Here is a 144,179-nt window from a genome sequence, read left to right on the forward strand (position 1 = left end):
TTAAGTATTTTGTGGAGTGTAAATGCAGAGGAAATTTAAATTCTTTTGTTTAAAATAAATTCATTCCAATGTGAAAGGCTGTTTATAATTTCTCCAATATGAAAAGAAATTCCATTTTTTACAAGCACAAGGCAGCCTTCTGGAGGTCTGCCATACAGGCACCAGCAGCTCAGACACAGCCAACTGGAGGACATGGTGTCCATTATTGAGTGATTCTTTTGAACAACAATCTGCAATTTTCATGTCCTTTGATCTCAGTTCTGCTCCTCCACTGCACTGTTATAGTTCAGCACTTGCCAACACTTCATTATACATGCATCACCCAAGTAGTTCTTCTCCAACTGGGAGATTGAAGTTGGCATTTCCCCAGTTGGCTGTTGACACAGAAAATCTTTCTTTGAAAACAATATATTTTGACTGTACATAGCGACCTAGTGTCTTAAATGGAAAGGGGTTGACTCTTTACTGTTGTTGTACTTTGAAAAAAGTTACATATTGGTTCAAAAATTTTCTAAGGATATTAGAGTAGGGTTTTTTTGACATAAATGCTGAAGGAATATTCACAAACTGCTATTTGGGAATACAGCTAAGTTTACTTAGGTATACGTTTAGTCACGCTATTCCTTGCCAAGGCTGGTGGTACCTATTTTTTATATATATAAAATAGAAATAGGTACACACACACACACACACACACACACACACATACATATATATATATATATATATATATATAAAACAATGCATATTAAAATGAATTTAGTCTGTGCTGCCCTAATCCTTGACGTTTCTACCAATTGTCTCGTGTTGGTTGTTTGTAAGTCCCTTCCTTTTGGCACATACTAACTATTGATCTTGAAATCGGATAATCCTCCATTATTCTCACATTGGTATGATGTTATTTTATGGATAGACTCCTTAGAAAAATCACATTAAGAAAACCTTCTACAGAATTAGGTTCCCTTTGATAATCATGTGTGAGTTCTGAGCTGTCACTGATATGAGATGTGCATGTATAATGTTCACTTGTGATTTCATCTGTATAAATGACAGGAATGTGAACTGAGCCCAGAAGTCTCAGAGACCTCAATTAACATTATTTAAAGCACATATAATAATATTGTAACAGAAATATGGATCATAGGTTTGGATACCTGAATATTCATCACCTTTTGACACTTCCTGTAAAAGATCTGAATTTCCATCCGCGGTGCTCTTATACCAGACAGTTGTATATTTTTGAAGTAGTTTTCTGTGAAACATTTAACTTAGTCCTATGTATTGTCCACAAATATAATTTTCTTCTATCCCATTGGATACTTCTTTAGAGAACTGGTCAAACACAACCTGTCTTTAACAAATTCATTCTGGCTGTCCTTGAATACCTGAAGGATTTCTAAAAACTGTGTTGAAATGTTAAACCATAATTTACCATGGTAGAATATCTAGCAGCATCTGAAGTTAGTTGAATTTGATATAGAAATAAATATTTTTCACATTTTTGTATGGAAAAATAGCTGAAAGTACATGCTCATAACATGGCAGCAAGGAAGAACAGCATGCACGTGAAATGGGAAAGTGACTCAGCCAGAGGGATGGAAGGATTGTGAAAGAAGAGCAGGGTAGTCAGAGTGGATGAATTCATTGCCAAATCACATACAAAAAGAACAAAATAAAAAGAAGAAGAGTGGATTAAAAGAGAGGGGGAAAAACAAGGGGAAAAAATGAAATTTTACTTTTAAAATCACCAACAGCATAAAAACCCAAGAGAATGTTACCCTGCCTGTACTATCGATACTTGGTAATTTCAGTGTTATTGAAGTTAATTCAGAGCATTTCACAATTACCATGTCATTCAAAGGGTTTCTAGCATGAAATGAACAGGGTGTAACTTTCTGAGTCTCTTTTTGGGATCTGGGTATTGCTGGCAAGCACTTAGTGCCCATCCCTAATTGCCTTTGAGCAACCTTCTTGAACCACCGCAGTTTCTCTGATGGAGGTACTCCCACAATGAATTTGGGTAGGGAGTTCCAGGATCTATATCCAGTGATGATGAAGGAAAGGCAATATATTTCTAAGTCAGAATGGTACCTGATTTGGAGGGGAACCTATGGTGGTGGTGGCACCATGCACCTGCTGCCCTTGCCCTTCTTGGTAGTAGAGATCGTGGGTTTGGGAAGAGCTGTTGAAGTAGCGTAGGCAACTGCAGTGCATTTTATAGATGGTACACACTACAGCCTCTGTGCACAGCCGATCCCGCATTTGGGGGAGGGGGAGGGATTGCATTCCTAGAAAATGGTTCATATTGCAATTTTCCGTATCATGAAGCAGGCAAATATAGCAGAGTGATATTTGAAATCACCCAGTGCACCAGTCATTTCCTAGCTAAATGTTGTCCTGTTCTTATTTGATATCCACAAATAAGTAATTCAAATGGTATTCACTAGAAAGCAGCCAGCTGGGGAACCTAGGCTCAAAATGTATTCGCAAATTATGGAGCTCCATTACAATCCCATCTGTGATCATTTAACTCATCACAGGTTAACAAACTCATGACTAACAATGCCATAAATGCATGAGCACTGAAACTAAACTTTAACTTTAAAAGTTAAATTAAGTCAGGGATCATAGACTATCCAATTGAATGAAAGTAGTAAATGTGCCTGAAGTTGTACAGGTTAGGTTACTGTTCAAGTTTCCAATAAAACATGTTTTAATTACAAACATAAAATTGTCAATAAACCAGCAGAGTCAGGCAGCATAATTATCTTTTTCTTTCATAAAAAGTATTCCGTGATGTACGTATGTGTGACACGCCAGTGTAATTTTATTAATAAAGCTGAAAGTGTTTTCTCTCCAAAAATAAACAGTTTTAATTGTTTAAGCCCTCCACCTATGAATAATTCAATTTAAAATCATTGAAAGTTATCTTTTAAGAGTACACTAAACATTAATACTATTGTTGTTAGAAAAAATCACTTTCTCTACATGAAAATACTTTTCAAGTGAGTCTGCCAGTGCCTATAATCCTAAGAAAGTGAACTCAATTGAAAAACCTTTTCTAACAATCAGAATCTGGCAATTTATGACTTGGGGTGTGGTCAGTATTGTGGTCTGGTCACATTACATCTTAAGGCTGCGTAAAAAGAAATATCAAATACAAACTTGAATTATTTTGGCATAATTCACTGTAGTGTAATGTTCCCTGATCTGATGAGCTGACTCAGCTGATTTTGCAGGGATTGTGGTGAAGTTACCATTGGAAACAATCAGAAAACCTTTCACTATTAATTTAAATGATGTACTGGTATGAGAAATTGTGCTTAAATATTAAAAATAACTATATCAGTTACTGAAGTATTTTGATGACTGATACCGTCCCTAAACTGGCTTTAAGTGAAAGTTAGTGGATGGGCATTAATACTTTGCCTCTTTCTGAAGCCTCCTCACAAGGATATATTCTCTGTCATTTGCCCTAGCCAAATTACCTTGGTGGCAGTGTAGCTATCATAAAGTCACTCTTGTTATCTCTCCTTGTCTTGGTACCCTCTCCTATGACCTGTTTATGCAGTTCCAATCCTATAGCCACTCATTCATAATTAATGTTATCTATCATTCCTCGAGCCCTTCTCATTGAGATATCCTCCTTAGGTTGAAAAAGAAAAGGAAAAAATAACAATACACAGAGCTGGTTGGGGGGAGGGGTAAGGTAGAGACAGAGCTGTAGTGTGATAAGTAGAACCAGATAAGGGAAGGATGATGGTCAGCTGGAGCCAAATGCCCATCATCCCTCACCTCACTTGGTTCCACCTTCCACCTACCAGCCCCTGTCTCACCCCTCCTTCCCACATCTACATACAGGCTACCTTTCCTCTACACTCTCAGTCCTTGTGCAGAGTCACTGATTCACTGATTCTATGACTCTATTCCATGGTTATCCAAAACAGCAAAAACAAAACCAGCTTCTTTTTCCCCTTTCATTTGCCTGCAATCCGAACCGCAACACACGATGTTCTCTAGATTTTCCTGTACTTCAAAACTCATCCTCTTCTCAAAACCAACCCTCTACTCCTAATTATCTATCTATTTATCTATCTATCGAATCTAATCTATCTTCCAATCCAACTTCCTAGTTCCAATATCAACAAATGATTCGCTCTGTGCAGAACTACCCACCTTTAGAAGCTGTATTTGATCCACCTTGCCCTTAAAAACTACTGTCAACTTCCCTACATTTCTTTCCTGTGCAAATTCTTTCAACGTATTGTTCTTTTACAAATCTGCTTCTGCAATAGGTTCAGCAGTGAAACGTACTGAATCAAAATCTTAAATGTCACCTACACCTGAGGCCATTTTAGCTCCTTGAGTTTTCTACTCCTTTAGCATGGTTGATTCAAGCAATTGCCTTCACTACCACCAAGTGCTTGCTAAATCTGTGAGACTGCTCTAGTTTTATTCCAGCTTTCCTTATTCAACTATAAGTAAAAGATTGTAAGCAAAGGAAGCCTTCTGGTCTCTGCACAGCTACTCCATGTTCCTCCTATATTTTGGCAATAATACCCAAAGATTGTGAAGTCAGGTTCCCCTTGCTGAAGTACAACCAAATCTTCTTCCCTACCACATGATTTGAAAAGTCCTGTGAGGTCTAATAATGCTGCTCCAGACTTGTCTGCAATTTTTAGCTAAATAAAGCATGCATCAGTCCTGCTCAATCTTCAGCCGTTGGAGCAGAAAGCAATCCAGCCTGAGGGAATGACAAGATGGTAGAGATTAAAGGCTTTACTTTGGACAAGGACATTAAAGTGGAGGAGAGAAATTAGCCAAACAGATCAGCAGTGAAATTTTGCCAGATTTAGTGTGAAATTGTAAGTTAATTGGAAGAGGTACAGACCACACAGACCCGTGCTCTGATGACAAATCTCTGTTGAATGTAATTGCCAAGATGTATGACAATCAAAATGTTTAAAGAGATATTTTGATACCGTTTACTATGTGCTCCTGAAAATTGGTCTCTGAAACTACCAGATGGTACACCAATGTCTTTCAGAAGATAATATTAACTTAGTAGTTTTGCTTTGTCTACTTTTAGTACAGCTTTAAGGAGTTGAAAAGGACCTAACTAAGTATTTCTAATATTACTTAGAAAAATGACAGAATTCTTTCATCAATGCCTATATCACTTATACTTCATCTGCTCAGAAATAAGTTCTCTTATTTGAAGTTGCAAAAGGTTTCATTTAAGCTATCACAAATCTTTTCATTGGTTAATGTTTTATTTAACTCTTCACACCCTTGTCTTATACAATAGACAATAGACAATAGGAGGAGAAGTAGACCATTCGGCCCTTCGAGTCTGTACCGCCATTTTGAGATCATGGCTGATCCTCAACAATCAATATCCTGTTCCTGCCTTGTCCCCATATCCCTTGATTCCCCTATCTATAAGAAACCTATCTAGCTCCTTCTTGAAAGTGCCCAGAGAATTGGCCTCCACTGCCCTCTGAGGCAGTGCGTTCCACAAATTCACAACCCTCTGGGAGAAGAAGTTTTTCCTCACCTCTGTCCTAAATGGCCTAGCCCTTATTCTTAAATCATGCCCCCTGGTCCTGGACTTCCCCAACATCTGGAACATATTTCCTGTCTCTATCCTGTCCAATCCCTTAATAATCCTGTATGTTTCAATCAGATCCCCTCTCAATCTTCTCAATTCCAGCGTGTACAATCCCAGTCTCTCCAACCTCTCAGCATAAAACAGTCCCGACATCCCTGGAATTAACCTCTTAAACCTACGCTGCACGCCCTCTATAGCCAGGATATCCTTCCTTAACCCTGGAGACCAAAACTGTACACAATACTCCAGGAGTGGTCTCACCAGGGCCCTGTACAAATGCAAAAGAATCTCTTTGCTTTTGTACTCAATTCCTCTTGTAATACAGGCCAACATTCCATTAGCCTTCATCACTGCCTGCTGCACTTGCTCATTCACTTTCAGTGACTGATGAACAAGGACCCCTAGATCCCTTTGTATTTCCCCCTTACCTAACCCCACACCATTCAGATAATAATCCGCCTTCCTGTTCCTGCTCCCAAAGTGGATAACCTCACACTTATCCACATTAAACTTCATCTGCCAAGTATCTGCCCACTTACCCAACCTATCCAAATCACCTTGAATTCTCCTAACTTCCTCTTCACATGTCGCACTGCCACCCAACTTTGTATCATCAGCAAACTTGCTAATGTTATTCACAATGCCTTCATCTAAATCATCAACATAGATCGTAAACAGCTGCGGTCCCAGCACCGAGCCCTGTGGCACCCCACTAGTCACGGCCTGCCATTCTGAGAAACATCCATTCACCCCTACCCTTTGTTTCCTATCCGCCAACGAGTTTTCTATCCATGTTAATACCCGCCCCCCAATTCCATGAGCCCTAATTTTACCCACCAATCTCCTGTGCGGCACTTTATCAAATGCCTTCTGAAAGTCGAGGTATACAACATCCACTGAATCTCCCTCGTCTATTTTCCTGGTTACACCCTCAAAAAACTCCAGTAGATTAGTCAAGCATGATTTGCCCTTAGTAAATCCATGTTGACTCGACCCAATCCTATCATTGCTATCCAAATATGCCGTTATACAGGTTTGATTTCTTTCTTACCTGCTGATTTAGCAAACCCATAACTTACAATTGAGTCTTAGGGTCTCTCAAGTTTTAGGTCAAAATATATCACATCATTATCAAAGAAGCAATGATAGAATACCTATTGAAAACAAGGCTACAGTTACTAACTGTCATTTTGTACTGATACTAGAGTAAGAGAAACAATGACTTCAGACATTTCTTCCAGTCCAATAAAATGTGAAAAAACTATCAGTGGATTGATTGAGGTGGAATGCTAGGAAATTCATTCCTGATGAGTTGCACTAAACATGCCATATAATCACATCAGCACATTGTATTTGAAACTTATTCCAGTGAAGTCAATGGAATTAATTTCAGATGCAAAGTACAATGTGTTGACATGACTTTATAGTGATATTATACAGCAAGGATGAATTTCAAAGCAAAAACTCACCTTCAATTTCTTTTCAAATATTAGAGTTACACATGATTAGTTCTGAATATAGAACTAACATTTTGAAATATATTTGCTTAAATACAGACCATGAACTAATCAGTAATGAGAAATTACAAAGCCCAATTGCATAACAAGATTAATTAATTTTTCACAATTACATGAAGATTGTTAAAACAGCAAGGTTAATTGACTGTACCTATACAGAAGTTAAATCATTTCACTCACACAGTGAGAGTCAATAGCTCTTCACTGCCAACACCAGTCAGAAGTATAATATTGCTGACTTCCTCTTTAGCTACAAAATGGGACTGTCAACAAGACATTGGTGATACTGGTGTCAACCTTGCCTTTATCAGTCAAGACTGGTGGTGGATAACCAAATAACCAATGGGAGGAAGAGGTTTCATGAATATTCCCATCCTCAGGAATTGGAGAACGAAAAAGGAGAGAACAAGCAAGAAATCTGAAGCATTTCTATCTTCAATCAGAAATTATCCATCCCAACCTCCTCCTGAAGTTCCTGCCATCACAGAAGCAGGTCTTTAACTATTCACTCTTTGTGATGTCAAGAAACAGCTAAGTGCACCTGATAAAGTGAACCCTACAGGCCGTGATAATATCCCAGCTTTACTGCTGAAGGATTGGACTCCTGAACCAAAGGAAACCCTCAGAGCAGTGTCCCAGGCCCAACCACTTTCAGCTGCTTCATCTTAAACTCAGAAGTGGAGATGTTTGTCAGTGACTGCATAGTGTTCAGCTCCATTCACAACTCTTCAGCTCCATTCACAGCTCTTTAAATAATGAAGCAATCTGTCTCTGCACAACATGGAGACCATTTAGCATGAGTTGATAAGTAATGACCAACACTAGAGGCACACTAGTGCCATGAATGGTCATTCTCAACAACAGATATCCTAACCATCTTCTTTTGGTGAGTCTTCCACCATCAACATTCTGGGAGTCATCATTTACCAGAAATTCAGCTGGGCCATCCACATAAATACTGTGACTGAAATAGCAGGTCAATGTTTTGGTATCCTGAGGCATGTCAAAATCAAAGTCGAGTGTATGAAAAATTTTCTTGCAGCAGCATCACAGGCAATGCATAAGGCACGAGTGTAATAGGAAACCTTCATCTAGCCAGAAACAGAGTATCTCCAAAAATGAAGAAGCTCAACCCAATTCAGAACAAAGCAGTACTCATGTACAGTTCTCCATCTGCCTCCAGTGCACTGTTGTTGCAGTGTGTACAATCTAGAAAATGCACTGTAGCTACTCGCCAAGGTTTTGGTCAACAGCACCTCCAAAACCTGTATCCTATTGCTCCTATAGGACAAGGGCAGCATATGCATGGGGATGCCACTATCTGAATGTTCCCTCCAATTTGATAACACCCAACCTAACTTGAAACTTTGTAATTGCTCAATCAAAATATTGATCAACATCACCTAACAGCAGTCTGAGTGTACCTCACCATGAGGACTGCTCCAGTTCAAGAGGGCTACTCTCTGCTGTAGTTAAGGATAGACATTAGATGCTGACCCTGTCAACAGCGCACAGATAAAAATATAAAAAATTAAAAAAGCACAGGTTACCTCTACTATGGTACAAGTTTTCAAATGACTTCACTGGAGCCTTATCAATTCAAATTTGACACTACACATTCACATAAAATTAACTGAAACTGAAATAACATAGAAAGGATTTTGCCCTTAGAATACCATGCAACACATGATCATGGCAAATCCATATTTATATGGGTCATATTTTACCACCATAATAACATAGAGATTAATGGTGTTGTTAATTTTCCTAAACTGATATAGCAACTTAAATTAAGGAGCAGATGCCAAAATAAAGGTTGCTGTCTACTACTCTAGTAGCGTTGTGAAAACCTTGATTTGTTGCCTATCTCAAAAGTAAGTTGATAAATGTTATGAAGTTAATATATTTGTGCAATAGGCACATTTTAAACTTGCTGCAGTAAGCTAGATTGTTTATTTCTAACTGTTTCTTTTTGATTGGTTAAGGAGATACAATTTTGGTTCCCCTGCTCACTCAGATCCAGGCTGCACTGTTTCTCTTGCTGCCCCATTATCAGCTCGCAGTTTCAGTAAATTGTGACCCGAAACTGCTTGAACCCAAAAGTACACAAACAAATCCAATCATCATTTCATGCTAAACACCCCAAGGCAGCTAAATCTGGCCAACTATCTGTGCATATATAAAGATGGCTGTATCATTCACTCAAATTGACCCATGCACATATTCTAACTTCAAGCACAGTGAAACTAAGCTTAGAAAGTTTGGCCTATAAGAAAGGTGCTGCATATGCAAATACCTCAATTAATTCTTTAACATGCTGAAGCTTCAAGTGCTTTGAAATATACCGCATTCATATTACTAAATGAATTCCATGGTACCAATGGCATTCAATGGGTAACATAAACTGTACGGTTGGTATAAGATCACAATTTCTCCTTGAACTGGGGATTTCACCCACTTCAATGATAAATTGTGATCTCATTGATCTCATCTCTGATTCCTTCAGCTTCCTTGCTGGGTGGGCAAAATTGTATTCTGATCTTTGTAAGTTGAGCACCAATCCAATCAGGAAACTTGCCAACAAGGACTACCAGGAGCATATTTATATTTACTATCAGCAATAATGCTGTTGCTTATGGTACTTTGACATTGCTTCGAATGGCAATGTAGAACTTTGTTTACGTTCCATCATTGATGCTAAAGGGTGGCCTGCTAACAGCAGTGTTAACTCAATGTGATCTGCAATCGCATAGTGCATTGACTAAGCACAGTATTGACACACAGCTGGAAGCACCTTGTTTCTACTGCTTGGCAGTGAATCTCACTCTCCTGGCCAGGACAGAGCATTGCATATCTGCACTTCCAAACATGCCCAAAACTCATTTCTCAAACAGCAAAGTTTAAATACATTTTAACTTTATATTTTGGTCTTTGCAAATTGAGCACCAATCCAACTCACAGTCTGAAAACTTGCCAACAAGTACTACCAGGAGCACATTTATATTTGCCATCAGTAGCAATGCTGATGCTTATGGTACTGTGGCTTCCAATGCCACAACCTCCTTTACTGAGCAAGTTTGTAAATTGCAAAGTATTTCCGGAGGACTTGTTAAATCGTGCAAGATGCTAGACTGGAGTTGTTATGTGTACAAACTCAAACCTTGCTCTATAGTCTCACAAGCAAATTCAGGACCATGAGTTATACCACAGCTTTTGATTCCATCACTGTGAAATTAAAACTATATTGCAAGAATACAAAAATATCAGTAAAATAACTCTGATTGTGGAGGATCTAATATAAAGAAACAACTATAACAAGGTGATGCAACGTTTCGATGTGTGGGTCAACCATCAGGGGCCATAGATTTATAATCATTGGCAAAAGGTCTAGAGGGAAATGTTTTCACAAGTTAGTGGGATCTGTAATGCTCTACCTAAAATAATAACCAAAGCTAATTCAATGAATGATTTTCCAAGGATAGGTAATTTAGTAGATAAAAAAACAAAGGGTTATGGACAAAGAGTAGGAATGTCTGAAGAAGCACAACAGTGCTTTTACACTGTTAATGTCCTATTCATTGCTATGAGTTCCTGTGATTCTAATCAAGAGGAATTCGAGATAACTTTCACAATTACTTTCAGAATGTACTGCAAAGAATAAATGAAGTAAACCTGTGACTGGATTGTATGATATCCAACAGGGCTCCAAAACACAACAAAGTCTGCAGAAAATATTGCAGAAAGTATAAGCAGTTTGTTAATATCAGCTTGAAGTTTTGGATTGCTAAAACAAAGGTGTTGATGAATTCAGTTCCTGCTAACTCTAACCGGGTATCTCAGATAATCAATAAGAGTAACACTAGTTAGCAAGTCAGGATGAGGGTGCAGGTTACCGCAAATACAGACTTTAATCTAGTGCTAACATGGTAGTTGGTCAGGCTGGGCAATGCACAACAACTGATCTGTACTTGAAGCTTCACAAATGGACGGGGGAACTTGAGAGCTACATCTTAACACTAGCTTCGTTATCCCATAAAGTGCAAAGAAAAAAAACAGTAATGCGTTGCCAAGTCTGTGTCATATAAGGACTGTGCACTATGGATGACATTCCCGGCGTCAAACAGAAAGTGCTACGTGTAGACTTTTTTTCCTTTTAACGTGAAAGCTTCAGCTGTACTTGCAATGCTTTTCCTTTTGTTTACACTGCAAAGTGCTGTTTCCTTATGCTTTACCCGGCGTATTTCCTCACCAGGACTGTGGGAGCACACGCGCGATCTGCACCGATCACAGCCTCTGCATTTTGAAACCACATCTATTTTAGGGCTGCCAGGGGTTACTTACCGGGATTCTGTTTTTATTGCGTTTTAAAGGCTTTGAAGATGTCCTCTTTGAAGATGAGATCTCTCCGGGACATAGTCTTTGGGTGAAATTCGGACCGAATTATTCCTGACAGGGGACTCGAAGAATCAACCTGTTACATCTTTTGAGTCTTAGGGTTTGTTTTCTGCAGGTCGAGACACACAAATCGCTTTCTGTCGCCGCATTAATGATGCAGCAAGATTGTTAAGAGAGGAACGTCAAACTTTTGAAAACGCTTTGAAGATTTAAAGAACGTTGTCGCCTAAGTGGATTTTAATATTAATTAAGCCGTGGAGCCTAGGAATAAAAATCCCAATGTTATTGCTATTCACATTGGCTATAGTGTTTGGTGACTTTCGCCTTCATGGCACCAAAGCTCAAGGTGGTTCTATTAAGGCTTTGCGATCCTCTACTATCCAGAGAGATGGTAAGTTAATTTATTTTTTATTTATTGCATGAAAGTATTTAAAGTTGTCCAAGTAACATTGTTTTCAGTTAATAAAGCGAGCTGACGTTGTTTAGCGACTCCTGTTGGGCTGAATGCAGCGAAGAAAACACAAAAACTTCCAAAACTTTTTTTTTGTTTCCCCAAAATATATACAGCAATATTTCAACTTCTTGGCAGGACATTTAGTTTGTCTCCATGAAACGTTCCAACTGCTTTTTTTCCCTACATATTTTGCATTTTTTGTAAGACGCTCGTGTGTTCCTGATATATGTCACTTTACTTGGCTCTTACCCGTTTGTTTTAGTGTAGCACAAAGGCAGCCTATTTTTAAATGGACCTCTGAAGGACTTTAACTGATATTACCAAGCAGCCGAATAGTACGATAATTAACTAACTGCATTTATAATCATGAAACTAAAATCTAACCAAATATAAATAATTTGTTATAATTTATGTACTTAAAAATAAACTCAGATTTAACGAAGGATCCGAGACAATCGAGTGGCCAGCCAAACGTTCAGCTGTGCATATATTTAATTACAGTTTTATCTCAGTTGGTGTCTGTCTGGGCTAAGGACACAACCTTCATGGTTGCTAAAATTCCTGTCTCTCGTCGCCATGAACGGCAGTGGTTTGTGCCATGCAATCTCAGCAGTGAAATAATCTACAAGCGGGCGGTTAAACTGCTGGAGTCGTTCTTGCTCAGGGCGCTTTACTGCGGTGCTGTTATGTTAAAGCTGACAGATGCGTGTCCATGGTGCAGGGGCTCTGGTTTCAGAGCATATGGGTGCTGCATTCCATCTAGAAGAATGCGAGTTTTATTGAAGGCAGCGGGATCCATTACGCAGAGGGAGGGAGGAGGCGTTCCTGAAATCGCCTTGACCGTATCAGTGCCTTTGTACAATGTGCATTACAATGTGAGACACACATCAGTGCCATGCAGTGTGAGGCCATGCGCCCCCCACCCCTTAAAGCCCAGATTCTCTTCGCACATCAGTCACTTGTCACCAGGAAACTCCACTGACCCGGAGAACTTCACCTTACGGGTGAGAAACCTGAAAGGTGACCATTTAAAGGAGCCGCATCCCTCTGTCTCCTGACGTCAGCGGTAATAAACAGACTGTGACGTCAGAGGAGTGTGAGCGCGTTGTGACGTCACCACAGCGCGGACAGTGCCGCGCTCGCCACGAGCCTCTTCACTGTGTTGGAACTTGCAGCCTGAAGCAAGGAGGCGCACAACTGGGAATTGGTGCTGCAGCAAATTCCTTTCCCAGCCTCAGTGACTGAAGAAAGTTGAAGAACAGTTAGGAGAGGAAGATAGTTATGCTTCAAATTCTGGACGAAGTTCCATCCTGCAGCAAACCTGAGTGCTTTAATTGGCAGTGATCAAATATTAAATGGAAGGGTAGGTTGGACCATACGAGCGTCATGATATCCATGTCCTTGCAGTGCTTCAGAGTTACAGTGAATATTAATCTTGATAAATAGTCAGCTTTGATCTCATTGCTTTTTTAGCATTATGCACAATACTTTTAATGCTATTACGACAACCATAAAATACTTTCTTAAATGCATTGAACAAAATAATTTAATGTATCATCATAAATTGTACAATAATTGCAAAGCAGATTTTAAAATTATTTTATGCTAATTCACAGATGTATTCCCCAATTTGAAATTAATTTACAACTTATTTACATATGCATCTTAAATTGAATTCCAACATTAAAACATTCTTTATTCATCTATGAATTAATTAAAACTGAATTATGCCTGGCATTTTATTTGAAAGCATAGCTTACATTTTACCACTTTCTCTTAATTTAACATGTAAATGAGTGGTTTGTCATTATTTAAATAGAGAACTTTTTAGATAATTAGGAGTTGCTTGAAAAAACCTTGCTCTAGTTATTGTGGCTTAAAAATGTAATTTCACAGTTCATTGAAAACAAATTAAATTGCGGATGGTTTCACCATTATTACAACATTTGAATTTTGGGTCTCCATATTTTAGTGGGTAGGCAATTTTTCAAAGCAGTAGTGAAAGTATTCAGCAAAAATGATGATAAAGCACAACTAATTGCGCATGAAAGTTTTAAATAGAAATTATCCAGGTAGTTACCTGGACAGATTTTATTTCAACTAATGATGTCGCTTGTGTTGGTCCAGGCAGCACTGGTATTCTTTTCCTCAATCCTATAAAATGCTGTTGTTGGACAACTGTCAGTTGAAGTATGAGAGAGCTGCAAAATACTTGTTTCTTTTTCTTTATCAACTTTCTATTATGACTCCTGCACACTGCCCAACTGTTGAGATTAGGAACACGTGAGGTTGAAAAATTGAATGTGCCTGAACAGGTCTTAGCAACACAGTAAACAGCAACTTGCATAAATAACAAACATTTAACAAATGAAATATTCCCAAGTGTATCATAAGAACAGTATTGAAATAAATTTGACACTAAGCTATTGAAAAAGATGCTCTGACCAAAAGCTTGGTCATTGAACTAAGTTTTAAGGAGTGTCTTAAAGTAGGGGAGAATGAAATAAGAAATAAAGATTAAGGAAATAAAGATTAAGGGCCAGAATTGGAGGGCCTATCAAGTTGTGGGGCTGGATTATTTACAGAAAATGGGAGGCCAAGGGCTGGAAGGACATGAAAACGAGGATAAGAATTTTTAAATTGGAGGCAATGCTAGACTGAGAGTCAATGTAGGTCACACTGAATCAAATGTTTGGAATTTGGGGGCACCTCCTTTGGAGTTTCAATGCATATGTTATATTTCAAATCATCTTGTGCTAACATTCTGAAAAAGTCTGCTTTTTGTAAAGTGCTTTCCTTTTACCTTTTCACATACCAGCTACCTTTCAGTAAAAAGTTAATGCATTTCCATATATTGTGGCCAATGGCGTGACTGCTCTGATATACTTTGATATGATAAGATGTAGAAATGCAATTATTTTAGGTTTATTTTATCTTGCCTGTTGAAGTACAAACTCAAGCGCAAGGTAGGCCATTTAGCCTCTCGATTATGTTATCTTTCATGGCTGGTCTGTATCTGTGCCATTTCCATTTTCTACCTTTGATCCATATCTAATACCTTTACCTAATAAAATTCCAGCAGTCTTAGAAATTGAAAATCTCAATTAACCCAACATCTACAACTTTCCACGAGAAAGAATTTCAACAAATGTGAAAACTTCCGCTTTTCACAGACTCCATCTAAGTCTCCCTTGAAGCTGATACTCCTAACAACTTCATCACAGTTCACCAATCAGAAACATTACTTTCATCCCTTCTATCTTAACTCTCAGCCAATTACATGACAAGTTATGTTTTTTGTGTATTAGGAAAGTGTTTGCAAATTTCTCCGTCCAACATAAAAAATGCAAACAATAGATGAACATCTTGTATTTCCATTGAATTGATGGTCTATAATTTTGGATTTAGGAACCATGAATAGTTGGAACTAAAAATCAATGAACATTCCTGTTATCTATGTTTATCTGTAGATTAGAAATTTAGTAGTAAGCTTCTTGTTTTCTGTTTTGTGTGATTGCATTATAATTGTTCACATGGATGAATATCTTTTTGAAATCTAGTAACATCTTGATACAGAAAATCTGGTATCTCTGGTCGTCAGACAGCAACACAGAGAAACAGTGTTCTCCAGTGTTCTTCATGGAGCCTGGCATTGCTTTTATTTTTACAGAGTAGAGAATGGAACTTCTAGATGTAATAAGCAAACAATTTGTTTGTTAATACCAGGGCAGACAGAATAATGCTTGAGTACTATTATTGCTATAAAACAGTTTCCATAAGGCATCTAACAAGATTGGAAAAATGCTCTGACCATTTGGGCACTTCATTAGTTTGAGAATTATTTCAGAAGATACTAAATGTTGCTGGTTGTGTTTTCTGTGCCACACCTGTTGGCAGCTACTGGCTCCAACACCTATTGACTCTAACTGGACAATTAGCACCATTTCTTATAGAATAAATATTAAATTGAGCTTGATAAAGGTCCATTATAATTGAATTGATGCACATTTCAGTAAAAACTGTGAAACTTAACCTTAGATGTTGATTTTAATAATATGTCCCAAAAATTATTTTATTACTGATTTTTCAGTTGTCAACATTCCCTTGGCCTTTTTGAGCAGAATCATGCTCCAGCATAAATCATTATTTAATTTGAAAGCCAGATAAACATATCCTGGAATATTGCAATCAGCTGTGATGGCTTTATTACAAACCTTTATCTTTGTGTGAGCTGTAGTGTGGAGTTATAAAATGTTAAATTAAGTTTTCAGTACTCAATTGCAATTGAAAATACAAAATCATAAAAATATTTTCTCCATAGGAAATATTTGCGTGTATGATTAAGGAAACCAACTGCAAAAGCCCTTTACTGATAAAATGTTTTTTTTGATGCTCATTGTTTTTGGATGCTCAGACTGATTGCACATAACATATTATACACAGGTGCAGGTGTGTGTGTACATTGGCTCACTTAAGTGATTTCATGCTCACATTGATGGGAAGCAGATATTGCTATGGTGAACAGAGCTGCCTGGTCAAACTGTCACTGAAGGATTTTTTTTTACGTCCACCTGAGGTAAATGCCAGCTAGCAAGTAGCAGGGTTTCTTTAATTGAGGGCTATGCTCAAAGATTACCCTAATATCAGTGTTGGTTCTTTTGGAAAGTGTAATTCAAGGTCCATTTTTGAGCAATATAGAGAAATTGCAGCATTGTCAGAGGTGCCACCCTTCAGTGAGATGTTAAACCAAGGTCCCAGCTGTCCTCTTGAGTGGATGTAGTAGTTCTCAGGCACAATTTTGAAGAAGAGTAGGGGAGTTATTCTCACTGTTTTGGCTACATTATCCCACAGTTAAAGTCACTGAAACAGATTATCTGGTCTGGTAAATATATGAATGTACTTCTGGTATATTTATATTACCTTACGAATTGAGAGAATGCTCTAATTATGACTTTTCATCTTTCAAACAAGGCTGTTCATTGTTCAAAGGAAATGTTGGAGAGAGGTTATGCTTCAGTTCTATAAGGCAGTGGCGAGCCCACATTTGGAGTAAACTATACAACATTGTTTTCCTTATTTAAGAAAGTTTGCAATTCAAAGAAGGTTTACTAGACCAATACTTGGAATGGGAAGGTTGCCTTATGAGGAAAGGTTGAACAGGCTGGCTTGTATCTGAAGGCATTTAGGAGAGGGGATTTGCTTGAAATACAAGTGTCTTAATTGGGGTGGATATGGGGAAAATGTCATTTCTTGTCGGAGAAACTACAGCTAGGGGTCACTCTTTAAAAGTAAGCGATTGCCTATTTAAAGTGGAAATGAGCCTTTTTTTTCTCTTAGAGGATCATATCTATTCCTTAAAGGGTGGTGGCAACAGAGTCTTTCATTATTTTTAAACTGGACGTCGATAAGTACAGTAAGCAAGGGGATGAAACAGATAGCCAGTGATGCAGAGTTGAGATTACAATCAGGTCAAGCCTGATCTTGTTAAATGGTGGAGTAGGCTTGAAGGGCTGAGTGGCCTACTTGCTCTTAGTTCATATGTCTGTGTGTTCATATATTGTTTTTGCTATCATTGCAATGTTCAGTGAATGTTTTATATACTTCCCACGCGTAGAACTTTAATTTCATTTGTGGCATTTGAGTCACAATTTTCCATCACCTTTCTCTTTAGAAATATCTAAGATCATATTTACAATGGAAATAACCTGCATAAACTTGTCTCTGTACTCGCATCACCTTACCAGTGATGGTGTTAATGAGCTTCATATTCACTTCCTGATCTTCAGGTGGAATTGTAGAAAACTTCTCTGTATCAATGAACTCTGTTTTCAAATTGATGTAAGTTTTGCTTCTTAATTATGAACAAAATAAAATGAAAGTATTATATAAAGTAAATATATTATGGAAGAAAAATTAAAACTGAGGACTGAATTGTGCCCAGGTCCAATTTATTTTCAAACTTCAATTTGAAGACTGTAGTTGACATCAACTTGTAGATTTTCACCTCTTTGTCTGAGCATAAAGTTGTCATTGCAAATTACCCAGTTTTTAATTTCCTTGTTTTCAATGACATCTTGTACAATGGATGCCAATATTACATCCATGTGACAGGATGAAAATCTGCAAACTCTTTATGTGATGCCTTGGGAGAGTGATTGGTTATATAAATAGTTGAGATCCAAGCTATTGATAGATCCAATGTGGACAATGTTCTCTTGAATAATAAGTAGCCATGAGGGAAAATGGGCTGGGGGCCCATTTGCAATCAATGGGGTTGTATGGGTGGGGGCAAAGATTGCGTAACAGTTGTTTTTATGAGTTGTGGTGAGATAAGGTTAAAGTAGGAGATGGCACCTCAACCTGATTTTCTCTACCGCTTCAGTCAATATCACACCCAATTTATTAGTGAGGTGAAATACTGTCCCAGTACGATAATTATAGTTCATAATAGCTTCCATAGAGACAGCATCCTCTTTCTAGGCCATAATTTCAAAGCCTGTTTCTGAAAGTCTAAATATTGCTATTGCTTCGATTTGCTCCAGCATACTGCAGCAAAAGCTGATTTGTAACTTTTACAGAACAACGGTATGACTGGAAAAACTGACTCACAGACCAGCCGAGACTGCACAGGATTTCAGAAGCCTGTGGTTATCATCCCACGGGAATCTTAATTGAGGTAAAAGGGAAGCTGAAATTTGGCAATAAACAACATGTTATTCCACACCAAAAAGAGAAAAATAGGTTAACATTTTTGGATTAGTGGTTTACCTGATCTATTTTAATTTCACTTTAACATTTTAAGAAAACTTTGCTGAAGCTTTACCTTTTTTTGTTTGGTTGTTCTTGAATGCAACAGCAAAGAAAAAAAAATTGATTCAAAATTAGACGATTAAGTTGGTTCAGCCATATAATTAATCACTGCATTGATAAGTTCCAGCTTGAATGACTTAGGAAAACTAGTTGAAGAGTGTTTTAGTTCTTTTATCTGCTTAGTCAATAGAATAGGAAAAGATATTGAAAGGTTGACAGTGTGCAGAAAAATATTTAGGTATCCATTCACATACTTATTTGCAAATTTCTGTTTTACTCTTACTTAACAAGATTACATAAAAAAGGGGAAAGAACATAGTAAATAATGAACAAATGGGCTTACATTGACTTCATCCCATTAATGTGTCCTCAAGATATTCTGCAGTGTGTCACAACTAATTATTTACATTTGAAGTGTAATTATTGCTTTTCTGAGGACAAGTGTGTGTGTGTGTGTGTGTGTGTGTGTGTGTGTGTGTGTGTGTGTTATAAGCAGAAGTTAACATGGCTGCAGTCCCTATGCCGCCAGCTTGATTAAACTGTTTCTCCCGATTCTTTCACTATATTTGAACAGCTTCTGCATCTCTTTCTGCCTCTCTCTCTGTCACTCAAAGGATCTTGTGAATCTCAACTTTCCTAATAGAAAACCAAATGAGAATCTTAAGTGAAAGACTCACTAAATGCATTGGAACAAGATGGAAATATTTTTGACCTCAAAAGTTTCCAAAGGAATATTTAAACAGAATTGAAATTTCCTACTATTTGTTCAAACATAAGATCTCTTTTACAGTTTTCCTTCCCCCTTCAAGACTCCTGGAACAAATACTCTAGCTCCATAGGTTCAAAGTTTGCAAAATAATGTCCTCCTCTTTTCAGATAGATATTTTCTCTAGTTTATATTTCTACCGTGCAGAATTCTGGCTAAAGTTGCTGCTGGCAAAATTTAGATGCTGCAGCAGCTCAAGACCTAGCACTGTTGCAGTCCAAAACCTGGTGGACCTTCAGCAAAACCCTGCCCTTTACCATTTAAATGAATTGATCACAGAGATAAGGTCAGGGTCAACAGAAGACATAAGGATGTGGGCAGACATCCCAGAAGCTTGCGTGGGGACCATCAAATATCTAAAGAACCATGCGTTTTTAAAGCAAGATCAAACAAATGGGAATAGCTGCCAAGTATTTTTTACATTTGCCATTTCTTTAATGAACTACTTACTTTGTCTGCGTTAGTCAATAGAGCTTTATGAATTGCTACCTTGAATACATGCTGTATGAATGAAATCAGTATTGCCTATATTGGAGCTATAATTGTTGTTGAAAATTAAGCTGTGACAACACCATGGATTAGAAAGTTAGAAGCACAAACATAACTCAATGTTGCAAAATGGATCAATTACCATCACCACGTTGCATTGACACCAGACACGTGCCTTTCCTGGCAGAGGTCTGCATCTTTTTTGAGGCTACAGATTGTTGCCATGTGTCGCAAGTGCTTGCCAAACCACTGCAGGGTCTTCTTCAGCAAATTCAGACACATGTGAGCACATTCCATAGAATCCAACATGCAGCTCATCAAATAGCCACAAGCTGGGTGAAACGTTACAGCTGCAAGTATCAGTGATGAAGAGAACATCAGATGTTGATTAACCATCTCAGTAAGTTATACAGCTCTAAGGAACAGTGCTTCAGCAGTTCTCTGCAGCAATGAACTATTGCTGCAGGTACTGATGCATTACACTGCCAACAAACTACAGCCAATGATTTGATATTGAAATGTGCTTTGGTGCAATAAGAGTCATTTGAACCAAGTTTGCTTCATAATCCTGCAATATTAAGGTATAGCTGGTTACTGTACATGGATAATTAAACACATGTAGTATATATGATTAACAGGCATCCTTGATATTGGTGATAAATTTTATTGAGCTGAACAGATGACTGAAAAATATGAAGGCAATATCTGGATCATTGGAAACACTTGCCAATTTAGAATTTAAATTCACAAAGTTATTTTCACATTGAATTACATTGCAGCAAGTATGAAACCAAAACTGTGTGAAATTATCGCCTTGAGACTTCTCAGGAGCTTTGTAAATAGCTGCTTTAATTTTCCATTTTCACTTCTGATTAAAAAATAAATGTAAATATTTCACCTGGGGTCGTAATGCTACGATTGTGTTCTTAGGTACGCTATTCCACTCTCTTTTGTAGAGAAGTTCTAATTTTAATATGTTACCCTGTGTACAAAAGTTCATATCTGCCTGAGAGGGCAAATTATGGCACATCTTAGTGTTCCATCTGAAGGATAGCACGTCTGATATTTGCCATATTTTGATATTGTATTGAAGTATGTTGTGATTCAGCCTAGTTTATGTGTTCAAGTCTCTGGAATTAGGCATGAAGTCAAAGTCAGGACTCATTGTCAAGTTTATGGAAGGTGCAGAATAGAATGCCAGCCAGGACAGATTTGGAGAAGTTGAGGCTGAAGGTGATAAAGACATCCATAAGGGTTTCAGCAAAACATGGGCTAAGTTAGATACAGAGACAGATAGGAGCAAATGATGTTTTTGATAGAGACATTGAGGTTGGAAGCTATGTCAGGGATAGAATAGGATGTTTGGGTTACAAATTTCATAGTCCAATCTGAGCACTGAGAAAGGGGATAAGATCAATGACAAATTTAGAGAGTAAAAACAGAAACTGGGAAATTTCCAGCATTTTCTGTTTTTGTGTCAGATTTCCGGTATCTCCAGTTTTATTGATTTTTCATAAACTTAGAAAGTTTCCAACCTGACTTGAAGTCAATGCCTTTGGTCTTACTACTGCTTCAATGGAGGAAATTACAACTTATTTAATGCTAGACGATGAAGAAGCCATTTAATACAGAGGCAGCAGAAGACTCAATCGAAACAGTCGAGAGGTAGAGCTGGGTGATGTTAGGGACACATGAATACTGACTCTAAGTCTGGAGTTGACATTGCTGTGTGAAACTAGGCAGGGCTATTTTCAACAAACTGGACAATAAAGAATAGATTTTGGAGGAAGATGTTGTAATCAGTGGTGTCACAGAGGTCAAGAAGGATAAGGAATGGAAATAGATCTTGCTCATGATTGTATATAGTGTCAATTCTGAGTAGGGCCATTTTGGTGGTAACGTAGGGCAAAATTGAAACAGAAGTCACATAAAAGTGCACTGGGGGTAGAGTGGGTTACAGCATGTTTTGGACTCCACAAGAGCAGAACCATTTTTTCCATGTCTACTTTATAAAACACATTCTTTATCTTAAAGACCTGGCAAGAATAGTCCTGATATATTCAGCCTGTTCAGTTCCTATGTCAGTCTTGTGAACATTCTTGCAATATCCCTACAATGTTGTTGTAATTGGGAGACCAGAAATTTGTAATGAAAAACAGAAAGTACTACAGATACTCAGTAGGTCAAATAGCATCTGTGGAGAGAAAAACAGGGTCAACGTTTCAGGTCACAACCCTTCTTCAGACCTTTATTGTATTCCAAGTCTGTGTCCCATTTGGTATCATCTGCAAATTTTGACCTTGTACTTCTGAATTCTCTGCTGAAATAACTAATGGGTTCAAACATACCTATCAGTTGCCGGCAGGTCAGTGCATTGCTGACTTCAGAACAGGTGTGTTGCAGCACTAAAATATGGAACATGCTAGAGGTCAGGTGGTGGTGCAGCTCATCTCTTGTTCTGCCCTTGGATTTGGCACTGAGTCCATGGGTGGAGTATAGATGTACTGATCTGAGGGTCTGGATACACATTGTACCTGTACTCTCAGCTTTGCACTAGCCATAGTCACAATATCTTTGAATGGAGTTGTCGATGTGGGTGAGAAAGGTAAATGAAGGCAATTGAGTTAAGGTTTTGCCTTATTATAATTATTTTTTACATTTTTAAATAATGTACATCATTGAGATGTATTTTTAAATAAAGTTATATGAACCATTTTTGCAGGGCTCTGGTTATCAAACAGATTGGCAAATTTCAAAGGGTGCTTTCAATAGTTTCTCAAAGGGCCATCTTGGCAGCCCAGGAGCAGTGCCTCAGGTTCCGCTGCCTGCTGCCTCTCACTGCTAGGCCACGAGGCCAATTAAACGCATCAGGCCACAAAAGTTTGGAGCGGCCGCAGTGAGGGTGTGGGGTCAAACACAAGGTGCAGAGGGGGTCAAGCAGAATCCAACCCATCAGGACAGTTCTTCCTACCTTTTCCATTCTCCATTAACCTCCTATCCCTCTATTTCCTGCTTTGTGGCCAGCTGCCTATTCATATTTTGAGAGAAGTGTTATTGGTAGCACATGCAAGGTAAAACCAGTGTAGGGTTTAATGGTAAATGGACTCCTCACAATCTATGTTCTCTTGCTAATTTTTTTAATGTTGTAGAATTAAGAGTGTTACTGAATATTATGGTGTTAATTATCTGGGTTACTATAAACTTATATCTTTTTCAGAAAGCACAGCCTGTGTCAATATCAGTGACTTCAGGTCCAAGGCAATAAATATAATAATGTATACCAACATTGTTAGGATTGTCTCAATTTGTACAGGCAGTACCACTTTGTAGAGCCTGGAAAACACTTGGTCAAAGTATACTGCTCACACAATGCAGAGCCTTAACAAATCAATTCACTGGGCATTGTGTTGTCAAAGGTGAGGCACTCTCACAGTGGTAAAGGCATGGCAGGTCTGATATGGACAGCTCTAATTGCACTCCAGCATTCAGCAGCAGACACACTGATACTCCAGGCCACACTGCTTGGAGAAAGGAAATCATAATAATTTAGTTTTACATTTATACAGGCACCAAAACAACTTACCTGTTGTTCCATCACTTGGAGAGATCAAGAGGATATTGTAAGATCCCATAACATTTCCAATGCTTGGGTTGATAGTGAAAAGAATAATTGACAATTACTTAAGCTGCTGACTGCTATTGTGAATGAATGTCATGAAAGATGGCAATTCAGCCAATGAATCTGTGCAAGCTCTTTGCCAGAACAGTCTAGTAAGTTCCATTTCTCAGCATTCCCCGTGGCTTTGAAATAGGTCCTTCCTCAAGTATCTATTCAATTCCATTTTGAAAGCAGAAATTAAATCTGCTTCTATCATCCCTTCACTCGGCGAATACCAGATTTTGTCTACTTGCTGCCTGATAAAGTTTATCTTTATGTCATCCCTGGATCTTCTGGCAATCACCTTCAGTCTGTATCCCTGGGTTCTGGAACCTTCTACCAGTGCAAACAGATTCTCTTCGTTGCATTATCCAGATCTTGGTTGGCTTTGACCTCCTCTATCAAATCACCTGTTCTTTGCTATAAGAACAGAACTGAACTGCCTCATTTTAGGACCAACTTACTGTATCTTCAGTGCCCCCTCTTTAAGTCCTTTAGATCCACCCTGAGTGTATTGACCAAAATTGGATGCAATGCTGTTGTGTTCAAACTCTGTGCCTCTGTTTATTTCACATGCTGTTTGTTTTCTCAACTTCTTCTGTCAATTTCGAAGAATTATACACAGACACATTATGGTCTGTCTGTTCCTCATCCTCTTCTGAATTGAATCTGTGCCAGCTCTTTGCCAGAACAGTCTAGTAAGTTCCATTTCTCAGCATTCTTTATATCATACCTTTCCTCATTCTTCCTACCAAATGTATCATTTTGTATTATCCTCCTTAAATTTTACTTGCCATGTTTCTGCCTATTTCACCAGCACATCCATGTTCCATTAAAGTCTATCAGTAGCTCTTCCTAAAAACTATATTTGCATATTTTGCTTCATCTGCAAATTTTGAAGTGGTATTCTGTACATCCACATCAAAGTCAAATGTATCGAAGAAAGAAATGGTCCTGATAAGAACCTTTGAAAAACCCACTGAGTACCTTCCTCCAGTCTGAAAAGCAACTGTTCACCTGGAATCTTGTACCTGTCCCTAAACTAATTTTGCCTCCAGGACTTTCTGCATAAAGTCTGCTTTCAATTTGAGGACAAGCAGGACTTTCCATTGGAAATGCACCTTTGTATGCCCACAAGAAACAAACTTGTAGTGCTCTTGAATTATAACCACATGGATTTTTCAGTAACTTCTTCTGGAAACTCTTACATAGGATTGAATCATGGAATATCGTTGGACAAGAATTGGCCATTCAAGTCTGAATATTTTTTCCCCAATTATCAGCAGAAGGGCCTTGACCCTCAAAGATACTGAAAATTTGATGAGTTCTCTAGGCTGTAGAATTTGGCTGTCCCTCTCTAGTGAAGAAGATAGCTAGCCTAATGGGACTTGTACAGACTACAGATAAGTTTGTGTGCCTTAGTCTCCTACTATATAATATCAGTTTAGCATTATTCAGACTGCTGGCATCATAGTGAATTGAAACATAATTCCTAACTCTGTATAATTTTGGTATTTCTTTTCTGCTGAAATGGATAAATACAAGGCTCCATGTAAGGATCTGAAAACACAGTCACGACTATTTCTTTGATTAAGTGCACCCACTGTTTCTAGAAAGTATTGACCTGTGGGTCCTGATTTCTGGCTACTCAAATGAACTCAAAAAAAATCCCTGCTTTTAACCAGGATTACCACAATTATTACAAATCATTCTGTTGTTCTATGGAAAGTTTCATGATCTAATGAGAAAACACATATATTTGAACTAAATAATGGGTTTTATTTTGTTTCTTTATTTCTATTTTTTTGATTATTTGTCCTTTCATCTCAGACTTAAATTTCATATTGGGTATTAGTCTTATCCATTTTACTAAATTATTTTGACTGTTGAATAATAGGGTCTATTGCATTCAAAATCTTTCACACCCTTTGACTGGGAGTTTCCCTGCCTTTGATGAGATGATCTGATTTGTTTCCAAAGCAATTTCCACAACTATGTTTGGCAGCTTGAAGCCAAATCTTTAAAAAGAATTATACTCTAGGCCTCGTTCAATCTTTTCAGAGTAGGACGGTAAGTTTACCTCCTAATTTTTCTTCCCTGTGATCTTGTTGGAAACAGGTATCAGTGTAGTCATGAGAACAACTAGGTGCTCTATTAACAAATGGTAATGCTGCTCATAGCTGATCACCAAGCTGTGCAATGGCCTTCTGATTTTCTACTGCATTCTGCATTAAAATATCACCATTCAGAAATAAGCTTAAGCTTCCCTCAACTTTTTCAAACAATAAACATTACTGACTGGCTTAGAAGTGCATCCCACTCCATCTGAGTCCATTTACTTCATTTTTCCTGTCAACAAACCCTTTGAGAGTGTCAAGTAATTAACAATTTGGTGCTGGTTAGGAACTCAATTTTCTGCTTTGTTCCTGCAAGAAATTAATATTAAGACAACTCAAACTTTTTCTACATACATATAAACTGCAGTCTAGAAATTTAATTAAAAGGAAACAATTTGTGACTGTGGTTCATGCTTAAACCAGGCATAAAAAGTAGTTGTGCTTGTTTTGAAGCAATTCTGCTCATTTCCTGTAGAAGTCCCGCAAATTGTACCAGGCCTTCCTGTTGAAATTCACCCAAGCTCAGGCATCAATTTTCCCATAGTAATTCGTGCATGTAATGATATCATCAACATGTGTATTTTTGACATTTTTAGAAATTTGATGAAAAGGTCATGACTCATGGCCATCATTGTTGAATAAGAGTTAAACAGGAGCAAAGTGTGAAGGAAGCTAGAAACTATACATGAATTAAAGGCTGTTACCTCCAATGCCTCCGCCACACTGAATTCCATGCACTGTATTTTTTCAGATAGGCGGCCCTGACAAGGATCACAGAATTGTGCACCAACTGCTGCAATTTGTGATCCCAACGACCACTGTGGCAACAATATGATTGTGGCACAGGACCCAATTAGAACATCGAACTGTACAGCACAGGAACAGGCCCTTTGGCCCACGATGTCTGCACTGAACATAATGCTGAATTAAACTAAATCTCTTCTGCTTATACATGATCCATATCCCTCTATTCCCTGTATATTCATGTGTCTATCTAACAGCCTGTTAAACGCCACTATCATATCTGCATCCACCATTACCCCTGGCAGTCCGTTCCAGGCACTTACCACTCTGTGTGGAAAAAAAACTTGCCCTACACATCTTTAAAATTTCCCCTTCTCACTTTAAAGGCATATCCTTGAGTATTTGACATTTCTAACCTGTGAGAAAGATCTGACTGTCTATCCTATCTATGCCTCTCATAATTTTATAAACTATCAGGTCTCCCCTGAACCTCCAACGCCCCGGAGAAAACAACCCAAGTTTGTCCAACCTCTCCTTATAGCTGATGCCCTCTAATCAAAGACATCATCCTGGTAAACCTTTTCTGCACCCTTTCCAAAGCCTCCACATCCTTTCTGTAATGGGGCAATCGGAATTGCCACAATATTCCAAATGCGGCTAACCAAAGTTTTATATAGCTGCAATGTAACCTCCTTACTCTTATACTCAGTGCCCCAACCAATGAAGGCAAGTATGCCATGCATGTTCTTTACCACCCTACCTACTTGCCTGGCCACTTTCAGGAAGCTATGAACTTGGACCCCAAGACTCCTCTGTACATCAATGCTGTTGAGGGTCCCGCTATTAACTGTATCCTTTCCCCTTACATTTAACCTTCCAAATTGCAACACCTCGCACTTGCTCAGATTAAACTCCATCTGTCATTTCTCCACCCATGTCTGTAACCAATCTATATCCTGCTGTATCCTTTGACAGCCCTCTACACTGCACACAACTCCACCAATCTTTGTGTCACCTGCAAACTTTCTATTCCACCCATTGACATTTTTATCCAAGTCATTTATATATATCACAAACAACAGGCCCCAGCACCAATCCCTATGCAACACCACTGGTCATGGACCTCCAGCCGGAAATAGCACCCTTCCACCCGTACACTCTTGTCTTCTAGGGGCAAGCCAATTCTGATTTCAAACTACCAAGTCACCATGGATTCCATGCATCCTAACCTTCTGGATCAGTCTGCTATGAGGGACCTTGTCGAAAGCCTCACTAAAATCCATGTAGATGATATCCACTGCCCTACCCTCATCAATCACGTTCATCACCTCCTCAAAAAACTCAATCAAATTGTAAGACATGGCCTGCCCTGCAAAGGCTGATCCACAGCAAGGAGAGGCCCCATTTCACCCCATTGGGCAGTTTATTGCTTCCCTCCCTCAATTTTCCTCCTTTTTTTCTCCCTTTGCCTCTTCTTGCTTTTCTGCCTCCCTGCCACCTCTTAAATTTTCCTCATTTCCACGTCAGCCTGTGTGGCTACCTTGCAGAATTTAACAGTCTTATCTGCTTCCCAGCAGGCAGTGTACATTAAAATGAATTGTGACAAAACCACAGGAGCCATTTCTTAAAGTGAGGATTTTCTATTTTAGTGAAAGCTGATGTAGCCTCAAGAAAAAATTTCAACACCCATTTAACACACTAAAAATAGGCGAAATCCAATTTCTAGGCTTACATATTTTTGATCACTTTTGATTCTCTGACCACTGTTAGAACAGTAGTAGTTTTCTTTAAAGGGATGTAAAATCTGCTGATCATTTTATCGAGTGAGTTTTAGGTATGAAGAAAGGATATTTTTGAGCCAGAAAACATCAGTTGGATAAAAAAGCCAATAATTTTTGTGTCCATTTTTCAATCCTGTCTTTTTAAGATAAAATCAAAGATATCATGTGGTTTTCTGACAAGATGATTTTCATGTGGAAGATATTTTAAAGATAATCAAAATACTACCTGGAAGGAGAAAGCGTTGAAATGATTTCCTTCATTACAAGTGATAGTACTATTGCTGTGCTTTTAAAATCAGCTTTCCAGGAACAAAATACATTTTTATTATGCTTTAGTACAGCTCTACTTTGGCTGGAAGGCAACTGGTAGATACACTTTATAAATACGCATACATCACCTTGAGTTTATACTTGAGGTGAAGAAAGAACTGTGTGTGTGACTTTGCATGCATGCAAAATAAATGCATTTCATGAAAAAATAAATAAAGTTATATTGCAGATTGAAAGCCAAATCACACACCATCCTAAATGAACAACCTGAATGGAGGTCGGTGTGAGTTACTGCAAGAAATAACCAAACTTGGTTTAAGTTGGATAATTCAGAATTAACCTCTCCCTTTTACAAAACAAACTGGCAACATACCTGAACAGAAAATAAAATAACTATCACATATGTACACTATATTTCTAGTTTCCTTATCCTGAAGAATGTTTCCTGTTGTTGTACCTAATGGGTGACTCTAATTAAAGTTAAAGCCATCACAACAAAACTTCGCTTTGGAAAATGTTTACATTATTCTTACATGCCAATGTAGCAGATAGAAACTTCCCATTCCTGTTAGTCTGATGAAATATGGACTAATTTCTTGCTCATAATGGATCTGTATAATTCCAGTCCTTCATTACAATGTGGCTTACAGATAGTGTCTTTTAAGTGAATGGAACTGGGATTCAAAAGTAAGCTGTAGATAGTTCCTTCCCCTTCTACGGTTAGCACTTTAGTATTTTGGGAAGGGTAACCTATCTGTTATCATATATCATACCTTTTATGAAATCCTATGAGATACTTGCTGAGTCAGGTGCTATCACAAGATGGGAATACGCAAGTACAACAGGAAGCTATAGATGAGCATCTATGGGAGCAGTCCTTGGCACAGTAAATGAAACACTTGGCACAATTGTGTTGCCAAGGAGCCCCAATAAATCCTTATGGAACTCGCTGCAGCACACACAATCCCTAATGTTCACTGAAGAGTCTGATGTGTAGTTTTGTAGAGTGTTCTTTTCCTATTCAGCATGTAGGGGGTGAGCAGGGATGGGAGATTGATAGGATATCTTTATTAGTCGCATGTACATCAAAACTCACAGTGAAATGCATCTCTTGCATAGAATGTGCTGGGGGCAGTCCGCAAGTGTCGCCACTCTTTCAGCGCCAACATAGCATGCCCACAACTTCCTAACCCGTACGTCTTTGGAATGTGGGAGGAAACCGCAGCACCCGGAGGAAACCCACGCAGACACAGGGAGAACATACAAACTCCTTACAGACAGCGGCCGGAATTGAACCCGAGTCACTGGCACTATAATAGCGTTACGCTAACCGTTACACTACCGTGCCGCCTATTGGATGGGTCCTACGTTAAAGATAGGTTTATAGATCTGCAGAGGCGATGTTATTTAGGGAGCATTTTCAGCTGCACAGTCATGCATAACTGAAAAGGACATTTTTGATTTTTATAACTTGGAATAAGTTTTAGTCCAATGTTATCACATGCTCAATGAGAATGAGGAGAGTGCAGAAGAAGTTCAAATATTATGTGCTGAATTTACAATGACAGATTACACATACCAAGTTTATTTTTTAAGAAGCTCATTGTGCAAGGACCTTGAGGCCTTTACCCCAGGCAAGGGAGGGCCAATGCTGATATGATCTGATGACGTCATTCAGACGCTGACTGTACTCTAACCAGCTGCATGGAGATCACTACCTGGTGCTGGCTCCATCAGGGAATCCTGTGCTGAGGACCAGTAAGTTCAGAAAAGCTTTTTATTTATTATTTTTTATTTCTATAAGAGTTCTCAAGGGATCAGGAAGAGGAGGAGTGCTCTGCAATGAATCTTTACCCTTCCAAACCAAAGGCTTGCCGTCAAAACCCTGGACCCATTTACTGATCAGTTATCTCTCTGGAGACTGCTCCCTTGCAACCGTGGCTGTGTCTCTTGCCTTGCTGGCCTGATCCCTGCCCACCTGCCTGACGTAAGTGATCCTTTAGGGCAGGAATTGTGCTGAGGCCAGAGAATAAATGATTTGGGTCTCGCCCCATCAACCTGTTCTCCCGAGCTAAGAATGTGGCTTCAGATGACCTGTGTTTCAACCCTGTCAGCAAAGAGCAATAAACTGAAAAGTAATTTAAATTGAACTCTACCAAAGTACTTGCTATCTTTCAATGTAATTAATAGTGTATAAAGTGCTTTCCAATGTTTCCCACTCCATAAGAGTCTTGCGCAAGTCGTCCATTCTTCTGCTATGATCCATTTGATAGATATAGTGTCAGAAATTTTTCTGTGTGAAATAATGGATATTAAGGTGGCACTGCAGCAGGCAAGCATTGTGCAAGATCTCCTAGCTGTGAGATCCTGCTCAGTATGAAACCCAAAGTGTTGTGCACAATGGAATATGTCCTACAAGAACAAACCCAACCAGCATCCTCCACTATTTCCTATCTGCAGAAAGTGAAGGGTTTGCAGAGAGAACATATGGAGGGGTTGATTAGAGGTGGGGCATAGATATAGCATGGTGGTGCGATGGAAAGAGATTCCTAGGGTGGAGGTAATGGGCATGGAAGTGGTGCGGCAGAGGAATAGGGATGGGAGATTGTTGGCACAAATGTTCAGGGGTGTCTGGAAGAAAGTAGGGCTAAGGGGATGATGCAGGGTGTCAGAGAGATGATTGTAGGTGGGATACCTGCCGTCATTGAAGGAAGCTACTTGGATTTACTCATGGAGGAGTCAGGCTCTTTAATTAAGATAGAAGTGGACCCAGCCCCCTGCTGAAGACCTACTTCAGCGCTTGTGCTGTTCGTGGGTCTCAAGTGCACTATAGGATTTTCACCAAGTGACACAAAGGCAGCATTGTATGTTGGTTGATGCACAGAGGAGCCAGATTGACAATCTGTAAGTACGTCACAAGCCATTGCATACAAACATTACAATATGCAGTAAGATTTCCAGGTCATTATATTTCTGGGAAAGATAGAGAGGACTAAGAGTAGGAATACAGTGTTAAAAATATACAAGAAAAATATGAGGGGTGGTTTGGGGGAGTTGAAGTAAAAAGGATCCTGAGATCGTTATGCACAATTAACTGGAGTCCATTTAGTGCAGACTATATGCAACCACATTACCATGTCTTTTTCGTATGTAACCCACCAGGGACAACTGGGCTTTTCCTAGCCTAGTGCATAAACTGACCAGCATCAGTTCAGGCTGGCTAGAACTGATCACAGTCAGCCTACAGTTCTTAAAGAGGAGGCACTTTGTGGCTGGAACTAGTGATGTGGGTCATTGCCGAAGCCTTGGCAGCTTGCTGGAAGGAAAGCTAGAGCACAGGTAAGACCAGGTCCCTGATCTTACGGCCTAACTCTGGAAGCTTTGGTTGGGAAGGAGGAGGGTCATCTACCAGCAGGGGTCAGGAGGACCCAGTCATGCAGTGAAATGGCAATGGAGAGAGCCAGCGACTGAAGCAGCAAGCAGTCGATACCCAAGGACATGGACACTCTTCCACTGAACTTCATAACCAAGGTTAGGTTCAGTGACTATATCGCCAAATGACACTAACCGCACCGGTCAATGCAACACATCACCATCACCCTGTCAGTTAGGCTGCAGCCTAGCATTCAAATAGCCAGCCACATCTCTCCACTACTTATAACCACATCTCATGGCCTACACACACTAACTGCTATTCAGACATGGCAGCCAAGCCAACCAAAAGGGAGTGTGTGGCACTCACAAGTACACATCCCATTCTCCTGCAGGATGAGGTGGTACATATCTGAACCGTCAATAGAAACCCTGTAGAGGAGAGGCACGGGACTTCCCATTCCCAGGAAGGACAATGCTATCACCATCAGAGTGGTCCTACCTCCAGTGGAGCAAACACTATCCTGGTGCTTCTTAACCTGATGGATTATATCATTGTCCTAACGAGAAACCACGAAGATACACCATGTCAGGCACTGATGGCTACTGGAATGACCACCAACTAATCTGCTCTATTATCTCCATTAACCTGGCTCCAAAGCAACAGTGTCAACAGAAGCACAGCCGCAAGGCGATTGCTGTCAAGTTCTCTAGGATCTCACAACAGCAGTTCTCACACAGTGCCTCACAGACAACCTGTCAACTCCCAGACTACAGGAGCCAGATACTGTCCTGAAGTCCATTGTAATTGCTACCTGTGAAGAGATTTTTGGCTTCTCTGTCAAGAAGAAGCAGGACTGACTTGATGAGGATGACCAGGAGTTCCTGGAGTGGAAACTCCCCCTTTCCTCAATGGAAAAGAAACAGTACTACAGGTACCTGAAGGCTGAAGTCCAGCAGAAAACCTTCAGCCTACAGAACATATGGTGGATGGAGAGAGTACAGGTAGCTCAGCAATTCACTGACAGCCATGATGTGTGCATGGGTTCTTCAGGGCTGTAAAAACTACGAAGTCCAGACACCCCACTGAGGGCGATGAACAGGTTGAATTCATCAAGGACTAAAAGGCAGTCAATGCCCACTGGAAGGAGAGAATCATGACAGTTCCTTGGGTTTTGGGCATTGACTGTCATGATTTTCTCTATGTGTTCACAGACCAGCTGGATGGTGGTTAAACAGTTCAGGATTGTTTGTGTATCTCACTTCAGATAATGTGGTGTAGTTGATGGCTACTAGATCCTTTGGGAAGTCAAAAGTCTGGTGAAACCAAGTATAGGTGTAGTTTGGTGCTCTCTTTAAAGGCAACAGGAGATAAGTTCAATTTTCCTGGAGTATAGAGTCTCTGCAATCTTCCTCACACAGCAGGGATGAGCCCAGGAGCAGCCTGGAAAGACCTGTGGCTTAGGAAGTAATGACCCTCACAAAATAATTCAGTGCCCCTTGTGGTAATTCTAGTGCTGCTGTTTATTTTAATTCATTTACAGGATATGACGCTAATAGTTCTTATATATAAATCAAAAAACTGCAGGTGCTGAAAATGTAAAATTAAACACACAGTGTTGCAAACACTCAGCAGGTCAAGCAGCATCTGCGGAAAGAGATATGGAGTTAACATTTAAATTTATATCTGTCACCCATCTATAATTGCCCCTTAGAAGGTTGTGCTTCTTGAGCCTCTGGAATCCATCAGTGAAGGATAGAAAGAGAGAATGAATGTTTATGGTGGTGGATGAGACGTTGGTCAAGACTGCTTTGTCCCGGATAATGCTGAGCTATCGGAACTATACTCATCCAGCGTCTAGTCCTGGAGAGAATTCCATCACATTCCCGACATGCCGTGTAAAATTTTTTCACCCAGAATATTCTCTATTCGTAACATTTGCACGTATATTATACAATACATTAATATGTCACTGTTCATAAGACAGATTATATTAAATTGGTACTGTACATGGCTCACTAGGGAGACTCATTTCCATTTACAAGATGAACTTTACATTAGGATGACACATGTTACTTCCTTTACCTACACTTCATGACAAGCTGTTGAGAGTTTTATTTCACAGGTTCCAATCTCCCAGTGTGCAGTGGCAGCAGGGCCTTAAACCGTGGCCACCACTCATGGAGCCTTTGCAGCTTCTGCAGCACACTTCTATGCTTCTCTTTTCATATTCATTCAAAGGATGTGGGCTTTGCAGGCTGAGCCAGTATTTAATTGCCCATCCCTAGTTGCTCTTGAGAAGATAGTGGTGAGCTGCCTTCATAAACCTCTGCAGTCCTTGTGGGTATACCCACAATGCTGTCAGGGAGAGAGTTCCAGGATGTGAACACAGTGACAGAGTGAAGGAATGGCGATGTATTTCCAGTTGGGGAGTGGTATCGAAGAAAGTTTGGAACAGGGACTGTTCCACATAGCCAACAAAAAGACAGGCTTAGCTGGGGCCCATGCGAGTATCCGTGGCTACACCTTTGATTTGTAGAAAGTGAGAGGAGTCAAAAGAGAAGTTGTTTAAGGTAAGGACAAGTTCAGTCAGGGGGATGAGAGTATTGGTGGAGGGGAGCTGGTTGGACCTTTGTTGTAGAAAAGTGGAGGGCTTTTAGACCTTCCTGATGGGAGATGGAGGTGTATAAAGACTGGACATCCATAGTGAAGATGTGGTGGTGGAGGCCAGGGAATCAGAAGTTGTCCAAATAGTGGAGGGCATGCGAGGTGTCCCAGATGTAGGTGGGAAGGGACGGGATGGAGTCGAGGTATGAGGAGATAAGTTCGGTGGGGCAAGACCAAGCAGAATCAATGGGCCTACCAGGACAGTCCTGTCTGTGGATCTTGGGTAAAAGATAGAAATGGGAAGTACAGGGTTGAGGCAGTATCTGGTTAGAGGCTGTGGAGGGGAGATCTCCTGATGTGATGAGATCTGTAACAGTGCGGGAGATGATGGCCTGGTGTTTGTCGGTGGGGTCATCATCCAAGGGTTGGTAAGAGGAGGTATCCGAGAGCTGTCGTCTGGCCTCTGCAAGGTAGAGGTCAGTCCACCAGACTACAGTGGCACTGCCCTCGTCTGCGGGTTTGATGATGAAGTTGCGATTGGTGTGAAGTGAATGGAAGGCTGTGTGTTCGGAGGGGGTCAGGTTGGAGTGGGCCAGGGAAGAAGTTGAGGCGGTTGATGTCACAGCCGCAGTTGGAGATGAAAAGGTCGAGGGAGGGTAAAAGGCCCGAAGGAGATGTCCAAGAGGAAGGGAAGTGTTGGAGAGGTGAGAAGGGGTCATCAATGAGGGGTGAGGATTCCTTGCCAAAGAAATAGGCACGGAGGCGGAAACGACGGAAGAAGATCTCCACGTCATGGGTAATACCTGGAGTTTCTCTTGTTGGATATCATCATTGCCTGGCACTAGTGTGGAAACAATGTTATTTGCATAACATAGTCTTGGGCCTTGGAGTGTGCCACTGCACAGTATTTGATCATAAACAGTTCCTTGCACTGGAAGTCCAGGAATTTTTGGTCAGATCTAAGGGAGTTAAAGATTAAGGGATCATTGAGTTAGTGATATTCCGGCCGCAGTAGGTATTTATCCCAATGTGCATCCCCATGAACAAACGATAGAGGAAAGAGTGCTGTGTTGCCAACTGCTTGGGATACACTGGAGAAAGTCCTCTTTAAGGGCACATGCGTTGCTGTTGATATTCCAGCTGTGCAAGTGGGACGTGACAGGTAGGGCCCTCCTCGCCTCTAGCCCTAGCCAGGTAATGTCCTGGTGCTTGTTTGGAAATTCTGGTGATGAGGCATTCTACCATATTACTTTGACAGTCTGTTTGCGGAACCATCTGACAAGATCCTTCCTTTTTTTTTAAGGGGCTTTGAGGACATTCCATGCAAATCTTCAGATGATTGACTTATTGTTAACGGTGATAGTCTGCACAAACTTTTCTGTGACAGCCTAATATATAAAGTAGAAGAAAAGATTGTACAGTCAAAACTCTGGATGATACAGCACAGTGTAATTGAATGTAATATTCTGTGGCAACATGGGCAAACCCATCCTTCCCAACACCAGGAACAAGTCAAACTCAACAAGTAGTGGCACTCTGTGCTTGTGTACTCACAGTCTACATCCGCCTTAATACAGCTGCACTCAGGGTAGCTGTCAGGAGACAGGCCACTTTGGGTACCTTATTTAGAGATTTGTACATTGCATCTCTCCAGTTACAATCCAGTTCCAATCTCCAGATGAAGTGGAAGGTGGCCTGGCTGACTGCAGCAACACAGGAGTGAAGAATGGCCCACACCTGCTCCAAGTGCAGCAACACTGATGACCAGGTTTGTACCTGTGATTGATGGGGAGCACCATTCCCAGATTGCCAACTTCTGATTTGTCTTGGCCATATAGTTCACCCAGTTCTTGGTGCATCCTCCCAGGCTGATTGTCATCAAAGGATCAGTCAGTACAGTGCCAAAGAAGGTGGCCTCATTTTTGTTATGATAAAACTCGCCTTATAGAAGTGCTGGAGTTAGGGCTGCTGAACGTGGCACATCTAGTAAGAGGTAGAGCCACCCAACACATTCATCCTCCAAGATGTGCATGTAGCAGAAGACTAAATATTCGTCATCGATCACATCTCTGCCTCATTCTGGGGGCCCTCTTTTCATCCTCCTTTTCATGCTCATGACCCAGAGGGACAACCACCAAAGCTCTGAAGTCAGGCGTTAGAGTTTGGCAAAGGTTTAGAGATCTAACTGCAGTCACAAAATTCTCTGAAGACTTGTCAGACTGATATTCTTCATATACCAACAGCCCTACTTTTCCAGAACCAACTCTCCTTCCGATCAATCCCCAGCACCCTTGCAAGTAATTGATGGTTACTTTAAATAGTACAGGTCTATTTTTTATTATCATTCATTTACTAGATGTACAGTAGGTCTCACCTATAAAGCCAACATATAGTACACACCCTAAGTCTCCATGAGAAGGTGGTGGTGAGCCACCTTCTGGAACTGCTGCCGTCTTTCTGATGACGATAATCCCACAGTGCTGGGGTGGGTTGTTTCCTGCCGCCAAGCGCTGGGATTTCCATGTGAGTGGAACATGTGATGTCAGCGGCATGGTTGAGGTCAAGAATGGCAATGCTGGCACCAGATCAGATTTGCCACTGATTGCTGTCATAAACTGCCGACTCTGTGTACTACCAACATGCAACCGTCCTTTGTAATGTGATGCGCAGTCTGAGCTGCACTAAAATAATGCGAGTATTGCACTCACACTTCCAATCAATTCAGCACCTTTTGCACCAAAACCATGGGTGCTATGGCAATTCAGTGGCCAATTCAAAAATAACAAGGTTTTACAACCAGACTGCAATTGCTGCTGAAGTCCCCAAACTCAGCAGTGAAGAGGTTCAGTTTACAAATCCATAATCTCCTCACCAACACCTGGAAAAGCTCCAGGACATCATTGACTTGTGCATCGAATCATCTGAGAGAATGGGCCTTAAACTCAGTATCCAGGTTTCTCCATCAACCATATTGCCCTCTGACATCGAAATCTCTGAAAGTGTAGACGATTTCCCACATCTTCTCAGTGAAGGCAGACATTAATGAAGAAATTCACAATGGCCTTCAATGTACCAGCAGAGGGTGTCAATTGAGGAAAATTGTTTTTGAAGATCGAACCTGGTCCAAAACACATTGTCTCTCAGGCAGTCATGATCCCTGCTCTCCCATATACACCTGAGACCTGGACTACTGTAACATCACAAAGAAGGGAAAAGTACCACCAACACTGCAAAGTCCTCCAAACTCATTGGTAGGATAAGCAAACCAATGTCGGTGAGCTCTCTCAGGCCAACATCCCCAACACTGAGACCCTACTTGTTCTCAGTCAGCTATATTGTCCACATACCTGACTGCAGTTTCTCAAAACAGATGTTCTGTTCCAAGGCAGACAGAGAAAAACATTCAAGGATATGCTCAAAGCATCCTTGAGGAAGTATAGCATTCCCACTAAATCCTGGGAATCTCTGGACCATGACCACGCAAAGTGAAAAAGGAGGATTCAGGATAGTATTGAGAACCTCAAGGCGCAGCATTGGGAGCACAGAGAAGTCTTGCTTCAGCAGCAATAGGAGCACACCACCTCACACACTATCCACCCATCCGGCCAACAACCTCCTGCTTCATCTTAGGAAGAGTTTGTTTCCCAAACTGGTCTCATCAGCCATCACAAAACCAGAGTAGAAGCCAGTCATCCTGAGAAGGAGAAGAAGGCCAGTATGTTTCCTGTCCAACACATCTTGCTTAATTTAGTTTTGGAAAATGAAGAGTGGCAAGTCACTCGCATGTGTATAGGAGAATTAGTAAATAGGGGCCACAACAGCATGGGCTTGAAATAAAATTTAGAAAAAAGTAATATAGAGTCTAAACTCTGGTTTAGAAAAATGCATAGTTCAGCAAAATAAAAAGGAATCTGGACCAAATTAACTGGACAGAAAATCTAACAAAATAGTTGATTGATTTGCAGAGGTAAATCTTCAAATATGAGGTATTATAACTATATAGGGTGCATCAAGCATGGGGTTGCATCTATAAATACAAATATTAAATTCAAATCATCTCAAAAAGCAACCTGATAAAATTCAGTTGAATAATAACATTATACAGCAAAATCAACAATATCATTGTCTTTCCATGCTTTCGCACTCTTGCCTTTCGATTCCCTGCTATGCAGTCTGCTCAGTCTTTTCTTCTTTATATCAGCAAGCAATATGTTTGTTTGATGTGATTCCAGAGCCTACTGGTGAAGGGAAGTGGAAATGTAGCAGGGAGGTGAGGGGAAATGGGGAGCTAACTTCAAAGCCTCGGCTCTGGTTGCCACTCTGCACCTTTGGACAGAAGGCAGGAAGGCTGCTTTTAAGCAAACATACCAAAAAACAATCATAGTGACTGCAGTAAGTGTAGTAAGGAGGTGAAGTGAGGAATTAAAGGAATTTGAAGAAAGTCTACTGGATGATAAGAGAATCATGAATAGCTGTTATAAAGTGAAAGAATACTCAAAGCAAAGTTTGGACCTTGAGATGATTGTGGTTAATCTAATGTTGTAAGATAAAAGTTTGGCAGTTTGTTAAGTAAATATTTTCCATCATATTTTCTGATGTACTAGAAGGGAATTTGAACAATTTATAGAAGATACTTTTGTTCCTAAATAGAAGCAAGTGGTGGCAGGGGTTGAGCTTGTGGTTTAGAAAGGCACTCTGTGGCTGCCCAAGGAGGGGTTTGGGCAACACAGTGAGTTGGTGGAAGAGGAAAAATATGTTACAAAGATGCTTTAACTATCTTCAAGTGCCATAAACACCATCTGGCCACTGGGAGCATATAACAATTTAATAATATCATGACTTGGCACAAGGCAATATCAAAGGGAATTTAAATGCTCTGTGGTTCTACTTTTCAAAACTGGTATGAAGTGAAGCCTCTGTGTTCAATGACAAGGCTAACATTGCAAAAACAATTTCTCTTTGTGCTTTATGTTTAAAAATTAACCCATACGCAGTGGCTGGCACAATGATGCAGTGTGGCAGAGCCCATGAGGTGTACTGTTGTCCTTGAGTATGTCGTTATGGCAACATTTCAAGCAGGGGGCAAGAGAGAGGCAGGGCAGGAACAAAAGCCACCCCTTTAAACTGGTCATTTCTCAGAAAGGTGTGGTGTGTGGCATTGGAAAGAGAGACAGGAAACAAAAATATTTACTTGATAACTTACCCCCTGCAGAAAGAAATTTAAGTGCTAGCTTGCTGTGGTTCATATTCTGGACTGTTTCCCAGGCAGTGTTTCAATGTGAGATCAGAGGGTGAGATTACTTTTAAGCTGGACTTGGTAAAGGATAGGAATTTTAAAAAGAAAAACAAGACAGAAACTCTGCGTTCCTATGGCCAAACGCAAGCCAGGGGAATTACTTTCATATCAATATGTCAGCAAGCTGGTGCTTACACTATTTACATAACATTTTCAGATGTTTCAATTTGAGTGAGAAAGGCAGCGAATGCCTTTAAATGCCGTTTTTCTTATTAATCTATGGTTTCCAAAGAAATTAAGTCAATATTTTCGCTTCCCCTCTACCATAAACATTTCCACCTCCGTAACATTGCCTCCAGCCCTACCACAGCCGATCTGACAGTAAAACCTTACCTTTGTCATCTACAGACCTGACTACTTCAGTGTTTTCCTGGACAGCCTCCCATCCTCCATCTTCTGTAACATTCAATCAAAAATCTATTGCCTGTTTTCTATCCCGCTCCAAGTCCAGCTCACCCGCCATCACTGACCTCCTTTGGCACCAAGTACGTTATGTTCAACTGGTACTCTGAATCCATCCCTGTCTTTGTCCCTACAAAACTCATATCATTCATTTCAAGGACTGAGTGGAATTTGCATGTTTTCCTTGTGACCATTTGGGTTTCTTCCAGGTGCTCCAGTTTCCTCCCACATCCCAAAGACATGCAGATAGGTAGATTATTTGGCCACTGCAAATGGCTCATAATGTGTTGGTGAGTGGTAAAATCCAGGGGGGGATTGATAAGAATTTGGGGAGAATAAAAAAAGGGATTAATGTAGGATTAGTGTGAATGGGTGGTTGATGATTGGTGTAGGTTCAAGGGTTTAAGGGCCTACTTCTATGCTATATCTCTTAATGACTCTGTGGCTTTTGATGTCCACTTGATTGTGCACAGATTGTAGATCTGATTTTCTAACCCACATTAAGGACACTTTCCCCATATGCAGGGCATATCTTTATTTAGTTGATCATGTTGCCATTCATTATGACATGGAAAGATTCATAGAAGCATTCAGCCCAATGAATTTATGCCAGGTCTCAGAGCACTCCCATCCGTCTAGTTCCTCCAGTTATTTCCCTGTAACCCATTCTCTTTCACATATCCAGCAACTGTCCCTGATTCTCCTGCCACCTGTACAGATGGGGCAATTTAGAGTGGCCAATTAAACTACTAATCAGCACATCTTTGGGACATGGGAGGAAACCGGAACACCCAGAAAATGTGCAAACTCCACGCAAACAGAACCCTATCTGGGTTCTAGCCTGAGCTCTGAGGCAGCAGCTCTACTAGCTGTGCCACTGTTCTGCCTTACAATACCTAGCCCACGTTTCCTCTGTTTTCCCTATTCTAGCTTTGGTGCTGTGCTTCACTATGTGTGATTCCTTCTTTTGGCCATCCAACATTTCAAACATGGCTTTGGATAGTTCCACAGCCTTGCAGGCCTGTGTGCACTTTTCTAGAGTTAGCTATTGCTCGTGTGGTAAACATTCACTCAGAGTGGGTTCCCAGACATCACAAACAATCCAGTCTCTGTTGAGTGAGCCCTTCAAATCTGCAAAACTGGAGTAATCTTCTAACAATCTGAGAAAAGGACCAATAAAAGCCAACTGTTTCATTTCTAGGTGGGTTAAAATGAACATGTCATACATCTAATGCATTCTCCAGGATTTCATTCACACTTTCTGGTATTGTACAGTTCTCTTCCCTTGAGATATAGTATCTTTATAGTAGTTTGTTCTGGTTAAACTTGCATAGCCAGCTCCATATAGAGTATAAAGTTTTCTATCTGCTGTCTCCATTATTCAGGCCTGTCACTTCCTTGGAAATTCAGCAGCCTGGGTGCCTTTATTTGTTCCATGGCGCTGTATTTCCCTTGAATCATACATGTGTTATCTTAACTGGGAGGGATCCCATCTGGCATTTGGTATGTGGATGTAAGCAAGACATCCAAAGGTTTTTATCAACCAGTACTCTAGAAACCATGTATTAGTATCAGTCTCTTGTATCATGGTGGATAGCAAGTAGGTTAAAATAACAACGTCCTTTGTTAAAAACAAGAACTTAGAGAAAGAGAGAGTCAATGCTTTTAGAGCCATAGAGCATACAGCATGGAAACAGGCCCTTCAGCCCAATGCTGACCAAGGTGCCCGCTTAAGCTAGACCTATTTGCCCACACTTGGCCCATATCCCTCTAAACCTTTCCTATCCATGTACTTATCCAAATGTCTTTTCTGTCTGTCTTTTACCCAACAGACAACTGATTCCTGCTGATCAAAAGGTAAGGGGTTAGTGCAGGAAAGTGGTGATGAGGATGATCTTACTGAATAGTGAAGCAGACATGACGGGCTGAATAGCCTCATTCTGCATCTATTTCTTATTTTCTTATGTTCTCTGGTATAATTCTGGTATTATAAGGGGTACACACTTAATATGATATTATCTGCATAACTTCCAGTGACATTAATTTAAAATGTTATTGAAGAAGAGTCAATTAGCATAAAAGAGCTTTCACTCATTTCTTTTATATTAAAATGCAAATATTTCGCAACATTTTTCTAGTAATTAATGCTGCTGCCACTATTCATGAAGTAATCTCAAGAAAAAATGACCTGGCTAATTCTAATGCCAGGACTTCATTTAGGAAGAAATTCCCTTATAGTCTCAAGAGGCTCGCTCATTACATTAGTGCACAATACACAAGTGTACAAGTAGTATAATTACTTGCCAGCATTGCCCTATGCAGCAACAAATCCAATTGCAAGAGCTGCAACAGCTGGAATTTAGACGAAGGTTCTTAGACAACCCATATAATGATAATCAATGAAGTCTGCTTAGTGTGAAACAATCTGTGGAATGCTTGGGAAAGGCTGGTTATAGAGTTCTGGAGAGTGGAAGGAGATTTATATGAGCAAGAGATTTGCAAGGCTTGGCTGATAAATGTGAAACAATCAGAGGGCAGGTTTCCATTAATTAAAATCTGGTAAAGGCACAGTATTTGTACACATTAATTGTTATGCCTGATAAGGTTATAGATATTCACTCATTATTAGTACAGATCTGCCAATAACCTATTAAAGTTAGTGATGTAGACTAAAGAAAATAAAAATTACAAATAAGATACAATAGTTTGAATTATTTTGTAAAGGATTTTTGAACTAGACAATCTCCAGGATAGCATGATTCTATATTAGAGAAACATTAATTTCAGAACACAGAAATAATGAATATAAGGTAGCAAATGTCAAGCAGTAGGTTATAAAGCAATAATCCAAACAAGCCATTTGGATGACGTGAATTACAAGGCTATTGCCTGAGTATATTATTACTGTGCAAAATGATTGCTGAATATCTGTTATTCCTCAAGGTCCTCATTTATATGCTTCCTTTAAATGTTATCTTTTTTTCTTAAACTCATGCTTCATTATATGCCAGCTACACTGAACACAAGAGAGGGAGCATGATGCTCGTGAAGGGGTAAAGCTGATCGAAATGTAGGAACTGAGCAGTCATGATATCATAAGAAACTATGTATTGGAATATGTTTCAAATAAAGCAATGCCTCTGTGCATTTAGAGGAATGCAATGTGTAAAGGAAAGATGCTGTATGTGTATGCAGTGTACATGATTATGAACTGCATTTTAGGAACGTGCTTAAGTTGCTGTATGCTCCTGACTATAGCAAGAAAGAATGCTGGACAAAAGGAAGATTTACAGCCATGATTAGGATCGTCAGGAACTTTTCAAAGGAGCACTAAATTCGATGTAATTTTTCAACTACAGAAGAAAAGGAACAGTTTTATTTAGATAAGACCTGAAATTAGTGATCTTACAGAATGGATGTATTTAAAGCATCACCACAGAAGTGAGATGCAAATCTCCCTAACTGTAATAGGCATTTGGGCATATATCAAGGAGAGTGACTGGGGCATATGAAGGCAGCACATGATTTGTAACAGCTACTTTACCGGGAATGGGTTTATTCCATAAACACTATCTGCCCAGGCTTGATAGATGCACAGTGCACCAGAAGTCTCAAGCTATCCCTAAGATACAGTCATTTGCAGGAAATGACAACCAGCCACAGTTAACCCAACGTTAATGTTGTTTGCTCATTTCAGCATCAATAGGGACATCGCAGGAGTCAGGCTTTTAATTTTTAAACTCATTCCTTTGGATTGATCATAATGTGGCCAGAATGAGGGATGTGAGAACAGGTGGAAGATCAATGGACAGACTGCTGCCAGTGACCAACAGAAACTGTCCCTAGTAAGGTGGGAATCAGCAAAGATCAGGAGAAGGAATAACAGCATCCTTCCATGCTCAGGAAAAGTACTTCCCTCAAAGTGGTTTAAAAAAAGCAAACTTGTCGACACCATGTTAAAATAGTAGCAATTAAGAAACTGTAGCCATTATACAGCCTGAATTTAAAATGGCTAATGAATCTGAAGGAAGTCTTCAGACCATAAGTGCCACCAATTAAATTAATTTTCTGCTCTTATAAGGTGGGTGAGTGTCTGATCTGGAGTCAGCTGAGATGGTGGTAGTGTGGGAAGAGTTGAAATGCACCAAGAAAACTGCCCAGTCCATCCATCATCCCAACTCCAAACCTGCATTGGTTGAGGAAGGAGGATGTGGAGGTTGGGTTGGGGAAGGATGAAGATATTTTGTGAGGAGGGAGCTGGGGAGGGTGGACAGTGGGAGAGTGGGAGCTGAGTGAAAAACCACTGTTTATTCTCTGCACAATGAAAGATGACAGATATGTACTCTAGCTGGTTGCATGGATTCCCAGTACAAGTCCCCGTTATGAGAGGCTGCAATCTCAGAGCACAAAAAGCAATGAATTACTTCAAAGTTGCTGACAATATTGGAGTAGATCTTCCGCTGACTCATTAGTGTCCAGGACCATGCTATTCTTTCCTGGGTTGTCTCAGGCACAGTTTTCTGCTGGGAGGCTGATGTCCCACATGTTGGTGAGGCCCAGGACAGCACAGGACCTCTCCCAATGCCAGTGTCCAGATGCATCGATGGCAGTGAACAAGCCCTCAACCTGCCTCCTCCATCACCTCCAGCTCACTGGTGGTCATATTTGCTGTTTAAATTGAATGTTTGCAAATGTCTCTGATGTTCACAAGCATTCAAAAATTACTCAGGACTTTGAAAAAAATATTAAGATTATTTTTAAAAGATTTTAAAGGCAAAAGACTAAACATACATACATTTAAGGACAATTAAAACCCTGTTGTTACATTTCTCCCATTCATTTCAATGGGCTTGGATTTCTTAAACCAGGTTAACTTTCAGTGGATGGATTGCCCAACCTGAGTGCTGGGAAATCAGTGGAAGAGCCGCCTAACGTCCCTGAGCTAGAACTCTGCTGAGTAAAAGTTCCTGCCAAAGTCTCCATTCAAGAATTGCAAAGTTATGAGTATATCTATGGCAAATCCATGTGAATCTCAGTGGAAAATCTGCCACATCATAGTTTTGCCTTTTTCTGCTGGGATTTCACACTCCACTTTAAAACCAGAGTGATGACATTATTGAAATTCATTGTTGTAGTGACTTATAAATGTTTGCAAGTATTACTGGGTTGCAATCACAAATGGAGATAATTTTTATTCCTACCAACAGAATCTTGTCCTCAGAAAGTTCACATTTTAAAGTCTCACTCCCACAATTCATTGGCAAAAGAGTAACATCAACCTCTTTGTTATACAATAGTCCATGTCAAGACCCAATAATTCAAAATCACTAGGAACTATCTTGAATTCTGGAGTTGTCACCTTATGTAAGGATATCTTCAATTCAGGTCTGAAGATTGGCAAATTTACCATGGAAGAATTTTTGAGCTTGATATCTAATGTAGCAAATTGTCACGTCTGTCACCGAGAATTAATTTATGACAGAAAATTCCCAAAGTGTCAGATGGAAAGACAAAAACAGGCCCTTTGGCCCACCATGCCCTTGCCAACTATCAAGTACCCATTTATACTAATCCCACTTACCAGCACTTGGTCCATAGTCTTCTATGCCTTGGTGATTCAGGTGGTGATCCAGATACTTCTTAAATGTTGTGAGATTCTCTGCCTCTGACACCCTCTCAAAGTGCATTCCAGATTTCAACCATCCTGTGCATAAAAAAAGTTTCCTCAGTTCCCCTCTAACCCCTTTACTGCTTATCTAAAACCTATGCCCTCGGGCTTTAGACATACCATAGAACCATACAGCACAAAACAGGCCCTTTGGCCCACCATGTTGTGCCGTCCATCAGACCACCCTCACACTATCTAACCCTTTCCTCCCGCATATCCCTCTATCTCACATTCCTCCATATGCCTATCCAACAAACTCTTGAACCTGTCCAATGTATCTGCCTCCACCACCACCCCAGGCAGTGCATTCCATGCACCAACCACTCTCTGGGTGAAAAACCTCCCCCTGACAACTCCCCTGAACCTCCCACCCATAACCTTAAAGCCATGCCCTCTCGTCTTGAGCATTGGTGCCCTGGGAAGGAGGCGCTGGCTGTCTACTCTATCTATTCCTCTCAATATTTTATATACCTCTATCATGTCTCCTCTCATCCTCCTCCTTTCCAGTGAATAAAGCCCTAGCACCTTAAGCCTTTGCTCATATTCCATACACTCTAATCCAGGCAGCATCCTGGTAAATCTCCTCTGCACCCTCTCCAACGCCTCCACATCCTTCCTATAATGCGGCGACCAAAACTGAACATAGTACTCTAAGTGTGGTCTAACTAGAGCTTTGTAAAGCTGCATCATCACTTCGCGGCTCTTAAACTCAATTAAAGTCATTTCCATTGTGGGGAAAAGTTTCATACCATCTATCCTATCTTTGCATCTCATAATTTTGTAAACCTCTATCAAGTCCTTCCTCAACTTTTTCAACTAGAAAACAATCACAGCCTCTCCAGTCTCTCCTCATAACTGAAATGTTTCATCCCAGGCAACATGCTAATGAATCTCCTCAATGCCCTCTCCAGTGTAATCACGTCCTTCCTATAGTGTAGTGACCAGAACTGCACACAGTACTCCCGCTGTGGCCATATTAATGTTTTATAAAGTTGTATTCTATGTTCCATCTAATGAAGGCAATTATCCTGTCACTGTCTTCTTCACTGTAAACAACACCAGCTATTTTTATGTCATCTGCAAATTTACTAATCATGCCTCCTACATTCACATCCAAGCCATTAAAGTAAGAGAAATAGTTGGGGTCCCAGCACTAATCCCTGTGGTACACCATTGGTCACTGGCTTGCAATCACAAAAGCAACTGTCCATTATCACCCTCTGCCTCCTATTACTAAGCCAACTTTGGATCCAATTTGCCAACTTGCCTTAGATCTCAAAGGCTCTAATCTTTTGGACTGGCCTTCTATGTGGGTCCTTACTTGTCAAAGGCCTTACTGAAGTCCATGTAGATGACATCAACTACATTGCCCTCAATAAATTCTATTACTTTTTCAAAAAACTCAGTCAAATTCATCGGACAAATTTCCCAACAAACAAAGCTCTGCTGACTCTTCCTGATCAGTCCTTGCCTTTCCAAGTATAGATTAATCCTATCCCTCAGAATTTTTTCCAGTTACTTCCCTTTTACATGTTTGACTCACTGGCCAGTAATTACTTGACTTATCCCTACTACCCTTCCTGAATAAAAATTCCACATTTGCTGTCCTCCAGTCATCTGGTACCTCACCTGCAACCAACAAAGATTTAAAGATCTTCATCAGGGCCCCAGCAATCTCCTCCCTTGCCTCCCTTAACAGCTTGAGATACAACCTATCAGATCTTGGGTATTTATCCACTTTTATATCACAAGATCACAAGATCACAAGATAAGGGAGCAGAAGCAGGCCATTCGGCCCATCGAGTCTGCTCCAAGGAAAAGGGAAAAAGAAATATCTGCTAAGATATCTAATACATCCTCCTTTATAATGTTAACATGCTCCAGAATAGCCCCTTATATCTTCTTGAAATTTGCAATTGCAATGTCTTTCTCAAATTGTTTAATATTTCATTTGTAGGCCATTACATAAATAATGAAATAATGGATGATAGTCATGTTCAGGTCCACCTATAGTGTAAAATGCAAAGTAAATCTTTATGTCGGACATAACCAGAAGTAAAGATTCCTAAGTGTATACATTTAGCTTCCCTGACTAAGCACCATTCAAGTGGGGTGTTTTGCAAGGCTGCAATTTTTAATTCTCCTGCTCTAACCTCAAAGCACTTCTTTTCTCTCAGCCCTGGCCACCGTAACAGGAATAATGGGTCCAATTTGGCATCATTGCAGCATTTTCAGTTTATTTGTGTCATGCCTGAAGTTTATTTTATATTGCCTTTAAAAGAGAAATCTTCAGGGGGTGACATTTTTCCAGTGGATGATGTTTAAACAAGTAGAAGCAGGGAATCAGGCCATCCCTCATCCTGGACACACATAGTTCCTCCCATCTCCCTTGATGTTACTGATTCATGTCCGGGAATGGTTCCTCTGGCATCTCTATTAAATGGCCATGCTTCGGGTGAAAGTCTAGACAGTGAATGTTGGTCGGCTAACCAACATTGGAAGTGATTACAAGTGGCTCTAATTTTTATTTTTATTCTTCCAAATTCAGAAATCAGTCATACTGCCCTTCCTCCTATCCAGACGAGGTCATCTAACCAGGAAGCAAACCTGGACCTTTCATTCTTGGAAACAATCTAATTATCACATCAAGTGATGTACTTCACAGTTGGTGAACTTTTCTTGGGACACTCACAGAAAGGGTTCTGTTGTTTTGGTGTTCCAGGGTCCCGGAAACCATGTCTGGTACAGTAGGATTTCTACTTTTGCAGGAACAATATGCTGTGTGCCAAGAATACTGCACAGAGGTAAATTAAATTCTTGGATGCAACACTTAAACAAGCTTCTATACATGCTGCTAGACAGTGGGAGGGTACATTGAGGTGCCACAGGCTGCATTCTTCATGAAGAACAGACTAACTAAGACAAATTCTTGCCAAAAATGTGCACTTATTAAATACTATTTTTGTAAGAGGAGCTTCAAAAACACGTGTGAGCAGTTCCTTGTGTTCTAACAAATGGAATGCAAACAGTTGCCAATTATTTCCCAAATATTTTATGAAAAATTTCCATATTCTCTGAAATTTATTTTAGTACAAACAATAAATGAGAAATGAGGCAATTAAAAAAAATGCTGAATGTTCTTGTTTTCTATTACAAACTTGGTGCTTAGGGTAAGGGATAGTGTTGTACTAACACAATCTCAAAACATCCATAAGATACCAGGTACTAAAAATGGAGCAGGTAGTCCATGGCTTGCCTGTGGATTTTACTGATGGATCTACGAGACATATATTCTGCTTTATACATCTAAAAGTGGGTCCAGAACAGAATTTATATGGTGCATCATCGCAGTAATCTTTAGAAAAGCCAAAGAAGTTTGACTTTTTCTTTTATTTTATAACTAACAGATAACTGTGAAAACCAACAAATTACAGATGCTGGAAATCTGAAATAAAAACAGAAAATGCTGAAAACACTCAGCAGTCCAGGCTGCATCTGTGATGTGAACAGAGAAACAGAGTTAATATTTCAGGTTGAAGACCCTTCTTCCAAATCAATTATATAATGTGAAGACTCTTGATATAATTTGAAAAAAAATCACTGCCATGATGCAGTCAAGAATTTTCTGGAACTCGCTTCTTTACATTGTGCATTCCTCTTGGTGCTGTAGATGGAAGACTCAATCTTTTCTTTTATTCTACTGTATGTCAAGCAATGACCCAGCATGCAATTTTGACAATTTTATGTATTTTACAATAATTTAACATGAAAAAATTTAAATTTTTAATGGATATTTGCACACCTTTTCAAACTCTCAGATAATACGTCATATTTTTAAAAGTTATTGATGTTTTGCAGATTTGATTGAACCATATAGTTTTAAAGGAATGTGAGCTATCAGCACCCAGTTACACTGCTCACTCGCAACACACTCAAGCTAATGAAAGCAGAAATCCAAGCATTTAAATGGCTTTGAATGATTGTTTAGGTTAAATTCCATGTAAAGTCAACAGGGTGCGAGGCCACATCCTGGAGGTCATTTAATCCTGACAACAAATATTAAACTTGTACCACTGCAACTGCAAGTCAAGAAAAAGAAAATTGAGTGGGCTGTAAACTAGGCAGCTTGATCTGGTACAATTTGTTTAATGTCCATTTGAAGTTAAATCTTCTATCAGGTGTGACTGCCAGATAGACATTATCTTTGTTTTTCACTTAAACCACCTGCTTATCCTACTTTTCTAGACTCATTATAAGCCATCACATTGGCTCCTCATGTCCCTTAAAAGTGCATTTGGGGTGCAAACTATTTTTTTGTCCATGTTTTGGGGGTGTGATCCCTAAATTCCTCTGAAGAGATAGTGGTGGAGCCATCTTCTTGAGCTGCTGTGGTCCTTCAGGACATGAGACCCTTGTTTCTGCCCTTTTAGTGAATGTACTCCCACAATGTTGGTGGGTTGGGAGTTACAGGTCCTAGACACAGTAATGATGATGAAATGGCAATATATTTACACATCAAGATTACTTACAGCTTGGAGAGGAACCTGCTGGTGGTGGTGTTCACTTGTTGCCCTAGTGCCCTTCTTGGTGGTGAAGCTCCTGGGTTTGAGAGTCGTCAGAGTAACCTAGCTGAGAAACATCTTATACATGTAGCATGTTACAGCCAGGGTGCAGGGTTCAGGGTGATGGACGGGCCACTTTTTCCTGATGATGTCAAGCTTCTCAAGTGTTGTTAGAGCTGCACTAATCCAGACAAGTGAGGGGTATTCCATTACATGCCTTGTAGATGGTGGAATCACCTCAGGCTGTCAGGAGATGGGTATTTGGCACTGGATGACCAGTCTTGACCTGCTCTTTGTAGCCACAGTATTTATGTGGTTATTCCTGTTGAATTACTCATCAATGGTGACCCAGGATGTCAACAGTGGGAATGTGGTTTGCTCAGCTGTTGCAAATCACCTGAATAGCAGCTAAGTTGAATCCTTACTAAGTGTTTTATTATCACTGTGTTGATTTGGTTCCCATATATCTGTCGGAATAATTCAATTGCAAAGGGAAATTAATCAAAAAGTTACTTTTAATCACCCGCAACCTGTCACTTCTTTTCCGAATGACACCAGAGTAGAATTAATCATTGCGGTGGCAGTGGCTGATATACAGCATATCAAAGCTAAAAACAAACTGCTGGAGGAACTCAGTGGGTCAGGCGGCATTTGTGGAGGCAGAGGGATGGTCGCTGTTTTGGGTCAAGACTTTGCATCAGGACTGAGAGAACAGAGGTGAGATAGCCAGTATAAAGAGGTGAGAGGGAGGGGTGAGACAGAGGCTGGCAGGTGATAGGTGGAACCAGGTGAGGCGGGGGAATGATGGGCAGATGAAATCAGGTGGGAGAAGAGGAAGATGGAGTTGGGAGATAGTGATAGGTAGAGACAGAGAGAGAATAAAAGGGGTGCAGATGGAGCTAAGGGGAGGGAAGTAGAGACCTTATCAAAGCTAAAATGTTTTCAATCTGTTATTAGGTGGTGATTTTAAAAGATATAGTAGCAACAAGAACCAGCTGTGCTGCCAGGGTGCAGAGATTTGTGAGTCTGTTTGGAGTAAATATTATTGGTTATGCTAATATTGAGCAGCAGTACTGGTTGGGGCAGTTAATGGAAATAGAATTTTAGAATGAACAGGAATGGCGACTATGGAGTGAAGGGTCTAGGAAGTAACTGCAGTTTTAGGCTTGAGATTGGAAAGGGGATTGAGACTATGATCCAGAAACTCAGTCACGTAATACTTGCCTTTTAATGATTTTGAGCATGAAATTGATTGCAGGCAGGAATTAATGGTATTCTCAACATGTATTACAAATGTCAGCCAGCCATGGCCAGGCTTACACTAAGGATCTTGCAAAAGTGACCTAGGCAGAGCTGCAGCTGTGCCTAGGATGCATTGCCCGTATACATGAAGGCCATTGTCACTCTGCACCTCTGGATTGTTCCAGCAGCAGTAACTGATATATACCACATTTCGCAGGTTTTGCCTCACCACTCTCGATCCACAAAGGGGGAATTCATCTCCTTCTCCCTGAAAAGATACCAATAGGATATAGAACTATAGAACCATAGAAAACTACAGCACAGAAAACAGGCCATTCGGCCGTTCTAGTCTGTGCTGTAACATTATTCTGCTAGTCCCATTTACCTGCCCCCAGCCCATACCCCTCCAGACCTCTCTCGTCCATGTATCTATCCAATTTACTCTTAAAAGTTAAGAGCGAGCCCGCATTTACCACATCAGATGGCAGCCAGCGCTGTGAGGGACAGAACTTTGGTGTCCCCAACATATTGTCCCATCAGATGCAGTGTTTACATCCCCAACTGTCCATGAGTGTGGTCTGCTCCAATGAGAACAAGCATGAACAGTGGCAGAGTAAGGGAGGGAGGGAGGGAGAGAGAGAGCGAGAGAGAGAGAGAGTGAGTAAGGCTAGGAGCAGAAGAGAGATTACATTCATCCCCCTGTGTGAGCTTTGAACTCTCATGGATCACAGAGACTGTCACTCACTGAATACTCAGATTGTGTGTAAGCAGCAATAACAATCATATATAGAATCATATGAAAACTTATGATGCAGAAGGAGGCCATTCAGCCCATTGTGTCTGTGCCATTGAACTAATCCCACCTTCCAGTTCCTGGTCTGTGGACCTGTAGCTCTTGAAGTCCAACATCATGTATTCAGAAGTGCATATAGCATGTTAAGCCTGGGGTGATCTGCCCTGCTCATCATACTTCAGGGGCAACATGGGATAAATTGATGGTACCGGGCTTTCTTCACTACCTACTCTCCCCTAGTCTGGGCTCCTGTATTACTGGAGAGTGAAATTATAATCACAACCAAAGACATTGTAGCGGCTCAGAAAAGAGCCCAAAATGGGCTCTTGAAATTAGATTCCACTGGCAATGTTACTCCAAATTGGCCCTGCGGTACTCCCCAGAGAGGGTCTCACAGGTTGTTGTAGTCTGCATAACCTAGCTGTTCAAAGAGCACAGCCTTAGCTTAACGCAGGCAGTAGGTGCAGCAGAAGGTGAGGAGGGGGTGGCAGGTGGCAGTGAAGAGAGGCCCTCTCTGAGTCAGCTGCCTTTGGAGATCCTACTGAACTATTCTGGGTATGAGCAGAGACATTCCAGTGACACGTCTGTATCAGAATTGTATGTGGCAAGTTGACATCTTGTTAGACAAGTGCTTGGCAATGATAGAGTCATAGAGCACTACAGCACAGAAACAGACCCTTTGGTCCATCTAGTCCATGCCAACCTGATCTGCCTAGTCCCATCCACCAGCACCCAGACCATATCCCTCCAAGCCCCTCCCATCCATGTACCTATCCAAACTTCTCTTAAACATTACAACTGAACCCGCATCTGCCACTTCCACAGGCAGCTCGTTCCACACTCGCATCACCCTCTGAGTGAAGATGTTTCCCCTCAGATTCCCCTTATATATTTCACCTGTCACCTTAAACCTATGTCCCCTAGATCATCTAGATCAGGTGGAATTTTCACCATTGACGCTCAACTGCATCCCCCAGCAATCCCCAAGAGTAGCAACAGTCTGGGTTAGTTGGATAACAGACAACTGTGAGGGTATTAACATGGTAAGAGTGGTGGCTCATTAACTGGACCCTGTAAGTTCTTTTGTATATATCTATTCAAGGGATGTAGGCTTCATAGGCTGAGCCAGCATTTAATTGCCCATCCCTAGTGGGTGTAGTCATGGTGTTAGGGGAAGATAGCCAAGAGGAACACTTGAATAAGTAGATGCTATGATAAAAATGATTGTAGTATAAGTGGGAGGTGGAATGTGAGAAGGCGGGTTGGATTTGAATTTAGCACCACCCTTGATGGTCTCAGATCTACTGGTGACCACAACCTTTGTGACAGCCAAACCCATGATCACCACACTCCTTCCTCCAACTATTTCTGATGCAGAAGTTGTTCCCTTCAATCTGTAGCTATTTTCAGAAATTCTGCTGAATATTGTGGAGTGAATGCCTTATATGATTATTCTATTAGCTGAACTGCTAACAACAGGATCCACTAACTCTGTATTCTGTGCTCCAGTACATTGTGTTGTTGCTCTCCTCTTCTGCAAGGGAGAAGGAAGAGCTTAGTAAGCTTGCGGCAATGACTGTATATGTTGAATAGCCGTGTGTGAAGCATGAGATGTGAGCATTGGAGTTGTGAGTAGTCTGCAAGTCACTGTTGGAAGATGAGTTATGTGATCTGTGCTCACCTTTAACACACATATAAGTTTGCTGGCACTGGCACCAGGTCCTAATAAACATCCCTCTGGGAATTTATCTCCCTAGCCGCCTTCTCACCTTGTGCTTAATCTCACCCCTTAGAAAATCCTCGACTCCCTTGAGCACAGAACCTCACTGCAGGTATCCAGCTCGTTCATTAAGAATTCTAGATGATTGAAGCGGGGAACCTGTCCCTTTTATTCATCTCATTAACTGCATGATGACTGCCAGCACTGGTTGGTTTTTGTGTTTACACCCCTTTAAGAGCTACTGATGTGACATCAGTCAGCACTGGTTGGTTTCAGCAGGTGCATGGAACCATGTTTAATGCACATTAATCAGAAAAACAATGTAATTAGTTTCTCCAACACACACACAGACATGTGCAACATGCCCAGACAAACTCACCCACTGCCAGCGTCAGAGAAGGCAAACCTAAACCTCCCAGGCAGTGCCATTTTAGTCCATGGATTTAGGAGCTAGCCCTGAAACTAATGGCAGAAGCGGATGTCGGAGAATGGGGCAAGAACTGAAACAGCTGAAGAGCTGCTAGGGTTGAAAAGGAGTAGTGTGTCGGGCCTAGAGCTAGTGCTGGGAAAGGAGAGAGGCAGCCAGGGCAAAGGGCCAGTGCAGGGAGGGCAGGAGATAAGCAACTTGTTTCAGGGGCTGATGGTAGGAGGAGCCAGAACCCACAGGTGGCAAAGAGCAGGTGGAAACACCTGAAACTGGGACTGAGTTAAGTGCCAGGAAGCCGAGAAAGGAATTGCAATGAACAGGGTAATGAGTAATAATAATTCAGTCTCACATCTTGGTTGCCGCTGAGCCATCTGTAAAGATCTGCTTGTCACATTCTTTCCAGGGACTGAGAGGTTCAACAACAGACTTGTTTTAAATTTGTGTAGGTGTGATAATTCATACTTCCATGAGTTCCTCACTATAGGGGTGTTATGCACCACAATCTCCCATACAGAATGTGTTATTTATGTAGTTGTTTCACAGGGAGAGCTATCATATAAAGCAATCTCACCACAGTACACTGGTGGATATAACAGAGTGAGTTAGAGAATCTCTGGTGTTCAGCAGTTAAACACCAGTTAATTGCTCACCTTGGCTGTTTTAGGCTAGTCATTTTAGGACAAATCAGTGAAGAACACTGAACCCAGGAAAATATTACCATGTAATTATTCTTGATAGATAATCTCAGAATGAGATGGCAATATATTTGGCAGCTGTTTGAATGCATAATTCTGACAGAAAAGCTCTGTAAATTAATGGGTGAAGTCGCATTCCTTAATAAAAGGCTGATTAAAGAAGGCCAACTTTCAGCAGAGCAATGGCAGATAATGCTTTATGCATACCCTGCAGGACTAAATAATTTTACCTTTAACTGGGAGATTATTAATACCTTCAAATGTATTCAGTAAATCACAGGTTAAAGCAAAAGACTTCCTGAGTTAAGCTGCCCCAAGGGGTATCAGTAACATCAGTCAGCCTGCAGTTTATATTTACAGTATGCAGATGACTGTTTGGCTGAGCACTGACAACACTTTCCCAATTCAGAAACAGCAGAATAGGATTTTCAGACGTGCAAAGACTGCAAGAACCCCTCCATTCTGCTTTGCTATGTGAAATTCTTAGGATGAGTTCATTGCTTTCCTAAATCGCTGAAGCTTCCAATCCATTACAGTGCAGCTGGTGCATAATCCAGCAACACAGCATGCAGGTCTTTGCCTGCTTTCCTGACAATCCCCGTGATGCATTTATCTTGTGCATCCCATTATCTCCTTAATCTTTGCCCCAGCAACTGAGGATCTGACTGCTCTTTTCCCTACCCTCCCAATCTCTATCCTCACTTCTGTACCCAATATCAGGTGAGTCTCCACGATCCCAGACACTGCCACCAGGTGGTCCTGTCAACAGGTAAGGCCCTGGCTAGGCCTGACCCCAGTTTAGGAGAGGCCGGGAATAAAATGAATCAAGTTAGGAATGTGAGCATCAACATAGAGGAGGGAAAGAAAAGACCCCAGGTTGATAAGACTGTAATAATAATAATAATAATAAATGGAAACCTGAGTCATCCTGCCTCTCGTCTACAGATACAACCTCACTCCACACAAATAATTTCAGTCACTGTTTGGTGTAGGGCTAAGTTCACTGATGCTCCTTCCTGGTGTTTGAGTTGACCTAGCCCCGACCTCTGTCCATCCCCGCCCCCCCCCCAAGAACTGTAGGAAAATTGGTGTCCTGGTGTCCTGAATCAAATTCATAAGGAATAGCCAATTTGCCTTTTAGATATGGGACACCTTGTACAATACAGGGCATTTGGAAATTATACCATGCACCAAACTCCACTCATGAAACAGATGATTTTTATTCCTGGCAGCTGTGCTTTCCTACCTGATTGGTCAGCTATAAAACCTGTTAAAAGTTTCATATGCCTCTGACATTCAGGAATGTTAAAAATGATCAAGTATAATACTTAAAGTATTAGAAGAAATGAAACCAATAACTAAAACACTTAAATTACATTGGAACATTGGAAAGCAACGAAACTTTATTAGACCCAATTAATTCAGAAAAATGTGAACTAATTGGGTTTAATAATTGGGGTCCTTCACAGCCCTTCTCCATTCAAATGAATAGAATTGCTGTTCCTACACCAGGTCTAACCAGACAGAGGTTTTCCAGCTGAAGTTCCCAATGTGATTGCTGGAGAATTGTCACAGCGTGGTATTCCATGAACATTTGCCTATGCATTTTTGGGAATACAAACCAAGTAGCAGTTGTAGAGAAATGCAAAAAGTTTCACACAGAATTTCCTTGTAAAATTCAGGTCTATACTCCTTTGTAAGATAAAGAAAAGATATTGATTTTTGAGGATTTCCAGCATTTTACACTTGCATCACTGTGTGGATTAAGAATTGGCTTGCATGTAGAAAGCAGAGGGTTGTGGTGGAAGGAGTGCCCTCGGATTGGAAGGCAGTGACTAGTGGTGTCCCGCAGGGATCAGTTCTGGGACCTCTACTTTTTGTGATATTTATAGATGACTTAGATGAGAGGGTGGAGGGCTGGGTTAGTAAGTTTGCGGATGACACTAAGATAGGCGGTATTGTGGATAGTGTGGAGGGCTGTCGGAGCTTACAGAGGGATATTGATAGGATGCACAGCTGGGCTGACAAGTGGCAGATGGAGTTCAATCCGGAGAAGTGTGAGGTGGTACACTTTGGAAGGACAAACTCCAGGGCAGAGTACTGGGTAAATGGCAAGGTACTTGGCAGTGTGGAGGAGCAGAGGGATCTGGGGGTTCATATTCACAGTTCATTGAAAGTTGCCTCACAGGTGGAAAGAGCAGTTAAGAAGGCCAATGGGATGTTGGCTTTCATAAGTCGCGGGATTGAGTTTAAGAGCCGCAAGGTGATGATGCAGCTTTACAAAACTCTAGTTAGGCCACATTTAGAGTACTGTGTTCAGTTCTGGTCGCCTCATTATAGGAAGGATGTGGAGGCATTGGAGAGGGTGCAGAGGAGATTTACCAGGATGCTGCCTGGATTGGAGAGTATTGAATATGAGGAGAGGCTTAAGGTGCTAGGGCTTTATTCACTGGAAAGGAGGAGGATGAGAGGAGACATGATAGAGGTATATAAAATATTGAGAGGAATAGATAGAGTAGACAGTCAGCGCCTCCTTTCCAGGGCACCAATGCTCAAGACAAGAGGTCATGGCTTTAAGGTTATGGGTGGGAGGTTCAGGGGAGATGTCAGAGGGAGGTTTTTCACCCAAAGAGTGGTTGGTGCATGGAATGCATTGCCTGGGGTGGTGTTGGAGGCAGATACATTGAACAGGTTCAAGAGCTTGTTGGATAGGCATATGGAGGAACATGAGATAGAGGGATATGCGGGAGGAAGGGGTTAGGTAGTGTGAGGGTGGTCTGATGGACGGCACAACATGGTGGGCCAAAGGGCCTGTTTTGTGCTGTATGGTTCTATGGTTCTATGGTTCTATGGAATGTAAAAAGGCCTGACTACATACCCTTGTTGGAAAGTTCAAGGCCTGATTGAATCCATTGGAAGTATATAATTATAGTCAATATTTACCCTCCCTCACCTGAATTATTCCAGGTTGTCCTATTTCTTTTCTGATGTGTTAGTCACTTTAGAACGAGAGAGGTTCCAGGAAGCCATTCTGCCCAGTGTTAGTGCTAGCTCTTTACTAAATCTGTCCAAAACTAATTCCAGTGACTCAGCCATTCACTACAGTTCTGTGTCATAGCCCACTTCAAGTATTTGTCCTGCCTTCCAGATTCACCTGAACCTTTCTCTGGGGCAAAACATGACTTCCTCCAACAATCCCCACACTAACAACGTTCTCTGAACCTCGTTTAGAGACAGATTTTATTGATAATCTTATTATTACCTTCCCGAAAAAATATTTCTCCCTCACATTTTTAAATGTCAGACACTTCACTTATACTTCCTCTGCTCCAGTGAAAAGAGTCCAACATCTCAGGTGTCTCCTCATAAACTTCATCTCAAGTGTTGGATTGTTGGAATCATCCTGATAAATCTTTCAAATTCATGACTTCTCTTTGCCAATTACAGCAGATTAATGATTCAATCCAATTTAGGCATTCCCAGATACTCAAACAAGCCCATTTGACAATTGCAATAGATTTGATTGTTACCCGTAGCCAACTTCCATAAAGGGGGCAAATGCAGGCAACTGCGACAAGCTCAGGTAGACAGCTCAGTCAGCATGGATGGATTGGGCTAAAGAACTGTGATTATCTCAACTCCTTCTGAGGGTCTTTGATCTAAAGCGTTAGCTCTGTGTCTCCTCCAACAGATGCAGCCTGACCCGCTGAGTATTTCCAGTATTTTCTGTTGTCCAGCATCTGCAGTTTCCATGCTGTATAACTCTATTACTCTCTGACTCTAAAAGGCAGAATCGATTCATTCTCGATTTTCAGTAGTTTCTGGTATCTCCTGATTTATGGACCCTCACTGATCTGATTGCTGCCTCTCAGGTGGGTTTCATTTTGCAGGCCCTCCTTTCCATGGGGAGCATTTAACCCTGCTCTCCAGGCTATACACTCTGAACTGTTGATCTTGATCTATAAAGCTCATTCGACAGTCTCAACAAGGACTCTCAAGCAGCACTGAGAGGCACTTCCAGTACTGCACTGCTGTGATAGCCTGGATTTTTGGACAAACTTCTGGAGGGGACTTGGGGTGATTGGAGGAAGGTATAAGGGGGATGTCAGAAGTAAGTTTGTTACACAGAGAGTGGTGGGTGCATGGAACACACTGCCGGCAGAGGTTGTGGGGGCAGGTACATTAGGGACATTTTAAGAGACTCTTAGATAGCCACATGAATGATAGAGAAATGGGGGGCTATGTGGGAGGGAAGGGTTAGATAGATATTACAGCAGGATAAAATATCGGCACAACATCATGGGCTGAAGGGTCTGTACTGTGCTGTAATGTTCTATGTTCTGTGAACCAGCACCCTTGTGACTCAAAGGTGCATGTGCTACCAACTTAGACTATCCTAATGCTCGTTGTTCTGGCCAGTTATGTAATGCACCTGGGCACTCGCAAAGTGGCTCCTTTACTATTTCTTTTGTCACGTGGTATTACTGCTGCTACTGGTGTCCAGTGTGTACCACTGTGACAATCCAGTTCTAAGCTATCCTGTAAGTTGCATGAGATGCCTGTCTCTGAGCTGGTTCCAAAGACGGTGGTAGCAATTGGCACAATGCCTTTGTCCTCAAGTTCTCCAGTGGAGAATAGGGAAGACCTTGGGGTAGGTGGGGGAAGCATTATGGCTCTTCCTTTTCTTCCACTTCCCTTAGGCAGCAGGCTAGATCTCACTTGTGGAGGCCTGGAGGTTTTTGAGTACAATGAATACGCTCTGTGACAGTTTATGGAGGACCTCAGCAAGGATAGATTTTGGCATCAGGTTTGGGCATGAATAGAATGTGCCTGCTTGGAAGATAGATGAAGTATAATGCTGGTGGTGGTGTGGCTGTTGTGAGTACTTGTGTTGAGTTGTGTTTTTTGATTGTTGGAGCCATGCTCTGGGAGCAAAGAATCCATGAATCTTCTTCCTCGACCCCTAGACCATCCTGACACCTGCTGTTATCTGTGAGCTTGTACATTCCATACCTTAGCAAAAAGGCCTATATGAAGCCTACATATGCCACTCCACAATATTATTCTTAAATCATTGCTTGAGTGTGCAACTTGAAGATGTCCATTTAAGCACCTCCAGGTACATTTAATTCCTGGCCACTGCCACCGCCTTGGTCAGAATCCTGATGCAGATGGCTGCTACACCAGCCAATGGCAGAGAAGTGCTTGTAAATGCAAATCAGATGCACATGGGAGCCTGATTTCAATGCTGAAGAACAAGTTACAAGACATAAAAGCTGCACCAGTTTTGAGAAAGTGTGAAGTGATATAGGTTAGGAGGAGGTTCATATGGAGCAAACTCTAATCAGCTGAATGGCCTGTTTCTATGCTGTAAACCATATGCAATTCTTAACCATAAGCCAGGAACCAATCACAAAGGTCATTCAGAAAATGGGCAAAGACAAGCAGCCATGCACATACTGTATGTATCTCTGTTTGTGGTCAGCCTGTGCACTTTTCTTCTGCCTCATCGCCATCATCTTAGTCCCAAGCCACCCACACCATTAAAGACTGGCCTCACAGAATTACCTAAATAAAGTTGCAAAGGGAACCATTTTTTTTTAATCTGCCTGGGTTTTGGTTAATCCCTGCTAGTCACATACCAGATAATAAAACTGGTGGAACTTTCTCAGCCATCGGCCTAACATAACTAATCTAAGAATTGATCCAGATATGGTGCTTTGATAACTTCAGGGCATTCCAAAGTGCTTTACAGTCAATGAAATGCTTTGAAGGGCCCTCCTTTAAATAAAGCCATAGGATTTTTATTCGCAATTGAAATGGAAGACAGGGACTCTGTCTAATATTCATTTGAAGGACTTTACCTCTTCAGCACACCCACAGAGTTGCAACATGGAATTATTTTTGATAATATTTTCAAGTCTCTGAAATCAAGGAGGTTCTCCCTTAGAGGCACAAATGCAACCATTGAGCTAGTGGGGTTGTTCCCGATCTTTCAATTTACTCTGCAGGATACATTTGTTAACTACCTTGCTGCAGTGTGCAGAGTGACATCCAGTACATTGGCCAATCTCCTGAGAATTTGCAGTATTTCCCAGAGAACCCACTGGATATTCTTAGACTGGAGAAGCATATCCTGGAAGCCAATGTGAAGATCATACTGAAGAATTATTCACCTTTTGGAGTCCATTGAAAAAAAATCAGAACTTTTTTTTCTTCCTTGTAATGTGAAGGTTTTGTATTCAAATAGAATGTGTTGGACTCCTTCCAAAGATGATTAGGGTGGTGTCAGAAGAACGTCTTGAGAATGTGATTAAAATTCATTCTAGGTGCTGTCAGAGCATACAAAGGAAAAGGAAATTGATAGAAATAGATCAATTTGGGAAACAGGTTAACCTTCTGAATGATTTTTCTGTTTGAATTCTATTCAAATTGCTGAAAGTGTCATAAATGTGCTTTTATATTCACAAGGTATTATGCCACTCAGTAACACTTATAAAGACTAATGCTACAAAGGTGGAAAAATGAGTTCCATTAGTGTGAAGTACTATCTGTGAATTTCAGACTTGTAACCCAATCTGCAGTGCCAAGGCTAAATTTGAAACATATGATGAACTATAGCTAGAAAAAAATACTTTTCGTGATGTTTCCGATTTGTATGGGTTTCTGCAGACTAATTCATCTATTCATAATCTTCTATGTTGCTATGGCAATGTTATATTATTTATATCAAGGAAAAAATTCAGTGGAAATAAAAGTAAGCAGAGATGTACTGGTTGCCAACTTGTAATCATTCGTTTTATGATATCGCACAAATTCTAGATATGATTCAGTGCGTTTCATATCCTGGCCAGACCATCTATTGGAGATGTTGAACGCAGATTCTTGCCTCCAACAGAAAAGGTTGAGATAACAGAGAGAGACAATCTGATGGATCTCCTAAAGCTAGCAATCAAGAAATCGCAGCATTATTAGAAACTGATCTTCCCTTGGCATGTGATATAAATAGACTTATTTCAAAAGTAAGGGTGGAGGATGAACTTTAATTGAAAACATAAATCTCTAATTACATTATCAGTCATGGAACGGCAATGTAATGGCTGGTACCAAAGCTATTACTTCATTTTATGTACTTTATAATCAGCAAGTTGTCACTATAATAAAGTTTGTTATAGAACAGCAAAGTATCATTATTAATAAAAATGTTAGTGTTTTAATTACATTAGTATTTTCTATTACATTATGTATGCAATCTAAAATAAATTTTTACTCCTTAATTATTTTTTATTGCTTATTTGTGTAGATAGTTTTAGGATGATTTTATGAGTTTGCAAGGGCGAGTTAGATCCTTGCTGTATATTTGAAATTAAGAGGTTATAGTTGATGCACCACTTTACAATCACTTTGCTGGACTGTAGTGTTAAAAGTGTCAGAAAGAAATAGAGTTTGTCCCAACAGCTTGGCCATGCTTCAGGAGTGATTTCAATTCAGCGATTTAAACAATACCTTACACACACTTGCTTGCTTCTGCATTACTGAAAGGAAGGTTGGAATTTCAAGAGTACATACCTGTTTCAGAACATCCCAAATCACTTCACAGCTAACAAAAAAACCTTTGAAGTGTGGTTACTTCCTACTGTGAAAAACTCAATAGCTCCCACAAAGAACAATGTGATAATGACCAGACACGATGCTTCTTTGCAGATATTGATTGAGGAATGAATATTGGCTAGAATACCTGGAATAACTATACTGCTCTTCAGTGAAACAATCCCACGGCATTTTTCATATCCACCTGAGATAACAGACAGGGCATTTTAACATCTTATCAAAAGAAAGCACTTCTGACAGTAACCCACTCCCTTGGCACTGCACTGGAGTGTCAGCCTAAAATTTTGAGCTATTAGGTGAGACTTGGGTGGAGGCAACAATGCTGGCAAGAGAGCCACAGCCGACAGAACTGCGATCAATGATGAAGACAACTCCCTCCTCAAAAACACATTTCATGTCCAAATAATGGTGTGTTTTCTGGATTTTTTTTCTATGTCTTAAACATATACCAATATAATGATTACATTTTTCAGAAAAGAAAATTGACCAAAACCTTTCTATTTCAATTAAGATTATAGTAAACTTAGAAATGCAAGGGCCAGATACTGAAGCACTCCTCCACCATCTTGTCAACACTGGACAATTCTGGTGTTTATCCCATTGGATTTCCACCTTCCAGAAACTTCAGACTGGCTGAAACTCTGTTGCCTGTATCGTTTCTCACACTGTCTCACTTGCACTTACTCATGGCCTCAATATTCTGCTTTGATCTCCTGGACCCTAGTACCTCAAGTTTAAAGTACTCATTCTTACATTTAAATATCTTCCCCGTTCTTTCCTACCTCTGTGGTTTTATCCAATGCTACAAACCACATCTATTCTGATTCACTTCACTAGTTCTATCTTGTCAAACCAACACTGCTGAAGCTCTCAAACTCATCCAGTTTCTTTTCCTTTCCTACTTTTCTAACTCTTCTAAGATTTTTTAAAACAAGCTTTTCACCCACCCTTCTACTAATTTGGTTTATCATTCAATTTAACCCCATCTTTGGTAGTAAGGGGTGTAGTTTTACATTATTCTGAGCACTTGAATTCACATCGAGAGTTCAGGCTGTCACTATTCTGCAAATTAAGTTTTACTAACATGAGAAATAGAGAACAAATGCAAAATGGTGATCATTACATAATTAATTTCAATTCAAAATTTTAAAAAAGCTAATAAAAATAAGCAAAGATTGCTTTATGGATTAGTTAATGACAGAGCTTTGATTAAATAAAAAATGATTATCAATTGGAGAGATAATGAGGTAGCCATCTACATTAAAATTATCGTGAGAAAATTAATGGTGGATAAATGCTTCAGTGTCTGTTGGCCCTTGCATTTTTAAGCTTACAATAATCTTAATTGAAATAGAAATGTTTTGGTCAGCTTTCTTTTCTGAAAAATGTAATCATTATATTGGTAAATGTTTAAGACATTGAGAAATGTCTTTCTGCAAGCTCTGTGTATTGATGGAGTAGAGAATACTTAGCCACAGAGGGAAGGAGCAGCACATTGACACAGCTAGTAGAACCACTGCCTCACAGTTCCAGAGACTGAGTTTCAATCCTGACCTGGGGTGGTGTCTGTGTGGAGTTTGCATGTTCTCCCAGTGACCGCATGGTTCCTCTGTGTACTTCAGTTTCCTCCCACATCCCAAAGATGTTCAGGATGGGAGGTTAATTCGCCACTGCAAATTGCCCCTAGTGTGTAGGCGAATGGTAGAATCTGGGAAGAGTTAATGAAAACGTGGGAAGAATAAATAAAATTGTATTAATTAAGGATTAGTGTAAGTGGGCATTTGAAGGTCAATGGGCCAAAGGGCCTGTTTCCATGCTGTGTCTCTCTATGACTATGGCATTGAGTAATTATCTGAAGCAGTGAGAAATACCTGACTACAGGAAATCTTATATAAATCTAACACAGTGCTAGCTCAGTGACTGCCCTCTTCACTGTAAACTATGTTGTTAGAGATAATCAGAGTAAAACTTTCTGATCAATCAAAAAAATGAAGAATCTTCACATAAAAATATTATTCTGATTATAGTTTAATGCAGCAGCTATAGCTAGTATTTTTACTTACTTGAAAGTATAGTTAAACCTTAATTCATTCTAGAATTTCAAGTGTGCCTGCAATTAGTTTATTTTTTTCTGCATAACAAAACTTTTAGTTAAGACTTAAATCACAGTCTAGTCATTTTTTCGTATTACCCCACTTGCCAAAGCAGAAGAACGGGCAATGCCACAGAGTAAGCCAAACCAAAGTAGAAAATGTTCTCTGTTCAGTCCAAAATTTCACTTCTTGATTTCTTTACCAGTAAAAATATGTTTGGATACATGACAAACAAAGACTTAATTAAGTGAGTAATTTGATACACTGAGCCAATAAAAAAAGGAACAAAAACAGTGAAAATGCAACATCTGCCTTATCAGTCCCTCTGCCACGTCTGCTCGAACTCTTCCACCCTAACCCTCCTTTCAAAAGTTCCTTAAAAAATATTTTTTCAACTGCTCTTTTGGCCCTATTATCTAATTTGGTCTGACCAAACTAGCTTTCTACTCTTGTCTTTTTTTTCCCTTCAGTGCTACAAGGTATCCTGAAGTATCTTGCTACATGAAACCTAATAAATGCCGGTCCTTGTACCAGGCAGAGTGTTGCTGTTAAGGCTGGATGCCTGGAAGAAAAAAGGACTCCACATTCCAGTGCTTTGATCAGACACTTTGATTAGTTAAAGGAAAAAAAAGGACCAAACTTTTTACCAATGATCTCTCTTATAGCCTCTTTGGAGAAGAAAGAGTCATTGTGATAATACAGCACACAAAAACATCATCACAGCTCACTCAAGGTTGATTATACACATTCCTGAACCATAAATTCAGGGTGATCAGAACAGCCAAATGTAGCCAGAATTTTCATCTAAAACCCTGCCCACTTATTATCCAGATACTTAATCTGTACTTTTTCATCCAGATACTTATTCTGGTTTTACTTTAAATCACTCTTTGCTAATGTAAGCAATCTTGTACTGAGCATGGAAACAAAATCAAGCTGATGGAAACAAATGTATTTTGTGCACTGTCTGGACAGATTCTATCTGAAAGCTGAATCCAGCCAGTATAGTGTTACAGCAATCTGATGTATAAATTGTGAATTGTTTCCATTTTCTAATGCTTTACATCTTCATTGGTGTGGTGCCATATTGCTGCCTCAGCTGATGTATAATAACACAGGTGTTAAAATCAGATTGAACCTGATAACGTGTTTTGCAATTGCATTTCATTATCTTTGTCACTGAAGGATTGATTTCATGGCATGTTAATTGCCTCACTAATTTCACATAAAATTATTAGAAGCATCAGCATTAAAAAAAGTCATTTGTCTTAGAATGCATATGCCCATTCTATTTGTTCAATTACATTGATCTACTCTAATCTCACCTCCCTGCCTTTGTTCCATATTTTTATATTGCTTTTCTAATACTTATGCAATATCCTTCTAAATAACAATCTAGTTTTGTGCCACTGTGCAATTTTTAAGTTTATGAAAACATCAATATATTGAAAGGCACACTGCAAAGGTTATTGTGTAATATTTGTTGTGCCATAACTTGTTCCTGTTATCTAAAATGGCAGATTTTCAGTTACATTTATACAATTGCTTACTACTGGCCTCCTGAACATGGATCAAAGACTATTATGCCATGTTTATGTGTTGTTCTATTTAGCTTATATATAACCAGAACTTAACCATTTCTAATCTCCAAAGACCCACAGTATCTGTATGTTTGTAACTGGACCAATTTCTGATGGTAGCAGCTGCGGATATTACTTCCAATACCTATGCCTAAAAGGCACTGTTAAAATTATTGTCTTGGTTGCAAATGGAGTTTATACATGCAACATTAATTGTCAAAAGTGTTAAATGTTTAAAGATTTATCATTCACTGTTATGCTTGGTGATTTTTTTGCATTGTTCTTCAATAATTAAACAGCCAACTAATTTGTACAAGTTGTGACTACTAACAGAGAGCAATCACCTCACAGCAATTTATCGGAAAGAGGATACAATCAATGTCGTGAATAATGGATATATACAGAGCCCACGATTTCCTCTCAACTATCCAAGGAGCATTCTGTTGACATGGAGGTTGCTGTCTCCTGAAAACACAAGGATACAGTTGGTGTTCGATACCAGTTTTGGACTGGAGGAACCAGAAAATGATATTTGCAGGTAAGCAGGAAGATGGCTAAGTTTTGAGAAACTCTATTCCTATCAGTTTTAAACAGTCTAAGGCAAGGTCTATCCTATGTACAACATTAAGGTCATAATCTTGAACAGTTTTTAAATAAATATCACGTGATAAGTGCTGATGCTTATAGGTCAGTAGGCTTGGGATGAAAATGTATATGAATGCTGTATTGCAAATGTATTTACAGTGTCAAATGCAAACAGATGGTGAAGGATTATAAAATAGAACATAAAACATAGGACAGTACAGCACAGGAGCAGGATCTTTGGCCACAATGTCTATACTGACCCTGATGCCAATTGAATTAATCTCATCTGCCTGCACATGATCTGTATTCCTCTATTCCCTGCTTGTTCATGTGTCTGTCTAAATGCCTCTTAAACCTTGCTATCATATCTGCTTCTACCACCTCCCCTGGTGGCACATTCCAGGCACCTACCACTATCTGTGTAAAAAAACTTGCCTCACACATCTCCTTTAACTTTCCCCCTTTCACATTAAACCCATACCCTCTAGTATTTGACATTTCCACTCTGGGAAAAAGACTCTGAATATGTATCCTATTTATTCATCTCGTAATTATGTATACTTTTGTCAGGTCACCCCTCAGTCTCTGACGCTCCAGAGAAAACCATCCCAGCTTGTCCAATCTCTCCTTATAGCCAATATACTCCAATCCAGGCAACATCCTGGAGAACCTCTTCTGCACCCTTTCCAAAGCTTCCACATCCTTCCTGTAGTGTGGAGACCAGAACTGCACAGAATACTCCAAAGGTAGCCTAACCAAACTTTTGTACAGCTGCAAAATGACTTCCCAAATTTTATGGTCAATCCCAGGCTGATGAAGGCAAGCATGCCTTACACCTTCCTTACCTATCCACTTGTGTTGCCACTTTCAGGGAGTTATGAAAAATTTGCCCAGGTCCCCCGTAAGGATCCTGCCATTTACTGTATACTTTCCTCTTGCATTTGACATCCCAAAATGCATCACCTCATACCTGTCCAGATTAAACTCCATCTGCCATTTCTCTGCCCAAATTTCCAACTTACCTAAATCCTGCTGTATCCTTTGAGAACCCTCTTCACTGTCCATGACTTCATTAATTTTCGTATCATCTGCAAACCTACTAATCAGCCCACCTACATTTTCAACCAAATCATTTATATAAATGTTACAAGAAGCAGAAGCAGAAATTCCAAATCGTATAACACAGGGTGCTCAGTGTTGATGCACTTTCATACAGGTGCCGTAACATATGCGTCAAATGTAAAACTGGTCAGTAAAAATTAATTGTTCCTTTAATATTGTCACCCCTTTAAGGACTGCTTTGTGTAATTAGCTGCTAGCAGATGTTGCAACAGGATTTGATGATGCCAATTTGTTCTATAAGCTGTTTCATGAATACAGTCCCTTTGTTAATAGTCTGGTATCTCAGCAAGTGAATGAGGTAGATTTGGAGACAGCTGTCGACAGGGAAAAGAAGCTCTGAAGCATACCTTTTGCATGCTTTTCCTAATGCACAGACTGTAAGGAGGCAGAATACTCCATTCCCAGGATCATTGTTTCCTGTATTGTTGACAAAAATTTTCTTTCCCAACAGGAAGCTCTCCTTCTATGCACCAGCTATTCATTATGTCTAAATTAATTAGTTTCATGTTTATTTGATTTCTCCCATAAATCAAAGCTAGTTCCATATTAGAATCTGTTACCAGCACAGCTGTGCTACCATTTGTCCAGGAAAAACAATGGATGAACAATACTATTAAAAATATCCAGGGCAGTTAAAGGCACTATCCCTGATGCAGAGTCTCAACCCAAAATGTCGACCATCCCTTTGCCTCTGCAGATGCTGCCTGGTGTGTTGAGTTGCTCCAGCAGCTTGTTTTTTGCTCCAGATTCCAGCATCTGCAGTCTCTTCTGTCTCCAACGGTGCAGTCTGTTGAATGGCATGTTAGTCATCCGTCAATTGGATATACAAGATCCTGTGGCACAATGAGGAAGGCAGTTATCCCCAATGCTTTGGATAATATTTACCCCTCACTCAACGTTACCAAAATGGATTATCTGGTCATTATCACACATCACAAGATATTAGCCACAAGGCTAAGTTGACGTAACTCAGTTTCTTCAACTGTTTTAGTGACCATGAGCTGATGTTTCAGCTGGTGCATTTTGGAAGGCTTAGATTTTTAAGGACTTGTACTCGAAGAGTTTGTAATATTCTATCCAGGTAGAGAAAACAACACTGGGCTTAATCAAAACCAAATTTGATTCTCTGATTGGCAGGGTAATCTTACAGAGTTCAAGCACTGATTGCCCTCTTCTCAACCCCTAGCTCCCAGACACCAGTCCCTCCTATGCAGCATGTTCCAACAAAACAGTCTGGCAACATGTCTCTAAATGAATACATCCTTGGTGAATGGACCACAAAAATTACTTCTTTAGCTAATACTTTAATATGTAATGAAGCTAATCTTGAAAGATTCAAAGCTGGTGTCTGCTCTCCCATGATTTTCATAGTCATTCCAATTGAAGAACAATTGACTAAATTGGCTATGAAGTGCAATTTTGAGTCGTTGTAAATGTGAAATGAATTATCCTAATTATCATCATGAATATCATTGCACTAGTTTTTGTTAAGTAGATCCTTCAACTCCAAAAGCAGTCAGACTAAGAAGATAATTTCTTGTTGCTCTCATAATTGATGTTGCCTTCTAATTTTTATTTTATATTACAGTAATGCAAAGTGAATTTTTTTTCCTTTCATCCATACTGTCAGTATAATGACAATATTTTAAAAAGTCAAAATACCACCACTGTAGAGTGATTAACTGGTTAGAACCACATACCAGAGAAAATAATTTGTCTCTCACCAGTATGTTGATGTTGATTAACTGGTGAGAGACAAATTATTTTCTCTGGTATGTGAATTCAGAATAGATTGGGTAGGGAGAAGGAGGCTAGAGTGGCGAAAGTGTGGGAGAGTGGGATAAGGTGTTGTTCCTCAAGCTTGCATTGGGCCTCATTGTAACAGTGCAGGAGGCCACAAACTGATAGGTCAGAGTGGGAGTGGGATGGACAATTAAAATGGTAGGCAACAGAAAGCCCAGGGTCGCCCCTGTGGACTGAACGCAGGTGTTCCCCAAAGCGTCACCCAAGCTGTGTTTGGTTTCTCCATTGTAGAGAAGACCACACTGTGAACACCAAATGCAGTACACTAGATTGGAAGAGGTACAAGTGATTCACTGTTTCACCTGGAAATACTGCTGGGGTTCCTGGATGGTGGGAAGAGAGGAAGTAAAAGAACGATTGTTGCATGGCTGCAGTTGCAAGGGAAAGTGCCATAAGAAGGGGGGTAGTTGGTTGAAATGGAAGAGTGGACCAGGGAGTCATGAAGGGAACAGTCTCTGTGAAATGCTGAAAGGCAAGATGAGGGGAAGGTGTGTCTGGTGGTGGAATCTCTTTGAAGGTGGCAAAAATTGCAGAGAATGACCTGTTGAATGCAGAGGCTGGTGGGGTGGAAGGTGAAGACCAGGAGAGCTCTATCCTTGTTCTGTCCTGGAGAAGATGGAGTGAGAGCAGAGACATGGCAAAAGGATGAGATGCAGTCAAGGCCTTTGTTAACAGAAGCAAAGTCGTAGTTCAGGAAGAAACAAGATATTTCAGAGGCACCTGTATGGAAAGTCTCATCATCAGAGCAAATATGATGGTGATAGAGGAACTGGGAGAATGGAACAGGGTCCATAGAGTATGAAGAGTAATCAGAATAGCTGTGGGAGTCAGTAGGCTTGTGATGTATGTTAAGTATTGAACCTATCTCCTGAGATAGAGACAAAGGGATCCAGAAAAGGAAGGAAAGAGTCAGAGATGGACCACGTGAAGATGAGGGCAGGGTAGAAATTGGCCGCAAAAATAATGAAATTGCCAAGTTCTGCATGGGTACAGGAGACAGCATTAATGCAGCCATCAATGCAATGGAAAAAAGAGTTGAGGGAGTGGGCCCAGATAGGACTGAAACAAAGACTGTTCCACATAATAATTTACCAATCCCAGCTGATCTGTCTGGAGGAAGTGTAAATAGAGGAAGACGAATGAAGCCGGAGGAGAGGGAGAACACAACACTGATGGAACTGTGAGATGGAAAAAATTGCAGTGGCTAGAGATTGGGTCAGTCATGATCTTATCGAATGGTGCAGCAAGCTCAAGGGACTGTATAGTGCACTCCTGTTCCTTTTGCTACTGTTCTTTTGTTCCACTTGCATGTGCCCTGTTGCCATCATCCCCCAAGTGATCCTCTTCCTCTTATCTGCTACCTATGAGATGCTGGGCGTTAGCTCCAGATCAGTGCTGCGTGAACAACCATGGCAAAGGTATCCTACTACAGATAGCATGCAGGCCCCCAGTAGTGACCTGAATCCACTTATGAACAAAGATACTGTCATAACCATTACCACAGAGGCTTCTGAGGCATGATCTGGTGGATGTTTATGATGATGTCTCTCTACAAGCATGTACAGTGTGGCTTGGACAACTGCCAAGATCACACAGATATTTTGGTGCCTTAACATGAGCTGACAAGGCCTCACCACTGTTGCCCCATCTGCTCCAGCTCACTCGTAATATATAACTTACCAACTAACAACTCAATTATTTTCTCACTGGTCCCCCTGAAATGTGACTAACTGACCTGATACATGGTGTGGTTGAGTCCTACAGTCACGCACACACAAGACTGAGAGACATATCAGGAAGAGGACCCACTGGACCAGTTGCACTATTCTTAGTCTGAGCCTTGCCCTTGCCTTTGCCCTTTGCAGGATGCCTACAGTTACATTTACCTCCTGTGCATTGCCCTCCGGTTTCTGCTGTGGCTGTTCCATGAGGCGCGGTAGCCTGCAAGTGGCCACCAGGCCTGGGCCACTGACCACCTTAATGGGCTTCTGACTGCTCCTGCTATCAGATGGCCTTTCCCACTGATCCTGAATGTCTCTGATTATCAGATTATCATTTTGGAAAACATTTAAGTAATATTTAAAAATACAAAACATGAATAAAAATATAAAAAGTAAATTGATGCTAAACCACATTCAACTTAAGTAAATTCATTAAAATAGTGTAGGTGTAAAAGAGACTAACAACTTGCCTTTATAGAGAAGTTCAGTGATGCCATTCAAGTGAATGGGGCCGTGCTCAGGCTCTGGGTGTGACTGGCATAAGGCTGAGCATATGCAGTGTACCCAGTCCACAAGCTCCATATAGTACTTACCTACTGCTGGACTCCCCACCAAGTCCAACTATAGAGTGGGAGGTCAAAGGCACCACCATCTCACTTCCATGTCATTCGTATGGTGCAAAGGCAGGTTTAGCCAGTACTTCATTATACAACCACTGACTCACTGTCAGCTTATCCATTGCCTGCTCCATCTCCTGAAGTGTAAAATACAGATCTTACCTATCTCAAGAACAAGGGTTGTTTATTAGGTAAACATGCACAGTTTATTTACATTTGATATTATCTAAAATGAATCCCCAATTACTGAAAGTGTCATGACAACCTAGAAAACAATGATCTTTTCTCGAACCGAATTTTGAGTGACTTCAGTAGGCCTTTGATGCTTTTATGATTGCTATGTGTTTCCTTGTTATAAAAATATGACTTTTAGGAATAAGAGATTACATTCTATGCAGTTCAGTTCTTTGATACCTCAGAAATATATTTAAAAATAAATATGAGGGCTATCTTTGACTCATGACAAAAGTGAAGTTATTCTGCTTCTATCAGGTCTTCAGCAATATAAATGCACATGCTTTGATAATTTATGTCTTTGGAGATTAATTTTATATTTCTGAATGCAATGTATATATGTGCTAGCCTTATATATTCTAGGTGATTATCTTCCATGGTTCAATGAAAACAACATGGTTCTTATTAAAGTTTACATTCCACAGTGAGAACATGCTCTTCATCATTTTTCACAAGGTGTCAGGCAGCAACTGTGCTGTGACAAATGTGACTTTACAAGCACTTTATTCTTCATTGATGATGGCTTTCTGACCTGTGTGGTTGGCTCACCATGGCAATGTCTTCATGCACAGCAACAAAGACAACCTGACACTACATCAATTACAACCATTTGTGGATTCCTGCCCATCTTCAAACATTGGGAAAGCATGTACATACTCATCCCACGTTAACTTTGACTTTGAGATCACCTTTTCACTCTGTTTCAATCTGCCAGTTTCAATCTCTCAGAAGCTAATTGATCCCTATCCCCTTCAGCACACCTTTCCTTAAACATTTTAGTATCATTCCAATGAAATTTAAAATAAACAAAATTTCAAACAGATTTTTTTTATATTTCAAAGACAAATTGCTTTCTCTGGAGAATATCTGATATTGCTAGTGAATAAATTTGCATTTGAATATGTTTCACATATCTGAAGCAGCAGGGTAAGATTCTGCACAAGCTCAATGATTGTAAATTGCTTCATCGTTCTCCTCTATTCTATTTTCTTCAATGTCAAGAGTTATATCACCTAAAGTATGCTTATGTCAGTCTTTCCTTAAATTAGCATTTGATATAACTTCATATTCAATAAAGTTAATAAATGTAGCTCATATTAGAAAAAAAGATCTTGTTTTTTGTCAGCATTTCTCTTAAGGAAATAGTTGTAAATTTTCTCAATAGCTACAATTTTAATCACATTCAAAATGGGAAGTCATGAGATTAGACAGTTGCAAAAAATATCCTATTTGCGTGTGTACAATTGCAGTGAAATTTATCCTGAGTAAAGGATAAAGAGAATTATTGCTTAAGTTCCCAAGTCATTCCAGGAAGTGTCACTTCTTGATTGCCTAGTAACACATCTTTCCAATTAAGCATGTAATCGACTTGGTTTTCAAATACACATAATTTGCATCTTTAGGTGATGTTTATTCATGTGCTCAGGCAGGCTAATGTTAGTACATAATATGATGGTTATGAACAGGATGGCACAGATGATATGCTTGTTTCTCTCCCTTGTTAATTTTCTCTCTCCTTCCCTGAAGAAGTCATCCTACGTCAGACTATTGATACACTAGTCGGTTTCCTCATTCTGGTTGCTATTCTGCATACGTGAGCAACATTTGTGAGCTAGAAAGTGAAAGTTCCATTAGTGTGATGGGAATAGTGGGTAAAGGAGTTGAGGGGTAATGGTAGTGGGAGAGAATCACAGCCCAATCCAACTCTATTTGCTCCCAGCAATGACATACATACATTAGCCAGCAAAATCACTGGATATTTTCTTCTCTTTAACTAAGAGCTGGTGTGGCCTGCTTGTAGTAATGTAATCCCAGATAAATTCAGGTAACTGATTACAGACCAAAGATCATTCACTGTGTGATTTTCATTCATGTGACCTTCATCAGATATGTTGCTCAGTACTGCCCCAAAAGCTTTCATTTAGCCACTAAAGCTCCTAAGGAACAATATTTATTTTGAAAGCAAGTGCACTATTTATAGAAGTAACCACAAAACATTGTACCCTCTATCTTTTAGGTATGACTTTGTAGAGGTGGAAGATATATCCGACACAAACCGAGTTATCCGTGGAAGGTGGTGTGGAAATAAGGAAGTTCCTCCAAGACTAACATCAAAAAGCAACAGACTAAGGATAACCTTTAAATCAGATGAATATTTTGTGGCCAAACCTGGATTTCGCATTTATTACTCTCCAGTGGAAGTGGTATGTAATAGCCATCAGTAAATTTATAACTAAGGACTCAAAAGTTTTGATTCGTACTTCCATCAATGGACTTTGTTTGCATGATGTAGTTGATGTGAATGGGATGGAGACATTATCAATCAGGTTATAATACTACAGTGCAATGTGAAATATGTCATGTGGCATGATACTTTTGTCAAAAAATATTACGTGGGTTCAAGCGAAAAAATAACAAGTGAGAACAGTTCAGTTGATGTCAGGAAAGTCATAATGCATTCTTCCTTAAATCATCTGAAAAGCTGTTTGGCAACATGCAATAATCGTGATGTGTTCTTTTAATTGCAGAGCAGCATTTTGTCTTAGGGTGGGAGCTAGAAGTATTTTGTCTGAAGAAAATTGCAAGTTGTTTATTTAAGAGGATGAAAAAATAATGTTTGAAGTGATGGAGGTTTCCTGTCTTCGGAAGGCGAGAGCTATTTTTTGGGAGGGTGGAAGTAACCTCTGAATCAAGGCATTCTAACCTAGTCAGATGAAAGGCTTCTGTTTGAGAAGAAGTTGGAGCCAAGACAGAAAATTGGAGTGCTGAAAAAGGCCGTTGTCTACTTTCTTGTTAACCTAACAGTTGGAACTGAAGATGCATTTCTGTTCAAGGTAGTAGTCCAATGTCTCAAATTTCCCTACAATATAATAGTAGTCTATTCTGCCCACCAGGTCTATGCCAACTCTCAGAACTATCCCATCAGTCCCATGCTCCCATTTATTTTCCCCGTAACCTATTCTCTCTCACGTGCCCATCAATTCCACACTGTCACCCACTAAACTAGGGGTAATTTTTCCATGGTCACAGGGAGAACTTGCAAACTCCACACAGACATCACCTGAAACCGGGATCACACCCAGGTTGCTGGAGTTGTGTGTTCCATCATTGTGCTTCCCTGAAATCTCATGTCATCTTAAAGACATTTCAATCTCACAACATTTTATAGTTGCTACATTATGTGAAAGCAATCCAAAAAGTTAATTTAAACATGAAAGTTGCCACATTTTTTCTTAAGGCTGAAATATTAATGAAAATTATTGAGTGGCATTGTTGGCATTATTGACAATCATTATTGGCATTGAGTATAGGAGTTGGGACATTGTGTCACAGTTGTATAAGTCACTGGTGAGGCCACACTTGGAGTACTGTGTACAGTTTTGGTCACCCTGTTATAGGAAAGAAGTGGTTAAACTGGAAAGAGTGCAGAAAAGATTTACGAGGATGTTGCCAGGACTAGAGGGCCTGAGTTATAAGGAGAGGTTGACCAGACTAGGTCTTTATTCCTTGGAATGTAGGAGAATGAGTGGCGACCTTATAGAAATGTTTAAAATTATGAGATGCATAGATAAGGTGGATAGCAACAGTCTTTTCCCCAGGGTAGGGGAGTCCAAAACTATAGGGCAAAAGTTTAGGGTGAGAGTGGAAAGATTTAAAAAGGACTTGAAGGTCAACTTTTTCACGCAAAGGGTGATGAGTATATGGAATGAGCTGCCAGAGGAAGTCGTTGAGGCAGGTACAATAGTATCATTTAAGAAGCACGTGGAGGAGAGGGGAGGGGAGGGGCCTGGAGGGATATGGGCCGAACATAGGAAATTGGGACTAGCTAGGTGGACAGCATGGTTGGCATGGACTCGTTGGGCTGAAGTGCCTGTATCCATGCTGTCTTGCTGTATGACTCTATGACTCTAAAATAATGAGAAACAAAGAAAAAATATACAACAGGATATTCATGAATAAAGTGTATAAGTTTTGGTATTATGTTGAATTCTGTGTTCCACAATAACAAAACAAAGTGTAATATTTTATTAATATAAAAGTGCAACAATTTCATACTTACAAAACTAAACATCAGTGATTCATTCAGCTGTTTAAAGGTTAACTACCCTGAGATACAAAGATCAGCCCACAAACAAGCACTTTCATTTCTAGTTTATAGAATTTTTTCTATTTTGTAATTATTACTAATTGGCAAGATATTAATTGGAATTGAGCTAGATTAGAAAGTTTTTTCATCTTAACAGAGTAAAATGTATCTTTATGCCCCATACCATTGCTCAGAATAATTTGAAAATTCTGGCAGGTGACAGAAACCTTGGTTTGAATATTGCAGACATTGTGTACACTTGCCTGAATACAATGCCAGATAGTTTGGCATTGATGAGTGTCGACAAGAGGACAAGTGAATTGATAGTCTCAAAATGCACATCATTTGGGGCTGCTGATGCCCAAGACTTCAGGAACATTATGGTTATTTCTCCAAGAGTATTGATACTTGTCATGGGATAGCTTGTGTTATGGGCAAGTAATCTAAAATGATGGCCACACTTTCTAGAAATATCCATAGGTCCTTTGGAAAATTGCAAAATGCTATTATTTTAACGTAGAATGCATTTGATTAAAATATGAGAGCTATGCAATCAATTTTCCAGAAAACAATTACCTCAAAAGATGGATGTGCATAATTCCGCCTGCCTTGGCTGAGCAAAAGCAGTAACCAACAGAGTGAGAGTATTTACAATTAGTATTAAGTCCTGTCAGCTTGTTTATCTTTTCTCCTCTGCTCCTGACAATCAGAATATGCAGTCGATGTTTTGTTGTAGTAAGAAATGCCAAAGTTTGAACAAAATTCCTTCAAAGCAAGTAAAATGAACTATTCATTTTCATGTGTGCAGATGGCAATTCAACTGTGATAATGGAGAAAAAGCTGAATTGAAAAATCTGATATGGCTTCATGTGAACTCTTACATGCATCTTTCTGATTTTGTTGCCTTATGCTGACTGCAATTAATCCCTTACTGAGGATTGCCCTGATTACCTGTCTTTTCCTTAAAGAAGCCCAAAGTCAGAGGCATGTTGTCATAGTGGATGATGTAAATCTATTCATGCCCACTTTTAGCAAGTAGTTCTCATAGAAAACACTGTTACATGGGAGGTCACAGCATATTATCTGAAGAAAAAGAAAACATTTTCAATTGGACCCCGCATAACGTTTGGGGAAAAGTTCAGATGTCGGATTTGAAAAGACCACCAGATACATTTTCTGCGACTGGTCTCCTGAAATGAAACCTTATTCAATATGAGTGTGGTTCAGGGAGTTGGGGATGAAGGTCATTTTACAGATATAATTACCACCAGGAAATTATGAGGACCATAAATATTGCTCTCCAAGCCTGATTCTTAAACTGTGCTGCTATTGCACGAGATTCTAGACCAACAGACTTTCAAAACTCCCCCCGCACACAAAAAAAAACAGATTAGTGGATAACCTTTAATCTCAAGTTAAATTCAAACCACTTTAATGTCAGAGCAAATATAATCTATCCCTCCTCATCCAGTTTGTAGCCTGATGCATATCTTGCCCTGTTTACATTCCAGCACACATGACTCACCATTCCCGTGGCTGAGACGAGGCAGATGATCTGTTCTCAAGCTTCGGCCTTTACTGCCCCAATTCAGTCATATGGTTGACCATATCCTCTGTTTTTTCTCATTCGTCTTGTGGGAGATTCTGGCATCAGCTGCAGATGATCTAGTTTGGACTTGAGTTGGCCAAATGAGAAATTATTTGAAAAAATACATTGTGGCACTTTTGAAAAAAAACAGCAGATCGCAAGGTCATTTGTGGAATTTACTTGTTATCCGTTGTAACATCATTGTCAAGGTCATTGATTTGCATGCAATCAACTAAAAATTATTTTGTAAGTTTTAGTGCAATTTGTATTTTCACATTGTATGTCAATATTTTGTATCAATTGTAAATCAGTTTCCTTCATTATCATTACATGTTTACTGTTAACTTTATCTGTTGGTCATTTTTAAAACGCAGCTTGCACATCTTCCAGATGTCAGATGGATTAAAGCCTGGAACCAAGTTAGGAACATGGTAGCAAGGATATCTGAGTACTAAGAAGCATCTAGGAGGATAAGGCAGTTAGAGAAGTAAAGGAACAGGAGTGGCACATTCAACCCCTTGACTCTTCACCTGTTCAATTAACTCCATTCATCCACCTATATTTCTGGGGGATTTTAACATGAAGGTGCATTGGGAAAGCCAGGAGGGTAGTGGATCTCAAGAGAGTCAGTTTGTGGAATGTCTACTGAGTGGCTTTTTGGAGCAGCTTGTTGATGAGCCCACCAGGGGATCAGCTGTTTTGGATTGGGTGCTGTGTAATGAACCTGAGGTGATTAGGAAACTAAAGGTAAAGGAACCATTAGGAAGTAGTGATCATAATATGATTGAGTTCAGTTTCAAATTTGAAAAGGAGAAGCTGATATCAGGTGTATCAATATTTCAGTGGAACAAAGGAAATTACAGTGGCATGAGAGAGGAGCTGGCCAAATAGATTGGAAATGTAAGCTAGTTGGAGGGACGGCAGAGCAGAAATGGATGAAATTTCTACAAGAAATAAGGAAAGTACGGGACAGATATATTCCAAGAAAAAAGGTTATGAATGGAAAAATGGCACAAACGTGGCTAACGAGACAGGTTAAGTCTAAAATAAAAGCAAAAGGGAGGGCATACAAGGAAGCAAAAATTAGTGGGAAAACAGAAGACTGGGAAACTTTTAAAAATTTACAGAAAGAAACTAAGAAGGTCGTTAGGAAAGAAAAGATGAATTATGAAAGGAAGTTGGCAGATAATATATAAAAGGATACTAAGTTTTTTTAAAATATGAAGAGTAAAAGAGAGACACAGGTTGATATAGGACCAATGGAAAATGGTGCGGGAGAGATTATAATGGATAACAAAGAGATGGCAGAGGAACTAAATGAGTATTTTGCATCAGTCTTCACTGTGGAAGACATCAGCAATATACCTGATAATCAGGGGTCTCAAGGGATAGAACTGAGTTCAGTCAAGATTACTAGAGAGAAGGTGCTCGGGAAGCTAATGGACTAAGGACAGATAAGTCTCCCGGACTGGATGAAGTGCACCCTTGGGTTCTGAAGGAGGTGGCTTTAGAGATTGTGGAGGCATTGGTGATAATTTTCCAGGCATCAATAGACTCTGGCATGGTTCCGGAGGACTGGAAGGTCGCAAATGTAGTTCTGCTGTATAAGAAAGGTGGGAGGCTGCATAAGGGAAATTACAGACTTATCAGTCTGACGTCGGTGGTTGGAAAGTTATTGGAGTCGATCCTCAAGGACAAGGTTATGGAATACCTAGAGGTGCATGACAAGATAAGTCCAAGCCAGCATGGTTTCATGAAGGGAAGATCCTGCCTGACCAACCTATTGGAGTGTATTGAGGAAATCTCAAGTAGGATCGATAAGGGAGAGGCTGTGGATGTTGTGTATTTGGATTTTCAAAAGGCCTTCAACAAGGTGCCGCACAAGATGCTGCTTAGTAAGATGAGAGCACATGGAATTACAGGAAGGATATTAGAATGGGTGCAGCATTGGCTTATAGGCAGAAAGCAAAGAGTGGGAATAAAGGGATCCTGTTCTGGTTGGCTGCCGGTTACCAGTGGTGTTCCGCAAGGGTCAGTGTTGGGGCCGCTTCTCTTTACACTGTATATCGATGATTTAGATTATGGGGTAAATGGTTTTGTGGCTAAGTTTGCAGATGACACCAAGATAGGTGGAGGAGTAGGGAGTATTGAAGAAATAGGAAGGTTGCAGAGAGACTTAGACAGTTTAGGAGAATGGGCAAAGAAATGGCAGATGAGATTCAATGTTGAGAAAAGTGCAGTTGTACTCTTTGGAAGAAGAAATCAATGGGCAGATTATTATCTAGATGGGGAGAAAATTCAAAGTACAGAAGTGCAAAGGGACTTGAGAGTCCTCGTGCAGGATACCCTAAAGGTTAACCACCAGGTTGGATCGGCGGTAAGAAAAGGGAATGCTATGTTGGCATTCATTTCGAGAGGTATAACATATAAAAGTAAGGAAGTGTTGATGAGGCTCTGTGGGGCACTGGTGAGACCTCATTTGGAATACAGTTTGGGGCTTATCTTAGGAAGGACGTGCTGACGTTGGAGAGGGTTCAGAGAAGATTTACGAGGATGATTCCCGGAATGAAAGGGCTTACATACGATGAGCAATTGTCGGCTCTTGGACCGTACTCACTAGAGTACAGAAGAATGAGAGGGGACCTCATAGAAACATTTCGAATGTCGAAAGGGCTAGACAGAGTAGATGTGGCTAAGTTGTTTCCCTTGGTGGGTGAGTCCAGGACTAGAGGGCACAGTCTTAGAATTAGAGGGTACCCATTTAGAACAGAAATGAGAAGAAATTTCTTCAGCCAGAGGGTTGTGGATTTATGGAATTCGTTGCCACATACAGCTGTGGAAGCCCGATCATTGGGGGTGTTTAGGGAGGAGATTGATAAATATCTAATTAGTCAAAGGATCAAGGGATATGGGGAAAAGGCCGGGAATTGGGGCTAGATGAGAATAGTTTAGCTCATGGTGAGGTAGCGGTGCAGATTCGATGGGCAGAACGGCCTACTTCTGCTCCTTTTGTCTTGTGATCTTGTGATATTTTACCTTTTGATATCCTTACTCAGCATAACATCACAGTCGTCTATCCTGATAATCTCAGCTGCACAGGAACCCACAGCCTAATGGAGGAGGAAATTTAATATTTTCATCACTATTCACATAGCAATGTGGGTTCCTGATTTCACCCTTAAATACTTAGCTTTGGAAAGCTCCAGTAAATTCTCAGCTGCAGGAAGGTATCGGTGGATTGGTTAGGTGGGTAGAAAAATTCATGCTGGAGAAATAGGAAGTTTCGCAGATGGGAAGGGTCAAAAAGATGAAGAAATATACAGTAAATGGTGGGATACTAAGAAGTGTAGAGGAGGAGAAAGATCTTGAAATGCATGTCCACAAATCCCCGAGGTAGACAAGGTGGTTAGGCATGCATAGAATGAAAAAGCAGGGAGGCCATGCAAGAACAGTATAAAACATTATCAGGCCACAGTTAGAGTAGAGTGTACAGTTCTGGTCAGGAAGGATGTGATGATGCTGAGGAGATTTACGAGAATGTGGGCAGAGCTGGAGAATCATAATTAAGAGGAGACACTGGCTAGGAGGGGGCTGCATTCTTACAGACAGCAGAGATTGAAGGAAGGTTTATTTGTGGTGGAAGGTGCAGACAGGATGTGCAGACAGGTTTAAGGATGGACCCGTTTCCCTTTGCAGAAAAAATGGATAAGTAGGAAACATCAATGTGAACTGTTAACTCAGTATCTCTCTCTCGCTCCTCAGATGCCTGACCTGATGAATGATTCCAGCATTTCTGCTTTTATTTCAGATTTCCAGAATCTGCAGGTTTTCACTTTTCAACTAAACCTGCACATCATTGTCAAAACTTTGTTCACAACTAGAGTTATATTCTCCACATTTTATATCACACTCTGTTCTTAGCAATTTATTCCTGGACTTTAACCATTAGTATTCAAAAACAGCCACAAGGAGGTGTGTGAGAGTGACCCAGAGTGACTGGGTACAGCTGGGATAAGAATTCTGGCCCTTGGATAATCAATGGTGTAACTCCATTTGTTACATGGTGTATCATCATATAATCGATGTAGTCATGACATGGTCTGAGTGCGAATCATATTATAGAGTCATTGCACAGTTGTATGAATGTCTGGACATGGTAAAGTCATACACATGGAAATTCTCTTAGATATTTGGCCTTGAAAGGGAAAAGAATGTATGAAATGTTTAGATATTAAAGGACCATCTGTGGTGAGAAAAGTTGGCGCTTAGGCTACGTTGTGTGAGAGATATTTCAGTCATTCCAAGATGTGTTTTGAAATTGTGGTATTCAGTCAGTCCCATGTGTTGCTCCCTCTCTTGAAACTTAAACAACTTCATATTCACTACAAATGGCAGTCCAACACAGTGAAATCCCACGTATAAAGCTGAGGCTTGACACTTCTTTTCAGTCTTAATTAGGCATAAGAAATCCACAAGCATACAGATCGTGACACTGATGATAGGAGTCATTTCAAAATTCATTAAGTGCCACTAAGACACTAATTTTATACAATTCCAGACTGCTGCAATGAAAAGTTGTTTGACATGAAATATCTTCTTAGGCAGTCCCTCAGGATTGAGAATGACTTGCTTCCACTCTGGTTTTGTGAGTTCTGAATTGGGTAATGAGGTCAATGTGGGAACCACAGACTTTTCCATAGATGGGGCAGTTGGTCGCTGATTTGGCAGCCAGGCGGGTGGGTAGCTTGTGAGGTGGCCTGCCCCTTCCATTGCTTACTCGGGCCTTCTGTGTGCTCACGGTATATGGCCAAGGTTCTCAATACCATCCTGAAAGTTCCTTCCATTCTTTGAGCGGTCATGGGCCAGAGGTTTCCGGAGTCAATGGGGATGCTGCACTTCAAGAAAGCTTTGAGTGCATCTTTGAATCTTTCTCTGTGTCCACTTGGTAATCTCCTCCCCCAACAGAGTCGGAATAGAGGATCTGTTTTGGAGTCAGGTATTGGACATTCAAACAACATGGTCAGCACAATATAACTGACTGAGGGAAATTAGGACCTCAGTACTGGGGATATTGGTTCCAAATAACACATGAAAATCACCCCCCACCCCAGCCAGAAGACTAAAGACAGCATATTTCATAAAATGTGTTAAAATATATTGAAGGAATATCTTTTTTCTTTATACAGTAAGTTGATTCCATTGCAAGCGTTAATAATAACCTCTTTTTTTTTGAGAATACCAAAACTACTACTGCAGCAAAATCTGTGGACTAAAGGGACATTACATCATAAATTGAATTCAAGACTACAGAATATATGTGTGCTTTGTGGGTTCTTAACCTCCAACAAAGTCCATCACTGAGTGTCTGTATTAGCACAAGTGGCTGAGGCATAAGAGCCCAAATACAACATTCAAGGGATCTTGGCCTTCTGACTTGAAACATTCAATACACACCAGTCCAGGATGGTCCACCATCAGACAGACAGTTACAGGGTTAGAAAAACACGATGACGCTGGAGGAACTCAGCAGGCCAGGCAGCAGCCGTGGAGAAAAGCAGGCGGTCAACGTTTCGGGTCAGGACCCTTCTTCAGGGCTGAAGCTAGGAAAAGGGGAAGCCCAATATATAGGAGGGAAAAGCAGAGCAGCGATAGGTGGACAAAAGCGGGGAGGCGGGGGGGGGGGGGCATAAGATGGTGATTGGTAGATGCAGGTAAGAGATGGTGATAGGGAGGTGCAGGGGAGGAGGGGAGAGCAGATCCACCAGGGGATGGGTCAAAGGTAAGGAGAGAAAGGAAAAGAAAGAGAAATAAAGAAGCTAGGACAGGGAAGAAGAGAAGAAGCATGGTGTGGGGGGGTGTGAGTGTGGGGAAGGGGGGGTTGGGATTACTCAAAGTGGGAGAATTCAAGGTTCATGCAAGGTTCAAAGATGGAAAATGAGGTGCTGTTCCTCCAGTTTGTGCTTGCTCTGCTTTTCCCTCCTCTATACTGGGCTTCCCCTTTTCCCACCTTCAGTCCTGAAGAAGGGTCCTGACCCAACACATTGACCGCCTGCTTTCCTCCACGGATGCTGCCTGGCCTGCTGAGTTCCTCCAGCGTCATCGTGTTTTTCATCTGGATTCCGGCATCTGCAGTCCTTTGTTTCTCTAGTTACAGGGTTAATGCTGGTACCTGCCTTCATGTTCATTTGGAAGATGATCAGCAGAGTCCTTCAGTGGTCACCTTACTGCTGATCTTCCGACCCCTCACCCACGGACAAATGAGCTCCCCCCCACACCACTGGGTGCTGAATTTCTTAGCCTGTGCATCAGCCGGCAGCTTCCCTCTCAGCTGTCCCAGCTCCACCATGATTTTTCCGTGCATCTGGTTTGCTGAGGGGAGAGGCCTCTGACTGAAGGAGGCCCTGGAAAGGAGGGGGGGGGGGGTCTCAGGCTCACTCTGCAAATTTGGACAGTGGGGGCTGTCTGGAGCAGAGCATTTGGGATGGGAAGGGCATCTGAGGGAGGAGTCTGGTTGGGGGCTGGTGGGGAAGTCATCAGTGCTGAGCTTTGGTGTCATGGTGGGTGCAGGTGGATATTTCTGACTTTTAAAAATGAACAATACAGGCTACAATGTGTAATAATTGATCCTCCCAAGTGATTGACCTCAGCTCTGTCCTTATTTGAGGGTTAGGTGTGCATGAGGCCACTCCTTTCTCCAAGAATGCTGGCCTCCTATAGCACCTTATCCATAGCTGCCTAGAATCTGTAAATACATTTTTCCAATCCATTTTCACCTCTGTCCCTGACAGAGTTAGTTTTTCACATATACAGCCTTGCAATATACCTATAATAGAAGATCACATACTGCATTTGTCCTGGTATTCTTAGGGCCGCGCCAGAATAGGTTCTCAACTTTTGACATGCTTCTTGCTAATGGCATCTTCCTGGACTTCTGGTTATTTGCTTCCTCTCCCATGATGGATCAGTTAGCCGTTGCATGAACATACTAAATGTCTTCATCAATAATCTTTAATTTTTGAGAATGATGTTTCTTTCATCACCACTAGTGATGTATACACAATTTAAAATACCCTCCTTGCATTGCTTATCCTCCTCAATGTAGTGTAAATCCCTCCTGTGGTTTTCTGTTGCATTTGATCCCTTATGTTCTGACACTGCTTGACTGCTATTACTTTGCTTGCTGTACTCTGCTTAGTCTTGTACACAGAGGCAATTGCTTCCCAGAATTAAAGTATCTGGCTGCCCTTGAACTGACACACTTGCACTGAATGATTCCCACTGCAGCAGTATCAGCCTTTCCCACCAGACCTGCCTTTCACACCACTCACACTAGTGTCCCTGACCATTGCTCCTGCTATCGGCTTGTATGCAACGCTCACAAATGCATGCAACCAAATTTCATTGCAATGATTGGTAGTCACGAATAAAACAAGAAACACAACCCATTCAGTCTTACATTAAGGTATCATTTAAAGGGCTACTTGGCTCAAAATGTGAAACATTACAAGGGAGCTCCAAAACTCACTGCAGACTATTTACACACCTCCTGAAAACTACACACACCTAATTGTGCATCAAACAATGCTCAACCAGCAAAGTGTGTGTGTGTGTGTGTGTGTGTGTGTGTGTGTGTGTGTGTGTGTGTGTGTGTGTGTTTGTTAAAGAACAATATTGTATTTTTGACATTGATCACTTTGACAAAGCTAGTGATGATAATAATTCAACACTGCTCCACTTTATTGCTCCTGAAACCTGTCTCATCCTCAAGCACTTTATTATCCCTCTCAGAGTACCTTGGCGTTCTCTCCATTCTCTCTTCACCGTGGCAACCATAACGTGTGTTGCTGCTGACTCGCTGCTATGTGGAGTTTGCCTTTAAGAGCTGACAATCTCTGCTGATTGCTGAACAACCAAGTGATGGACACTGTATTAACTTGGTTGTTTTCCCATCAGGGTGTGCAAATCACGATGAAATGCGTCATTTTGGATGGAAGCCACACTAATACTTCTGTAAAATTGTGTGCAGCCAATTTCTTAATATTTTGGGGCAGGGCCCAATTTGATGCTAGGGTTTAGTTTGCCAAAAAAAAGTGAAGTCCAATTTCTAGGCATATATGTTAACAACAACAACGAAGGTCGTCAGTAGTCTAGACACTTATTTCATTCTGTTTCAGGAAGATTTACAGCCGCAAACCTCAAAATCAAACTGGGAGGCAGTCACAAGTTCTGTCCCGGTAAGTAATCTTGAGTCCTGTTCTATGACAAAGCATGCAACACATAATGAGTCAGAAATATCCATAAAGCTACTTGAAGAAGTATCAACCTAATTATTTTCAATAAGTAAATTACATTCAAATCACTTAAACTTTACACTGTTTCTTGCTCCTTCCTCTTTAGTTCCTCTTTTCCCTCTAGCTCTACCCCCTAAATTAAGCCTTTGAATCTTTGTCTGAAAAGTTGGCTTGACTTCTCGGTCTGTATCAGTCATCCATCTGTGATATTAACTCATCTTGTTTTTTATCCCCCTCTTTTCTATTTTTTTCTCTCAGGGAGTGGAGGACATGCCCAGCCTGACCTGCTGGACTTGTCCTCCTGCTCTGCATTTCACAACTCCAACATTCTTTTGCACAGTAGTGTGCCAGTTAGCGTAACACTATCACAGCGCCAGTGACCCAGGTTCAATTCCGGCCGCTGTCTGTAAGGAGTTTGTACGTTCTCCCCGTGTCTGCGTGTGCTTCCTCCAAGTGCTCCAGTTTCCCCCCACATTCCAAAGACGTACGGGTTAAGAAGTTGTGGGCATGCTATGTTGGTGCCGGAAGTGACACTTGCGGGCTGCCCCCAGAACATCCTACAGAAAAGATGCATTTCACTCTGTGTTTCTATGTACATAATAATAATATTGTATACTAATAAAGATATCTTATTTCTAACTGCTCCAATTCACTTATTGACCAGATACCCTTGTTTACAGCTTATCCCCATAGTTTTACCCCATCAGAGATATCACCTCCCCCACCCTCCCTGCAGCCTTACAAGTTTCTTTTGTCTCCTTTTCAGTTCCGACGAAGGGTCAACTCTGTTTCTCTTCCCACAGATGCGGCCTGACCTGCTGAGTACTTCCAGCATTTTCTGTTTTTGTTTTAGATTTCCAACAACTGCAGTTTTTTGTTTGATTTTCACAGGCAGAGATGATCCTGCTCTTCCTGCTGGTGTGGAGCACAAGAGAGTTTAACTTTGCCTGGAAATTCACTAGCTTAGCTTTGCCATTCTCAATACTATGCAAATAAAAATAAATGATTTCCAAAAAGTAGGTTCTTTCTGGATCAAATTGCACCACTACACAAATTTGACTGGGCACTTACTGCCATGGATTGTATTTGTATGTGTGAGCCATCTTACACAGTGGTCACAGATATAATGATAACATTCTAGATGTTCTGGCAGAAAATAGATCACTTCTATCCAATGCATCTGTTGCTGGGCACTTACCACCTCACCAGGTTTCTTTGTGTTGCAAAAATTTAAAGGGGCCTCCCTGACCAGACTTCAGCACAGGGAAGCTGACTCAGTCGGTCCCTTTTAATTCACTTACTTACCAGCTCTCCTTCAAAACTCCCAACATCCATCCATCACAGTGCCAATCCGTACAGCTCCTCAAGCTCACAACTCTAGCCTGACACTGTTCGCCCCTCCACAGCCTCCACCACTGATCACATGATCCAACCCCTGCCTCCAGGAACTGATCACTTGACTCAAGCAGCCGTTTCCCGGTGACCAACAAATGTGGGTCCCTCAGCCTACAGCCTCCTTGCGGGCAGATTCGCTGGAGCTGTTGGGGAGGGTGGGAACCAGTGTGTTAGGTCAGATGATGGAGCAATTGGTGTAAAGGTAGATGCATTGTGCAGAGAGACTGTGAGGAAGGATAGGCAATGGATAGGGTATAAGTACAGTCAGTTGGATGGGTTGAAGTGTGTTTACTTTAATGCAAGAAATATTAAGAATAAGGGTAGTGAACTCAGAGCACGGATCAGTACGTGGAATTACGATGTTGTGGCCATTACAGAGACTTGGCTGTCACAAGGGCAGGATTGGCTGCTTGATGTTCCGGGTTTCAGATGTTTCAAAAGGGATAGGGAGTCCAAGTCCATAGATCCTTCAAAGTTGCCGCCCAAGTTGTTAGGGTGGTTAAGAAGGCGTATGGTGTGCTGGCCTTCATTAGTCAGGGGATTGAGTTCAAGAGCCACAAGATAATGTTGCAGCTCTATAAAGTTCTGGTTAGACCTTAGAGTATTGTGTTCAGTTCTGGTCACCTCATTTTAAGTAGGATGTGGAAGCTTTAGAGAGGGTACAGAGGAGATTTACCAGGATGCTGCCAGGATTAGAGAACATGTCTTATGAGGAAAGGTTGAACAATCTAGGGCTTTTCTCTTCGGAGCGACGCAGGATGAGAGGCAACTTGATAGAAGTGTATAAGATTATGAGAGGCATAGATAGAGTGGACAGCCAGCACCTTTTCCCCAAGGCGGCAATGGCCAATACCAGAGGACATCAGTTTAAGGTCAGAGGAGGAAAGTTTAGGGGAGATGTCAGAAGTAGGTTTTTTACATAGACAGTGGTGGGTGCCTGGAATGTACTGCCGGGGGTGGTGGTAGAGGCTGATACAATAGGGACATTCAAAAGACTCTTAGATAGGCACATGGAAGTAAGAAAAATGGAGGGTTATGGGCTGTGTAGGTGGGAAGGGTTAGATTGATCAGGGAGTGGGTGTTTTTATAGGTCAGCACAACATTGTGGGCTGAAGGGCCCCTACTGTGCTGTACTGTTCTATGTTCTATGATACCTCACTCTCTGCCGGTGACTACAGGATTTTGACTAATAGACTCCACCACAGTCCACAACAATCATGAGTCCCACCACCACCAATCAGCAGGAGTAAACATTCCCCAAATCTCTTCCAACAACTAGGACCACCCACCCCACCTCCCGCACCCAGATCTCCCTGCCCCTCAACCCCTGTGATCTGGATTTGGCCCATTGGTGCAGCATGTGAAGGGGAGGCTTTCTTTTTTCTTTAAGGAAGATCAATGCTGCTGTGCCTTGGACCTCAGGCTTCCAAGTGGTGGTCCCACCAATAAAGCAGTCGTTGGTACACTATGCGTTGACCAGTTCTTTTGCCTCAGCTTGAGCCAATATTTTCTTAGCCCACCACCCCTCACAGAAGTGTCATTGCATTTACCACATGAAGCAACTCATTATCTTCAGAATCAGGTTTAAGAAAATTCTTTCCAATTTGTGACTGGACGTGAGATTAACTACTCAGCAGTCATAAAATGGAAAGAGAAAGTATACAGCAGACTTAGGCCATTCAGCCCATTGTCCCTGTGCTGATCAAAATAATAACTACCTTTTGGCAGACTGAGGCTCCTGAAATACTGTTTAAATGTGACAATAGTTTCTGCCTCCAGCACCCTTTTACCCAGTTCCATTACCAAATAATGGAAATTGAATCTGCTTTTGCATGCATATGACAGTGACGTAATGTGGCAGCTATGTGAGTCTACAGTTAGGCTGATATATAACAACATTGTCACATGATAACAGCACTTAAAGGCTGCTGGTGGGATTAAAATTTCTTTAACATGTCACAGAGTTTGTTTTGATTACTGATTCCCAAGCACGATATAATTTTCTGGGAAAAGTATCAAATAAAAGCATTCTGGAATATCTGTGATATGGCAAATCAGTTTAGTGCTAGAGACAGCAGTTACGTAGTGCTAGGGGAATGCTGATGCTTTGATTTAACTAAGACAACTTCTAAATTTTATTGAAGAAAACATCAAGATCAATAAGCCTACAACTAATGATTTGTAATGCCAAGGCTTTTGTAAGCGGCTCTGCGTATGAGATGATGTTTGTACCACAATAATGGTAGTTCTATCAAGCACAGCCCAGGTTTGGATTGTTTGCATGTCAGTTATTACTTGTAGCTGGTAATGATCAGTGTGCTCATAAAAACCATTAACCAGTAATTTCAAGTAGAAATTGGCAAAAACAGATTAAAAAATCAATAGTGAGCCACAGAAGTATCTTAAGTCAATGAAAAACTTTAAGGTGTGCAAAACCAGCTGCTGATTTCCTATTGTCCTTTTAGCTCCATCATCCAATATGCATTTATACTACCTGGCCATTTTCATTGTTAAAAATGCACGATTCTGCTGTTTTGCTCCGGGTTTTGTAAGAATTCTCATACCATCTGCAGCTTTTTGCCCTTTTTCTGTATTAATAAGATAAATATTTTGGGACTATACATCTGCATTCCTCAGTACTCCCACAGAATTTTAGCAAGTCCGTTGCATGTAACAAACAATTTTCTATTTAAAGACAAGGCACCCCATCCAATACGGATTTTTGGCATCTCTATGGCTCCTTCCTTCCTCCCATCTCCTGACTCATTCTTTTCTCCTTCCCTCATTCCACCCTTCCACTCATCTCCATCCATCTCTCTCATTCTCCATGCTTCCCCATCCACTCTTCCCCCCGCTCCACTTCCACCCCTTTCTTCTCTCACTTTCTTCAGCCTGCCTCCCTTCCTGTTTCCTCTATTCCTCTACGCCACCACCCCCCCCCCCCCCCCCCCCCGCCACCTCCTGCATTAGTTCCTAGCACTCAAATGTCAGACTCTGACTGTGGTGCCTGGGTCAGAGCTGCCAAAGGCAGATTCTGAACTGGTGGGAGCTGTTGGGTGCCAAGGCTGGGGCATGTTACCAAAGACAGGGCTGTAGTCAAGGCTTGAACCTCACCATGCAGGATTTCTTGGGAGTTCCCAGGACCCTGTTGAGAGCTTCTCTTTACTTTGCAGACAGCAGGAAGCTACAATTCTCTCCATTGGCTACAAAACCCCACTGCTTCTTCACAGTTCTGAAGTTGACATTTGTAGTTCAGGTATCCAAAACAGAAAAGTCATAAGGGAAATAGTGTCCTGTACCAATCTCAAAGTCTTTTTTCCTTTGAAATGTGCTGAGTTCCTTCCAAAACAGGACTGTTGGCCAACCACCCTGTTCATCCATTGCAAGATTAAGAGTCAATAAAAATGAAGTAAGGGTGAGAACCTTCACGAGTGTATAATCCTGAATGTGCATCCCTTATAGAGATCAAGCAAAGGATTGGAGAATGCTGCACTGGGAAGCTTACCTGATGCAGAAGCAAAGCCTAAATGATGTATTTAACCATTTCAGTTTAGCTCTGATCTTCTGTATAATCTTTAGTTTAGGAGGAGGTAGGAATGGTGGGGGAGGCCAAGGGTGTGATAGGGTGTGATGAATAAAGAGTGCCAACCGTGCTAGGCTTGTGGTGTAAGAGCCTGTCATTTTGGTGAAGAACAAGCATGAGCAGCACTGTGGTGGAGTGATAGAGCTGCTGCCTCACAGCGCCTGCAATCCAGGTTCAATTCTGAGCTCCGGTGTTGTCCAAGTGGAGTTTGCACATTCTCTGTGACCATGTGGATTTCTTCTTGGTGCTCTGGTGTCCTCCCACATCCCAAAGACATGTAGGTCAGTAAGGTAATGCCTACTCTAAATTGCCCCTTGTATGTTGGTGAATCTGGGATGGGGCTGGGGTGAGTTGATGGGTATGTCAGGAAAATACATTACAGGGGAAATTAGTGGGAGAAGGGGAATGTTCTGTGAGTCAGCACAGACTCAACAGGCTGAATAGCTTCTGTCTATTTAGTAAACATTTGTGCCTTAACTCAATGGACTTTGGTTGTATCTTTGATGGTGTTCTCAGATGGATGTGTCCTGGCATCCAGGTAGTGTTTTGGCTCACAAGTTGTATTTCCACAGCATCATCCAGCATAGTGAAGACATATTTCCCAAAATGAACTAAATCTAATAAAAACTCACCATGGCAAAATTATTCAACATTGCACTGTAAGTTGGGTCACTTTGAATAACTGGTACATTGTTAATTTTTTTAAAGTCTTTCATGAGACTTTGAAAAGTAATTAACTTATAGATTACTAATTATCCATTACATTTCCTGTTTAAGTAAGTCAAGAACTTGCATTGATTAGAATAACTGATAACTAGTAACTAACATTCTGTTTTAAACTTGGCTGACCTTTAGCTCAGTTATTACATTAGCATATTTTTCTTTCAGAAAAGGTTAAACTGTAAGTCTAAGTCTGTGAAACTCCTCTAGACTATAATCTATAGGTAACAGCAATATCATCTTAACTCTGTACTTCTTTGCTCATGCACTGAATTGCTGCAGAACGTGTGGCAGTGTCATTGCTGTTCATCTCATCCACTTTGTAAAGTTCCTTACTACAAGGCAATTTTACCACCTGTTTCAATGCTGCATTATCAGTTCAATGTCTGTTTGCAGGCAATTTTGCTCATCTATCATTCTAAAATCATCACAAGATTGAGTGAGCTTAGGTTGGGAAGATGTCTGAGATACCTACCTCACTCCCAGACATTGTTGCAAATTAATAATTTTACTTTGAGATAGTGTACACATACCTTCACAGCATTCTTATGCAAATTATTTTAAGATTCAGATTCCTGTTTTGGTTGGTAGATCCTCCCTTATCACTCCCAAAGTAAAATGCAGGACAGTCAATGGTGGCATTGTCTTGTAGTTATTATGTCTGAGCTATAAACCTGTATAATTGACTGATTTTTACAAGAGAAGAAATAATTGACAGTTAATTTCAGCAATTCATATAAATGATACTGTGTAATCATAACAATTATTTTCTGCAGGCGTATGATTCAACTGGAAATGCCAAATACAACCACTGTCCAAAAAAACTTACAAATTAATTATGTATATTATCCATCTGCTACCAAATTCACTGATTAAGTCAGTGGCAACATAATAAGTCAATGGCATTATAAATGCATCAATATCATTTTTTGCTATCCTTTGACATATAACTATTTGGGTACATTATGATATTTAAATGAATTTTATAGTACTGCTAGCTTATCACTGAGAATTAGTCCATACAGTGATAATACCCACAGTACTCAATTGACCAATAACAATATTGGTGATAATTAGCATAATACAGATATATTGTTGATGTTTGGTGTATTTGGCTTGTAGGTTGTTAGAAAATTTTGTGATGGAGCTGTAGTTTGCCATGTATCAATGAACTTCAAAGGAATTCGTCATGTGAAATACTGTTCTAGATAAAGACACAAACCTTTCTAGGTTTTAAAATGATACAATACGGTTGGGGAACTTAAATATCATTTGGTTTGCTGTGTTATGCAGGGATCACCATGGCATCATTCAGCCGCTACAGCTTCACCACTGACTGCGGAGTCTTTGGATGAGGCTATTGCTGGATTTGATACAATAGAAGAGCTTCTGCAGCATTTAAATCCGGACTTTTGGGAGGAGGACCTCAATAATATTTTTCAAGAAACACCCCAGTTTCGAGGCAGAACATTCCATGATGGAACATTCCGTCGCGAACGGAAGACCAAAGGTAAGAACCTAGTTAATGATTTAAACGATAATCATTTAATACCTGTCACATATTAAAGTTAATGAATGGAATGGAAGATTTTGTTTCAAAATGCATGGAAATATCCAACGTCAAGACCTACCAGTGACAAAATTCATTTTAAAGATGTTATTATTTACCAGTTTTGCCTGTAGCAGGTGCTGCAATAGACATTTTCAGTGTTAAACATGTCCTGTAAGGTTAGGAATAAAAGGAGAAACATTAATTGCATTTTGGCTGTGTTGACCAGGCCACCCACTGACTCTGCAGAATACTGCACATTCTCACTGCATGTGTCACAAACATTACTTGAAAATCTGTTCAAGAGAATGAAAGCAAAGTAAGGTTTGCAAAGAATTACACTGAATATGTATTGGTATTGGTATTGATTTATTATTGTCACTTGTATTGAGGTACAGTGAAAAACTTGTCTTGCATACTGTGCATACAGATCAATTCATTACACAGTGCATTGAGGTAGTGCAGAGCGCATTGAGGTAGTACAGGATAAAAACAATAACAGAATACAGATTAAAGTGTCACAGCTACAGGGAACTGCATTGCAGGTACAAAGTCAAACGATTCCAACTCATCGTATAAGGGAACCGTTCAGTAGTCTTATCACAGTGGGATAGAAGCTGTCCTTGAGCCTGGTGGTATGTGCCCTCAGGCTCCTGTATCTTCTGCTTGATGGGAGAGGGGGGAAGACAGAATGACCCGGGTGGGTGGGTGGGGTCTTTGATTATGTTGGCTGCTTCACATAGGCAGCGAGAGGTATAGACAGAGTCCATGGAGGGGAGGCTGGTTTCCGTGATGCGCTGGGCTGTGGTATTGGTATTGGAACTAGTTTATTATTGTCACTTGTACCGAGGTACAGTGAACAGGCCACTCAGTCCAGATTATTCCAGTGTTTATGCTCCATACACCTCCTCAGCTAACTATTTCCACATTACCCTCTATTAGCTTCTGTTTCACATACTTCTTGGTAATTACTTTACATTGATGACCTTTAGTTTTGAGCCACGCACAAGGAAACATGCACTCTCTGTCTACTCTTTCAAAACTTTCTATTACTCAGTGAAGGTGATTGGCTAATTGCATCTCAGATTAATTTTACGCAGTTAATTCATGAATAACTATCTTTAACTGATTGAATTTTCCTGAAGAAATAACCCTGCTTTTACAGTCAGAAGTTGCTGTAGTTTCCATTTTCTCAGATAGAATCAGTTGCTGCACCATAGCTGGTTTTCTGTGATTCATAGGCCTCTCAGTTCACTGAGTGCTTAAGTAACCATATAAGTTAATGCTACACTAATTCTGCACTAAATGGGATCCTATATCATAAGGTCTGAGAGCAGCAGTGAGGCAAGACGCTTATTTAGAGTGGGGAAAATCAGCCAGACTTCCTTTTCCAACTCATAAACAAGTGATTTCCACTTGAAGTGATAATGCCGGTAATGGCTGAATTATGTGCAGCTGGGAATACTACACCTCTGTATGTTTGAATAACTTGTCAACACTCACCATCCAAGGCCACACATGAAGAATCACTGCTTGAGATAATATAATTAATTTACTTCTATTGCTAACATTTTGTGAAACAGCAACATAAACTCTCAGGATGCTTTAATATGGCTCTTTTCAGCAGTAAAAGCAAAAGTGACAGAATAATATGTGCATTTATTTATTTCCCCTGAAGTGTATCTAAATGAAATCCTGTGTCTCAATAACTTGTCAGCCTGCTTGTAATTTTACTTAACTTTTAAATAAGGCTATGTAAGTGCAAAGCATTCAGCATTAGTTCCACTGTGACCTCTCTTTTTAACTACATCAGGATGGATTCTGATTGCTTTACCTACACTAATAACAGCAATAATGGCAACATATCAGAACAGTGGAGGTAACTATGCACTGAGGCAGACAAATAGTAAATGAGGGTTGAAAAGAGGAAATGTCTGATTTTGAAAGCATTAAGATAAAGATCTCTGAGGAAATACCTAAGCAGTAGAGGGTATGGTTGATTTTTTTTGTTTGTTTGCTTTGAGGAAAATGACTGATGATATGGTGCAAAAGGAAATATTAATGACACTTGTGAGCAACAGTACAGTTAAGAGTCAGGAAGAAGTTTATTTTTAACATAAAAATATTTTCAAAAAATAGAATAGTTTTCTCATCATTTGAGTGAAGTATGAAGTTAAATATGTGTCAAATCTGTTACAAGTAACTTTTAGATAGAGTATAAAATGGGTTTTCAGTTGGAAATAATCCTCTACCTTTACTTCATGGAGGAAGAGGAGAGAGACGAACAAATGCAATACTTGACCGTATTTTTTGAATGGAGATGAATGATGTCATAAACAGAATCCCCAGCACCTGAGAGTTCCAGCCGGGGACTCTTCCGTCTGCCTGAGGAGTGACAACAAAAGAATAGTCTGACAGGGTTATGAAGGATAGCATTTTCCTCTTTGCACCACACATTCACGCCTCTGTGATACAGGAGATATTCTTTTGATTTCCACATCTAACCAGTCCACCATTAAAATGCCATCAGCTGTGCACATTAAGACCCACATTTATAATATTGATGAAAGTCATTCCAAACTTTGACAAGGACATTATCTGCACAGAAGCAGAATGTCTGGATGAACCTCAAGTGGAGAGCTGTCAATATAATTTGCCAACCTCTCTGTTGTCAATTGTCATTTTCTTCATTATGGGGGAGCAAAAAGCAAACTCAGCTGTTTGACACTTTGGTTTTCACTTCAGTGGATCATTTAAACTTGGCAGTCCAAGCTTACAGTGGGAATAGTGTTTGCCAGAGGACAGCCAATGCGAATGGAATCATATGTCAGCACGAGTCAATACTTTTGTGAGAAGAAAGATTTTTTTTAAATTAACAAAAATGATGAGCTAGTTTTATGGATTTCCTGGTTCTCAATTATAGGGCATTTTACCGACAATCTGAGAAAGCTGCAAGACCATTCAGTCATTTGAGAATTAACATTTTGTGTCGTTAAATGATAGTTTATTTTGAAGCCTTTATATGCTTTGAAAATGATTAGTAACTGAAGAGACAGGATAGGTGGCTACTTTGATTGTAATTTAAAGAAAACTTGTTTCTAAAATAAGAGTGTCCTTAAAGGCAATGTATGATGCGATGATTAGAATGATTCCAAAAGCTAGACGAGAAACTAGTCCAACCCTTTATGACAAAAGTCATCTAAGCCCTGCGAGTGTCTGCAATGAATTAGTTTTATGCAGCATTTATCCATTTCTAGTTGACCCTAAAATCTGACACTAAATAGTGCAAAGTGGAAATCATACTTTTGCCCCAAAACTGAATATTCAGAGAAGTAGAAGAATCACACTGTTATGAAAGAGATATCCAATGAAGGGAAAAATTATAATAGTCAATGCAGAGAGAGCTTCAGTTTATATTTGGTCCATGCTGCACTTGACCTGGGAACAAGTGGTGAAGTGAAAGTATATGCTGTTCTTGAGCAGTGGAAAATAATAATCATAAAATTAATTAATGGTGGCTTCTCTTTGAACCTTTAACAACTGGTCATTCTGCACCAAAGCTGCTAAGCTCTTAAGGAATTGCTACATGGTATCATTTTATAAATAGGTTTATATCAAATTTCCCTGGCTGCTGTTTTAACAGCCATTCATTTTTAAACAGATTTATCTCTCTGTTAAAGTGGTGATTAGAGGAATTTGATGTGGGTCAATTGAACTTGCAGGGTATTCCAAACGATTGAGGCCATAAACCCACAGGGTCTGTCTTAGCTTTTGGGCAGAGTTTGCGCCTGCTCCAGGAACAAAGAGGCTCCAACCATTTTGAGGTCTGAGCCTCCAACTAGGACAGATGAGCTGCATGCTACAGTCATATGTTCTGATGCTGCTCACCAGGTTCAGGCTAGTCAGGTATCAGTTGGCCCAAAGTCCCAAGGGAGGGGTTCACAATAGCTGAAGATGGCAGATCTGTGTGGGAGGTGGGGAGGGGCTCAGGGAACCCCAGACAGCAACAGCTGCCCTGACCTGCTGAGTATTTAAGCCTACTCTGCATTCGTTTGTTGCTCCTGGAGCCCTGGAGGACCATGAATACTCTTCTAGACTCCACAATAATCATATTAAACTTACCATTTTGATCTTTATTGACTACACTGGCTGCATCCTGCTGACTCCTTTGCAAGTCCTTTGTGTACATTTTAAAGGACTACCATTGGAATGAATCCACTGCGAAACCCATTTAGGATGTCAGTGGCCAGAACACTGGTATGAACGAGTCCAAAAGTGCAGCTGCTACTTTACAAGGTGAAACCTATCCATGAAGACAAAAGAGACTGTAAATGCAAGAATCTGGAATAAATCCATATGTATTTTTTAATACTTATTTCAAAATTAAACTTTGTTTCCAATTTTCTTTATTGCTATATGCATTAATGGGAATTTCTAAATTTACCACTTCACTGCAAACTAGGCATAATTAGATTCTTTTTAGATAGAAAATCTCATAGAAACTTTTAAAAACTTACAGAAAGAAACTAAGAAGGTCATTAGGAAAGAAAAGATGAATTATGAAAGGAAGTTGACAGATAACATTCAAAAAGATACCAAAAGTTTTTTTTAATCTATGAAGACTAAAAGAGAGACACAGGTTGATATAGGACCAATTGAAAACGGTGCGGGAGAGATTATAATGGATAACAAAGAGATGGCAGAGGAACTAAATGAGTATTTTGCATTGGTCTTCACCGTGGAGGACATCAGCAATATACTGGATAATCAGGGGTCCCAGGGGATAGAACTGAATTCAGTTAAGATTTCGAGAGAGAAGATGCTCGGGAAGCTGAATGGACTAAAGACTGATAAGTCTCCTGGACCGGATGAGGTGCACCCCCGGGTTATGAAGGAGGTGGCTTCAGAGATTGCGGAGGCATTGGTGATAATTTTCCAGGAATCAATAGACTCCAGCATGGTTCTGGAGGACTGGAAGGTCGCAAATGTAGTTCCGCTGTATAAGAAAGGTGGGAGATAGCATAAAGGAAACTACAGACCTATTAGTCTGACATCGGTGGTGGGAAAGTTATTGGAATCGATCCTCAAGGATGAGGTTATGGAATACCTAGAGGTGCAAGGCAAGATAGGCCCAAGCCAGCATGGTTTCATGAAGGGAAGATCCTGCCTGACCAACCTATTGGAGTTTTTTGAGGAAATCTCAGGTAGAGTGGATAAGGGAGAGGCTGTGGATGTTGTGTATTTAGACTTTCAAAAGGCCTTCGACAAGGTGCCGCCCAAGAGGCTGATTAATAAGATGAGAGCTCAGGGAATTAGAGGTAGGATATGGAATGGCTGGAGCATTGGCTGGTAGGCAGAAGGCAAAGGGTGGGAATAAAGGGATCCTGTTCTGGTTGGCTACCGGTTACTAGTGGTGTTGGGGCCACTTCTTTTTGCTTTGTACATTAATGATTTGGATTATGGAGTAAATGGGTTTGAGGCTAAGTTTGCAGACAACACCAAGATAGGTGGAGGAGTAGGGAGTACTGAAGAAATAGGAAGGTTGCAGAAAGACTTAGATAGGTTAGGAGAATGGGCAAAGAAATGGCAGATGAGATTCAATGTTGAGAAATGTGCAGTTGTACACTTTGGAAAAAGAAATCAACGGGCAGATTATTATCTAGATGGGGAGAAAATTCAAAGTACAGAAGTACAAAAGGACTTGAGAGTCCTCGTGCAGGATACCCTACAGGTTAACCACCAGGTCGGATCGGTGGTAAAGAAAGCGAATGCTATGTTAGCATTCATTTCGAGAGGTATAAAGTATAAAAGTAAGGAAGTGTTGATGAGGCTCTATGGGGCACTGGTGAGGCGTCATTTGGAGTACTGTGCGCAGTTTTGGGCCCCTTATCTTAGGAAGGATGTACTGATGTTGGAGAGGGTTCAGAAAAGAATTACGAGGGTGATTCCCAGAATGAAAGGGCTTACTTATGATGAGTGTTTGTCGGCTCTTGGACTGTACTCACTGGAGTACAGAAGACTGAGGGGGGACCTCATAGAAACATTTCAAATGTTGAAAGGACTGGACAGAGTAGATGTGGTTAAGCTGTTTCCCCTGGTGGGTGAGTCCAGGACTAGAGGGCACAATCTTAGAATTAGAGGGTACCGGTTTAAAACAGAAATGAGGAGAAATTTCTTTAGCCAGAGGGTAGTGAAGTTATGGAATTCTTTGCCACATACAGCTGTGGAGGCCCAATCATTGGGGGCGTTTAAGGTGGAGATTGATAGGTATCTAATTAGTCAAGGTATCAAGGGATATGGGGATAAGGCCGGAAATTGGGGCTGAATAGGAATAGTATTAGTTTAGCTCATAGAGCAGACTCAGTGGGCCGAATGGCCTACTTCTGCTCCTTTGTCTTGTGATCTTGTGATCTTTTTGTGAGAAGTATCTGTGTTTCTCTAAAAATAATTGTTTCCAACAAAACTGCATTTTATAACATACATTTCAAAGTTGTCCGTTCTTGTGATTTCAGTAAATTATTATTAATTTTAGAAAAATAAGAATTCTCCTGAATCTGAATAGAAGAAATTTCACATTCAGGTTTCAGAATTTCCTGCTAAGCAGTATCGATCCAAAAGGAAAGGTATGTTGTGTCACTCCTTTAATCATGGAGTAAACAATCAATCAATCCACTGTACCACTTAGTAACTAGGTTATTTATATTAGTACAGAACTAACTAATGAGTAAATGAAAAAGCATTCTTTGGTCCTTGCAGTTATTTATAACAAATATTAGTCAATTAAACATGAACTTTTTTTTAAATAACAGGAGAAAGCTAAAACACTGAAACAATTAAAAACATTTCGGCCTGACTGCTTCAACTGATCAAGATGCCCATCCATTGATTTTGTGAATCCATTGCTCCTGCATCCTGGTTTTCACGAAAGGTTCATGCCTCAGCACTATTCATAGTAGCAATGTGTGTGTTTTTTTTCACAAGTACAAAGCCATAATTATATCCACTCAGTGCTTAGCGCTTCCTCGATCTATAATGTAGTAGTTTGGTGATAATGAAATGTGGTGTGATTTTGCCTGGTGTTTTTAAATTGGCTTTGAGATAACACAATTATTTTTTTCACAAATTAATCCCAAGAATGTGAACCTTGAGAAAAATGGATCCTTATAAATGTAACAAAATTATTAAGGAGGCCTGGAAAATTAATCGCAGAAGATGCTGGAACAACTAGACTTGTCAGGCAGCATCTGTGGAGAAAGCAGCAGAGTTAACATTTCAGATGATTGACCTATCCTCAGAACTGGAAAAGGTTAGAGATAAACACGGACAGTCAAGAAGCTCAGCACCATAAAGGACATAGCTGCGCGCTTGATAGGCACCCCATCCACAACCATTCACTCACTCCACCGCCAGTGCACAGTAGTAGCAGTTTGTATCATTGTACCATCTACAGGATGCACTGCAGAAACTCACCAAGACTCCCTAGACGGCACCTTCCAAACCCACAACCTCTACCAACTAGAAGGACAAGGGCAACAGAAGCATGGGAACACCACTGCCTGGAAGTTGCCCTCCAAGCCGCACATCATCCTAACGGAAATATATCACTGTTCATCACAGTGAAAATCCTGGAACTCTCTCCCTAACAGCATTGTGGGTATCCCCACACCTCAAGGACTGCAGCGATTCAAGAAGGCAGCTCACCACCACCTTCTTAAGGGCAACTAGAGAAGGGCAATTAAATGCTGGCTCAGCCTGCAAAGCCACATTGAATAAATATATAAAAAATAAGTAGAGAAATGGGGGAGAAGAGAGCAAAAGGGAGAAATTAAATGATGAAAGGGGTAATCATGTAAGATGAAACATGATAGTAATTGGACAATTAAGGGAACAAATGATTAAATGGGTGAGTTGTAGATGTACAATGATTACCTGAAATTATGAAAAAGTTGCCAAAATCTGAAATAAAACTATGAGAAATTCTGATCCTTCTCTGTCACTTCCTTTCTGTTGCTCAACTCTCTAACTCCATTTCAGGGTACAGGCTGTCAGTCATCATCCACTGCAAATCTGCACACCCTCACACTCTGTTGCTAAGTTGACTACACATTTTTCCACCCTGATTTCTGTAAGGAGTCCACTCCAGCTTTCCCATCTCTATTGCACCTGCCTCCTGCCCTGAAGTACCTACTTTATTAACATTGCTCACTTTATTTTAAACTTACATTATACATACAAGAAGAGGAGAGAGGACATTATTATGTGCAAAGCAAAGTGTTAGTAGTTGAACTATGAACAGAAGAGTGAAATTACCAGGTTGTTCATTGGGTCTAAGAATTGTTTTTAAATAAAGTTTACACATTATGACCCAATATATTAAAATAATTATTACACAGGTCCATATAAAAGAAAATAGCAGAAATGTACTATCATGATACATAGTTTAGTGGTTGTAGCTTACGGAACTATATTGTGATAGCTTTGTCAAAAGTCTTGTTTTCTAAATGTGGAAACACTGAAAATGTTATAAGATGAACACTTTCTGAACCCAATTACAGGAAATATTTATACTTTTAATAGCAAAGACTAACTTATTTTCATATAATCTCTTTTCGTAGCTGACTTGAACAGAATGAATAATGATGTTAAACGCTACAGCTGCACCCCACGGAACTACTCAGTTAACCTTCGAGAAGAGCTGAAGCAAACAAATGCAGTTTTCTTCCCCCGTTGCCTTCTTGTTCAACGTTGTGGTGGAAATTGTGGCTGTGGTACCGAACACTGGGGATTCTGCAACTGTGTGCAAACCAAAACTGTTATGAGATATCATGAGGTATTTATAATTAAGTTATACTTAACCAAGACCGTGACATAATCTGATTGGTCCAGAAAGGTCATGGTGCATGCGATAGCAGAACCACTGTTAATTGCAGTGTTGTCATCTTTTATAAAATCTTCTGGCAACTTCCTGTCACTGACATCCAAAGAGTTTACAAGAAGGAATGTTTGAGATTGAAGTATTCAAGCCACGTTTTTGATTGCTTCAATTAATATGAGTCAATCTTTGATAAGACATTTACAAATGGATGGTAGTGTTCTTTCATCACTTATCTTGTAGGCAGAAATCACAAATTATTGAGATACTACATGAGATTGTCTGCTAGATACAAGTTTTGGCAGGATAATTTTAGCTCTAACAATAGCTTTTGTAAAATTAATTTATAGGACGTGGGTGCCACTAGCAAGGCTAACATTTATTGCCCATTCAGAGTTGAAAGAATGTCAGTAAGGGGTTAAATTGGCAATGTTAACACTACAATGCAGCAGTAAGCAATTTAAATTACTTTTACCCCTGTGCTCAATCTTATTTGCTCCTCAACTAACTGACTTGCTGGGCCATTCCAGAAAGCATTTAAGAACCAAGTACATTAATGTGGGTCTGGAGTTATATACGGCAGGCTGAGTAAAGATTCAAATTTCTTATCCTCAAGAACAGTGAACCAGGTAAGTTTTTATGACACTCCAGTGGTTTTGTGGTCACTATTATTGATGCCAGCTTTTTAATTCCGTATTAATTTGATTAGTAAATGTTAAATTCCCCAGCTGCCAAAGTACGGTTCGCAAGTTTTGTCTCCAGATCATTAGTTCAGTCCACTGAGTGTTAATCCTATAATTTAACCAATATGCCTCCATACCTTGTGGGTTCTCCTATAGCTATTCCAAATCTTGCCATCACATTTATAGACATAATCCTTGAAAAATTATGCAGAACCTTCAAGTATTGGGCATAAATTGTTCTCACAGATTTAATCATATCAGGACTATACCAAGCTTCTAAGCTGATTTATATTCATGAAATAATATGGGATTTAAAAGAAAAAATTAAAACTAGAAACTGCTTGTCTTTTGAGTTTAACTTCATGCAGAAGTCCAACCATATCTTTTAAATTCTGACATTTTACATCTGAGAATATAAGATCACTCCTGAGGCCAATTATACTTGAACTGTGAAACTGCTCAAACAGGGTAAATTAGTTTTATATATAGACAGGCAGCGGTTATAGCCTCAGCTGCAGTCTTGATCACTCAAAGCCCTTTTTGTACTGTTAAGCTGAAAGCTTTTTCTTACATAATGAAGTTGGAAAGGACTCAGTTGAAAGCTCTTTTTGATATTTCTGATATGCAGCTTGGAAATTGCCATATTCTGAGTAAACAGAAGGGCTCATGAACAAGATTTAAGATATTTTTCACAAGCAGCTCACGGCTACTGTTTCAGCCATTCTGGATACTGACTTACTCAAGCCTTTCCGATAAAAGTAACCAGTTGAGTCATGTTTCAGATATTGCTGAAGCTGGGGTAATCAAAGATTAACTAATCAAAGAATAACCAATAGCACTGTTAGTGAGGATCCTCTGCAGTGTGAAAGAAAAAAGTACAATTTTTGAACTGGTCAATTTTAGGGTCAAGACCAAAATACTATCACTTCTGAACATGGTACTTAATACCAAAATAATTCATAACAGGCAAGTTGGGATATTGGAGGTTTTCATCTTTTCAGTAACATTAGCTTCCACAAGGTGTTATTGTCTATAACTTTAGCTTAATGACCATTTCAGCAAATGAAATATTTGATGCCTTGAATTGTTCAGCTTGCACTCATCAAAAATATGCTGAGAAGTGAACTTTATCCAATTGCACTTTCCAATAGTGAACCACTGAGCCTTTTGGAAGAGTAAAATAACTATCTCATTGAACAGTAACACTCGAAGTATCTAACATCAGCTTTTTAATCCACGTCAGAAATGGTGAAGCATCAGCTTTTTACACTAAAATTGGAGATGGTATCAATCAATTAGATTAGCAGAACAATAGTAATTGGTTTATTGTTGGCACATATACCAAGGTACAGTGAAAAACTTTGTTTTGCATGCCATCCATACAGATCATTTCACCACATCAGTACATCAAGGTAGTACAAGGGAAAAGCAATAACAGAATGCAGAATATAGTGTTACAGTTACAGAGAAAGAGCAATGCAGGCAGACACCAAGGTGCAAGGCCCTGACCAAGTAGATTGAGAGGTTAAGAGTCCATCTTATCATCCAAGAGGTCCATTCAATGATCTTATAACAAATGGGATAGAAGCTGTCCTTGAGCCTGATGGTATGTGCTTTCAGGCTTTTGTATCTTCTGCCCGATAGGAGGGGGGTGAAGAGAGAATGTCCAGGGTGGGAGGGTTCTTTGACTATGTTGGCTGATTTTCTGAGGCAGCAAGAAGTGTAGACAGAGCCCATGAAGGGGGGGCTGTTTCTCATGATGTGCTGAGCTGTGTTTTGTGGTCTTGGGCAGAGCAGTTGCCATACCAAGCTGTGATGCATCTGGCTAGGATGCTTTCAATGGTGCATCTATAAAAATTGCTGAGGGTCAATGGGGACATGCCAAATGATTAATGGCATTGCAATTGCAACTTTCTTCCACAGTTAATGCTTTATGAACAGGTGGCTAAAATGATTTTGCAAGTTTATCCCCAAAGAAGTTATATTAGCAAGTAAACTGATTAGATTCAGTTTCTAAGGTAAAACCATTTTGGATCATGCCCTGTAGCTTGCTTACATGAAAGGTTATTTGCCTAGACATGGGATACTCTTCCTTTGACCTAATGCATAAAAAGCATACAATCATTCTGCAAGTAGTTTGCAAAACTCAATGCATCACTTCTGGTCACAGTGCACACTGATGCACTTCAGAAGTTTGGTGAATAGGATGTGTGTAGTAGTGAGAATGTTGTCATTATCACATAACTCTCATTCAGAGTGTTGGTATCAGAAACTGGTTGAAAGATCATTGGCCACTCATAACACTGTAGCTGTGCAATTTGGATACAGCTGTACCATCCAGAGACCTGCATTCAAATCCTACCATGGCAGCTGTGGAATTTAAATTCAGTTCAATAATTTGGAATTTGGGGAAAAAGAAAACTAAACTTCATGTTGATGAACTTGAAGAACTATTAGGTTGTCATTAAAACCCATTTGATTCACCAGTGTCTTTCAGGGAAGGAATTCTGCTATCCTTACCTGGTCAGGCCTATCTGTTATTCCAGAGGCATCCCAGGAAGTTGATTCTTAAATGCCCTCTGAATTGGCTTAGGAATAAAATTGGAAGGCCCATCCATCATGAAACCAGGCAAATTCAGACATGGCAAAGTCACTCCCAGCCCATTCAGCCTTGCAAACTGGATAGGGTTTGTTTTCCTTGGAGCGGAGAAGGCTGAAGGGGAACCCAACTGAGGTATACAAAATTACGGGACACCAGTTTTGTGTGCGTGTGTGTGCAGGCATGTGTGTGTGTGTGTGTGTGTGTGTGTGTGTGTGTGTGTGTGTGTGTGTGTGTGTGCAGGCATGTGTGTGTGTGCAAGCGTGTGTGTGGATAGTGGTGGCTACAGCTGAGTCTGTCTCAAGGATGCCTTTCTGAGGTACATTTTTAAGTGTCAGAGCAATAACCACCACAGATCTAGTGAGGTTGTGGAATTTTTTCCCACTCGGTTCCCAGTTACTTGGCATATTACTCCTGGAAGCTATTTCTAAAGCCAACTCCTCTTCATGCCTCCCCCAAGGTATCTCCTGACACAGATGGCACAGCTCCTGTTCTCAGCCTCATCCACAAGGAAATGTATATTTACGTCTGTAAAGCTGGAGCTCGCTCCCTCGCCTGCACTGCCTCTCTTGCAGCCATTCAATTCCAACCGTAAACAAAAACATTTGCAGAAGTCTGCGGCTTTGTAGAGAGTGCCCTTTAAAGGCCAAGCCCTGGCTCAATTAGTGCATGAATTGATGAGTGGTGCCCTATATTTAGCCACTAATCATCATGATCTTCTTATTACCAAAAGAAAGGCAGCATTGTGCATTCAAAATACGCATTGACATTTATGGAGCCATCACAACCAAATACCACGTCAAGCCTGCAAGATGATGAATAGATGCAGGTTAACCACACAGCGCTGGTTTAACTCTCTCTCTCTTTGGTGTAATCCAATTTCGAACAATTTACTTCAAAATTGTTTGCATCTACTTTGAGATGAAGAGATTGTTCCTGCTAAATTTATATGTGCATTCATGTGACTGTGCAGAGTTACTTGGATTTGGAAATGCAACGGGGTATGGGGTTGGAATGGTGATAGATTTTATTTTGTTTAAAATTTAATACTAAGGTCTCCGGGCATAACATCTTACAACAGGAGAATTCACCTCTAATAATCAGTGAGTGTCATAGCAGGCAAAGCTCTGCTTTAAGGAATCGGTCATTGTCACAAAATTCAACCTTCATTCCTGGAACACATCATCTTGCCTTGTTTTTTCAAAAAAAATACACCCTGTAATAGTATTTACTTTTGAGTGCAAAGAAATAAACTTTTTGACACTTTTGTAAAATGCTGGGAAGCTGAAATAGATTAAAGTTCTGCCATAATGTATGGTTTCAATACTTATTGCTGATTTTTTTTTTGGTTGATGTCATCCTACTCAGCATTAAGTGTTGGAAAGCTGGCAATCTCCATCCAGGAGAGAAATGTTGCTACCAGTTGCACGAGCTTTTTTTTTGCAAATCTTTTTTAAAGAATTGCAATTTGCAATAATGCAAAAAGTTCTCTGGCCGTAAACTATTAACCATCCCTTCAGCTGGTATAAGATAATTATGACGTTGGAGAGGTGTTTGCTTTGCAGTATGACAAATTGTTAATATCCAAAATGATTATTCTACACGTTCACACTATTCTCCACAAAAAGTGTGAAGTTATGAAAACAGCATAACTCTGCGAGAATGTGTTTTGTTAAATCCACAGAAATATAATGGAGCATGTGCAGTTTCACAGTCTATAATATGTTGATGTGTTTATCAACTTACCCCTTAGCCTCCTTTGCTCCAGGGAAAACAAGCCCAAGCTATCCAATCTCTCCCCATAACTAAAGTCCTCCAATCCAGGCAAGATCCTGGTGAATCTCCTCTGCATTTTCTCCAGCACAATCACATCCTTTCTAAAGTGCGGTAACAGTAATTGCACACAATACTCCAAGTGTGGCCTAACCAGTGTTTTGTAAATTTGCAACATAATAGCCCAACCTATGTCCCAACCTATGAAGACAAGTATGCCACATGCCTTCTTCACCACCCTATCAACATGTATTGTCATTTTCAGGGATCTATGAACTTGGATCCCTAGGTTTCTCTGTTTCTTAATGCCCTACCATTTACTAATATGTCCTGCCCCTATTTGATGTGAAGTACTTGATTTGCTTAAGCTAGATATAAACTCACTTGCTACATGTTCATCAGTACAAATTTGCCTAACGTGCCTGATTCAAATGCGAGCCATTTTGTCTGATGCATTCTTTGCCATTTGAATTTCTCGGGTTGTCAATATCTCACTAAGAAGTCTGAGAAATAACACCTTGGGGTGGTCTCCAAGCTTATCATTACACTTGAAGCTTAAATAAGGTTTGGTGAACATGTTTGTTGATCTATATAGGCTATAATTCAAATTGCCCAGCTGGATAAATGACCTCTCTATTTCTAAGTACTTCATGTTCTGATTCAAGCATTTTCTAGACCATGAGTCACATTGTTATTCATATTTTTATAATTAAGTTTACTTAGGTCCAGTAATATTTTGTAACTGCCTTTCTCTGTAGTTTTTCTAAACAGGTTACTTCAAATTCTACCTTAAGTCAACAAAGCAGTATGATTTTTGAAGTAATGAATTTATCAAAGAGCATAATCACATTTTGCACATAGAAAATGATAAACTTAGTGGTATCGCATAGAATAGTGGATAATTGTAGTGAGCTATGAATAATGCATTGCATTCCATTCTTTCTTTGAACTATAAAGAGGTCAGATATTGCAGAAGCTCAGTATATCATTGATGAATTGACGTGGATTTTAAGAAGCAGTACATTTATATGATGACATAACATTAGATTATTTCATGTTCCTAAATAGTAATATGATAATTTGGGTTTAGGAACCACTTCATAATCTAAAAAGAGAGAGTTGAATAGTTCAGGAACAAATGCAAATTTATTGAGATGTTCTAGAATCCACACTAGAATCTTCACACAGGTTCCTCAAACTCTTACGAAAATAATCACTTTTTGGCAGAAAATTAGTAGAAATCTCAGAAGTATGATGTTAATAGCCATTAACTCATTTCTTTGGGTTTTTGTCATCTTCTCCAAACTTGGAAGGGGATAGATGCTGTGGAAGTGTATTCTGTGGAAAGATGAGATAGATTAAAAGGTGGATAAATTAGATTATTTGTTCACTTAAGTGAATACCAACGTCAAGGGTTAGGCTGAATGGCCTATTTCCGTGCTATAAATTCTGCATAATTGCGGGAAGTCTTTCCTTATTTGTACTTATTTACCTTATGAGTACAGGATCAAATTTTGATGTAAGGATGTTAAGGGAACAAAGCTGAACTATTTGCTGAAGGTATGCATTGGTTTCTTTTTAGGTGTGGAGATTTATTCCTGAACCTGGTCAACCACGCAGGCGGAGCAGAAATAAGAACATGGCCCTTGTTGATATCCAGTTGGAGCATCATGAACGATGTGACTGCAACTGTAGTTCCCGACCACCCCGATAAAAGAAAAATTGGATTACTGATATAAGCTTTCAAGGACCTTATTCTTAACAGGATTGCATTTGTGTATAGATGATTGCTGGCACCAGAGCTAATATTTTCCAAGATTACAGAAAGTAATAATTGCTGTGCTTGAATATATTCTTTAACTAGCATTGTGGCAGCAAAAATTCCATAATCATGCCTTGCTTCTTGCAGTCAGAACATTATAAGACTGAGTTTTATTAATGCATCCAGATTAAATGCAAGACAATCCAGATTTTTAAATAATATTCTGAATATCATCTCAATCAGTTTACCTGGTTTAAGACTGATACTTTATTAATTTTAAGGCAATGTTTGAGGAGCAATTAATTATTGAATGTTGTACTCCACAGAAATTAAAGTAAAACATGCTAGAAATAGTCAGGAAGTCAGATGATTTCTGACTGCATTGAAACAGAGTTTAAAGTCAATGGCCTTTCGTAAAAGATTTATAATGAAATGTCATCCAACTAAATTGTTAGTTCTGTTTCTTATTCCATAGGTGTTTTCTGATCTGTTGAGTATTCCTGGCATTTTTTGGCTTTGTTTCAGATGTCCAGCTTCTGCAGTATTTTGCATTTGTTGCAATTTATCCACAGGTATGGCTTTCCCATTATCAAAAGCACCTTGGAAGTTTCACATTGTAATAATGTTTAAGTCATATAAAATGTTAAACTGCTTAATGCAAACTGCTTTTGTGAGACTATTTAAGGTTAAAGTGTTTCTCAGGCAATGTTTTATTATTAGGGCTTGGATTTCTTTCAACTAATTTTAATCACTGAACATGTAAATGATATTTAAAGTTTTTTTTCCAGTCCACTGTAAGTCTGCTGAAGTATAATGCAAGTTTTTAAATATTGTTGGCCAAGGAAGTTGTCTTTGTTTCTGTTTTTTTTTGTTTTATTTTATATTATCTGATGCAACAGATGATAATTAACCTCCACAATTCTCCACTTAAAGAGCAAAACCTGCATTTTTTAAATGAAGTATGACTGTACCAAAGGATTGACAGTGTATTTTGGTATGATCAGACCTCAATGTAAAACTTACCTTAATCTCATCTTCCATGTGCTTTAAATGTGAAAAATGTCCATTAGTGGAAAAGATGAATGCATCTTATGTCAATGAAATAGACTCAGATTTGGCATGAAGTAATGCTCAAAGCATAGCGTTCTAAATTGATATCATTTTGTTATATTCATAAATGGACAAACAACTGGCCTAGTATTTTCTAATCTCATTTATAATTACACCAGTCTTCAAGTATTACATACACAAATCAATATGAGCATCCATTAACAGCACCGAGCCTTTCACATCTTCACATCTGTTCAATTCAAATCTTAATCAGACCAGAAGAGCAATTATTTCAGCCACTTTCTAAACGTATGGCCATTATTTCCATCATTTTAATGGGTACAGCGTACAATAAAGGACAACAACAAATGTTATATGCCATCGTCAATACCAAGTTACTTTGAGTCACATTTTCTGAAGACGTTAAGGAAAATAGAAAAGGGCAATGCATTTTAGTTATGATTTTATTTAAGTCTTCATTGGGTTATCATGTTTGAAAATGTTAAATGTTTCTAAAATTTTGGATTAACTCCAATATGACAAACTTTAAAATGTATTGAATTCTTATTGACATTTTTTTAAAAACACAAAATTCAATTCCATAATCCTTTAGAATCAAATAAGTATGGTGTTGAATTATGAATGATATATCTACAAATTATTTGGTTAATGGAATAGGTTTACTTGAGCAGTTCACTTGCACCTTACTATAGTGCTGCCAAAGTAGGATCATGAACATATAAAGCTTTTTGTACTTTATAAAGTAATGCAATATTATTTTAAATTCATATCGAAAAGCATATTTCTTAATTTCTTTCTATCTCATCCATCAGATTTACATATTACAAAATAAGCAACATCCATAAAAAGTAATCTTCTAAGAAAAGTTTTGTTTCATCATAAGAATATACATTTTTTAGTTTCCTACATGTTGTATAGTAATATGCTGTGCTATAATATTAGTACACTTTCAGTACTGCAAGGGCTGATGGCCTTTAGAACAATTCTGCAGGGTCCTGGGGATGCCGTTTTTGTTCTTGCAATAAAAACAATTTCCTAAAGTGCAATTCTTGTATTTTAACACAACTTATTTTTAAATATATATAGAGCATTTCAAACAGCTTCCTTTGATTTTTGTATGTATTATTGTTATTGATTAGAATTATCTTGTGCTCTTGTTTTGATGGAATGTAAAGACTGCTTGAGAAAGGGAATTGTAGAGGATTATTTTTTGTTATAAAATAAACTAAAATTCTCAACTTTATTTTCTATATTGCTTCCTAGCCAATTTATAAATGCCCAAAGGGGTTTGCATGATAGTTAAAATGTACAAATAGAAAGTTTGCACACATTTTTAGAGGAATTTTGTCCAAAAAATTTTGGCCAGGTGTCATTCACTTTTGGGCACTTGAGATCTTGATTAGTTTCTGAAATGGTAGTCGATTATAGTGCAAATTGGTCAGTTGTCATGGAAGTGCAGTATTGCCACACTGAGAAGGGCACTAGCAGCTGCATTCTTCTGGCTGGTGCAGCTCCTCTAACCTGGCAAAGCTACGTGCTCATGACACCTGCTACTATCTTGCAAAGGAGAATGAGATGTCTGTAGATCTCTTGCAACAGAGTGCACGTTACCTCCCTTATTTAACAGTGAATGACTAACTGGAAATACTTTGCACACAGCTCCTGTTCCAGCCTCAAAGGAGCCGAATCTGTGAAATTTGATGACAGTCATTACCTTGACAGCCACTGGCAAAGTGATCCTTACACTGCTGTATGATTGGAACTTGGATGTAGCATGTTTTGTATTTCAGTGAGGACCTTCTTACTGAATAAAAGTCACCCCAAACATTGTTCCCCTGATAGACATTGGAGAATATTTTTAACATCTTTTAAAACATTTATTTAACTGTAATTAACCTTTTACAAGATGGAAGAAGAATGCATTTTGTATTAAAATATCTGTTCTCCTGTTTCTTTTTCTTTAGTCTGCCAGCAAAACAACCTAATCTTTTATGGATCCTGCAATGCACTTGTTCCTTGGCTGCGTGATTTGAAGTGACAGTAAAATCATTTATGGGTAGAATATCTATAAAAGGACATTATTAATATTTAATGTGTTCCCATAAATATGCTGCAGTCATCATAAAAGTTCCATCAAGTATATTAATGATTTCACTTATTAAATATGCAAGGAATACTCTTCTGTTTCTGGCACCTATAATCTCTTGTTACATTGACCATACGCATACAATAAAATGAACATAATATTGATAGATTGGTCCAAAGGAAGCATTAACAACAACAATTTCCATTCATACAGTGCATTTACTGTGAAATATCATCCAAGGTTACAAAACTGTGCAAGAAAAACTGGAACTGGATACTGAGCTGAAGAAGCCAAGACTTTGACCTAAAGCTTGGTCAAGGAATCAGGTTTTGAGGCAAGAGAATAGAGAGGTGGAGAGATTAAAGGTTTAGGACTTGTCACTTATATTTACAGGTTAGGCAAGCTATCAGACACACTTTAATTGGAGTTTCCTTATGTTCAATTTGAAAAGATCCAAATGTGGCTATCCTTCTGCTGAAATAAATCAAATGCTTTTAAGAAAAATAACATTCCTCGTCCAGTTTGATTTGCTTCTCTTTTGTTTCTCCCAGGACCCAAGTATTTGTTCTGCCTTTCGTACATTTTCATGGCATTGAAATCCAAAGTGTCATGTTTAACACCACTTAAACTTTGGAACGCTTAAGATTTTCTTCTTCCCAAAATCTGGTATTCTATCTGCCCTAATCTTGATATTATTATTTCTTGATAACTCCCTTCTTCCTGGTTTATCTTTAGAAACACTTTGCCAAAAATTCTCAAGAACAAATGATCCATTATCTTGCAAGAAATTATAATATTTAAGCTAAGATTTTTTTAAAGAACTGTAGATGCTGGAAATCTGAAATTAAAAAAACAGAAAATATTGGAAATAGATGCTGCCTGACCTGCTGAGTATTTCCACCACTTTATATTGTCACAAACCAGCAACAAAAGAAACACACTGTGCATGATTCAGTGTTAAAAACTATTTTATTAATCACTACTTATGATAATACGTAAAATAAAAGTAAAAATGTTAGTATGTTAGAATTCAAGAATGTTAAACCTCGAACGTTAACCCCAAAACTAAACTCTTCGTGTGTGTGTGTGACAAAGTCCAAAACTCCCAGTTCCTGAATGGTTCTTAAAGTTCAGTTCCGCAAGCCATAAGGTGAAACATGAGCAAGGGCTTCTTCAACAACCACCGTTGTCTGAAGATAAGATGTAGATGTAGAAAAACATAGAGAGAGTACATACGAAATCCAAATGTTCCATGATGGAACCCAAACGACACTTCAGTGTTTACTCGGTAGTGACTTCCTCACCCCGAAAAGCATCCGAACCGTGGTCGTCCACACACAAATACCTGTTTCCTTCTACAGGTCAGCAACAAAGTGAACTCCACCGGATTACTTCCAACTTCCATACATGGATTTCAGTGGCAAACACAGTTATTGTTTCTCATCCATCGATAGAGAAAACAAGCAGGCTGGTGTCTCTCTCCCTTCTCTCTCTCTCTTTCTTCTTCTTCTGACTTCTTCAACAACGTCATTACGTCCTTTATCTTCTATTGACGTAAGCACGCCCCACACACACATACACACACACTCTCTATCTTAAAGGGACTTTCACTGAGTCCATAACAATATATATAAAATGTAATATTAGTTACCTGTTAACCAGAACTATAAATTATGCTAGAGATTGCTGCCAGGCAAAATTTATAAAGAAATGGAAAAACAAATTGTGTCTAACTACAAGAAAGCTGAATAGCCCAATAAATGTGCTGATATGAGACAATAAGTGATGGACTGAATCATTATGATCAATAAATATGGTCTAAGAACAGAAAACACTGGAAAGAATCAGCAGGTCAGGCAGCATCTATGGAGAGGAAAACAGTTAACATGGAAGTCCCTTTGTCAGAGCTTTGTTGCTGTTTTTGTTTCTGATTTTCAGCATTTGCAGCTTTTTGATTTTCAAATTTAATACAATGTCTAGTTTATAAAGAGAATCTGGTTGAGTAGAGTAAAATTCCTGTATCAGACTGTTGTATGAGATCAGATTAACAGCACAAGAATTATCCGACACATATTTGACACCATTCACCACTTTGACAGTTTCCAATTGCTTGGGCCCAACCTGTTCATTTTCACCATTAACGTCATATTGTCTACAACTCCAGCCCACGCTGGGTTGGCCCCAAGGCCTTTCGCTGCTTCCTTGAACAGAGGTCCAACAGGCTTCTGTCCACCACCCTCCTTCGCCTGGTTCTTGAACTCATTGTCACATTGAACAATTTCTCTCTTAGCTCCACTCATTTCAAGACAAAGGTATGGCTCTGGGAACCCACATGGGTAGAAATTATGCTGTGTCTTTGTGGGATACATGGAACAGTCCTTGTTTCATTCCTACTCAGGCCCCCTTTCCTCAACTCTTTCCCTTGACGACTTTGTTGATGCATTTGTGCAGAACTCAAAACTTGACTACACTTCCTCCTACCCTATTTCCTGAAAGGACTCCATTCCAATTTCCTAGTTACTCTTGATCCATTGTATTGCTGCTGATGATGAAACTTTTCACATCAGTGTTTCCCAAGTGTCTTCCTTTTCCCTTAACCACAGTCTCCATTCCACTGTAGTTCACATGGCTGTCAGTTGCATCTGTTCCCCTCTTTTTCCAGTCATAACAAGGAAGGGATTCCTCTCGTTCTCACTTTCCAGTCCACTGGCCTGAACATTCAACAGCTCATCCTCCATAATTTCCGTTACTTTCAACCAGGCACACCTTCCCTTCCCTTCCCCCTTCAGCATTCCAAAGGGACCATCCCTTCTGCAACTTTCTGATTCACTCTTTATCTGCACCAAACCCACTCCTCTCCTCACGGCACTTCCCCATGCAACTGCAGGACATGCAACATCTACCCCTTCCGTTCCCATCATCCAGGGACAAAAATATTCATTCCAGGGGAAGTAGTGCTTCACTTGTACATTCAGTGCTTACAATGTGGTCTCCTCTTACCTGGAGAAACCGAACACAAATTGGGTGATAGCTTCACGTAGCACTTCCACTCATTCTGCAAGGATAAGATAAGAAGATAACATATCTTTATCAGTCACATGTACATCGAAGCACACAGTGAAATGCATCTTTTGCATAGAATGTTCTGGGGGCAGCCCGCAAGCGTCGCCACTCTTAGCACCCGGAGGAAACCCAGGCAGTCGAGCTTGCAATTACCTGTCACTTGAATTCTCCATCCATTCCCACTCTGACGTCTCTTGTCCTTGACCTCCTGGACTGTTCCAATGAAGCTCAATGCAAACTTAAGGAATAAAATTTTACCTTCCAACCAAACACATTACAGCCCTTATGTCTCAATGTGAAATTTCACAATTTCGGATAATCAGTCTTTCTAGTTTTTATCAACCTAGCCGACTCTGATGCATGCTCACAAACCCATAGTGCTAACTCCATTTTTCTCTCTCTACAGATGCTGCCTGACCTGCTGAGTATATCCGGAATTCTCTATTTTATTTCCAATTCCCAGCATTGGTTTGTATCTCATAATACCAGCATTATTTTTTGTCCCTTCTGTCGGATCCAGTTATTTTTGAATCTGCAGGTTCTTGCAGGAGTCCAAGACTGAGTTGAAAACAACTTGGTGCTTCACAAAGTTTTATTGGAAAAGTTTAAAACAAAGAAACAGTCACAGAGCACATGGCACTTGCTTTATTACTAAGAGTTGAGCCGAGACAAAGGAACTAAAATGAACTAGTGGGAGGCGCAAGAGAGCAAGATAAGCAAGCAAGAGTGACTAACAAACAAAGAAACTTTTGATACCTGAGATAAGAGGTACTCCTTAGCTAACAATAGTCCAATCAGAAAACCTATTAGATGCCTGTGGCAAGACCAACCAATGAGAAAACATGTATTCACCTGATGGAAGAACCAATAAGCTAAAAAGCGGTTATACCTTGTACAGCCACATGAGGCGTATTAAACAAGGTACATGTTAAAAAAACTAAAAACAGTTGAATCAAACACTTCGCTGTCCTCATTCTTCTCAGTCTATTTATATCTGTTCCAGGCAGATCAGCTGCAATTAACATGACTTCATCTTCTGTCTGCTGGCACCACCACCACTTGTGACTTTCAATCTCTCTGGACCTCCAACCTAACACAGACATTTCCTTTGTTCTCTCCACCCCTCTCCCTTCTTTGCTACTTTACAAACTCTTTGATTTCTAACTTTTTCTAGTTCTGTCCCGTGTCTGCAGTTTTTGTTTACTCTTTGAAGGATCCTATTATAACAGAGGCCAGGTAATCACTTCTTTAATGAGGACAATAATGTTGATGGCTGAACCATCACGGGACATCAGGGCAATGCTTCTCTGTTGTAGAGATGAGGAGATAACTGGAGATAAAAGCAGGAAAGACTGCCAAAATAAAGTAACTAACCTCACATTCAAGCTGGAAAGAAATAGAAAAGCTGAAAACCTGAAAAAAGAGAGCTGGAAAAAAGATGTCAGTTTATAATATAAAAGAAAATATTAATGATGCAGTGTTATTTTTGTGTTACTTTCTGTGCCCTAAGTTATTCTTGCTATGTAAACAAGGAAGATTTCAGAATAGCAATGGACCCAACAATTACAGAAGCAAAAAAAAACTTTATCTCTGACTTTTCCAACTTTGATGAAAGTTCATTGATCTGAAGTGTTGAAGTAGTTTCTTTCTCCACAAATGCTGCCTGCCCTGGTAAGTAATTTCACACTTTCTGTTTCATTCCAACATATCACAGTATAAAGAGTAAGAAACAAACTGCTGGGGGAACTGAGCAGGTCAAGTAGCATCTGTGGAGGTGAAGGAATAGTGGATGTTTTAGATCGAGACCCTGCATCCAGTCCTGATCCAGGGTCTCAACCTAAAACATCAACCATCCCTTTGCCTCCACAGATGCTGCCTGACCTGCCGAGTTCCCCCAGCAGTTTCTTTTTTGCTCCAGATTACAGCATCTGCAAGCTCTTGTGTCTACAGTATAAAAGGCAATCAGACTTGAAATGCAATTGAGAAATTGCTGTGACATTTACATTATTGCTTTCATAGCCTACAAATTTCCCATTTCACATGCTTTGTATTCTAATATGTTCATGTCTGGAAGTACTAGAACAAGTGTATTGAACACAATTTATACTTTAATATTCTATCTATGCTTTAATCTTTGAAGCAGAAAATGGCACAGCATACATATTAGTCATGGCTCTGTCGAAAGCACATTTGCCCCTGAGTCAATAGGTTGTGGATTAAAGATTTGAGGTCAAAATCTAGGCTTCAGACCTGCATTTAAGTATGTTATACTAGCAAAAGTGCCATCTTTCAGATAAGATGCTAAACTGAGACCCCATTGTAACAGATCCCTAGGCAATATTTTGAAGAGCAGCATTCACCACAGTGTTCTACCAATATTTATCCTTCACCAACACACTAACACAACTTATCACATTATTATCACATCATTGTTTGCAGAATTTTGCTGTGCATAAGTTGGTTACTGCATTTTGGCTCCTACGTGTACACTTCAAAAGTTCACTTTCTGGGAAGATATTTGGGACATTATGTGGTCGTGCACATTTTTCTATTTCTATTGCCAGCCCTAAGGTCCTTCCCATATAATTCTTCTGCAGTGATTCATTGATGCACTTAAAACATCTAAGCTAAATCAAGACTAAGAACATGATTCTCAAATCCAAATCCAGGCCAAGAAACTCATTAACAAAGAGTATCTAGTTGAAGATGTGTGTTAGTTCAAAGATAAGAAACAAAGGTGCTAAATTAAAGTCTAGTTTTACTAGGCTGAGAAATCATTTTGCAAAAGTGGACTGAAACAGTTACACGAAGGTAAATCAGACTCAGAGTCAATAAATAAATTCAAGTGGTTCAGGGTAAACATGTTTCCACAAAGAAAATAGGGAGTCTGCCAATTCTAAAAGCCTCTGAAAGACCAGGTGGTAAGATAAGGCAAAAAAGTGAATTTGTATCAGACATGCAGAGCATAGTACTGGAGAAAGCCTGGTAGAGAAGTCAGAAAAATATATTAATGATTTTGAGTTAAATAGGGGTAATGATGAGCTATCTGGTTGACAGTAAGGAGGAAATCTTTAGACCACAAGAAAATATAAATGGTCTGATTAGCATGGCAGAGAAATAGCAACTGAAATTTAATCCAGAGAAATGTAAGGTCTGGGGAGTATAAGCAAGGCAAAGGAGTATCCAATAACGATATATGCAATATACATTAAATGACAGGCGTTTGAGTGAAGTACAAACAAACTGCTGGAAATATTTAATGTTTCTCTTTCCACCAATGCTACCTGATCAGATGAATGTTTCCAACAACTTCTGTTTTTACTTCAGGTTTGCATCATCTGCAGTTTTTTGACTTTTAGAAGATTGAGTGATATAGAAGTTCAAAGGGACCCTGAAGTGTACATCAACATTTTCCTAAATGAAAAAAACACGATGATGCTGGAGGAACTCAGCAGGCCAGGCAGCATCCGTGGAGAAAAGCAGACCACTGACGTTTCGGCACACTTCTTCAGGTCTGAAGATAGGAAAAGGGGAAGCCCAATATATAAGAGGGAAAAGCAGAGCATAGGTGGGCGAAAGAGGGGAGGCTGAGTGGACACAAGGTGGTGATAGGTAGATGCAGGTAAGAGATAGTGATAGGCAGGTGTGGGGGAGGAGCGGAGGTAAAAGATAGTGATCTCCTATCACCACTCTGTGCCAACCCCACCTCCCCTCTTTTGTCCACCTATCACTGCTCTGCTTTTCTCTCCTATACATTTTGTCCTGCTCTAAGATCTAGCTAACCCTTCCCTCCCAGATAGCCCTCCATTTCTCTATCATTCAGATGTCTATCTAAGAGTCTCTTAAATAAAGAGGGAGGGAGAACAGCCAGAGGTCGTGGTACATATTGGTACCAATGACATAGGTCAGAAAGGGATGAGGTCCTAAAAAAAGACGATAGGGAGTTAGGAAGGAAGTTGAGAAGCAGGACTGCAAAGGTAGTAATTTCAGGATTACTGCCAGTGCCACGCGACAGTGAGTATAGGAATAGAATGAGGTGGAGGTTAAATGTGTGGTTGAGGGATTGGAGTAAGGGGCAGGGATTCAGATTTCTGCCTCTTTTGGGGCAGGTAGACCTGTACAAGTAAGACCAACTAGAAAGGCGTTTAGTTGGAGTAAAGGGAATTATGAGGCTCTCAGGCAGGAAATTGAAAGCTTAAATTGGGAACGGATGTTGTCAGGGAAAAGTACAGAAGAAATGTGGCAAATATTCTGGGGATATTTGTGTAGAGTTCTGCATAGGCATGTTCCAATGAGACAGGGAAGTTACGATAGGATACAGGAACAAAAGCAGTAATAAATCTAGTCAAGAAGAAAAGAAAAGAAAAGGTTCAGAGAGCTAGGTAATGTTAGAGATCTGGAGGAGTATAAGGCTAACAGGAAGGAGCTTAAGAAGAAAATTAGCAAAGCCAGAAGGGGACATGAGAAGGCCTTGGCGGGCAGGATTAAGGAAAACCCCAAGGCATTCTACAAGTATGTGAAGAGCAAGAGGATAAGACACAAAAGAATAGGACCTATCAAGTGCAACAGTGGGAAAGTGTGTATGGATCCAGAAGAAACAGCAGAGGTATTTAATGAATGCTTTACATCAGTATTCACTATGGAAAAAGATCTGGGTGATTGTAGTGAGGACTTGCAGTGGGCTGAAAATCTCAAACATGTAGATATTAAGAATGAGGAGGTGCTGGAACTTTAGGAAAGCATCAAGTTGGTTAAGTCACCGGGACCGGATGAGATGTACCCCAGTCTACTGTGAGAGGTGAGGGAGGAGATTGCAGAGCCTCTGACAATGATCTTTGCATCGTCAATGGAGACGGGAGAGGTTCTGGAGGATTGGAGGGTTGAGGATGTTATTCCCTTATTCAAGAAAGGGAGTAGAGAAAGCCCAGGAACTTATAGACCAATAAATCTTACTTCGGTGGTTGGTAAGTTGATGGAGAAGATCCTGAGAGGCAGGATTTATGAACATTGATTAGGCATAGTCAGCATGGCTTTGTCAAGGGCAGGTCCTGCCTTAGGAGACTGATTGAATTTTCTGAGGATGTGACTAAACACATTGATGAAGGAAAAGCAGTAGATGTAGTGTATATGGATTTCAGCAAGGCATTTGATAAGGTACCCCATGCAAGGCTTATTGAGAAAGTAAGGAGGCATGGGATCCAAGGGGACATTGCTTTGTGGTTCCAGAACTGGCTTGCCCACAGAAGGCAAAGAGTGGTTGTTGACTGGTCATATTCTGCATGGAGGTCGATGACCAGTGGTGTACCTCAGGGATCTGTTCTGGGACCCTTACTCTTTGTGATTTTTATAAATGACCTGGATGAGGAAGTGGAGGAATGGGTTGGTAAGTTTGCAGATGACACAAAGTTTGAAGGTGTTGTGGATAGTTTGGAGGGCTGTCAGAGATTACAGCGGGACATAGATGCAATACTGGGCTTAGAAGTGGCAGATGCAGTTCAACCCAGATAAGTGTGAAGTGGTTCACTTTGGTAGGTCAAATATGATGGCAGAGTACAGTATTAATGGTAGGACTCTTGGCAGTGTGGAGGATCAGTGGGATATTGGGGTCCGAGTCCATAGGTTACTCAAAGCAGCTGCACAGGTCGACTCTGTGGTTAAGAAGGCAGATGGTGTATTGTCCTTCATCAAACATGGAATTGAATTTAGGAGCCGGGAGGTAATGTTGCAGCTATATAGGACCCTGGTCAGACCCCACTTGGAGTACTGTGTTCGGTTCTAGTCGCCTCACTACAGGAAGGATGTGGAAGCCATAGAAAGGGTGCAGAGAAGATTTACAAGGATGCTGCCTGGATTGGGGAGCATGCCTTATGAAAACAGGTTGAGCGAACTCAGCCTTTTATCCTTGGAGTGACAGAGGATGAGGCAGAACCTGATAGAGGTGTATAAGATGATGAGAAGTATTGATCGTGTGGATAGTCAGAGGCTTTTTTCCAGGGCTGAACTGGTGACCACAAGAGGACATAGGTTTAAGGTGCTGGGGAGTAGGTATAGAGGCGATGTCAGTGGTAAGTTTTTTACTCAGAGAGTGGTGAATGCGTTGAATGGGCTGCCGGCAACGGTGGTGGAGGCGGCTACGATAGGATCTTTTAAGAGATTGTTGGATAGGTACATGGAGCTGAGAAAAATAGAGGGCTATGGGTAAGCTTAGTAATTTCTAAGGTAGGGACATGTTCGGCACAGCTTTGTGGGCCAAAGGGCCTGAATTGTGCTGCAGGTTTTCTATGTTTCTATGTCCCTAATGTATCTGCCTCCACAACCTCTGCAGGCAGTGCGTTCCATGCACTCACTCTCTGTGTAAAAAAACTTACCCCTGACATCCCCCTTATATCTTCCTCCAATCACCTTAAAATTATGCCCCCTCATGTTAGCAACTGTTGCCCTGGGAAAAAGTCTCTGACTGTCCACTCGATCTATGCCTCTTATCATCTTGTACACCTCTATCAGGTCACCTCTCATCCTCCTTCTCTCCAAAGAAAAAAGCCCTAGCTCGCTCAACCTATCCTCATAAGACATGCTCTCCAATCCAGGCAGCATCCTGGTAAATCTCCTCTGCACCCTCTCTAAAGCTTCTACATCCTTCCTATAATGAGGTGACCAGAACAGAACACAATACTCCAAGTGTGGTCTAACCAGAGTTCTATAGAGCTGCAACATTACCTCCTGGCTCTTGAACTCAATACCCTGACTAATGAAGGCCGATGCACCATACACCTTCTTAACAACCCTATTGAGCAACCTTGAGGGATCTATGGACGTGGACCCCAAGGTCCCTCTGTTCATCCACACTGCTAGGGGTCCTGCCATTAACATTGTATTCTGCCTTCAAATTCGATCATGCAAAGTGTATCACTTCACACTTTTCTGGGTTGAACTCCATCTGCCACTTCTCAGCCCAGGTCTGCATTCTATCAATATCCTGTTGTGATCTACAGCAACCTTCTACTCTATCCACACCACCACCAACCTTTGTATCATCAGCAAACTTACTATCCCACCCTTGCACATCCTCATCCAAGTCATTTATAAAAATCACAAAGAGCAGGGGTCCCAGAACAGATCCCTGCAGAACACTGCTGGTCACCAACCTCCAAGCAGAATACGCTCCATCTACGACCACCCTCCGCCTTCTATGAGTGAGCCAATTCTGAATCCACACAGCCAAGTTCCCCGGATCCCATGCCTCCTGACTTTCTGAATGAGCCTTCCATGAGGAACCTTACTAAACGCTTTACTAAAATCCATGTACACCACATCCATTGCTCGACTTTCATCAATGAGCTTTGTCACATTCTCAAAGAACTCAGTCAGGCTCATGGGGCACGACCTGCCCCTCACAAAGCCATGCTGACTGTCCCTAATCAGCCTATGCTGCTCCAAATGCCCATACATCCTGTCTCTAAGAATCTTCTCCAGTAATTTGCCCACCACTGAAGTAAAACTCACTGGTCTGTAATTCCCAGGGTTATCCCTACTCCCTTTCTTAAACAAAGGAACAACATTTGCCACCATCCAATCATCTGACACTACTCCTGTGGCCAGTGAGGATCTGCATCTACAGTCCTTTGTTTCTCTAACATTTTCCTAAATTTAGAAATGTAACAAGATTAGTCAATAAAGTGGCTTGAAAGCCAAGGCAAAGGATACATGAGCAGGGAAGATTTGCCAGAAAGGTACACAACAGTAGTGAGACCACAGCCTGAGTACTACTCCTGTTCCTAACTCATTTACGCTTTACAGTTTGACAGCCCATCAGATTTCCCTGAGTGGCAATGTAAGTGCTGGCTTTACTCTCAACTTCCTCTGACCTCACATACAAAATCATGACACTCGTTTGTCTGTTGTAATCTAGTACAATCCCAAAAGCTGAATGGTCCCATTGCACAGCACCTGTAAAAGGCACATGTCTGCCAGAGTTCATTGCATGGCACTCTCCCCTCAGTCCAAAGGTTGTGGGTTCAGGTGCCAATCCAGAGACAGGGACTCAATCCATGCTGACACTCCAGTGCTGTACTGATGAAGTGCTGTGTTGTCAGGGAGATTATACAGTTAAAGCCCAGTTACTTGGCTCTTCACTAACCGGTAACTAGAACTTCAGAGCCAGCATCTGGTTGGTGCTGAAGGAGCTCCTGTGTTGACGTCCAGGCAGCATAGATAGAGCCCAGCGTTGTCCAGCATAAACCAAACTTGACAGGTGCAGGTTAATCAATAATGAACTCCCTCAGCTCTGCCCAATGTCAGCCAGGGAGCTTCCTCGGGACTGACCTGACGTTGGCTTTGGGGGCTCCCTCAACATGGCCCCATTACAGTCCAGTGAGGGAGTTCCCAGGGTGACATCCAGTTAACCAGCCTAATTGCTTAACCAACATCTGTCAAATCCAACATGCACTGGATAACTGAGATTTAACTGTGCTTCACAGAAACAGACATAAACAATCCTGTTACGTGGTTTTAATGGACACTAAATAAATCTACAAATGTGGATTGGGAACGAAACCTGAGGCATTGGATCACCCATGATCTCACTAGATGGTGGAAAGGACCAAGAGGTCGTACGGCCTACATCCACTTCTACCCCTAGTGTTCTCAAGCTTCAAAGAAGAGCAAGGAAATTCTCCTGGCTGATAGTAATTGCTTAATTGGCATCACTAAAACAAGTTATCTGGCCATGATCACATTGCTGCTTGTACATGCAAATAGGCTGTTGAGTGGTGGTGGGGGGGAAAGGAAGTCTATCTTGCTCTCTTCCTGGTTTGGTAACTCCACCTCAGCTCCACCACATACGATAGTAGTTGCCATTGAGAAGTGCCATTTTAAGATAAGATTTGAGATATCTTTATTAGTCACCTGTACATCAAAACACACAATGAAATGCATCTTTTGCGTAGAGTATTCTGGAGGCAACAGTCGCTACGCTTCTGGCGCTAACATAGCATGACCACAACTTCCTAAACTGTATGTCTTTAGAAAGTGGGAGGAAACCGGAGCACCCGGAGGAAACCCATGCAGACAAGGGGAGAACGTACAAACTCCTTACAGACAGTGGCCAGAATAGAACCCGGGTCGCTAGTGCTGTAATAGCGCTACTCTAACTGCTACACTATCGTGCCTGCCCAAAATGTTCAGGTGAAGAATAGCAGAGGATGGTTTCAATCCATCGACCTCTGGGTTATGGGCCCAGCACGCTTCCGCTGCGCCACTCCAACTACGGCAGAAATTCATTCAGCCAAGTTGGTGCTTTTGATAATCCAGCCATTATCACAGTGCTTGTACTTACAAGGCTTTGCATGTTGAGTGCACAAGAAAATTGTTCCACTCAGTCCCAAAAGAAACTGGCACAGATCCAACACTCAAATATCACTTTAGTTTGCTTGTCAATGCACTGTACAATTTCTGGCCCAATATTAAATATTACCCAGGTGGTACCAGTTAGGGATACTGGCTGTTGTTGCAGCCTGTAGTGCAACACATATCTTTTTATTATTGTCTCGCAGTTTTATGTCTTTAATTAGTTTATGGACCCAAATTCAGACAATTTCATGGTCAAACTTCATGGCTAAAAGCCTGGGTTTGATAGTTGAAACTAGATAAAAGTGCATTTGCTAAAAGCCTTTCCCCAGCATTCATTTCAACAGCTGATCTCAATTATGCCCGGTAAGTTTTCCAACTCAGATTTTACACACACATTAGAATGTTTCACCCATGTTCCTCAGAGATGCCCTGAGACAAGCTGTGGGCTACTGCTCCTATTCTGTCCTCTGTTGAACCTTCAAATTAGGAGCACTATAATTACTGGAGTATTTTTAAAATACTCCAGAGTGTTCTTCAAAGACTCCAGTAATTATCATGCTCCTAATTTTAAGGTTCAACAGAGGACAAGAGTAGGAGCAGTAGTCCATAGCTTCCTCATGAGTTTGCAGCAAATCTGGTGTTGCCTTTTCTATTGTGTGTCCTGTCACATTCAAAAAGAAATGTCTTGAAATACTTAAATAAATTCCTCATGGGATACTGTTAGTTAGATCGAGTGCTGGCTCTGATGTTAGGCTATAAATTGTCACTAGAAAATATATATGTGGGTGTTATTGGAAGAGCTAAAGTTCTCAGGACATGGGAAATTAAGATGTGGAAGCAGAAGCAGACTTTTCAGCCCCTCATGCCAACTCTAGTATTCAATCAGATAATTTTTACTACACTTTGATTTCCCCTTAAAAAATTTAGCAATAAGCACGTTGGAGGAAAATGAACAAAGAACAAAATATTCATAGCACCTCTCATATGAATTGCACTAAAACCTGTAATCATAGAATCATAAAGAGAAAACTTCACCTTGCTTATTCGATGCAGAACTACACATGGAATGTATATGAAATAGCAGGGGATCTGCAGTACCATTGTTTATAAAACATCAGAGATTATGATGTTATTACTAGGAGGTGGGAATCTGCATATGGAATGGAAATTCATGTGCACTGAAAGAAATTTTGCTAATGATCTCTCAAAGGCAATTAGCAGCTAAAAATTCATACTTGATCATTTGTACTAAACACTTAATATAGGAACATTTGTACTTTGAACTCTGCTTCAGGAATTCAGTCTCATTGAGTCAATGGCCAGAAACTTATTGCTGGTGGATTGTTGTCCACACTTAGTGTTCTGCTGCCTGCCAGGTCCACAATAACCTGGAGCAGATCTTCTGGCAGGAAGTTCCTGAGGAAGTCTGTCACCCTTGTGGTTGGTGAGGCCCTGAAAGGTGTATGGCCCTCTGGTGTCACAGGGAGGGCCTGAAGAAGCCCCCGCTATTCATAAACACTCAAAAACCATTAGAAATGTTTTTAAGAAATTAAAATTAATAGTAAAACATCAAAAATGCTTAAAACAATTAAATATATTTAAGTTAACTCCAATAATTCAAGAAAATGTTAATGGCCTCTCCCTCGCAGTTGTTTCTCTCCACTGAAGTGAATAGAGCCATTGAACCTGCCCCAGGTCTAATGTCAGAGCACAGTCAGGAAACCGCCAGTGAAAATCTCAGAGGAGGTTTGCCGCTCATGCTTTCGTGCGAGCTTGTGCAGGAGTCCTCAGCTTCCTGACAGTTACTAAGGGAATTGACAGTTGCTCCAGGCCAAACTGCCGGCATTTGTCTGGAAAATCCACTCCGATGGATTTGAATTTCAGAAGTGAAGCAGAATGCATAAAACCACAGTATCACATGTTCGGTGCAGGTGAACAAGGGTGAGTTTCTACCCTTCAGTGTTTTTGATTGACTATTACAAAGTAAATGGTGGGGGGTGGGGTGGTGCTGGGGGTGGGAGGGAGGTGTTTAATTCTAGACACTTGTGTGAGTATTGTCTGCTGATTCTACTCAGCCCCACACCTTCAAACTCATTCAACTTCTGAGCTACAATCAAACACGTAGTTCTTCCTGTATTTCCATGTTCACTGACGATAGGTAAGTCTGGCAACCTGAGTGAATTCAATACTTCAGCATCCAAAAGAAGCAAAAGAATATGGAAGGAGACAATGTTTTGGTCATTTCAGACAAAGAAATGTTACTGTATAACTTTTTTTTAACCTTTCTCTTATAATTGACACTATTTTGTTCTTTCATCGTGTTACAAACATTAACCTTGATATCCTGAGGCCTTGCTCAATTTCAGACAGATCTGGAATGGAAAACCAAGTTTTTCTGTGATAGCCATCACTTCTTGAAATCACCACCACAATGCTTACATATCCCTGGCATCATTGTGGTTGTTGTATGTAACCGATGAATTATGTTTTTGCTTTAAAAGTTCCCACAAAATGGTGAAAATTGTTTCTATGGAGATCAGTTCTATTTTACAAATCTATAATTTACTTTTAAAATTGGTCAGCAGCAGACAGGAATATCATGCACTGTCCAGCAGGATTTTATTCAATCAGACTGTTGCTGGGAGAATGGCCAGGGTCATCAGTAGGGTGGGTGCAAAGCCAAATATATCAGTTTCACACCAAGTCTCAGTCGAAGCAAAACACCCAACTTTTATATCAGGCAGAGACATAGTTTTGTGGAGGGCCCAGGATAGGTGGGGTGAAAGGATTTTCATTTGATTGACTACTTTCCTTAATGGTAAAGCTATCAGATTGCCTAGCCTTAAGCAAAATTTTTATAAACTTCGTGACTGATAGTTTGAATTCTATTTGCTGGTTGATTGATACACGGTCACTTGTCAATTATTGTTATTTTAACAACATGAAATTTGAGCCAAACTGTGGCAAATATGACACAAACATATTTACATATCATTTCCATGATGAAAAACACAACGATGCTGGAGGAACTCGGCAGGCCAGGCAGCATCCGTGGAGAAAAGCAGGTGGTCAACGTTTCGGGTCAGGACCCTTCTTCAGGACTGAAGATAGGAAAAGGGGAAGCCCAATATATACAGTAGGAGGGAAAAGCAGAGCAGTGATAGGTGGACAAAAGAGGGGAGGCAGAGTGGGCACAAGGTGGTGATAGATAAATGCAGGTAAGAACTGCCTGCTTTTCTCCACAGATTTGACCGCCTGCTTTTCTCCACAGATGCTGCCTGGCCTGCTGAGTTCCTCCAGCATCATCGTGTTTTTCATTTAGATTCCAGCATCTGTGGTCCTTTGTTTCTCTACATATCATTTCCATATAAGCAACCTGTTACCTGATATGTGATGAATAAAGTGGACGTGGACTGTAGCCAGTATTGCTTAGAACAAGTTAGGGAACACATTGGTTTATAATAATAGTACCATTAGATTTTAAGGTTTATTTTACAGGCAGTTTTAATGCACCAGTTAGTCTCTCAACTTATCTGGGAAAGAAGGAAACTTAGAGCTGGTTACTGTGACACTTACTCATACAGTTGGCACATGTTCTGCTCAACAAACTCAGTTCAAACTGTGTCAATCAATGTGTATTTGCCAAGAGTTCATCCAGCAGTTACAAATAATAAAAAATCATTACTAGGCTGTCTGAGAAAGGTTAAAAAATAACTATCCTAAGGCATGCTGCTTGGATTGGTCTTCAGTTCTGCTTAACTCTGTTGGTCTCCCTCCTTGGTACAATTCTCACAGTTTCAACCCTTCTCTGCCTTGTTCCCTTTCATTCGCAAGCTCTGAGTTGGACTTCCCTGCAGAGGTGGCGGGGTCCACACTGATCTTCCGACCTCTAGGTCTTGTGCATTATTTTGGCATCTTCTTTGATCTCTGCTACAAAGTTCATCTAAATTGGGGACAGCGAGCATCAGCAGCACATCTCAGTGGCTGAGGACTTATACCAGAAATATATTTCCATTACTTGAAGGTACATATGTAATCCCTCCCATAAACTAATGGGTAAACTGCATGCCATTTCTTCTTCTGCCCGCAGAATAATATGGGATATAAGATTAGTGGGCAGGAGTAGAGTGTGCCCCAACACAATATCCTTCCTTTCATTCAAGTTCCACCAGAAGATTCACAGAAGTTGGAAATCCCAGCCAGAGGCTTTAAATTCTTCAAAGACATTTGCTCTGATGGACACAACTTTATCCCACCAATACTCTGTGGCCAAATTTGGCTCTAACTCCAGTTATAAGTTTGCAGATGACACAACCGTAATGGGCTGGATCTCAAACAACAATATAACAGAGTACAGGAAAGAGACAAAGAGTCTAGTGGTCTAATGGTGTAAATATCTAACAATTTGTCCTGGTCCAGCCATGTTGATGTTACAGCCAAGAGAGCACACCAACACCTCTACTTCCTCAGAAGGCTAAGGAAATTCAGCATGTCCCCGATGACTCTTTTCACTGAGGCACCATAGAAAGCACCCTATCAGGATGCATCACAGCTTGGCATAGCAATTGCTCTGCCCAAGAGCTCAAGAAATTGCAGAAAGATGTGAACACACCCCAGATAATCAGGGAAACCAACCTCTCTTCCATTGACTCTGCCTTCCTGCTCTACACTTCCCGCTGACTCAGGAAAGCAGCCAACATAGTCAAGGACCCCTCCCACCCTGGTCATTCTCTCTTCTCCCCTCTCCCATCAGGCAGATGATACAAAAGCTTGAGAGCACGTAACACCAGGTTCAAGGACAGATTCTATCCCACGGCTTTCAGACCCTTGAATGGTCCTCTCATACACTAAAAAATGAACACTTGATCTCCCAAATCTACTTCACTGTGGCCCTTGCACCTTACTTGTCTACCTGCACTGCCCTTTCTCTGTCGCTGCAACATTATATTCTGCATTCAGTTTTTCCTTTTACTCCCTTGATATACTTATGTATGGCGTGATCTGTCTGGATGGCATGCAAACAAAAGCTTTTCACAGTATCTTGGTACATGTGACAATAATAAACCAATACACCAGTGCTGACCCTACCGTACAACACAGGTGCATAGCCCCAAGGGAATGGGTGTAGGAAATCATGGTATAGAAAAAAGCCAGACACTGTTAAAGAGTAGCAGTTTAAGTAATAAACTATTTGCAAGATTCAAATGATTAATAGTGGTTCGCATGAAATTCTGCAGCATTTACTTCCTTCAAGGAGTAGAAGACGCAGGTACTCAAGGTAAAGGGGCACTGGGATTAGCCAAGGGCAAAAAAAAAGTCCAAAATTTCAACGTCATACTTTAAGTACTCCTGAGAAAGATTGCTGGGTTTTCAATGGGAGCAATTTCAGAAACAAAGTAAGGCATTTGCAGAGAGCTGGCAATGCCACAGTAACACCTCTCCCATCCCCAGAATAGAACAGTAACGGAGTCTTATACAATGGCAAACATTAATGACAGGATGAGGGTAAGCTTGCTAACATGTAGCCCATTCTCCCTTTCCATCCTTGGGTACTATTAAAAGTAAGGAACTCAATGGGATATTCTGGATTGCATCTCCCCTTGAGGAACAGGCCTCACATCATCTGAAGAGGCAGTCTGCCTGGAGACTGTGAGATTAGAACATAGAATATAGAACATAGAACAGTACAGCACAGAACAGGCCCTTCAGCCCACAATGTTGTACCGACATAGCTAATCCCTTCTACCTACAGAATGCCCATATCCCTACATTTTCCTCTCATTCATGTGCCCATCCAAGCCCCTCTTTAAAGCCCCCAATGAATTTGCCTCCACCATCCTATCTGGCATCGCATTCCAGGCATCCACCACCCTCTGAGTAAAAAATGTACCCCTCACGTCTGTTCTGATCCTAACCCCTGTCACCTTAAATGCTTAAATTGTTGAGTATTCAGGAAGCACCTGAACAGTTGCCAATACAGAACAAAAGAACCCAATCTTCAGATTAATACTTCCTTTATCAATTTCTTTATCATCCTTTATTTACTTCTAAACCACTCCCAATCCTCAGGCTTGATTTTTTTTCCTGAAAACTTTATAAACCTTTCCTTTAGATTTAATGCTATCTTTATTTTCTCCTGTGATCTATGGTTCGACTGCTCTTTCTGCTGTGAGTTCACACCTTAAGGGAAGATACGTTTGTTGCAGATCGTATAATATTTCTTTAAATGACTTAAGTTCCTTAATATAGTTTCTCAAAGGCTGTCTACCTCTGTCTACCTTCATAGTTTCTTTTGTTTTGATTGAAACCATTGGTTTTAGACTGAATAACATCACTTACAAACAATGTAAAATTCCATCATATTGTGGTTAGTGTTACCGGGGGGGCCCCTTTGCAACTAGATTATTAACTAATAGCCCTGAGAGCACACGGTGCTGCGGTATGCAGCTGATTGGGATGAACCTTGACAAAATTCACTGCATCTCACAGTTAGGTAATTATTTTCCCCAAAAAAATCTTCATTCATAAAGTCTACAATTATACAATACAGTATTTTCATCTGTCCTCGTTCAACTGTGACAAACATGTCACTATATTTGCCTATCAATATTTACATTTTGTCTACATGGCATCAATTTTTCTTTCCCAAGCATTCCATCAGCTATTGATTTGAGAATCGTTAAATGGGGCCCAGCTCCACAGTGTAGAGTGGCCAGAAGACCTCGTTCCTAATAGAGCCTTTATTATGGTGCACCAGGTTTCAGTGTGTCCCTCGTCACATAACCCTGCACCTTGGAGTGTGTAACTTTCAGTTGTTCTGGAGAAACAAAGGATTGCAGATGCTGGAATCTAGATGAAAAACAAGATGACGCTGGAGGAACTCAGCAGGCCAGGCAGCATCCGTGGAGAAAAGCAGGCGGTCAACATTTCGGGTCAGGACCCTTCCTCAGGACTGAAGATAGGAAAAGGGGAAGCCCAATATATAGGAGGGAAAAGAAGAGCAGAGATAGGTGGACAGAAGAGGTGAGGCGGCATGAGCACTAGGTGGTGATAGGTAGATGCAGGTAGGAGATAGTGATAGGCAGGTGCAGGGGAGGAGGGGAGAGCAGATCCACCTGGGGATGGGTCAAAGGTAAGGAGAGAGAGGAGAAAAAAAAGCTAGAAAAAGGAGGCTAGGAAAGGGAAGAAGCATGGTGGGTGGGTCGGGTGGGGGCAGTTGTGGAGAAGGGGGTTGGGGATTACCTAAAGTGGGAGAATTCAATGTTCATGCCATTAGGTTGCAAGGTTCCAAGGTGGAAAATGAGGTCCTGATCCTCCAGTTTGTGCTTGGAATTCTCCTGGCGGTGGAGGAGGTCGAGGACTGACATATCAGTGATGGAGTGGGAGGGGGAGTTGAAGTGACTGGCAACGGGGAGATGCAGATCATGGTTACGGATGGAGTGCAGGTGTTCTGCGAAACAGTCACCTAGTCTGCATTTGGTCTCACCGATATAGAGGAGGCCACAGTTATGAATAGTTCCTCACACAGCCCAAATGAATGAAGTGTTCCCCAGCAATAGGGCCAGGCCCATCCTTCACAACATTGGGACAGGCAGAGCCTCACAAGTAGTGACACTTGATGCTTATACACCCTCCCTCTATGCACCACTTGATGTAGCCACACAGGCAATCATCAGGTTGAAGGCCACATTGGACACATTTCTCCTCTTTTTCTCTGGAAATTTGCACAGCACTTCCCTGCAGACATGAAACGGCTGAACTGCTGCAGTACCGGAGCAGGGTATGAGTCACACCTGTACTACATACAGCAATACTGAAAGCACCCTCTCACCCAATGACCAGGTTCTTTCCTGCAATCATTGGGAGTGCTGCTCCCACATTCCCACTTTCTATTCTATCATGGCTATTTGCTCCAATCAATTTTTGGTGCAAGCCCTGGCTCCTCCGAACCAGATTACCGGCACCTCAGGAAGCCTGACCTGAGAGTGAAGGGAACAAAGAAGTGGCAGGACCAGCTGCCAAAGCACAAGTCCTTGCCTTTGCTGCAACTGACTCTGATCCCTAAGACCAGATCAAACAGGTCACGGATGTCGTTCAACGTGCAGACGGACAGAAGGTGGCAAAGACATCCATGTACAAGGAGGCTTTGACGTGACTGCGTCAAAATGCTGACTACAACATGCAAACAAATCAAAGGGGAGAGGGCATTTATTGAATAAATTAATAAAGAGGTAAATAGATAGTCTCAGATATGAACTAGCCAATAGATAGATAGATAGATAGATAGGTAGATAGGTAGGTAGGTAGATAAGAAGGTAGGTAAATAAATAAAGTAAATAAATGGCTAAATGAATGAACAAACAATTAAATAACTACATTGATGGGTGGATAAATAAATAAATGGAGAGGGCTTTATTGCAGATTTGGTCAACAAGCCTTCTATTTCCCATTCATTAATTTGGACTGTGCTACTGATGTCTGTGTTGAACAGTCATATCCAGTTATGGTTTCTCTCCCCATAGTCCCTTTTGGATCGAGTACATGTGTTGTAGTTCATCAAAGGCCTTCTCCTGGTCCAAACTGACTCGGAAAGTGTCCACTCCCTCTCCCACACATGAGTGAGCCTTGGCAGGTCCCCTTTCAGTCACACTGAAACAGTGATTTAATGCTGTGGAAGTATGCTTCTATATATTTGGGCTGTGGACAGTGCAGGCTATGCTTGCAGGAATGAAAATTATAGAAATGGCACCCAGACATGAGTTTTCACATGTGTGGTTGTGACTGCATGTCCGAGCTCCTCTGTGTATTAGAATGCATGCCTCAGGCTTATAAAAGACCTGGAAAATGGCTGGTTTCATGCAATTTGCTTTAAAGTCCATAATTTTCTAATACTTTTTATTGTTCTTTGAAATTAAATTGCAAAAACATAGTGGAAGGTGTTCCAATGTATAAACCCACATTTTCAGTAGTGCATTTCCAAAGTATCTGCTCAGATTAAGTGCTAAATCCCATAGTGGAATTTAGACTCATATCATTCCAAATCAGATTTTGAAAATGTGACCACAATTCCAGACAGATTCTCTTTAAAAAAGTAGAGAAAGCCAAGCAAATCCTGCAATGTCTGTTACCAGCTTTTTTCCTAGAACACTGATTCTGGTTGCATTCTGTGAGATGTCACATAGCTGGTCTGTTTTTTCCTGTGTTAAATCACTTCCATTAGTGTGGTTAATATTACCTCAGCAGAATCTAAAATGTATTTTAGCTGCGCTAACTTCCTCTGGGAAACAATAAGTTTCTCACCCAGTAGTGTGCGCTTCCCACGTTGGAGAGAATTATGTCAGCGTCGCAATCAATGGCAATCATCTTTGCATGAAGTCACTGGCTAGTAGAGTCAAGTGCATTTATGTGGGACCAGAATTTAATTTTGGTTTTGATGGGGGAGGAGAGGGTGAGGAAAGAGATCAGGGTTTACTTGTTTTAAAAGTCAATGATTAGGATTAAGCTCTAAACTCATAGACCATAATTACCATTTGTTACTGCCTCAATAAACAAAACTCTGGCCTATCAAAAAATATATTGGTATTAGTATTGGTTTATTATTATCACTTGTACCGAGGTACAGTGAAAAACTTGTCTTACAAACCAATCTTACAGGTCAATTCATTACACAGTGCAGTTACATCAAGTTAGTACAGAGTGCATTGATGTAGTACAGGTAAAAAAAAACAGTACAGAGTAAAGTGTCACAGCTACAGAGAAAGTGCAGTGCAATAAGGTGCAAGGTCACAACAAGGTAGATCGTGAGGTCAAGAAGTCATAGGTCATAGTCCATCTCATTGTATAAGGGAACTGTATAAGGAATAGGCATTGTATAATGGCATAAAGTTGCAGGCCTATGTCTGTCATAATGGTAGAAGATTTGGACAGCAATATGATCGAAAACAATTTCCACAAAAGCAAAGTAAATAATCATTGTGCAATATAAACTTGGCTATGATCATATCGGCTCTTGGACTGTACTCACTGGAGTACAGAAGAATGAGAGGGGACCTCATAGCGACATTTAAAATATTGATAGGAAAGGACAGAGTAAATGTGGCTAGGCTGTTTCCCTTGGTGGGTGAGTCCAGGACCAGAGGGCACAATCTTAGAATTAGAGGGTACAGTTTCAAAACAGAGATGAGGAAAAATTTCTTTAGCCAGAGGGTGGTGAATTTGTGGAACTCCTTGCCACGTACAGCAGTGGAGGCCAGATCAGTGGGGGCGTTCAAGGAGGAGATAGGTAGATATCTAAATAGTCAGGATATCAAGGGATATGGGGATAAGGCCGGAAATTGGGATTAGAATAGTTTTTTTTTCCCCCATTCCCCATTTCTCAATTCTATTTCCCTTTCCTTGGAGCAGACTCGATGGGCCGAATGGCCTGCTTCTGCTCCCTTGTCTTGTGATCTTGTGAAATCAATATACTTATCAAACTCAATGATTCAATATAAATGCCAACATCTTTGCCAGTGAAATTCCAAAGTAGCAGCTCAGATTAAGTGCTCAATAAGCAATAATATTGCTTGTTGAACAATATTATATAAAGAGTGTAAAAGATGTTAAATGAGGAGTGTAAAAGATAATTATTAATTGTTTTCATGTATAGTGCTTTAACTAAACTGCACTGAAAATACAGAACTAATAGTCAATTTCACAGAAGATATTCATAAATGTTAAAACATTGAAAACTCCAAAATAACCATTAACCATTAACAAAACTGGACATAAAGCAGATTTGTTTACATTAATTTGAATTTGATTCAGTGTTTTGTTTAAACAAGCTGAGGTTATATCACCCTTGAATTACATTTCTAAAATTTGACTGTGATGTTAATTTCCCATGGTTCGTTCTTTAATCAAGTTTTCCTTCATATTATTTAATGTTGATTTAGCGAATGGTCAGGAATTGGTGCATTTTAAAGCTTTGCGTTTCCAAAACAACTAGCAGTTTGTTGGGTATAATGGCCTAGAAATTCTTTGGCACAGTTAAAAGGTTACTACATGTTATTGCCTGTATGCCAATGACTTAGTCACAGGTTACCACTGCTAACTCAGCAATGCCCAAGGCTCCTGATCACATTACACACTTGTGTACTGCAAAAGCATGAAGAGAAAGAGAACCTGGGATTGGAGCTCGGTCCATGGCATCTGGCGGAAGGAAGTGCTGGTGTCTGAGGGTCTGATTGAAGTCTGTGGTGAGGGTTTGGATGGGAAGTGGCCAGAGATCAGGGCCAGGTGAAGAGGAGGGGAAGGCAGCGGGAAATGGAGGTAACCAAAAATCAGAGCCATGGTGGGGCTGAGATTAGAAATTGGAGCCTGAGGAAGAAAGTTTGGAGATTTGGACGAAGTTGGAAATGTAAATGAGGGGTGGGGGCTGGAGGGAGTTGCATGTCTGTCGATCAGGCAGGGAGTGGTTCTGGGCATTCCTGAGGGGGATGAGGATCAGTGCTGGGGATGAGAGAAGATAAGTTTAAAAATGTAATGGGGATGTACTGTTCCCACTGCTGGGCTGGGACCTTCTCCACAGGGCCCTCTTTAAATAGCTGCCCTTTGAGACAATGTGACTACTTCCCAGGCATCACCTAAAAGGAGTGCTGTGTGGGGAATAGTGCTGTCCAACACACAACTGATGCAGAAACCAGGCATTGTTGCAAGGTTCTTTGAGGCTGGAAGTACCTAGTCAAATTTCCAACTTGCTTACAATCATATTCCAATCTAGGAATAAGTGATTTTCAGATGCATAGGAATAAACTGTGCTACACCATGGAACTTTCAGACTAATGTACTAACTATTCAGAACAATATATCCAAGTGTATATGAAAGTCAAAGTTAAGTTTATTGTCATATGAACAAGTACATATATGCACAACTGCAATGAAAAACATATACTGTATCCTATTTCAATAGTTAATGAAGAAGTTGATATCTTAAAACTGCTTCACTTTTTAATGTGTTTTAGACAGATTCCACTTCACACCTAAGAGTTAATTATTCTACAACCAAGCTTGTCATTTCAATATCCAATATGTTTAGAAATTAAAAATGATAAATTATACATCTGAATTAATGAATAATAGTCAAGAATAATGAGAGCCTTTCCAGAATCTATTCAGGGTGCTTTTTAAGTCTCATGAATTGCAGGGCACATATAGCACATCCTGTTTATTTTTCAGTTATAAAAGGAAAATGCTTTCATATATTGAAGAAAAAATAAACAGGATGTGTTATAAGAATAACAGAAATTGTATGCAATTGCAAAAGGATTACATCAGTAATGTTTCTTCCATTGTAAGGAATGGGGCCATTTGCACATTTGAAGCAATGACCTAGAATTTGCAATTAGAAGTGAGCAAACAGCACCAACCGTTCATTGCACTTGCACTTGGCCTAAGATTTTCAATGGGTGGGATCTTGCTGGTAAATGCTAATAGTTCTATGGTGAACTAATAACATTTATCCCTGTAAATGTCAGCAAATGTTGATGCTTGTTTGCCCATATTCAAAGCACCAATAATGCTGACAGATTCCAGCCGTCAGTACTCCCCACATGCATGCTGGGCAATCTGATGACAGATCCCATGCCAGGTTAGACCTGGTGCAGGATCCACAAGCCCTGAGAAAGGTAAGAATAAGGCAAGTTACTTAACCATTTCAATATTTTAAAATATTTTAGGTGATTATATTCAGCAATCAAAGGTTTCATCAGCAGTTTCATCGGTGGAGCTCTTTCTGATCATCTGGGAAGTGTAGATTAGATGATTAATTCAATATCAAATCATTGGGGAGAGAGATGGTGCATGATAGACAAAAAAAGACAAAAAGAAAAGTAAAAGATATTTTTACCTTAATCTCATATTAATTAAAATCCGAAGGAATGGAGCTCCATGCTTGTTAAAGTTAATTTTCAATGCTAGAGATATTTATTTTCAGTACTTACAATATCATGCTGTTAGAAATATGCCACTGTCATAGTGGATAATTCCTAATATTCTTTACTGTTCTTCATCCATATATCTGATGTAGTTTCTTCACCTTCAACCAGTCCATACATTTCTGTACCAGTTTTTTCAAGATGCTGATACTGCAAAACTTCTGGAACAGCAGGTCAGCTCAGACTGCATCTTCCTGACTTTCATGTTTAACAACACTTGCATGATCAATGGAAGATCCGCTTGTTACTTTTACTCCCTTACAGCCCATTGTTTTTTCCAACATGTGCACAGATTTATTTTTAACTGTAAAATATATCCCCTTAATTTAGTTCCTGTTTTCTGAACTGTTTACATCTTGGAAGGATATTCTTTAGTATATGTACAGTATCTTACCTCTTTCATTTCAAACTACAACTTTTTTTATGGAAAGCTATCATTTCCTATTCTATATTAATTTCTTCTTGCTCCATACTTTTCCCTAACCTTGCAAGAAACATTACTTCTGTCTCCCAATATAAAAGACTAATTGCACTCATAGCTCACTTGGATAACAGGTCGTAGATGCTGTGCAAGTTAAGGACCACTTTACTCTGCTGCATCTATGAAATCATTAAAGAATAATATTCTGTATCAGAGACCTGATTGGGAAAGTTAACCTTATTTACTTGGTCAGTAAACATCTCTATATCTTATACTCAATATGATTTTGCAGTGTGGGTATATGATAACCAGAAACATTATTTTGTGGGGTAGTGCTCATTTCTGGCCGGCACTGCTGACTGTCTCTTCCTTGTGAATGAACTCATCTATGACTTCCACACTTGTGCACATGGAAGTCAGGTAGTGGCAGGATGTCTGATGGTAGCACATCTGATCTCCAGCTCTGCTGCTGGACTCAACACTGAGTGTACCAGGGAAGCACTGACATACTGAAGAGAGGGGCAAAATGTACTCCACACCTGACACTTAGCTTTATGCCAGGGATGGCTGGGGGATGTAGCACAGCCCCAAAGGTATCACTGACCCTCAGTAAAAAGGTAAGCGCAAGTAATTGGTTTACTTATTTTTGTTTATTTCAGCCATGTTTTTATTTTAGGACTTTAAGACACTTTAAATTAGATTTATTTTAATAATTTTAATTACCATTTGAACAGTTATTAGAGACAATAGTTCAAAGGCCCTTGACATCAACAAGCTGTCAAAAAGCCATTGTAGTACTCCGGGATACTGAGCTTCAGGAATGTTGACTAAGGCCTGGTTGCCAGCCGCATCCTGCTCCACCTTGTGGATTATTCTGTGTGGACGAACAGCTGGGCCAGCCTCCATCTCTGGATCAGTTCAGTGTGGGTGTGTGGGTGTGTGGCTGGACCAGATGCAGTATAATTCAGCCCACAATTTCTCACTCACCAATGGACAGCAGGAGATCATGAAGAAGAACAATCCCTTTATCAATGCAATGATACGAAAAGAAAGTTGCAAGAATATATTATGTACTCATTCAGCTGCCACTGTTCCCACCCATTCGTCCCAAGTTTTCTCAGTGCCCAACAAAAAATGAGGTACGATAGTGTAGTGGTTAGCATAACGCTAATACAGCGCCTGTGACCCGGGTTCAATTCCGGCTGCTGTCTGTAAGAAGTTTGTATGTTCTCCCTGTGTCTGCGTGGGTTTCCTCTGGGTGCTCCGGTTTCCTCTGGGTGCTCCAGTTTCCTCCCACATTCCAAAGACGTACAGGTTAGGAAGTTGTGGGCATGCTATATTGGCACCAGAAGCATGGCGATATTTGTGGGCTGCCCGCAGAGCACTCTACGCAAAAGATACACTTCACTGTGTGTTTCGATGTACATGTGACTAATAAAGAAATCTAATCTTATAGTTGCTTTCACTACCTCAGGAGGTGTCAATGGATTTCACTAACAATGCCACACTGTTGAAGCATAGGGATAACGTGAGAAATGAGGTAAACAATTTGCGCACTGCAAGGTCTGAAAAACTGCAATGTGGTTATGGCCACATCATCGATGTTAGTGATATCGATAGAGAGGATAACTTTCCTCCTCATCTTCAAAATAATACCATGGGATCTTCTAGCTAAAACTGAATGACTTGAAAACAAAAAGCTAATTAAGTCTCAAGAAAGGAGTCAACAAAACTAGTTCCAAGTATAACATTGGAGATACATCACACCATTTCCATGGGCTTTGTCTGCAGGGTATGCCCTATTCACAGTAGCAATTTATTTTGTTGTGCTTATGCTGGGGCATAGATATCTAGAAACATCTGAAACTGCATCCAAGTTCTAACAGACAGTCAAAGGACTGATTTCCTTGCAACTCAATGTTGAATGGTATGTATCCAAGGTACTAAGGTATTTGTTTTTGGAATGTTGCAGAATTGACAAGGTTACATTTATTGCCTATTTCTAGTCGTGCTGAAAAGAGGAAAGTGTTCTTCACAAAACCACTGCAAGGCTTGCATGACATTCCAACAATGGTGTTACATCAGGAATCTGATGACAGCAGCCATCAGCTTTGGCAATGGCACTTGAACTTAACTTTCTCGACCTGCTTCCAGGCACAAAGCTCTTTCAGGAATTGGGCCAGCAGTTGGACAGTTCCTAGCCCAGGAAATATGGGTGTGTTAAGATCTTGCTGAAGGCTGATGTGGGCTACTCCTGTAATGAAGCAGTCCATTTCAGCCATCAGCATTCCACTGAAAGCCTCCAAGTTTAGAAGAATAAATGTCAGGTGATACTCATCCCAGTTAATTACCTCAAATAACACTGAGTCCCTACCACTTCACTTGGCCTTCAATGGCACCATCTTTACTGATTCTCTCACTTTCACAACTTGGGCATTACCACTGATCAGAAACTGAAGTGGATCAACCATCTCATTGATATGACTGCAAGATCAGTATGGAAGCTGAGTGCTTAACTCCTGAACCCTCACAACAATCACATAATGTTCATGATAGCAATGTGAAGGCATGTCACTACTCACTGAGGTAGTTACTGCCACTGGAATACTTAAAATGCTCAACACTATTCGGGACAGAGCTGGTAAAGAACAGTATCTCTGTCACTAAATTCAGCATCCATTTTCTTCATGACCCACATGCTATGGCTAAAGTATATTATAGACCTCACTTCCTTAGGATTTCTACCACTAAAGAGAAGTACTGCTCTTCCCTTCTCTTCTCCAAGCCATCCTGACTTGGGTATGCATCATTATTCCTCCATTGTTGATACATCAATGTGTTAGGATTCCTGATGTAAAACCATTGTTGAAATGTCATGCAAGCCTTGCAGTGGTTTTGTGAAGAACACTTTCCTCTTTTCAGCACGACTAGAAATAGGCAATAAATGTAACCTTGCCAATTCTGCAACATTCCAAAAACAAATACCTTAGTACCTCGGATACATACCATTCAACATTGAGTTGCAAGGAAATCAGTCCTTTGACTGTCTGTTAGAACTTGGATGCAGTTTCAGATGTTTCTAGATATCTATGCCCTAGCATAAACACACCAAAATAAATTGCTACTCCACATCTTAGAATACATTTCCTTCTGCTCATTAATTTTAGCAGAACTATAAATGAGTAGGATGTTGGACCAGCTTCAATGCACTTATATTTTGCTAAATTTAGTAAATGAAGGAGGCTGTTTCAGCACACCATACTTAGCGTTTCATGTAATCGGAGTACAGATCACTGCAACAAATAACAAAGCACTCAAAAGGGCAATGCAGAGAATCTTGCTTCTGCAAGCCTGTAAATAGTAAGGTGATAACAGACAAGATTGGGGAAAAATAAAAGTGAACCAAAACAAAAGATCAGAATTGGATCATTTGCAGTTTCCATTTTATAGGACCTGTTCTAGCTAGGATAAGAATGGGATGTTAGATGGCAAAGCAATTGACTCATGTGTCCATTGATATTATTGATGCCACCACACTACACAGAATGGAAATATTCTTTTTCTTCATGTAATGTACATCATAATGTCTTAGCCAGCATAAAGTTGGATAAATCCCCAGGATTTCATGAGATGTATCCCAGGCTGCTATGAGAAAAAAGGTGGAGATTTCTGGGTCCTAAGGCGCCAGAGAACTGAAGGGCAGCAAATGTGGTACCTTTATTCAAGAAAGAGAGTAGAGATAAGCCAGGTAATTATAGAGCAGTGAGTCCAACATGGAGAGTTATTGGAAAAACTTCTGAAGGACACAATTAATTTATATTTGGAAAGGCAGGGGTTGCTCAGCATGTCTTTATTGGTTGGAGACCCTGTTTGACCAATTTGAATGAGTTTTTGAAAAAAATAACAATATACTGATGAGGGCAATGTGGTTGATATAGGCCACATGGTCTTCATTAAGGTCTTTGACAGGTTCTACATGGAAGGCTGATATAAAAGGATAAAGCCTTTGAGATCCAAGGCAAGTTGGTGAATCGGATCCAAATTTGGTTGGTATTAGGAGGGTGATGGTGGTGAGCTGTTTTTGTGATTGTAAGCCTGCGGCCAGTGATGTGCCACAGAGATCAGTGTTGGGTCCCTTACTGTTTTTGACACGATTAGTAACACTTAATAAAACTGACTACTGTACCCACAGAAACAAGATTGAGGATAAAAGCATAATAATGCATTCCTTTCTATCAAGCACAGTTGTTGTTCACCATTTTCATTATCACACATTCATAGTTTTCTTACTCCTGCAAAATGCACTCAATATTTATTGTGATGTATCAGATAGGAAATTAATTCATCCATTAAGGTCTCTGAATATAACCGTGTTCAAATCGTTCAGTTTCAGCAACTTATTTCCAAGGTTTTGAATTGCAATGAGATCTGATTAACTACAGAATCAAAATAGGTGCAAATGCTCACAGAATGTGATAATCATTGGAACAATGGACATCTGATAATGTTATAATCCCATCACCCTGCAAAACCGTCACAGAAGAAATGGGAAAGGATTTAAGGAAAATTCCTGAAAATCTGGCATCTAACTGATTGTGCTATTCATAGAGTATTAATGATTTCCAGTTATTAACAATTGAAATGCCAACCAAATATTTTTTTCTCATCCAGAAGTTTTAGAAATTGCAAGTACTTTTGAATTCACAAGTTGATTACATCGATCTCACACAAATGTGCCGTGTACCTCAGAATCAAGCCAAACTATTTTTCCTTCCAAGTCTCATATGTCCCCTCTCTACTTCCCACCTGGAAAATCATTCTTCCAAGGCCATCTAGTGTCACATGGTTGAATCTAGTGACCAGAACTCTAGGATTGTCTCAGGAGGCTGTAGAAACCTGAACTTTCCATCTGGAGGGCAGATAACGTCAGCCATTTCAGGTCCAAACTGAAAAGTACATCTGATACCAATTTGTATGTCTTATTCAACTCCACTGTGGATGTCTGAAGCATATGAGTACTTAAAATCAGAGTGCATTCATAGAAGTTTAAAACATTTTCATAGAGAATATGTGAAATAAGGCAGCATTGACAATGTTTCCCTTGGGACTGTCAGTAATGATCAACTGATTTGATCCAGCAATCAAAATTTCACTTCAACTGTGCTACAAGGTCTTTGCCACTGATGCCAAAGAGGGAGATAGAACAGTGAGAGCTTAGGAGGGATTTAAGGAGGCTTTTGAAACTATACTGAGAGGCAGTCAGAGCAGCAAATGCAATGAAAAGTTTGAAGAGGTTAAGGTGTAGGACATTGTCATAAATGTGCCAATCTGTACCAAGTGGATTGGTGAGGACAAGGTCAAGTAAGTTTATCTCTCAAGTTAGTTTGCTTATGATCTGCCACAGACCCATGATTACAGTTATGCCCTTCCAGACTCCACCAGCTTGTCAGTAATTTTGTTAATGAGACATTCTTGGTGAGAGACATAAAAGTCCCCAGCCAGACTAGATTCAGTGCTTCTTCCAAGCTCTGTTAACCATGGAGAAATTATT

General features: G+C 40.3%; 1 protein-coding gene across 4 annotated transcripts; it reads left to right on the plus strand.

Annotated features, from left to right (window-relative positions):
- Positions 1–11,283: 11,283 nt before the first annotated feature.
- Positions 11,284–111,979, plus strand: pdgfd (platelet derived growth factor d). Of its 4 annotated transcripts, none has more exons than XM_052026089.1 (7): positions 11,284–11,914; positions 67,015–67,219; positions 74,781–74,967; positions 86,613–86,672; positions 93,721–93,937; positions 102,592–102,806; positions 109,486–111,979. In XM_052026089.1, exons 1-7 carry the CDS (start codon positions 11,803–11,805, stop codon positions 109,615–109,617), a joined length of 1,128 nt encoding a protein of 375 aa, XP_051882049.1. In that variant the 5' UTR covers positions 11,284–11,802; the 3' UTR covers positions 109,618–111,979. The 4 variants fall into 4 exon arrangements, with proteins under 4 accessions (XP_051882049.1, XP_051882050.1, XP_051882052.1 ...); XM_052026090.1 differs by having other exon boundaries at positions 11,300–11,914; positions 67,033–67,219; XM_052026092.1 differs by lacking the exon at positions 86,613–86,672 and having other exon boundaries at positions 11,300–11,914.
- The last annotated feature ends 32,200 nt before the right edge of the window (positions 111,980–144,179 follow it).

The sequence above is a fragment of the Pristis pectinata genome, chromosome 11 (assembly GCF_009764475.1).
Source record: "Pristis pectinata isolate sPriPec2 chromosome 11, sPriPec2.1.pri, whole genome shotgun sequence".
Taxonomy (NCBI): domain Eukaryota; kingdom Metazoa; phylum Chordata; class Chondrichthyes; order Rhinopristiformes; family Pristidae; genus Pristis; species Pristis pectinata.

Coding starts and splice junctions, on each gene's coding strand:
- pdgfd (XM_052026089.1), top strand. CDS start 11,803: ATGTTATTGCTATTCACATTGGCTATAGTGTTTGGTGACTTTCGCCTT. Junction 11,915..67,014: donor CTCTACTATCCAGAGAGATG/GTAAGTTAATTT, acceptor GACTACTAACAG/AGAGCAATCACCTCACAGCA. Junction 93,938..102,591: donor TCGCGAACGGAAGACCAAAG/GTAAGAACCTAG, acceptor CTCTTTTCGTAG/CTGACTTGAACAGAATGAAT.